The 144,179-nt window shown below is 43.2% G+C and overlaps 1 protein-coding gene across 1 annotated transcript; it reads right to left on the bottom strand.

The window, feature by feature from the left end:
- Positions 1-25,387: 25,387 nt before the first annotated feature.
- LOC126092686 (protein pygopus-like) lies at positions 25,388-75,951 on the bottom strand. Its single transcript, XM_049908409.1, has 5 exons — positions 75,688-75,951; positions 51,203-51,315; positions 40,185-40,311; positions 25,629-26,957; positions 25,388-25,441 (listed from the first exon to the last, which is right to left on the bottom strand). The coding sequence occupies exons 1-5, from the start codon at positions 75,949-75,951 to the stop codon at positions 25,388-25,390; spliced, it is 1,887 nt and encodes a 628-aa protein (XP_049764366.1).
- Between the last annotated feature and the right edge of the window lie 68,228 nt (positions 75,952-144,179).

Below are 144,179 nucleotides of genomic sequence, written 5' to 3' on the forward strand. Positions count from 1 at the left end.
TGACAGGCATACTCCACTTAGTGGTGTAGTTACGACCGTGCAGAAAACATCGAGTATTAAATTATGTGACGTGTTTGTGGGAAGACTGACATAGAAAAAGCAACTAACACACTGACGTGGGTACTCATTAAGGAACAATATCTGCACGAACACACCTAACTCTCAGTATCTTGCGCACCAGGCGGAACAGTTTTGTCTTGACAAGGAAGTCAATGATGTAAACATATATTATGTAAACATAATCAATGTCTACATTATAGACATCCTTGTAGAAAAGAAAAAGCAAATGAGTAGAATCTGAAATTGGTATTTGGTTCGTAGATAGCCATGACGAACAAATAAATATGTATCCAGCAGCACCGCTAACCGCCTGGAACAAAATTTGTCAGTGAGTGTACCTGGTTGCCACCACGCGCCCTTTGGGCCCGCCCTTCTCCGGTGGAGGTGGGGGTGGCGCCTTCTCCTGCTCTGGAACTGCCGCCTTCATTGGCCGCTCGTCCCGGAAGGCCATCATCTTCTCAGTCATCCCTGGCTGCTTCATAGTCTCCTCTTCGATCGTATCGTGCTGCAAAATCGAGAACCATACCATATGAAATTAACCATATCCAGATCTCACCCGATTCTGTTAAAGTCTTATGGCTTGGGAGGCCCTCGAGGAGTAGGTCAGCTGCTTAATTTGGAAGATTTTGTCTCGTCAAGGACAGTGACACCGCACCTTTAATGTTGTGTTGTTAGCGTATTTGCCCAGTTAACGCGGTATTGGCTAAGAGTTGTGCTCGTGGGGAGCACCTGACGTGCTGCTGGACTCCTACATCAACGTGCTATTTGGAGGAGGAGCGAGTGAGGCAGATAAATTCCTAAGGCTACAGCAAGTGAAGAATAGCGAAGAGGCATTTGTAATGCAATGAGACTGTTCATAGAAGGCGAGTATTCCACCTCATTTTTAAATACGAGATTTTTATCAACTAATTTACTTTCAAGATTTTATCCTTCTACATAATTAACAAAAGCTTTTTCGTGCCGTGTCAATGACTGTCCCATCTAGGTTAGGGATATTTTTTCTGGTAATAAGCTGTCGTCAGCTAGAGTGCTTTATTTTTTTCTCTTTTAGAACAATATGAAATGTCGTGTGGGTAGGGCCTCCCGTCGGGTAGACCGTTCGCCTGGTGCAAGTATTTCGAGTTGACGCTACTTCAGCGACTTGCGTGTCGATGGGGGTGAAATGACGATGATAAGGACAACACAACACCTAGTCCCTGAGCGGAGAAAATCTCGAACCCGGGCCCTTAGGCATGACATTCCGTCGCGGTGACCACTCAGCTACCAGGGGCGAACTAGTACAATGTGTGCTGGAGCTATAACTCTAGTACTAAGTCAACGTTTTATTCTTTTGCGACAGAACTGAATTTATCTCTTAACTAAATAAGTACATTATATAAGGCCGAGCGGTTCTAGGCGCTTCAGTCTGGATCCGCGCGACCGCTACGGTCGCAGGGTCGAATCCTGCCTCGGGCATGGATGTGTGTGATGTCCTTAGGTTAGTTAGGTTTAAGTAGTTCTAAGTTCTAGGGGACTGATGACCACAGATGTTAAGTCCCACAGTGCTCAGAGCCATTTTGTACATTATATAATGAATATGTAAACAAAACGAAACATCTTAACCATCATACGAAACAAGTTACATATAGGCATATGACACTGAGGTATGATGTTAATAAGTTTATATAGGCTTGGAATATACACTGCTTGATGCATGATGAACAATGGTCCAATAAGTCTGGGTGAATACAGTTTAAAATATTTTCAGTGCGAAAGTTGGTGGGGCTTGGTTAGTTTCATAGCAGAAAAACTTTTGTGTGCACAAGTTGTAAGAATCCTGTAATATCGTTCCCTATTCCGCGGCAGTACCGATATTCGCAGAACGCGACAGTCGAGGGTCGTAGTTCAGCTTCCATGTTACGTGTAACCTGCAGTGCCGACGTTGTAGCTACAAGACGCAAATTGTTGTACTTTGATAAACCTATTCACTCCGGAAGTTTTGTATTTTACGTCAATGTCGCAGACTCAGTGTCCAGAGACAGTGAAATGAAAATTCTGAACTCGTGTGTCGCGTCACAAGACCGTTGTCAGCCGCGTTACGATGGCTATGGGACAAGCATCGAAGAATGGATCGAGACTAAGTGAACGTTCAAATAGAGGGAGAAACATATAAGAAGTTTGTCTAAATTTCTTGAAAAGAGATACTTTTCTTTTAGATATCGTACTGTGTGATCAACAGTCAGCCACATCGCAAACAGTCACACGTACGCTCGCGAAAACAATTGGTAGCAACACTCAGATGGATTGACGTTAAATTTGAGAATTGTGCCACAGTCAAAGAAATGACAATACTTTCGAACAGTGAACTCTGCGTGATTGCGGCATAGTAATAGAAATGAGTGACTCACGCCAGGACAATAGACCTCAGTATACTTCGAACAGACCACGTGGTTGAATACCAGTTACTCAACAAACTGAAAGTAGCTCCAATATATAAACACGAGCTCAGTGAAGTTGTTATTTTGTCTCCTTGCCTAAGAGAACTTGATAGGAAACCCTGGGGAAGTATAGCCTGTTTATAAACTGAAAAGCGAGCAGCGCCCGTAGTGGGTGAAGCTGTCTTTCCCGTACAGGTTGACTAAGAATCAATTTCCCCTCTAGCAGTGTAGAACAGTTCGCAGAGACTTACGTAGAATCCGTCCATGTGCTTTTTTGCGGTAATATTATTAGTAACTCATATCTGTATTACATGTAGTGTTAACACACTCTGCGGAAAATAACGCCGCCAGCTCGCACCGCGGGCATGTCTGCAAACTGAGTTGCCAAGGATTCATAAGGCGAATTGCGGTAGAGTGTGTATAACTTTGTGGAACACCCTGTAGTTGCTTCTTGTGACGTAGCGCGGACTCACCTCCCCGCTCTTCAGTTTGTAAACCTAAGGAAGAGGGAAGAGCATGAACACAATCCGGCGAACTACCTTCCTTGCATGCTTCAATACTACACTCATACGTGGCACACATTTAACATTTGTTCTTAACCCACTTCATTTAATAGTAAACTGTAATTTTATACCACTAAGACACTGTATCTGCGGTTTTTCCATCCACTGCATTTTTCATGCACAATATTTTCGATACCGAGAGAAAAGAAATTATGTTGAGGTGGCAAAAAGATTTCTAATCGGTTACAATGACGATATTCACTGATTTTCCTGAACGAGACGTGCTGAAAGACGAAGAGCCGTTCTGACTATTTACTCACAAGCTGACTGTGACAATGAGAACGCTGTAATCTGCTCAACGATCTTATTTATTTATTTTTTCTTAATTTGTACAAGCTATATAGCCTTCGCGGGATTACAGAAATTGAGTGCAGCCAAAATAAAATAAACTATGTTCATAATTTGATTATCAATAGTAATTTTACACTGTGTTCCAGAGCTAATTTGAACTATTCTGAAGAGTTCTCTATACCAAATGGAGTACAGTGTTCGCTATGTCTAGTTACTCACAGGATGTAATCAAAAGCCGGCCGGGGTGGCCGAGCGGTTCTAGGCGCTACAGTCTGGAACCGCGCGACCGCTGCGGTCGCAGGTTCGAATCCTGCAACGGGCATGGATGTGTGTGATGTCCTTAGGTTAGTTAGGTTTAAGTAGTTCTAAGTTTTAGGGGACTGATGACCTCAGATGTTAAGTCCCATAGTGCTCAGAGCCATTTGAACCATTTGTAATCAAATGTCCTTTGACAGCAACGGTATCTAACATGCACATTTCTCTCTTTTGCGCACAGAGATTATATCTTTAGTTAGTCTATTACTGGGCAATCTAGGTTCTCTTGGTGCAGTAATTTTTTATTATTTTTTTAATATATAATATCATAAACCTAAGGTGCATACCTAGCTAATAAACAATCTTTCAGTCCTTCAAAGGAATTAAGAGTGTTCCAAAATTCTCTGGTAGAAAACTAAATATTCATTTCTAACCAGTTCATTACACACACACACACACACACACACACACATATATATATATATATATATATATATATATATATATATATATATATATATATATATATATATATATATATCACATGGTTTATAACTCAGAGTTCAGTTCTCTCAACAGGTTACCTTGTACGGCATCCCCTGAGACAGGCAGTCGTCTCTTTGAACAGTCGCTATGAACACACACACACACACACACACACACACACACACACACACACACACATATATATATATATATATATATATATATATATATATATATATACCTTGTACGGCATCCCCTGAGACAGGCAGTCGTCTCTTTGAACAGTCGCTACGAACATATGTGTGTGTGTGTGTGTGTGTGTGTGTGTGTGTGTGTTCATAGCGACTGTTCAAAGAGACGACTGCCTGTCTCAGGGAATGCCGTACCAGGTAACCTGTTGAGAGAACTGAACTCTGAGTTATAAACCATGTGGTCCCAGATCTTGGTTATGTTATTAATGAAAGCTGTCCTACCAGTACTTTTCGCGCTGTAGTCTTCGAATTATGCATTTCACGGGCAGTGTGGCCTTGTTTATTAATGAAGCTCCTTCCACACGATCGCACCTGGTCACCTCATAATGCACTGGTCAAACAATCCGAGCCTTGGCCAGCTTTCAGCGGATCGAAGTTACTTGTGCGTTTGTAGGTTCAGCGAGTAATTTCTCCCAATTAGGATGACCACTACTGCGAACTTTTCTCTGTCTCTTTGGGACACTACACCTCACTAGGCATTAAAGACCTCTCTCCAAAATTTGTAACGGGTAATGCTCTTCATTTGGCAACCAGCCATGAACTGCAAGAAATGGTAAACTCCATCATAGATAATAGACAACTGCTACTTTTTAAGGTAGTCACCGAAGTCAATGGAGACGGTAATTTCAATACCTCCTAGCATTTGATTGCTTATCTTAAGCATTCAGTTTACCACCATCTAGGGCTTGCATAATTTTGACGTCCCGAATATGCTTACATGCAAACACCAAACATATATGTCCGCCGCTCGTGGTCTCGCGGTAGCGTTCTCGCTTCCCGAGCCCGGGGTCCCGGGTTCGATTCCCGGCGGGGTCAGGGATTTTCACCTGCCTCGAGATGACTGGGTGTTTGTGTTGTCCTCATCATTTCATCATCATCCAGGAAAGTGGCGAAATTGGACTGAGCAAAGGTTGGGAAATTGTACGGGCGCTGATAACCACGCAGTTGAGCGCCCCACAAACCAAACAACATCATCATCATCATCATCAACCAAACATATGTGTGGTGCATAGTTACGAAATGCCTCAAACGGTTTCTAACGAGCTTTGTTCACAGGTGATTTGTTATCTGGAAAGCCACGCGGAGTGGCCGTGCGGTTAGAGGCGCCATGTCACTCCCGCCGGAGGTTCGAGTCCTCCCTCGGGCATGGGTGTGTGTGTTGTTCTTAGCATAGATTAGTTTAAGTAGTGTGTGAGTCTAGGGAGCGATGACCTCTTCAGATTGGTCCCTTAAGAATTCACACACATTTGAACATTTTTGTTATCTGGAAGGAAATACGGCGGGTTAGGGGGGGGGGGGGGGGAAGAGAAGTATCACAAACCTACAACTCCTTTCTGGGGTTACGGGAAAGTGCTAACAGGTAAGCATAACTATGAAACGCCTGGAACTGTTTCAACCAAATTTGGTACACTGTATATAAAAAAAAGGGCTGTTGGTCTAGGATATTGCTAATACCCCTACGGAGGCCGGCGAGAGTAAGGAAGGGGAAGGATGATAAGTAAAATATGGTTCAAATGGCTCTGAGCACTATGAGACTTAACTTCTGAGACCATCAGTCCCCTAGAACTTAGAACTACTTAAACCTAACTTACCTAACGACATCACACACATCCATGCCCGAGGCAGAATTCGAACCTGCGACCGTAGCGGTCGCGCGGTTCCAGTCTGTAGCGCCTACAACCGCTCGGCCACCGCGGTGGCGATGATATGTAAATATTATTCTGCAAGATCTGGAGAAATTTCAGCCGAGGTCATGTATACATAGCTCACTATCAAGGAAAAAGTACAGTGGCCTTAGAATGATGTTGAGCAATTTAATTAAAACAACGATCTAATAGGAAAAAGGGTCTGAAACAGTCTTTATCCCATTTATGCTCCTCTATCCGGTAAATCAACATATTTTGAAATCGATGACTGAGCAATGCTAAGGAAACAGCTTTATTTGTGAATAAAAATCGCTAACATCACGTCGAGTCACGACAGGCTCGCACGCCATGCTGTAGCTAGAGCGACAGGTGGCAATGATGAAACGATAAGTGTGAGTTTATTCCATTACTCATGCAGTAGTTCTCAGGCAGTCACCATTGAATGGTAGGCAGTTTGCCTGCAGGTAGCTTCGCACCTGTTCAGGTGGTAGCTCTGGTGCTATTTTCCATTGGCAGTCTGACGAAATAAAATCTGCCTTAACATCTTTTAAGAACGGAAAAGTGACAGCAAGAGATGGTATTAATGCTGACTTGCTAAAATGTGGAGGAATGATGCTACATCTGCGAGTGCTACATCTCTTAAACGAATGTTGGAAGAGCAAGTGCGTCTCCGAAGACACGAAGATGCCAATTTTTTTTTTTTTGAAAAAGGAGGCAGAATCCTATTTATTAACTAGAGAGGAATAAGTTAGCTAGACTCAGCATACAGGATATTTGATAACATTTTAAGCACAAGATTTAAAAACATAACGGAAGTAGTGCTGCATGAGGAACAAATGGGTTTAAGGAAAGAACACTCTACGATAGATGCAGTTTTCATTTTACAACAGGTAATACAAAAACTGAGAGATTTAATAAAGAAAGATAAATTGTTTTTATCGATTTTTAAAAAGGTTTTTGACAATGTCAAAAGATAGAAACTTCGGAAGATAGTGACGAATCGCGGATATCCGAAACAGCTGGTAAATGTGATAAAAAGTTTGTATCAAAACACGGCTGTCACTCGAGATCTCAACGGAAAAATGACTAATGAGATACAACTAATAAAGAAGTACGACAGCGCTGCTATATCTCGCCAAGTTTAACATTTACATACACGGATTAATGTATATATCGAAAACAGAATTTCAGTAACGTAAATATACACCTTTTTGCTATTTGGGGAGCAAAATAACTGATGATGGTCGAAGTAGAGAAGATATAAAATGTAGACTGGCAATGGCAAGGAAAGCGTTTCTGAAGAAGAGAAATTTGTTAACATGGAGTATTGATTTAAGTATCAGGGAGTCGTTTCCGAAAGTATTTGTATGGAGTGTAGCCATGTATGGAAGTGAAACATGGACGATAAATAGTTTAGACAAGAAGAGAATAGAAGCTTTCGAAATGTGGTGTACAGAAGAATGCTGAAGATTAGATGGGTAGATCCCATAACTAATGAGGAAGTATTGAATAGAATTGGGGAGAAGAGGAGTTTGTAGTACAACTTGACTAGAAGAAGGTATCGGTTGGTAGGACATGTTCTGAGGCATCAAGCGATCACTAATTTAGTACTGGAGGGCAGCGTAGAGGGTAAAAACCGTAGAGGGAGACCAAGAGATGAATACATAAGCAGATTCAGAAGGATGTAGGCTGCAGTAGGTACTGGGAGATGAAGACGTTTGCACAGGATACAGTAGCATGGAGAGCTGCATCAAACCAGTCTCAGGACTGAAGACCACAACAACAAACAAAATATATACCTAGACAGGAGGACTTTTTTAAATAACTTACTATGTGTTGGCGATGCAGTGATCCTAGTAGATAAAGAAGAGGACCTCGAGAAAAGAATTTACTTACTGAAACAAGTAAGTTGCGGAATTAGACACGGAGATCTCAACAGAAAATCTAAGACAATGGCCCTTATGGTGAAAGAACACATTAGAACAAAATTAGTGGTAGATCAAAAGATTTTAGAAGAAGTAAAGTACTTCAGTTACTTAGGATGTCAGGTGACATATGGCTATAGCAAAAATATGAAAATTAAACTTAGCAAATTCGGCTAGGCATGCGGAACAATGTAACGGCTCCATGTGAGCCGCTACATGGCTTGATACAACAGTCACATGCTCAAACCACATCTGGGTGCCCTTCCGACACTCAGGGAATTTCTATCCGGAATTATGTTGTATTATCACTCTTAGTATAGTCTGCAAATGTGAATGCGGGTCATCTGCTGACGTATGCGTGGGCTGTCTGCTGTGGGTTCTCTGAATTTGGAGATGCAGTTTAGCCAGCCATTGCATCAAGTAGAGTGCGACTGCACTGGACCAGAGAGACGTAAGTTCCCCACGCGTTAGCACGCCCCGTTAGGCTGGCAAATAGCCGCTGTGCAGACCCTGAGCCCTTCCGGCCACCGTGTGTGGACCCCAGACGAGGGGAGACGGATAGGCATTCCCTGCTGAGACTCTGGTGAGTATAGAGGCTCTGCGTGATGGCTCCTATCTTGACTAGATATCTTAGTTAGGATATATGGTCAGGCTGCATAAAATTGCTTTTTTTTATCACTGAAGAGGGGCCAGCATTCCATATAACCGTACTATTAACTAAAGTGGGTGATCAAGGAGTTATTTTCATGATTTTATTGAATAAAATGTTGCTGTTATATAAAATTCTTAACTTGGTCTCACAGCAACGTCTTATTTCCGTTACCATTCCAGTTAAGTTATTCAAACTTTCAACTTAAAGTTAACAAATAATCAGAAATTTTGTAGTGATATTTGCTGATGCAAACGGTCGTAGGCGTCTTTCACAAAAGATACAGATGCCATTTTCAAGCTGAGGATGCCTGCCAAGGCTTTGCGGGAAGCAAGTATCATGCAACAATTACTGGAATCCTTAAAAACAAAATTAGGAAAGATAGTTCGAATTCTGCAAAACAGCCGCAGTCTCCATACTGCTCTATGGAAGCGAGACCTGGATGGTTAGCAAAAAGCGAAATGCAGTATTCAGGCGCAAGAAATGAAGATAGACTAAGGAATGAAGATACTGCAACAGAACTAAAACTTTTTAGCCTACATGACAAAATTCTAGAGTATAGGAAAAAACGGAATGAACACCTAGAAAGAATGTAGAGTGACAGACTTCCCCGGCAATGATGGTTGCGTAATAGGCAATTTCACACAATGCCTAAGAGAAGAAAGGAAGACTTTGAGTGCAACCCGTGCTGGCCAGTTTGGCATCTGACGTCACATGCTGCAAGCAGGAACCTCGCGGCAACCGCGGCCACTATAGAAAGGCGCTCTGTTGGAACTTCAGTTCATAACGCCTTTCAGTTACTGCAGGTGCCTCAATAGAGCATTATTACTTTAACTGATGCTTATACATTGGGCTGTTGTTATGTGTTTTGCCGCCCTAGGCGAGAACTGAAAAATGACGTCCCCTCTTCTTTTATTACCAGCGGCCTTCCTGACATTCCCCCTTCCCTCCACCACCAGCAACATCCAACGGCACAACAAAGCAAATCTCCTACTACAGTTTTAATCATTAACCTAAGGTGGACAGAGCTCCTCATTTTCTGGCGGCAGTCCTCAATTTTCATACTTTGTCCGCAATTCCTTTAAAACTTATTGAGGACAACAAACGTTCTGAATTTTGTGTTTCCGTCCTCAGTTTTGAAATTTCCCAAAATAATTGAAACGGGAAGAATGTGTTGAACATTTTAAACTAGAAGTCAAATGAATATACCAGCGCAAGCGAATCTGCCATCACTTATTTTTATTTAACTGCAAGAAAATGGACCAATAATGGCGAGGAACTATTTTCTGATGCGTATGAATTTTTCCTTGAATTTAGAAACAGAGCTATGCTGATGGCTGACGTACTAAAGCAATGAATTAGGTCATCTGTTTTAGGTGAAATATTTTTAGAATGAGGAATAAATGGTTCAAAATGGTTCAAATGGCTCTGAGCATTATGGGACTTAACATCTGAGGTCATCAGTCCCCTAGAACTTAGAACTACTTAAACCTAACTAACCTAAAGACAACACACACATCCATGCCCTAGGCAGGATTCGAACCTGCGACCGTAGCAGTCCCGCGGTTCCGGACTGAGCGCCTAGAACCGCTAGACCACCGCGGCCGGCAGGAATAAATCTCATCTTTTTGAGCAGCCACTTCCTTGATATTAAATAAATAAATGAAGCCTTGTTGTGTGTGTGGGTGGTTTGAGGTTTTCGGGCGCTAAACAGCATGGTCATCAGTGCCCAAACGCATAGAAACAGGAACACATGCGGTGAAGGGACGAAGACGGACAGCGAACAAGGAGAACGGCTGAAAGACACAACACCTGACGCTCTTTCTATTGAGAGTTCTACAACCTTTCTTTGCCGACTCGGTGGCGCAGTGGTCTAAGTAATTGGCTTCTGATCATCCGTCCGAGACGGGTCTGGGTTCGAATCCCAGTGAGGCATGGATGGTGTATTTGTCTAAATGTGATCTGTAACGACAAAAACAACAAGAAGGACTGAGGAAGGTATAGTATCAACTCACAACAAGATCGCAGGCCAGCGCGTGTGTCCCGCTCCAGCGTTCGACATGATGGTTCAAATGGTTCAAATGGCTCTGAGCACTATGGGACTTAATATCTGTGGTCATCAGTCCCCTAGAACTTAGAACTACTTAAACCTAACTAACCTAAGGACATCACACACATCCATGCCCGAGGCAGGATTCGAACCTGCGACCGCAGCAGTCGCGCGGTTCCGGACTGAGCGTCTAGAACCGCTCGGCCACAGTGGCCGGCTCGACATGATGAATCAATGATAATTAAATTATGACACTACACTGTCGACAGGCGTTGATATACATCAACGGGGACAGTTGAAAATGTATGCCCCGACCGGGACTCGAACCCGGGATCTCCTGCTTACATGGTAGACGTTCTATCCATCTGAGGCAACAAGGGCACAGAGGATAGTGCGACTGCAGGGAATTATCCCTTGCACGCTCTCCGTGAGCCCCACATTCCCAACTTAATGTCCACACACTACATTCGTAGTGTCCCTACCCATTAGACTCATTACTCGCGGCAGACACTCTTACCGAGTCCCGTAAGAGTTCGGGCAATACGTGTGCATCCGCACAGAAGAAGAAAGTCAATGGCTGGTTAAAAAATCCTGTGCAAGCTTCTTCATCTCCCAGTACGTACTGCAACCCACATCCTTCTGAATCTGCTTAGTGTATTCATCTCTTGGTCTCCCTCTACGATTTTTACCCTCCACGCTGCCCTCCAATACTAAATTTGTGATCCCTTGATGCCTCAGAACATGTCCTACCAACCGGTCCCTTCTTCTTGTCAAGTTGTGCTACAAACTCCTCTTCTCCCCAATTCTATTCAATACCTCCTCATTAGTTATGGGATCTACCCATCTAATCTTCAGCATTCTCCTGTAGCACCACATTTCGAAAGCTTCTATTCTCTTCTTGTCCAAACTAGTTATCGTCCATGTCTCACTTCTATACATGGCTACACTCCATACAAATACTTTCAGAAACGACTTCCTGACACTTAAATCTGTACTCGATGTTAACAAATTTCTCTTCTTCAGAAACGCTTCCCTCGTCATTGCCAGTCTACATTTTATATCTTCTCTACTTCGACCATCATCAGTTATTTTGCTCCCCAAATAGCAAAACTCCTTTACTACTTTAAGTGTATCATTTCCTAATCTAATTCGCTCAGCATCACCCGATTTGATTCGACTACATTCCATTATCCTCGTTTTGCTTTTGTTGATGTTCATCTTATATCCTCCTTTCAAGACACTGTCCATTCCGTTCAAATGCTCTTCCAAGTCCTTTGCTGTCTCTCATAGAATTAAAGTAACTCTTCCATATGCTTTTGAAAAGAATTCGATGTTTTAGTTTTTTCTCTTTTTCATTTTTTCTCTTCATTTGCTCTATTTTATGCTGTTTGATTTGAAATTAACTTTTTCCTCCCTTTCCCATCCCTAAAATTTTGCCGCCCTCGGCGGCCGACCGGTCTGGTATATTGACAGAAACGGTCCTGCTTATACGGAAGGGTCCTGCTTATTTGCTGAGAAAACTCCCAGTCACTTCAACAAGCATCTGCACGTTAAACACACAGTTTGCACGAGAGAGTTTGATGCTGACCTTAAGCCCTCGAAGACGTACCTGCCTGAACTGCTGCGGGGAGATGACCTTGTAGTGACTCTGGCGCAGCCACTGGTGCACGGCCGAGGTGTAGTTACCAGAGGTGTCTGGGAGAGCGGCGGCCACGTCCACAGAGTCCTTCCCGGCGCGCTGCCCTCGCTTGTGTCTCAAGGCAGCTGCTCTCCCGCGCGGCGGCTCCCGGAGCCCTGGGAAGTCCACCATCCAAAACACTGAAACACTGACAAGCGCCTGTACCATTCGTCCCACAGAGTTATCAAATGGCTCTAAGCACTATGGGACTTAACTTCTGAGGTCATCAGTCCCCTAGAACGTAGAACTACTTTAACCTAACTAAACTAAGGACATTACACACACACCCCTGCCAGAGGCAGGATTAGAATCTGCGACCGTAGCGGTCGCGCGGTTCCAGACTGTAGCGCCTAAAACCACTCGGCCACCCCGGCCGGCACAAAGTTATCACTCAGGGTTGAGTAACACGGACAGTCCTGTTAAATTTACCGCTCTTTCCACTAATCAAACAATCACCACAAACAATCAATCGACATTTCCGCTATAGCTTCGGAAGCAAGCTCTTCGTCCGTTATAACCAAAATTTTCATGTAACATAACAGATACTTCAAGCTACAACATAAAATTGCTTGACATTAACCACCTTGAAGGAATTATCCAGTGGGACGAAAATCAGTAGATGCGATGTACATACACAAACAAATTATAAAAATTTTAGAAAAATTGGATGATTTATTCAAGAGAAAGAGCTTCACAAATTGAGCAAGTCGATAACGCGTTTGTCCACCTCTGACCAATGGTTCAAATGGCTCTGAGCACTATGGGACTCAACATCTTAGGTCATAAGTCCCCTAGAACTTAGAACTACTTAAACCTAACTAACCTAAGGACATCACACACACCCATGCCCGAGGCAGGATTCGAACCTGCGACCGTAGCAGTCCCGCGCTTCCGGACTGCAGCGCCAGAACCGCACGGCCACCGCGGCCGGCCCACCTCTGACCATCATGCAAGCAGTTATTCAGATTGGCGTTGATTAACAGAGCTGTTGGATGTCATCCTGAGGGATAGCGTGCCAAATTCTATGCAACTGGCGCGTTAGATCGTCAAAATCCCGATATGGTTGGTGGCCCCTCCCCATAATGCTCCAAACGTTCTCAATTGGGGAGAGATTCGGCGATCCTGTGGCCAATATGGGGTTTAGCAATCACAAGGACAAACAGTTTAAACTCTTTCTGTGTGCGAGCGGACATTATCTTGCTGAAATGTAAGCCTAGAATGACTTGCTATGAAGGGCAACAAAAAGTAGTCTATATACCGCTGTGCTACAAGAGTGCCGGGGATGACAACCATACGGATCGTCTACATCTACATCTACATGTATACTCAGCAAATCAAATTTAAGTGCCTGGCAGAGGGTTCATCGAACCACCTTCACAATTCTCTATTATTCCAATCTAGGATAGCGCGCGTAAAGAATGAACACCTATATCTTTCCGTATGAGCTCTGATTTCCCTTATTTTATCAAAAATGTGTGTGAAATCTTATGGGAATTAACTGCTAAGGTCATCAGTCCCTAAGCTTACACACTACTTAACCTAAATTCACACACACCCATGCCCGAGGAAGGACTCGAACCTCCGCCGGGATCAGCCGCACAGTCCATGACTGCAGCCCCCTAGACCACTCGGCTAATCCAGCGCAGCCATTATTTTATCGTGGTTATCGTTCCGCCCTATGTAGGTCGGTGTCAACAAAATATTTTCGCATTCGGAGGGGAAAGTTAGTGATTGGAATTTAGTGAGAAGATTCCATCGCAACGAAAAACGCCTTTCTTTTAATGATGTCCATCCCAAATCCTGTATCAATTCTGTGACACTCTGTACCATATTTCGCGATAATACAAGACGTGCTGCCATTCTCTGAACTTTTTCGATGTACTCTGTCAGTCCTACCTGGTAAGGATCCCACACCGCGCAGCAGTATTCTAAAAGAGGACGGACAAGGGTAGTGTAGGCAGTCTCCTTAGTAGATCTGTTACATTTTCTAAGTGTCCTGCCAATAAAACGCAGCCTTTGGTTAGCCCTCCCCACAACATTTTCTATGTGTTCTTTCCAATTTAAGTTGTTCGGAATTGTAATATCTAGGTATTTAGTTGCATTTACGGTTTTTAGATTAGACTGATTTATCGTGTAACCGAAGTTTACGGAGTTCTTTTTAACACTTATGTGGATGACCTCACACTTTAGTTATTTAGGGCCAACTACCACTTTTAGCACCATTGAGATATCTTTTCTAAATCGTTTTGCAGTTTGTTTTGATCTTCTGATCACTTTATTAGTCGATAAATGACAGCGTCATCTGCAAACAACAGAAGACGGTTGCTCAGATTGTCTGCCAAATCGTTTATATAGATAAGGAACAGCATAGGGCCTATAACACTACCTTGGGGATCGTGCATTGAAAAGAAATGGCACCCCAAACGATCAATCCTGGTTGTCGGGTCGTATGCTGGGTGACAGTCAGGTTGGTACCCCAGCCCAGTCCATGGCGTCTCCAGACACGTCTTTGGCCTGGAATCTCATTGACTGGAGTAGAATTGTCTTCAGAGATGAGTCCCACTTCGAACTGAGCCCCAGCGAAGACGTGTCTGGAGACGCCCAGCCAACGGCTGACTGGCGCCCGCCAAATGGCCTGACAACCAGGAGTAATAGTCTGTAGAGCCATTGCCTTTCGTATCAGGACCCCTTTGGTTGTCACCCGCGTCACCCTTACAGCACAGCGGTACGTCGACGATATTCTACGCCCTGTTTTGTTGACCTTCATGGCAATCCATTCTGAGTTTACGTTTCAGAAAGGTAATGCCCGCCCGCACACGGTGTTTCTACTGCTTGCCGAACCGTACCCTGGCCAGCAAAATCGCCAGATCTCACTCCATTTGAGAAAGTTTGGAGCATTGTGGGTGGAGCCCTCTAAGCAACTCAAGATTTTGACGATCTGACGCGCTAGTTGGAGAGAATTTGGCACGATATTCCTCAGGAGGAGCTTGCCAACATCTCTGGCAATCAAGGCCAAAACTGCTTGCATAGGGGCCAGAGATGGCAAACGCGTTATTGTCTTGCTTAATTAGTGAAGCTCTTTCTCTTGAATAAATCACCCAATTTTTTTTAAATTTATTTGTCCGTACATGTACGTCACATTTAGTGATTTCGCCGGCCGGTGTGGCCGTGCGGTTAAAGGCGCTTCAGTCTGGAACCGCGTGACCGCTACGGTCGCAGGTTCGAATCCTGCCTCGGGCATGGATGTGTGTGATGTCCTTAGGTTAGTTAGGTTTAATTAGTTCTAAGTTCTAGGAGACTCATGACCACAGATGTTAAGTCCCATAGTGCTCAGAGCCATTTGAACCATTTAGTGATTTCCGTCCCATTCGGATCAGTCCTTCGTTGTGCGTCTTTTTTTTTTATCTTAGAGTGTATTTAGTCTTGCAGTTGTCATTGTGTGACTCAAATTTTCGTTTTTGCATTCCTTTATGTTATTCAGTGTGACAACAACTGTTTATCTGTAGTGAGATAAAAGGTTCTGTGAGGCGAGGGGACTTCCCTGGCCCAGCCACCAAGCCCGACACAACACCACTGCTCTTAATTTTTCACACTTTTTAAAAACAGATCTCTTATAACTTCAATAAGAATACACTGATAACTTTCAAAATACATTGCCTTGATAAAATGAGATTCCACATCCATACTCTCGAAATGAAATCCTTCTGTTTGATACGAAAAATAACATTTTTCGGAAATTTTTTCGGAAATTATGTTACAGTTTTTCTGTCTTCATCTCATCCCATTTTCATGCAAATAGAACTGCCACTCTTTGACAGAGATCCATTTCTATTAAGAGGTCATTTGTCATGCGGCAAAATGTCCTTTAACTAATTTAAAATCATCTAAATTATAAATTGAACCGAAATGCACGGAATAGTTAACGCTGTAACAACCTCTAAACAAACTCTCTCAGTTGAAGGCGGACCGTGCCTGACTGCCAACGACAAGAAGAGGTTAGCACTACATACGTGTATCATTCGAATTGGATTTGTATTTTCGTATCAAATTAGTTTATGGTGGAAGACAAGACATTGGATATCTTAAAACTAGAACCAATCTATGTTTCATTCATCTGTTTTTTTTTTCGACCTTAAGGTAAAAAAATGTAAAATTGTATTATTATTCACCGTTAAAATAACTTCAGGCGTCAACAAAAGGCCTGGTCCGACGACTCTGGACACGACTCTGGACAAAAACAATAATGTCAACGAATATAAATATCAGTAGTGACATCCTTACTTCTACGGATCTCGTTCCGTTTGCCGCCACCAGTAGCCATAATGGCGGGGAAAAGCCTGGAGATGGTCTGAGGGAAGGGCCGAAACCTGTTGATAAAGAATAAAAACCTGAAAACGGGATCGAGACTGTTTCTATTTGATTTTTATCAGACAAGAGCTGCGGATTTAGGATCTTCAAGTCTGTATTCATAGAGGCTCGTGAAATTGCCAAAATTAATCATGTTTCACTTCCATACATGGCTACACTCCATACAAATACTTTCAGAAATGACTTCCTGACACTTAAATCTATACTCGATGTTAACAAATTTCTCTTCTTCAGAAACGCTTTCCTTGCCATTGCCAGTCTACATTTTATATCCTCTCTACTTCGACCATCATCAGTTATTTTGCTCCCCAAATAGCAAAACTCCTTTACTACTTTAAGTGTCTCATTTCCTAATCTAATACCCTCAACATCACCCGACTTAATTCGACTACATTCCATTATTCTCGTTTTGTTTTTGTTGATGTTCATCTTATATCCTCCCTTCAAGACACCATCCATTCCGTTCAACTGCTCTTCCAAGTCCTTTGCTGTCTCTGACAGAATTACAATGTCATCGGCGAACCTCAAAGTTTTTATTTCTTCTCCATGGATTCTAATACCTACCCCAAATTTTTCTTTTGTTTCCTTTACTGCTTGCTCAATATACAGATTGAATAACATCGGGGAGAGGCTACAACCCTGTCTTACTCCCTTCCCAACCACTGCTTTGATGTGCTAAAACATGGCCTGCAATTCTCTCCCTTCTACGTGCCAGTGTTTTCCACACATCGTTTGCTCGGCGATTCTGTGGCGAGCCTTTCATTTTTGTTTTATCATTTCTCCTAATTCGCAACATCCTTATGTAGCACCACATCTCAAACGCTTCGTGTCTCTTCTTTTCCAATTTTCCTACAGTCTATGACTCACTTCCATATAACTCTACAACCGCAGAAATTTGCTCCTCAAATTAAGGTCGCTGTTTGTTTCTAAACTATCAGAATTTCTTTATTTCGTGGTCCCCAAATTTGATGTTAAACTTATCACTAATCTCATTCCTGCCATCGCTCACTATTTCCGCCTTTCTTCAGTTTACTCTCAATCGGCAATACTTGATTATCCAACAGGTCCCGCAAATGTTCCTCACTCTCAATGAGGATAGCAATGTCATCAGCGTCATCTAACAGATCCTCTATTTTCTTTCCTGTTCGTCAATATTTTATTCTTGCCAGCAAATTCGATGCATGAGGTATTGAGCTGCGTGTGAGATACTTCACGCAGTTAACTGCACTTTCCACGGTAGTCTGATGGTACGCCTCCAGACTCAATTAGTTTACAAAGTAACAGAAATAGTAATTTTGCTGCCACCCTTCTCCCACCCCACAGCTCACACGATGTTACAAATTCCGAGAGAATGTTATTGATGTCTTCCACCTTATTTGACTGAATACTAGACTACCAGTTTCCAAAGTAGGGTAACTAACCCCTTCGGCTTAGGTAGTAAAACAAAATTTTCTGGGAGACAAAAACAAAATGGGTTCACTCACAAAATTAAATTATTTTAAAAGAGGCTATTTCTATTGTCGATATTACATTAGATCTTAATACTTGTTAGAGAAGTAACCATTAATTACTGAAAATTTTTGATGAGGATCATTAGCACTTGATACGACATGGTACAAACCACAGCTTCTGAATCGAGTATATCATATATTTGAAACTTTTGCGCTATCAGTGAGGACAAAAGGTTGCTGACCCTAGCCACTTGCTTGGCTTTACATCTCCCATGAATCAACTGAAATATCGCCTCGCCCGTCACTCATTGTTTAGTCAGTCTGTTACTCGTTCGCTGGAGAATCCTAAATAACAGAATGTACACTCCTGGAAATGGAAAAAAGAACACATTGACACCGGTGTGTCAGACCCACCATACTTGCTCTGGACACTGCGAGAGGGCTGTACAAGCAATGATCACACGCACGGCACAGCGGACACACCAGGAACCGCGGTGTTGGCCGTCGAATGGCGCTAGCTGCGCAGCATTTGTGCACCGCCGCCGTCAGTGTCAGCCAGTTTGCCGTGGCATACGGAGCTCCATCGCAGTCTTTAACACTGGTAGCATGCCGCGACAGCGTGGACGTGAACCGTATGTGCAGTTGACGGACTTTGAGCGAGGGCGTATAGTGGGCATGCGGGAGGCCGGGTGGACGTACCGCCGAATTGCTCAACACGTGGGGCGTGAGGTCTCCACAGAACATCGATGTTGTCGCCAGTGGTCGGCGGAAGGTGCACGTGCCCGTCAACCTGGGACCGGACCGCAGCGACGCACGGATGCACGCCAAGACCGTAGGATTCTACGCAGTGCCGTAGGGGACCGCACCGCCACTTCCCAGCAAATTAGGGACACTGTTGCTCCTGGGGTATCGGCGAGGACCATTCGCAACCGTCTCCATGAAGCTGGGCTACGGTCCCGCACACCGTTAGGCCGTCTTCCGCTCACGCCCCAACATCGTGCAGCCCGCCTCCAGTGGTGTCGCGACAGGCGTGAATGGAGGGACGAATGGAGACGTGTCGTCTTCAGCGATGAGAGTCGCTTCTGCCTTGGTGCCAATGATGGTCGTATGCGTGTTTGGCGCCGTGCAGGTGAGCGCCACAATCAGGACTGCATACGACCGAAGCACACAGGGACAACACCCGGCATCATGGTGTGGGGAGCGATCTCCTACACTGGCCGTACACCACTGGTGATCGTCGAGGGACACTGAATAGTGCACGGTACATCCAAACCGTCATCGAACCCATCGTTCTACCATTCCTAGACCGGCAAGGGAACTTGCTGTTCCAACAGGACAATGCACATCCGCATGTATCCCGTGCCACCCAACGTGCTCTAGAAGGTGTAAGTCAACTACCCTGGCCAGCAAGATCTCCGGATCTGTCCCCCATTGAGCATGTTTGGGACTGGATGAAGCGTCGTCTCACGCGGTCTGCACGTCCAGCACGAACGCTGGTCCAACTGAGGCGGCAGGTGGAAATGGCATGGCAAGCCGTTCCACAGGACTACATCCAGCATCTCTACGATCGTCTCCATGGGAGAATAGCAGCCTGCATTGCTGCGAAAGGTGGATATACACTGTACTAGTGCCGACATTGTGCATGCTCTGTTGCCTGTGTCTATGTGCCTGTGGTTCTGTCAGTGTGATCATGTGATGTATCTGACCCCAGGAATGTGTCAATAAAGTTTCCCCTTCCTGGGACAATGAATTCACGGTGTTCTTATTTCAATTTCCAGGAGTGTATTTATTTTCAAATTGGAATACTCTGTAGATTTCTTTGAAGAAATAAATACACTTCACCCGACTTATAATTTCTATTTTTATTTTAATTTTTTGTATTAAAACATCGATCAGTATTCAGTTGTTATCGAGAGTATTTAGATCAAGCAAAAGCAAATCAGCAGTCGTTTCAGAATTTAATGTTCAATGTTTAACTTGGAGTTTCAAAGAGTACTAGAAGATATCTGTCTCGTGTTTTTTTTTTTAAATTACCCTGATTACTTTCAAGCAATTAAATATTTTTCAGATCGCAATTTCACTCTACAGCAGACTAGGGGCAGATCTGGAACTTCTTGGCAGATTAGAAATATGTACCGGACCGTGACTCAAAGTTAGGACCTTTTCCTGTTGCGGGAAAGTGCTCTACCAACAGACAAGGAAAACACAGCAAGTGCTGTAAACTGATTTCCTGGAAGAGTGGTTAAAATAAGTGAATAGGTGTCTTGGTTTATCCATAGATATTCGACTGTTTCCATGAAGACTTTGACGTAACTGGTTCAGGAAAGTGGTAGCACAGTGGCTGGCATTCCGGTTTCACACTTCTGTACCAGTTTTCGAAACCCGATCATTATTTACGTTTTATTTTTTGATCTATCCATGTCTGTAGAAGAGTACTACACGAATTTGTAAAACAATAAATGAATGAGAAAATGTTTTAATTGTTTTCAGTGAAATTCTGTTGTATGTTCTGTTAATAATATTGGTGTTGTTACATGCTTGTTACCCGGAAGTGGTTTCCGGTGGCCGGCCAGGGTGGCCGAGCGGTTCTAGGCGCTACAGACTGGAACCGATTGACCGCTACGGTCGCAGGTTCGAATCTTGTCTCGGGCATGGATGTGTGTGATGTCCTTAGGTTAGTTAGGTTTAAGTAGTTCTAAATTCTAGGGGACTGATGACCTCAAAAGTTAAGTCCCATAGTGCTCAGAGCCATTTGCACCATTTTTGGTTTTCGGTCGGCCAGCAAGTATACCCGTTAATTACGCAGCTGGCAAGGAGGGTCTCGCATTTAGTCGATTCTGACCCGTCCAGCTCGGTTTGCCCTCTTGAGAGAATCAGTAACGGAAACACAATATTCTCAAATTATTTCTCATAGTAAACAGTCAGCAATGGATCGTAGACATATATATTACATAATGTGTGTATGACACTTATTGTGGAACGCAGTTGTAATTTTTTAATTGATATAACACCAGTGTATCCCCAAACTTGATAAGGAACGTTCTTGTCGTGAGGTTCCACGTACGTAAGTATCTGAAAAAGAAAAAAAGAAAATGGAAATAATAAACGAGTTTCAATCATCGGGTTCAAAAGTGTGAAGTTACGACGCTACCCACTATTCCAATTCTTCAGTTGAACTTATCGCCCTATAAAAAGTATCTAGATTGCTTCGAAAATATTGACCATCGTTTTCTCAAAAACGGTCGATTATCTGCGGATAACCCGAGACATGTATTCGCTTATTTGAACTCCCTTCCACTGATCGACATTTCTGGGAAAATAGGTTACTGCACTTGCCATGTTCTTGTGAGCAATCCAGGCTTGACTCACGACCCGTCCTCGCAGATTTACTTCTGCCGGTACCTCCCCTCGTACTTTCGGAACTTATATACTTTCTTCCTCGAGTATTAGGCCGAATGATATGTAGTAGAATTTCTGTGAAGTTTGGAAGGAAGCAATTGGTGTACTACCGGAAGTAAAGCTTTGTGGTTCAAATGGCTCTGAGCACTATGGGACTTAACTTCTGAGGTCATCAGTCCCCTAGAACTTAGAACTAATTAAACCTAACTAACCTAAGGACATCACACACGTCCATGCCCGAGGCAGGATTCGAACCTTCGACCGTAGCGGTCGCGCGGTTCCAGACTGTAGCGCCTAGAACCGCTCGGCCTCTGTGGCCGGCTTCAGCTTTGAGGGACAAGCTTGGATAGTGCTTGTCTGGCTCAGTCGGTCGAGCTGTTGTTTAGGCACGACAAAGATCCCAGGTTCGAGTCTCGGACCGACATATTTTAATCACACAAGAAGTTTCAATTAAATGTTTTTTTACAAAACTACATCTCATGCTGATCAATTTGATACCCCATTTTCCCATTTTCCACTCCTTGTGTGGCTGTGAAAATTCGGGCAAAATTTTTTATCTCAAATCAGTACTCACATTTTCTAATTGACCTAATTACCTTCAAACAAATAAACCCTTTTTTGCAAAATCAGACCTTACACCGGTCAATTTCGTATCCAGTTTGTCCATTTCTCATTCTTTGTTTGACCATGGAATATTGGAGAAAAATCCATTGTGTAATGTATTGGGAGTCTTTGTTATCGCTCAACCAAAAAATTACTGACACTAGGCAATTGCATGCGACTTCATCTCCCGCGATTCCACTGAGGTTTCACCCCGCTTGTCACTCACTTTGTAGGTAGTTTATTGTTCGTTCAACGACGAATCCGAAATAACAAAGAATTTATTTATTTCCAAACTGGAAAAGTTTTGCTGATTTCTCTGTAAAAGCAGACATGATTCATTCGGCATCCAAGGAGGTGCCAGAGAATCTTTTAACTCCACAGTAGGTGGTTGCCTGTTTCATTTAAAAAAATTAGAGTTTTACCGACACCCAACTGAAATTTTGGGCTTTTTAATGTTCTTAGAATTGACGATGATGATCGATTCAAGTAGCGATAATTAGTCGGTGTAGTATTTGTTTAGCATACAATGCACCATAAAGCAATTTCGACAATTTCGACGTATAGGCATGCGTTTTGTGAGTTATGCTCTCATCATCTGGCTGTCCGTGTCCAAATCACCAGTCAGAAATACATGAATAGAGTTATTTCGATAATGGTCTTCGTCTTAATTTAAAATTTCCAACCTCTTTTCCACTGTATCATCTCATCTTACTACCCCTCGTCCACGAATGCATCTTCTTTTTTTCAGAATTGTCTCCAACCGTATTCACTTTTACCCACAATCATACTTGACAGGCAGCACGGATTCTCATATGAAAGAAAATCCGACCGGGAAACCCATTAGGACGAATAGCCACAGAATCAGAAATCAAGGTTCGGTCTGGGTTTTCAAGCAAAAGTATACTCTAATGATCTGGAAAGAACAGTAACTTTTGCATTCACCAACGAAAGCCATTTCAAAATAAGCCATTTAAGTGTGTCTGAATACATAAAAACATCAGATTTTCGGCCACGTAAAATATTTGGCCTTCAACTTATCCATAGAGAACAAGCATCACTGGAGAAAACGAAGGATACAATCAGACGTAGAAAAGTAGAAAAACAGACTGGAGGGAAAAGTGCATTTCAAAGTCAGACAGAGAGAGAGAGAGAGAGAGAGAGAGAGAGAGAGAGAGAGAGAGAGAAAGAGAGAGAGAGGGAGAAAGCAGAAAGGACTGACAGCTATGTATGATTACGATGTTCATGATGATGACTAGGTCTGCGGTACTTATTTAGGCCTCTCTGAAAGAAATTAATAGTACCAGTGCGTGTTTTGTGCAGTACGATATAACGTTTCTGTCAGCCTTTAGACATTATGCAAGAAATTCTCATGTGTGATCTCTGTACTAATTCTGATTCATTTTCAATTAATTGCCAACATGTCTTCCACCAGAATTTGTTCTACATTAACTATATTCGGTAAATGGCAGTGAAACTAATTGCACGTTGACTGCATACACCATTAACTTACGAAATTATCTTACAAGTGTCACGATATTATTTTACACCTACGACTTAATTACATGCTCATACCATGCAATAATAATTATAACATAAAAATCGGTCCATTTTTATTTGGGTTTCATTTGTTAATATGATTTACGCAACTGGAGGAAATGCTTTCGTTCTAGAGGGCGAACAAAATGTTGCAAATGCAAATTTGTCACAAATATACCGCCCTTCGAACCATTTACGAAAACGGTGACAATGTTTCCCTTGCATTATCAACTTAAGTACATACGCTGACAGCGTAACGAAAACGTTACATCACCGGTGAAAGCACTGGTCGAAACCAGTAACTGCATTTTGAAATGCTTTTGTAATTATTGTCACAAGAAAATGAAAGAAGATTATTATTCAGTCAATTCTCTGCTCACAATATGTCATTTTTAAAATATGATTAAGATGAAGACGAGGCAAGACACAAAATTCTTTGCTACAACAGAGTAATGGAGGCGAAATAGGTTTACTTCCGACGTCACAGTCTTCTGCCAACATGAAAACTTCCTTCGAGAGACTCACTGAAGGCTACTTTTCATTGACGACCGGTGCGAATGCCGCCTTTTCAGTGCGATGTGTGATGTTTTAACGTCCAGAGTTAATCCACTTTCGAGTACACAAGAGTGGCTTCAGTGAGGCCGGTAGGAAGAGATGAAGGGCGGTATTCATGTATGATATCGATGGTGTGGGATGTTCACGTGAGGTAAGTGGCTCGGTTCAATTGCCTCCAAGTCTTTGGTGTGGATAGGTCGTAATTAAAACAAAACCATATTCAGTCCTGCTATCAAGGGCCAAGACACAGCGAACCGTCGTCCAGCTTAGCTCGATCAAAGTTGGAGTTGTACTTATACTTTATAACTCTCTGAGAGTCTGGCCCCTTTGTTTACTATTTACAGTCGCTCTGCGCTAGTAAGGTGCTTCAACTATATTTACGTGCAAGTTTATTCTCCTCAAAACTCTGTATGCAGTGTGGTGGTGTCTACATAAAGTACCAACACAACACCTCCATCGTCCCCCCTCCTTATTCTATACGTGGATAATGCAAAAAAAAAGAAAAAAGAAAACAGCGCTTCACTCATTTCAGTGTCAGCTTGAATTTACCTAATTTTGCCCTCAGGATCTTTGCTTGAGGCGTGGCTAGTAGAAAGTAGTAAGTTCCTTCGTTATTTATGTTTTTTTCTCGATAAGGGCACTGTATTTGGCGGAAAGAATATGAACAGGCAACAAAAGACTGACAAATGTGTTATTCAAGACGACAGCGTGTGGAGCAAAGACTGGAGGCAAAGCAGTACATAATTTTGATGTTCTCTTTTTTTAAAAGCAAAATTGATAGAGATGACGTACGTGCTTCCCGCGCAAAACCTTAAACATATTATTACTGAAAGTACATGTAGTGAGATACTTTCCGCATGTTTACCTTCAGTGTGAGCGGTTCCAGTGGCGGCCCCTTTTCGGTTTTTTACAGGAGTCAGCAACTTCTTGTTCCCATCGCCAGCGCTGGTTTTCCGCGGAGTGCCTTCAGGCTGCTTTGCCATTGTGTTTCCGCTCTCTCCCCCCTCTTCGTCTGGTAAGTGGTCCGAAACGGCAGATCTGGGAGTCGACGGGTTTTTTACAGGCTGCAAGCTCGTTCTCGTCAGCTTTCTAATACGTGGAGATGTTTTGGTGAGCTGTTCTTCCTTGTTCAAATCTGAAAGCTCTTTTGCTTGATGGTCAGACTCGTCCGTCTCCTTAGACGGCTGATTCTGAGCTGTGGGCGCTACAGCAGAGGGAGACGCAGCAGGTCTTTCTTTGGCAGTTTGGAGATCTCCACCTGCAGACAAACGTGATTTGGGATTCTGAAACCTTCCCTTTGTGTCCTTACCTGTTGTGGCGATTGTAGTCTGAGGCGCTGGAGAATCTATCTGTAACTTCGTCGATACGTTTGCAGGCGCAGTCGCCTGAGCCTTTTTACGTGAAGGTACCGATTGCGGTGTTGGCGAATGCTTTCGTGTGATTACGTATGTCCTCGCCGGCGAGTTCCTCGGTGATGGTGACTTCGGCGAGTTTCCTGGAGAGGCTTTTACAGCATTTTTTATTTTCCCTGAAACAGCGTTTTTTGAAGGTGTGTTGCGCGTTGTCATCAGTGATGGCCTCGGCGAATTCATTGGCGAAGTCGCTGGTGACGCTATGAGAAGCGTCGGCGAGAAAAGCGCTGGCGACTTTGGTGGAGAGTCTGTCTTCTTCACTACAGGTGTAGGAGGCTTCTTCTGCGAGGCCAGTCGTGAGGTATCCATTGCAGCCCTGGTTGTGTTTATCTTTGGTGAAGACATTGGTACCAGTCCTGTTGAAGGCATTGTCGGCATTTGTTGCTGTGGTAGACCTGGGATACTGTGGCCGTGAAAATGCGCTGGCTTTGCACCGTACGACTCTAGGCCGATACCTTGTGGATCTCTAAACGGAGGTCCCACCGCCCCACCCCTACCAAACTGCGCCTTCCTCTCCATCTGGTAGATAGCCCCGCCTCCTGCCATATACGGATTCCTGTGCTGCATCAGGTCTGCAGGGTTGCCACGTCCCCGGCCAGACGTCACATCGTTCATAGTCTTGTTCAGTTCTAATACTGGCGCACCAGTGCTGGTTTGAAACTTTCCCCTATCCGGCATCTTTCCACTTTTGGTTTCTGCCACTTTGAGGTTCAGGTTCCTTAGTAATCTCTCGTCACTTTGGTCTTTCGGCATACCTCTCCCGCGTTCGATTGGTGCCGCTGCGTCTCCTTGTGCTAATGTCCTTCTGGGAGAATTCGCGTTCGGCACCTCTGCTGAAACACGCGGGCTCGCTTTCCCGCCTCCTTCCTGCTTCCCGACAGGGGCGCGGGGCGTTTTCTCGGCGTCCGAAGAGAATCTCGGTGACGTGTTCTCTTCTTTGAAGCCTCGAGGTGTGACGGGTGGCGAATTTGCGTGAGTTCTCGGTGAATGCATGTGGACGTCCCTCGGTGAAATGCCAGTTGGGCCCGAGCTGACTTTCACAGGCGTGACGAGATGAGCCATCGCACCGACGGCTCTCCGCGGCCCGTGCGGAGTTGGGGCGCCCTGCCGCATCTTGTCTGGTGGTTCGCTGCTCTTACTGCTGAAGTGCTTTGGCGGGCCGGGAAAAAAGTACCCACCGTGGAGGTGAGGCGGGAGCATGAACGGACCTGGCGGCCCCTGACCCTGGGACAGGCGAGCCATCTCCGCCGGGTGGCGACCTATGGGCACGAAAGCCGGCCGTTGCGGGACCCCCCGCGCACGTCCCATGCCGCCCGCTCCACCCAGTTCGGGCCTCTGCGCTTCCTGGAGTTCCTTCTGGATCTGCAACAATACGGTCCACACATCTGATGTAGTCTGTTTCTGATTTCGTACCTGTCATTGCACTAGTGCCGTTAACTAAGGTGACTTTTGTTCTGTATAGTGACTATGGTTATAATAAACTACTGGCCATTAAAATTGCTACAACAAGAAGAAATGCAAATGATAAACGGGTATTCATTGGACAAATATATTATACTAGAACTGACATGTGATTACATTTTCACGCAGTTTGGGTGCATAGATCCTGAGAAATCAGTACGCAGAACAACCAACTGTGGCCGTAATAACAGCCGTGATACGCCTGGGCATTGAGTCATACAGAGCTCGGATGGCGTGTACAGGTACAGCTGCCCATGCTGCTTTAACACGATACCACAGTTCATCAAGAGTAGTGACTGGCGTATTGTGACGAGCCAGTTCTTAGCCCACCATTGATCAGACGTTTTGAGTTGGTGAGAGATCTGGAGAATGTGCTGGCCAGGGCAGCAGTCGAACAATTTCTGTATCCAGAAAGGCCCGTACAGGACCTGCAATATGCGGTCGTGCATTTTCCTGCCGAAATGTAGGGTTTCGCAGGGATCGAATGAAGGGTAGAGCCACGGGTCGTAACACATCTGAAATGTAACGTCCACTGATCAAAGTTCCGTCAATGCGAACAAGAGGTGACCGAGACGTGTAACCAATGGCACGCCATACCATCACGCAGGGCGATACGCCAGTATGGCGATGATGAATACACGCTTCCAATGTGCGTTCACCACGATGTCGACAAACACGGATGCAACCATCATTATGTTGTAAACAGAAACTGGATTCATCCGAAAAAATGACGTTTTGCCATTCGTGCACCCAGGTTCGTCGTTGAGTACACCACCGCAGGCGCTCCTGTCTGTGATGCAGCGTCAAGGGTAACCGCAGCCATGGTCTCGAGCTGATAGTCCATGCTGCTGCAAATGTCGTCGAACTGTTCGTGCAGATGGTTGTTGTCTTGCAAAGGTCCGCATCTGTTGACTCAGGGATCGAGACGTGGCTCCACGATCCGTTACAGCCATGCGAATAAGATGCCTGTCATCTCGACTGCTAGTGATGCGAGGCCGTTGGGATCCAGCTCGGCGTTCCGTATTACCCTCCTGAACCCACCGATTCCATATTCTGCTAACAGTTATTGGATCTAGACCAACGCGAGCAGCAATGTCGCGATACGAGAAACCGCAATCGCGATAGGCTAACCGAGCGAGGGGGCGCAGTGGTTAGCACACTGGACTCGCATTCGGGAGGACGACGGTTCAATCCCGCGTCCGGCCATCCTGATTTAGGTTTTCCGTGATTTCCCTAAATCGCTTCAGGCGAATGCCGGCATGGTTCCTTTGAAAGGGCACGGCCGACTTCCTTCCCTGTCCTTCCCTAATCCGATGAGACCGATGACCTCGCTGTTTGGTCTCTTCCCCCAAACAATCCAAAAAAAAAGCGATAGGCTACAATCCGACCTTTATCAAAGTCGAAACGTGATGGTACGCATTTCTCCTCCTTACACGAGGCACTACAACAACGTTTCACCAGGCAACGCCGGTCAACTGCTGTTTGTGTATGAGAAATCGGTTGGAAACTTTCCTCATGTCAGCACGTTGTAGGTGTCGCCAATGGCGTCAACCTTGTTTGAATGGTCTGAAAAGCTGATCATTTGCATAACACAGTATCTTCTTCCTGTCGGTTAAATTGCGCGTCTGTAGCACGTCATCTTCGTGGTGTAGCAACTTTAATGGCCAGTAGTGTAAATTATCCACAACCTGTATAAGATTGTTACCTAAACGCCTAATTTTCTATCATGAGCAGCAGATTTTAGGGCCTCTGGTCATTATCAAGTGATCAGTATGTATACAGGTTACTTATAAGTTACGTCTGCATATTGATCACTTGATAATGACAAGAGCAACTGAAACCATCCGATGCTTTAGACTTTTATCTAATAACCTTTGTGTACTGGTGAGCCAGGTGCTCCTCTCGCTGCTCCGAGTTAGATCTTTTATGATTAACTGCGCTCCTGTCCCATACCAATGACTTGGCAAACCATTGCGTGGCAATTGATGATGGACCTTCAGCTCTACCAAACAAACCGTGGAATAAAAAGACATATGATACTATTCAAAACAGTTTAACTTGCTCAGCTATCCCATACCGACGACTTAACAAACGATTGCGTGGTATCTCACGACGAAGGTTCAGCTCTCCCAAACTACTCGTGCAATAAAGAGATCTCTCATTCACAACGAAGGCGGGTCTTAAATCAAATCATTATGGTTCTTCTCCGAATCTGACTATCGTAACAAATACAATCTAACTGAAGGAAAATTAAATCACTTTATGACTATTTTAAATTTAAGATGTTTGTTTTTTATACATTTTTTCCAAAAACTGATATACATAGCACAAAATAAAAGGTATCTGCTCGTTATCTGTGTAGTTCTTCACGATTTAAAGTACATGTATGATGACCTTAAGTTTACATATTAAATTACAAGGATGCTCTTGTATCTCCTTCTTTCCTTTTTAACTGTTACGCTATTTTTTTGTTCCTATCTGCAATATGTATAAGAAGACTTCAGAGTTTAAGGTATTCTGCTAACAGACACATGATTATTTTTCTTGAATCCTTGTACAGTTTTAGATTTTTGTCTGAGAAGAGTGAAAAGTTCCAGCAACGTGACAACTTGTTCTGTAAGAAGAGCAGCATCTTGCTTTTCTTCCATACTTGGTTATTTCAATTTCTAAGAATTATCCTGTACTAAAAATGCCTCGGTACTAATACGTAGAGCCGGCCGGTGTGGCCGAGCGGCTCTAGGTGCTACAGTCTGGAACCACGCGACCGCTACGGTCGCAGGTTCGAATCCTGCCTCGGGCATGTATGTGTGTGATGTCCTTAGGTTAGTTAGGTTTTAGTAGTTCTAAGCTCTAGGAGACTGATGACCTCAAATGTTATGTGCCGTAGTGCTCAGAGCCATTTGATCCATTTTTGAACTAATACGTTGAGCGTAAGAAAATAAATAATGAATACCCTAGGAGACAATTTAAGTTGTACATAAATTTTCTATAATTTCTTCCCGGCATTTCTGTGAATCGGAAAACTGACATTTTAAAACCATCGGAAAAAAGCAAACTGCTTGTCAGTTTCATTTTACGTCTTAGCAGGCGCTTCATTTGTCTTCTGTACTGAACAGTTCGTAGTGTTAAGTATTCAGAATTCATTATAGCTAATTTATCTGTGAAGACAGTCAAATTTGACAGTAACGTCAACTAATCTATTGTTTAGCAAAAAGATGCATTTATAAAATTTATATTTATATTAAACCCAAAATGTATTCCTTTTTATCACTGTAGCACCTTCTTAGACTGCATATTAATACAGTAAATTACAGTTATAAACACATTTAAAAAATTATTTTACGCTTTCTCTTATGATGTATCAATAAGTGCATAGGACGAGGTAAGCTGAGATGAAGAATAAGACATGTATGGTACATGTTAGTAAGTGTGACACATTGCTCCTCTCCTGGTTGCCGAAAACTGATCTGTTAGCTATATGACTTACATGTCCTGTAGTGTGACGGACTAATAAAATCAGAAGGTTCAAATGGCTCTGAGCACTATGGGACTTAACATCTGAGGTCATCAGTCCCCTAGATCTTAGAACTACTTAAATCTAACTAACCTAAGGACATCACACACATCCATGCCCGAGGTAGGATTCGAACCTGCGACCGTAGAAATCAGAAGATCCCACGCCATCTTGGATTTCATCATTCTGCCTGCAGATTGTCATATTTCGTGATTTTTGTGCTATTACTTGTGTCCAATGAAAATGTGCTACTTTTGACCACTCATGCATTAAAGATACATTACAAATTAATACACGTTGTGTCACACAGATGTAGGGTAATATGACATTAAAATTTCAAAATGGTACTTACAGTTTTTCTAACGAATTTGAGCTCTGCACCTATGAACGAAAGATTTTATCGACGGGAGTTTTTTCTGGAAGGATTTGTCGCAAGCTGTCCTGTCTTATTCCTCAGACGAAATGAGGAGGTATTCATATTTTAATCATTTGGCTTCAGCTGGTTTCGATCACAGGATTTCTGTCACACTGACACGCACTCGTGGAACTTGACACCACATTAACTCACTAATAGATACTTTCAACTATTACAATAGTAATGTTGTTAATAAATAGTTCATGTCTGTAAGATATGCTACTTTCTCTACGCATGTCTACACGATGAGCAGCCTAAGCAGTTCCTTTGGGACGTATTGGAGATATCGAAACAGGGATTTGGAGAAGCAATAATACAATGGTTGGAACTTAAATAGTGGCAAATATTTATTCACAACCGATATAAAAGGGATACATTTTTGCACCTGTTACTGTCCTTCAAAATAGTCACCAGCGTTGTCTAGAACCCGTTGCCAGCGACGTGAAAGGCGTAGTATACCGTTAGCAGAGCCTGTTCTGTCGACGGTGCGAATGGAGCCGTCTAAAGTTATGGTGATTATCGTGTACGCCTGTGGTGGTGTTATCCTAGCGCATTACGTTCCTCCACGGCAGACCGTCAATGCACAGTATTACTGTTCGTTTTTGGAGCATCGTCTGCGACCAGCTTTGCGAAAGAGGCGGTGACACTTTCTGCGTAACCCATCCATTATTTTGCACGACAATGCGCGGGGCATACAGCGCAAGCTTCGGCTGCTCTGTTCGATCGATGGGACTGGGAAGTACTGTACCATCCAACATACTCCCCGGACTTAAGTCCTTGTGACTTTGATTTGATTCCGAAGATGAGGGCATTCGCTTGAGAACTGTTCCAGAGTCTCGACAGGCAGTAGACCGCTCCATTCGCACCATCAGCAGAACAGGCTCTGCTAACGGTGTACTACGCCTTCCACATCGCTGGCAACGGGTTCTACACAACGCTGATGACTACTTTGAAAGACAGTAACAGGTGCAAACATGTAACTCTTTGCCGGCCGATGTGGCCGAGCGGTTCTAGGCGCTTCAGTCTGGAACCGAGCGACCGCTACGGTCGCAAGTTCGAATCCTGCCTCGGGCATGGATGTGTGTGATGTCCTTAGGTTAGTTAGGTTTAAGTAGTTCTAAGTTCTAGGGGACTGATGACCTCAGATGTTAAGTCCCATAGTGCTCAGCGCCATTTGAACCATTTGTAACTCTTTTTTATTGGTTGTGAATAAATAGTTGCCACTATTTAAGTTCCAACCCTCATATACAGTCAATACTCGTGACGATTTCTTTGTCTACAGATTTATCGAAGTAGGTGCGATTTTTTCTTGAAGATGGTGCTGCGCAAATTCTAAAATCCTTTCATGATAGCTATGTAACGATATGGTAATCATTGTGATTTACAGTGAAAATTTATGCTAAAAAAAGGCGTGGACTCTGGTAAGTACACTGGTGACCAAAACTTAAGGACGAAAGTAACTTTAGCATGATGTATCACTGCCAAGTAACACAACTCGATGAAACTTTGACATACTTAGAAAGAACTGCTATAGTACACTGCAGGAGGTACCTGAAAGGAATACGCAATGAAACGTAGAGAAATGACACTTTTACTCAAGGACGACAATGACATTGAAGTCACCGCAATTTGTGACGGACGCTGGACATTACAAAAGACGGAACATGGTTTTTAATAAGGTATGTGACCACCACAGAAGGCAACACATGCTCTGCAATTGCTTCCACATTGGCCACTAGATTGGTAAGGAGTTCTTGTTGTAGGGAGTTCAAATCCATCAGCACGGTTGTCAACTGGTGGATGGTTGTTGGTGCATGTGGACATACTGCAATATGTCTCCCCAACGCATCCCACACGTGGTCAATGGGATTTCAGTCAGGGGAATGGGCAAGGTAGTCCATTCATCAGATAACCTCTAGCACCATGAGCTCCTCCAACTATGCTGTTTGATGCGGTCGCGAACTATCATCCACAAAAATGAAGTCAGGGTCGAATGCATGTGGAAGGACTAAAGCGTCACAATAAGGCTGACATGTTCAGCGTTATGGAGATCAGTATACCCATGCAACATTATGTCTCTCCATACCATCATGTTCGATAATGTTCCTGATTGCACTACTTGTTCCCACCCCACTCAGATTGAATCTGCTCTCATCCAAGAAGACAAAGCAACACCACTCCTTGTTAGGCCAGTGTCTATGCTCTTGGGCCCTTCGACAACATCCAGACTGAAATGTCATCTAGCCCTTTGCGGAATAACTACTCTGATGACAGGGGAAGGTGATATACCATGAAGCACCATACGAACTGATATTCATCAAACTGTGTGAAAATGTTCATCGTTACCAGCTGGAACCTCGTATGGAAGCATATGCTTTCCCATCGCATCCCAGACAAGCTCCTTGGGTGACAAAACAGGAAGAAGACATGCCAGTAAAGTATCTGTACATTCCTAAATGCACCTGTGGTATTAGCTACAGTGCGGGGTCTTGTATTATCATGGTGGAATATACCAATTTGGTACCCCAGTCACGAAGTATATGACAACATCGTTTACCATTCTTGCCACATTCTATCAAACATTCAGTCTTCCTTCAAAAATTACCAAATCAGTCCTGTTGCCATATCCAAAGACTGCCCCACCTTGAGTCCAGGAGCTGGAGAGGCATGGTTTTGTTCCCGCAGAGCTTGTCTGGGATGCGATAAGAAGGCGTATGCTTTCATACCATTTTATAGCCGGATCATGATTAAAATTTCCACACAGTGTGATAAATATCAGTTTTATAACATGGTGCATCATGGTGTATCACTTTCCCTGTTACTTTGCGAGGGGCTAGTTGACGTTTAATCTGGATTTTGTCGGAGGTCCCAGGAACATAGGGACTGGACTAACGAGGAATGGAATCAAGTTCTCTTTTTGGATGAGAGCAGATTCAGTCTGTGTAGTGATTCTGGATGTATTTTCACACAGTGAGAGGTTGGAACATGTAATGCACCCAGGACCATCGTCTAACATGGTCGTTTGATGCATTTGGTCATGACTTCATTTTCGTGGATGACACTTTGTGACTGCATCAAACAGTTCAGTTTGAGGAGTTCGTGATACTATAGGACATATGGCGAATGGATTGACTTGCACGTTCCCCATCTTCAATCCCATGGAACATGCATGAGATGCGCTGGGGAGACATATTGCAGCATGTCCACAAGCACCAACGACCATCCAGCAGCTTTCAACCGCACAAGTGGATTTGAACTCCCTGCTGCGAGGACTCGTTACCAACATAGTAACTAGTATGGGAACATATTGCAAAGCACATGTTGCTGTATGTGGTGATCACATACCCTATTAAGAACCATGTGATATATGAGCACATCGCCCACACACATGTCGGCCTCAAGTTGAGCTCCACAAACAGAAGTGATACTCATCAATGAACACCACAGGATTGCATTGAAACTCCCAGTCTCTCTGTTTTCTGTGGTATGGTATTAGTGGCAAACAAATCTCGCCATCTCGAAATATCAACCCACCTACCAGTAACCTGTACTCATCAACGATCATCTTGTGGTATAGTCCTTCTGGAAAGAGCAGTGCCTGCGTTTCTTGCCACACTGCTGTCCTGAGTCCATCTCGCCACCATACGAAGGTTGCCCAGAAAGTAACTCACTGCTTTTTCTTTTCTCAGCCGAAAACAATGCTACGAATGAGAAACGTTATGTATGTAATATCTGAAGTCTCCTGAGTGAACGCACCAAGTTTCTGTCAATTCTCAACATATAGTGGAGCTGCAGGATGGTTTCAAAATGGTGTCTGTAGGTGATGTTCGTTACAAGCAACGTGCTGTCATTGAATTTCTCACTGCAGAGAAAGGAACTGAGGGGAATATTCACAAAAGCTTGTGCAAAGTCTATGGAGCATCTGCTGTCGAGGGAAGTACAGTTAGTTGCTGGGCACGGAGGGTGAGGTCATCAGAAGGTGGTTCGGCGGAGTTCCATCCATGGCTGTCACGCCTGACACACCTGACCTAGTCCCCTCGAAATTCCAGCTTCCACTTGTTTGGGCCATTGAAGGATGCCACTCGTGCAAGACATTTTGAGGACGGTGAGGAGGTGATTCATATAGTGAAGCACTGCGCCCACCACGAGGACAAGGATTGGTACTGACAGGGCATACGCACCCTGTTTCACGTCAGAGGAAGGACACAGAATGGGGTGGAGATTATGTGGAAAAATAGGGTGAGCAGATAAAACACCATTCTTTCATGTGTGTTCAATAAAGAATTGTTCATGAAAAAAATGAGATGCGTTACTTTATGGGCAACCCTCATACATTCTCCATTCCTTGCACTACTGCTGTCTGTCTGTCCTGTCTGCCAGTGACACGATCCCATGGCCCCATTCCAGTGATTTGACTTTTATCGAAGTCCGAAACATCACATAAAAATCTTGAATGCTTGGTGCTCCACATCGTGAAGATCTTTATTAAAGGACATCTTGGGACACCATGAGCTGCAGTTGAAATATTTATTTACGAAATCGGTGTTTGGTTGTATATTCCATCATCAGTAAAATCAAATGCAGGAGAACAAGCAAATGTATTTACATCGATTTCTACACCATGACTGGTGTATATATGATAGTAGGAATGTAAATTTATTTATATTATGTATCTCTATAGCAATGACATATGTGTCAATTAATATGATATCATTCAGTGCTCATTTAAGAGAACACAAGCATTCTGATAACATATAACAGCATCACCATTCTTCATAAAGCAGAAAGAGGCAGATTATTAAATATTCTAAAATAAACTGAAATGTCCATCCATGTGAGGAAACAACCAGACATACAAAATGAACAAATCGAGTTAAGATGTATAAGCTAAATTTCAACAGAGCTTTAACCGAGTAAGTTCGATTTGGAGTTTCTTCATAGCCTGAAAGTAAAGTGGTGAAATTTCACGTGATACGTTTTTTTATTTTCCAATTTTATACCTTTTGTATACTCTGGCTTCCAATACCAACTGTACAAAGACTGTATTTTATGTACCGGGTGTCCCAAAGTAACATAAAAAATGCTTAGAATGTTGTATAGGAAGGCAAAGTGATCGGTTTTGAAGAAGGAACCCTTATCTGGAAACGCAAGGCCTGGGAGCTGGAGAGTGTCGAAGTCTGAGATCGAGCAGTTGGGGCCCTGTAGCCATCTGTCATAGACGACCCCAGCCTAACAACATTCCTGCCCATGCACTTCATTCCTCCACATAGCCCTTGGGCTCATCCTACTGCAGACCTTGTGTGCTCTGCCAGTGTATTAACGTTGTTCGATGTACCATTGCACAGCTGCGGAAATAACCAACATGCTGTTTGCATACAGGAAAGCAGATTGCAATGGGAGAGCAGTGGCAAGGTTGTATGTGAAGCATTTCCCGAAAAAACGTACTCCACATCATTCCACATTTGCAGCGATTCAGACACATCTCAGAGAACCTGAAAGTTACACGTAGGTATTTTCTGCCTGAGATGTGTTCATTGTACAGTAAAGTATTAGCACTCTGTTCTGAGTAATTGCGAATAATATCCCCAGTCTACTGTGTGCAGGTAATCTATGCTTGCGTTGAACACTATACTTGGAGGAGTATGTGAAGACAATGTTTGAAGAGGACTCAGCCACCAGCACACTGCATGTGGCATAGGCACTGCATGTTGGTAATAGTGCCGTGTGGCATGTGCCTATGAATACTGTCACCATCCATACCATATGTAGAAAGTCCAGGCATTACGGGAGGAGAACTATCCACTAGGGGTACAGTTTGTGCAGTGGTGTTTACAACAATGCTTGCTAAAGCCACAATCCCTGTGCCTGCTGCTATTCACAGATGAATGCATGGTTACTAGAGACAGCATATTTAAATTGCACAACATGCATGTTTGGGTGGATGAAAACCAATGTGCACAGGTGATTCAAAATCACCAAGACAGGGTTGGTATTAACATCTGGACAGGGATATCATTAGACCACATTTATCATCAAACTGACTAACAGAATAGAGATCTACCTCACATTAGTTAGGGATGTAATGCCTAACCTATTGGATGTAGTGCCACTAAATATTCAGATAAATGTGTGACTGCAACACAACGGAGATCCAGCACATTTTGATGCCGATGTGCAGAATTGCCTCAATATTACATTTCCCAGGCGATGGTTTGGTACGGGTGGGCCAGTTCTATGGGCAGCACATATACCAGATCTGACAACTGTCGACTATTTCTGTGAAGTACACTCATGCTCGTAAATTAGGGATAATTGCGGAATGTGGTGCCACACAAAGTGGCACTACACAAAACTGGCGCTATTAGCATAGGCACATAGGGAACACACATTACACAGATCTGTAATTCCACAGTATTGGTGATAAGTTGAGAAAACTGTTCCGAAACACATGTGCTGCAAAACGCCACTGTTTCCTCCGCATGTACCCCGACATCAATATGGGATATGATCACCATGCACACATACACAGGCCGCACAACAGGTTGGCATACTCTGGATCAGGTGGACGAGCAGCTGCTGGGGTATAGCCGCCCATTCTTGCACCAGTGCCTGTCGGAGCACCTGAAGAGTTGTAGGGGTTTGAAGACGTGCAGTGATACATTGACCGAGAGCATCCCAGATGTGCTTGATGGGGTTTAGGTCTGGAATACAGGCAGGCCACTCGGTTCACCTAATATCTTGTATTTCAAGGCACTCCTCCACGATGGCAGCTCGGTGGGGCCGTGCGTTATCATCCATCAGGAGGGAGGTGGGACCCACTGCACCTCTGAAAAGGCAGACATGCTGGTGCAAAATGACGTCCTGATACACCTGACCCGTTAGAGTTCCTCTGTCAAAGACATGCAGGGATGTACATGCACCAATCATGATACCACCCCACACCATCAAACCACAACCTCCATACAGGTCCATTCGAGGACTTTTAGGGGTTTGGTAACTGGTTCCTGGTTCACGCCAGATGAAAACCCGTCGAGAATCACTGTTCAGACTATACCTAGACTCGTCTGGGAACATAACCTGGGACCACTCTTCCAATGACCATGTACTGTGTTCTTGACACCAGGTTTTACGGGCTCTCCTGTGACCAGTGGTCAGTGGAGTGTGTGTTTGGAGACAACTGTTCCAGTGGCTGCGGTAAGGCCCCGAGCAAGGCTACCTGCAGTACTCTGTGGCCGTCTGTGGGCACTGATGTGAGATGTCGGTCTTCTTGTGGTGTTGTACACTGTGGACGTCCCGTACTGTAGCGCCTGGACACGTTTCCTGTCTGCTGAAATCGTTGCCATAATCTTTAGATCACACTTTGTGGCACACGGAGGGCCTGTGCTACGACCGGCTTTGTTTGACCAGCCTCCAGTCGCCCTAGTATTCTACCCCTCATAACGTCATCAATATGTGTTCTTTGAGCCATTTTCAACACACAGTCACCATTAGCACGTCTGAAAACGTCTGTACACTTACTGGGTGCACCTTACTGTGACATGCACCAACACACCTATGTGTATGTGAACTGCTGCCAGCGCCACCGTGCGACGACCACAGGTCAGTGCACTGAATGGTCATACCCCGAGGTGATTTAAACCCGAAAACCGCCCACCAGAGCGTTGTTTCGCCAGGTATCGGCATTACCCTTAATTTATGAGCATCAGTATAGTATGAAGAGTATGGTGTGTGGCACACCTGTGATGTTAGTGAAAGACCTTACTGATAGAGTCCACAGAGCAATTGAAACACTTCAAAGAAAACTGCATGTATTGTCTCACGTGCACGAGGCTCAGCACTACCAATGCAGGCTCTGCATTGAAGTAAGAGGTACACAGTTCGAAGCCCATTTGTAGTGTAGACAGCGCAATGTGCTACGCCCTCCGTTTCTCAAGCTGTGCATTTCAGGATATGGGTTTCTTCTTGAAAACCCATCAGTGTGCCTTCTCACAGAACATACTGAGCATTGTCGCTGATTTTTTGGAACACCCTGTGTATGAATGTTTGTCACAGACGTATATGACCCCAGAAATAACAAAAGACATAATGCAGACTCTTTGACCTGTCAGTTCCTTATTTACTCTATGTGACAGTTATGTCAGACATGATCAAGAACTGAAACTTCCTGGCAGATTAAAACTGTGTGCCGGACCGAGACTCGAACTCGGGACCTTTGCCTTTCGCGGGCAAGTGCTCTACCAACTGAGCTACCCAAGCACGACTCATGGCCCGTCCTCACAGCTTTACTTCTGCCAGTACCTCGTCTCCTACCTTCCAAACTTAACAGAAGCTCTCCTGTGAACCTTGCAGAACTAGCACTCCTGACAGAAAGGATATTGCGGAGAAATGGCTTAGCCACAACCTGGGGGGATGTTTCCAGAATGAGATTTTCACTCTGCAACGGAGTGTGCGCTGATATGAAACTTCCTGGCAGATTAAAACTATGTGGCAGATCGAGACTCGAACTCGGGACCCTTGCCTTTAGCGGGCAAGTGCTTTACCAACTGAGCTACCCAAGTACGACCGCCATCAAGGCTTTGTCCGCCATGTCTCCGCAATATCCTTTCTTCCAAGAGTGCTAGTTCTGCAAAGTTCGCAGGAGAGCTTCTGTAAAGTTTGCAAGGTAGGAGACGAGGTGCTGGCAGAAGTAAAGCTCTGAGGACAGGGCGTGGGTTGTGCTTTGGTAGCTCAGTTGGTAGAGCTCTTGCCCGCGAAAGGCAAAGGTCCCGAGTTCGAGTCTCGGTCCGGCACATAGTTTTAATCTGCCAGGAAGTTTCATATCAGCGCACATTCCGCTGCAGAGTGAAAATCTCATTCTGGAGATGATCAAGAACTGTTACTAAGATCTAATAGAAAATATATCAGATGCCACTGACGATGGACTATGCACCGCAATATCGTGGCAAATAAGCATTTCAAGTGTAGTTCATGGTGTTTTAAACACGTCCTTTAATACATGCGAAACATATCCACAGCCATCACGTTCACTCCTATAGGCATGCTGTGTGGCGATCTCCACCTAAAATTTCCGTAACTTTGACACACTGGTTGGTCATTATGCACTTACACCAGTCGCCATCTGTAGGGATGTCTTTTTTCTGTATCGAGAATAAGCTCGCATGAGGATGAAATGTTAACTGAGATACCCCACTGTTAGTACCTGTCTCTTGTCCTGCGGCGGGGCCCTGCGCGGCTGCGGCCTGTCCCCAGCCTGAAGGCCTGGGTCACCCACCAGTTGCTGCTCCGCCATCCGCCTCGGTGGAGCCATCTGCCTGCTCTCGGCTGTCCTGCCAAACACAGCACTGGAATTAGCGCAACTCGCTAGTTTCTACGGCGCAAGCGAAATTTATAAACAAGCTGTGTGCATTGTCGCGTTTGATGAAAATTAGCCAAACAGCAGACGGTAGGACGACGTGTTTAAGACCTCTTACCCGCATTTAGTTGCCTTTTTATTAATTCAAGTGCGCTTGGGTTGGGTAACTTAACGTTTTTGCATATCATTGTCATACTGTGCTACAATACTTTCTCTTCTCTCTCTACCTTGTTCGAATCCGTACCGGGATAAATAAAGAAGGGGACACCCTGAAATAATTAGTTATTTAACAAAGGAGATACATATCAGCACAACGGATAACGCAAGGGAAGCCTCCAGTAACTGAGAAAGTTACACAGCTCAACCATACACACTGACACGATCCATACTTCTTATCTCATTAAATTTGTGTACTACCTGGGTTATGCTAATAACATTTACATTCAATGCATGGATAGCTTTAATGGTGGGGATTGTGGTTCAAATCATCACATGAAATGTGGAGGTGCTTCTCTTTGGCAAAATTGTTTATTATAGTTTTCATGAAACTAAAGAAATATATGCATTAACAATATCCTGATGGAACGCATTTCCTAACCCACTTGTGTCTTAGATACCATATGTACGTAGATATCGATGGGATCTATGTTGCTATACTAGGAGACAATCAAATCTCTGTCAAAAATGGATTTCGATGTGCAATTATAACACCAATAACTAGTCCCCCGTTAACCTCCAAGACTGGCCATGCAGCACTGTTGAGAATTAAATTTTTTGGGGCGGGAAATCAAAATTCTGTTCGCGTAGAAACGAAATAATTTAGACGGGAAAAGGGGCAAACAGACATGAACATTAACAGTAACACAGACACATTATACAATAATACATCCTTTTTATTGTTTCACAAACATACACGTTAATTCCCAGTCTGAATTTCAACAAGAGCATGTAACACATTGCAGTTTTATGTGGCCATCGCCAGTTTGGTAGATGGCAATCATTTTTATCAACATTGCTCATCATTTTAGTTACACGCTCTTGGATTATAGCAAAATGTCTCAGTTGAAATTCCTCAAGAGCGATCCACATGTTCCATGCTTTACTCACCCTCAGTGATTGTTCGTGGCTATATTAAACACAAAATTTCACAGAATTTACCTATGCTTACTAAAATTATGACGTTGGTAGTCAGTTCTCCGACTGGGGCTACACTTGACGACAGATTGGAGACAGTGACCAACTGTAAAAAAGTCCATTAAATAGCAAATTATTTCAAACGCTGATTTTTCTTAAATATTTCAAAAAGATCAGACGTTTTTACTAAATATCTGTATACGAGTAATACCTGCATACGAGTTCTGTGAATCATCTGAGTTATTCAAGTTACGACCACATGGATACTTCAAACATTGGATGAGGTCCAATTTACTAATAAAAATCTCAAATATTTATCAAAATGACAAACGTTAATCGTAGTAAGAGAGTAAATTGAATTTAGAGCTCATCTAAGATAAGTTGTGCTTAAGCCATTAAAAGTTGACTTAATTCTAACGGATGGCGGGAAGCTCCATGCTTGCACCTGAAACCGAAAATCCTAACTGCTGCATTTATTATTACAAATGGTGGTTCTTAACGGAAATGTAACTATCAACCGCCTGTAAGAGAATGGATTAGACACACACATAATATAATACTTCATCCCTGTTACCTTCGAATCTTCGTATGGCGGAGACCATCACTGGTCCATGCTCACCCTCAACAGTCCCGGAAAAGAGTGACCACAAGATGGCGACCACCCCCAACGGTCGCTTTGCTTTCGCTGAAGGGGGTGGAGGAACCGCTACCAACCCCTGAAGCTGAGACGGAAACAGTTGCGACTTTGACTGAAATCACAGATGCGGTTACGTTGGCACCAGGACGCAACAGCTAATCTGTCTATGTTACTCTGTCACCCAGCAAACGTTGAATGGAATATTCCCTTTCAGATTCTAGAAATGGCAGAGGTAAAATATCGGGAGCGAAAGGGTTTTTATAATTTGTACAGAAACCAGATGGCAGTTATAATAATCGAGGGGCACGAAAGGGAAGCAGTGGTTGAAAAGGGAGTGAAGCAGGGTAATAGCCTATCGCCGATTTTATTCAATCTGTATACTGAGCAGAAGTAAAGGAAACAAAAGAAAAATTTGGAGTAGGAATTAGAGTCCATGGAGAAGAAATAAAAACTTTGAGGTTTGCCGATGACAATGTAATTCTGTCAGAGACAGCAAAGGACATGGAAGAGCAGTTGAACGGAATGGACAGTGTCTTGAAAGAAGAATATAAGATGAAAATCAACAAAAGCAAAACGAGGATAATGGAATGTAGTCGAAATAAGTCAGGTGATGTTGAGGGAACTAGATTAGGAAGATAAGTTTTGTCATTTGGGAAGCAAAATAACTGATGATGGTCAAAGTAGAGAGGATATAAAATGTAGACTGCCAACGGCAAGAAAAGCGTTTCTGAAGAAAAGAAATTTGTTAGCGTCGAGTATAGATTCAAGTGTCAGGCGGTCTTTTCTGAAAGTACCGGTATGGAGTGTAGCCAGGTATGGAAGTGAAACATGGACGATAAACAGTGTAGACAAAAAGATAATAGAGGCTTTTGAAATGTGGTGCTACAGAAGATTGCTGAAGATTAGATGGGTAGATCACGTAACTAATGGGGAGGTGCTGAATAGGACTTGAAAGAAGATAAATGTGTGGTACAAGCTGACTAGAAGAATGGATCAGTTGGTAGGACACATTCTGAGGCATCAAGGGATCACGAATTTAGTACTAAAGGGAAGCCACTGGGGTAAAAATCGGAGAGGAAGGCCAAAAGATGAATACAATAAGCAGGTTCAGAAGGATGTAGGTTGTAGTAGTTACTCGGAGATGAAGAGGCTTGCACAGGATAGAGATGCATCAAACCAATCCTTGGACTGAAGATCACAACAACACCAACAAGAACACCCATCAGACGAACTTTCTCAAATGACAACTCAACATTTAATAATACATAACAACGTAGAGGTAGAAGGATAGGCTGTGGATAACGTGATTTATAATAAAGACACACAGTAATGTCCCTTCCTTCACCAGAGGAAATAAAATAGAATGTCAATTTACGTCATTGAGACAACAAAACTATTATGCTCTCGTGATAAGGTACTGAGGCGGAAAACTGGTTCAGTGTCAATGTACAAGGTATGAAAACATATTCTCACACACAACTTGTGGATGTCAGCTATCAAAGTCGCAGCACCAGAGCGACAAAAACATTTATCTTACGCACGTAATCCAGAAAGCGGTCCAGCTGCAGTGATGTGGAACTTCGGTGAACTTTTCCTGGAATCCAATGCACAGAATCCTCCACCAAAATGGGTGCTTGGAGCTCATATCAAACGACGTGATGCGCAAACCCACCACTCCTCAAAACTTCAATGGCTCTAAAAAAACGTATGGAAAGAAGAACAGGCAAAAACAGTTCGCCAGAATTCTGACATGCAACCTATTCGCCTCCATAACATTGTAGTTTACAGATTGGACAAGTGATCGAGGATATCTATCGTCAATAATAAAAATATTTTTACACCATGGAAACTTCTCCATTGACCTCTGCAAGACTGATCTCAAGACATTCCTCAAGTTGGGTAGATGAGTCAACATCAGAAGGTGATACCAATCACATTTGCTTCTCATGTAGGTGGTATAATGATCAGGAAGTGACGTTGTGCAAGAGACTAGCAGATTTGAAGCACTAATGTCTCCCTAGTATTACCATTATCCTCACATCAGAAAACGCCAATGGCTTTGCCTCGTTGATGCACCAGTTCTCATCAGAACCCCAAAGTTAAGCAACGTTAGATGGGCAATACTTGGATGGGTAGCCACGTCGGTATGCCTCATAGTACTGGCTGCGTACACTTTGTCTTCATGGTAAAGGGGAGGAGGGATAGAGGCGTACAGTACGGCGCGTAATCACCAAAATCTGAGCCAATGATTGAGATTAAATTCCAAGCCGCTCCATAGTGTCTCTTGAAGTGTATGCGCATGTGACTCTGTTGACGGTGATTGCTCCCTTGTCGCCTTGGTGCTAATCGAGAAGAGTAAGTTACATTTTGGCACCAGGTTTCACCGTTTCCATTCTGTCGTCATCCAACACAGACATCACACCACACCGCACACACACACACACACACACAAACACACACACACAAACACACACACACACACACACACACACACACATTCACATCTCAGACACACTTACACAAATAACTGTCACAGTTCGTGAAGAAAAGGCGTCATTGTGCACAAAGGACAAGAAAACATTCCCAATTTAGGCGGCTGAACCTGCTCTTCGTAGTCTTCGAGTCAACGATGCCATATAACATTTTTTTCGTCAGAGAATGCAACAACTTACAAAAGAAACACAGATGTTTATCGACCTGTAAAGTACAGATAAAATCATCAGCTACGTTTTTCACTGTATGTATTTTTTTGTGTACCTCCTGTAGCTGAGTTGTCAGGGGGGGACTCAGTTCGATTGCCGGTACCGCTAAGGAATTTTCCTTGGTGAGAGGACTGGTACGGGGTGCACGCAGCCTCGTGAGGAAAAATGAGGGGCTACTCGACAGATTAATAGCGGTTCCAAAATCAAAAAACCAGACAACGACCGGTAGAGCTATGGCACAGCGGTCGATGGGCACATCGGGACCAAAAGCGTAACTTTACTGATGTACTTATTTTAGTAGTACATTAAGAAACATGCCCGCATCTCGTGGTCGTGCGGTAGCGTTCTCGCTTCCCACGCCCGGGTTCCCGGGTTCGATTCCCGGCGGGGTCAGGGATTTTCTCTGCCTCGTGATGGCTGGGTGTTGTGTGCTGTCCTTAGGTTAGTTAGGTTTAAGTAGTTCTAAGTTCTAGGGGACTGATGACCATAGAGGTTGAGTCCCATAGTGCTCAGAGCCATTTGAACCATTAAGAAACACAAAAACCAGACTACAAACAATGATCAACAAACAGACTAATGAGAATAGTTATTTGAGATGAAGAAACTAAGTTGAATTCTCAGAGAATGAAAAAAATTTGGGCCAACAGGAAACTGAAAAACTCTTTTAATAAAACTGACAGTAACAGGCAAACAAATAAATATTGAGACGGTAAAATGATTTGCAACAACAGTTCAAAGGAATGAATAGTTCCTTCATTTCTCAACATAGTCAAAGCCCTGGAAGGTTTTCTTTAAGTTTTGGAAACAGATGACAATTGGATGGGGCTAAGTCGGGGTTGCATGGAAGATGATCGATGGCAGAGAACCTTAGGCGTCGGATTGGTGCAGACGTTGCATCACTCCTGCGTGGTCTGTCGTTATGATGCTGAAGAAGAGAGGCCGCTCCTTGTATGGAGGAACACTTCGAATTCTAAACTCAATTACAGCACGCTGTTTTTCACGCACCTACACAGTTACGTTACAAACGCCATGTTGCACGTTACAATTCGGAGCCCTCTAGCGGCAGACGGCTACAAATACGGAGACGTGAAGAATAAAGATGGAGAATGTTAATAATGTTTGTTTTATTTAAAAATCTATAGCAGTTTTTGCATAAAAAATTCGAAGGCATTTCTTTCCTGCACACCTTCGTATTTAGCAAATAATAGAAATTAATATCCTAAGAAGTCTTTTCAGCAGGTATTTGTCTGGAGTCTAGCCTTATATGGAAGCGAAATAGGAACGATAAACAGAAAAGACAAGAAGAGAATACAAGATTATGAATTGTGATGCTACAGGTGAGTGCTAAAGATAAGATAAAATAACTAATGAAGAGGGACTCAATCGAATAGGGGATAAGGCAAATTATATTTATAGCAGACCTTGACTAATATAATGTATGCGTCAATAGGACACATATTGAGACTTCAGTTTCGTAATTCAGGGGAAAAAGAAGGGGGGGGGGGAGGCCAAGGCCTGACTACAATAACAGGTTCATATCCGTCAGGTCATAGTAGTTATTGAGACCTGCGAGTGAAGAATTGCACAAAACCAGTCTTCGGACAAGGAATCAGCACAACAAAAACACTTGTGCGACGCAAACGCCAATACACATATAATAAAAAAAATTACAAAATTTATTGCCGGGGGCAACAACATAACGTAATCAGTGATCTGTGATGATATTAATGATGGTTTTTCTCGTTGCTGCTGCAGAACTAACAGCAGCTTATAAAGTTGTCAAGCATCATAATCCTTCAATTCTCTTGACTGTACTGTAAAACCGAATGCCGCAATGCATCTTGACTCCAAATTCGCCACAAAGCGGTCTAAGGCCAGGACCAAAGGTACTGTGATTGTTAAAAATATTCTCGCAGCACACTCCATGTCCGAATGCATAAAACAATTGCAAGAAGCTTCATTTTACGGCATAGGCACCTACACATCGAACCACAAAGCTGAAAAGATGTTTCCTTTAGTTGTTCAATACGTTACTGAAACTGACGGAATCCAACAGAAGTTGTTGAAGTTTGATTCGCTGCATAACGAAACGTCGGAGACAATTGCAAAGTTTTGTCTAGACATTTTAAGACAACTGCAAATTTCAGTAAATAAATTAATCGCTTTCTGTGGAGATAATACTAGTACTAATTTCAGAGAGCTTCATCGACGTGGCCAGCGGAATGTGTCTCACCAAATTAAAGAAGAACTGGGAAAAAATGCCCTGCCCATATTCTCCACCATACTATATTTTTCAATATACGTGGTGCAGACAGAGAACGTTAAGAGTTCTGCTTATACGTTGATTTCAGTCATCGGACTCTCCTATCTTACTCAAAGACATGCTGATTGTCGTTAATGCACGCAGTTGAGATAAATCTTAAATGGTTCAAATGGCTCTAAGCACTATGGGACTTAATATCTGAGGTCATCAGTCCCCTAGACTTAGAACTACTAAACCTAACTAACCTAAGGACATCACACACATCCATGCCCGAGGCAGGATTCGAACCTGCGACCGTAGCAGCAGCGCAGTTCCGGACTGAAGCGCCTAGAACCGCTCGCCTACAGCGGCCGGCAAACAAATCTTAAGCTTTGGTTTCCATTAAAATAATTTTTTGGTCCTGAAGACAGCAATCCGATCAGAGAAATTTACTTCATGTTTCTATAGTCAAACTTGGCTCTGTTTGAAAAAAAAAAATAAAATAAAATAAAAAGCGTGGAGAAGAATAAAGTCCCGATAACTGAAATAAGAAATACATTAACTGACGCTCAGCGAGTTGTCTGAATGAAACGAAGACTACCAGTTTTTTGGCATGCAAACCAAGATAAATTTGAACAAATTAAAGAATAAGAACCCTAACCAAGAAATAATTAATTTTATTTCGAAATCAGAGGAAGATCTGAAGAAATAATGGATTGCTTTGCTGTAGCATTTGACTGCTTAGGAGAAATGGGTTATTTTTTTCAATAAGTGTCAAGTATTTGATCGGACGACGCTATCTGGAACACCAGATTGGGTGATGATTGAAAACACTGTTATATACCTAACTAAAAATGGTGTGAAGATTTCAAGCGATAATTTTTTTCAAAAATATGTGTAGCTCAAGAGCTTTTTAGAAATTTCAAGGTAAATGATAACAGCCGAATACTTGCAGGATAAAGATCCTTGACCACGTAAACTAAGCATTACTCGGACGAATGGAAGTCTGTACACTCCGTTGAAGAAAAGGTGAATTTACTTTCTTACGGAAATCAAAAATCCGGAACACAAATGCGAACTGTTTTTTACTTCCACACACAATGCTACTGTGGAAAAAGTATTTTCGCTGATGTCGGTCCAGTGGATTGATAAAAGAAATCGAATGCTGCCAGGGACTGTGGAATCAATCTAATAGGGCTAGTTTGTCCGCCTGCTTAGCTGAATGGCAACGTGTTTGCTTCCTATGCAGCGGGCGCGGGTTCGATTCCCAGCCGGGTTGGATAGTTTCTGAGTGTTGTGTTGTCCTCATCTTCATTTCATCCTCATCACCACCACGTGAGTCGCCCTATATGGCGTCGACTGCAATAAGACTCGCGCATGGCGGCCGATCTTCCCCGGATGGGGCCTCCCGTCCAGCAAAGCCATATGATCATTTCATTTTTTTTCCACAGTGCCAGTTTAACTACAAGCTGACTTGCATGGAGTTTTATAAATACGTAAAACGGAAAAAGGACTTGCTGAAAAAGGTGAAATCTTCTGAAAAATATGGTGCACCAACTGCTGCTCCACAGCTATATCGACGTAACTGTTTTCTAAACAAAAACTAAGTATATTAAATTCTTTTACTTCATTTCTACACCCCCTACCCCCCCCCCCCCCTTCCTCTCAAGTGTGTCTCGACGAGGTACCAACTGACATAACAGAGATAAGAGTCCGCACAGGACATGGTGGCCGTGCGCAGTGGCCAATTTTTGTCCAAAGCACTGGGCGAGTTCATTAGTTTGTTCAGAAGAGGAGGCCGACAGTGTTTTGCCACCTTTCGGCTGGTCGGGATGACAGAATCGAGGTCCACGCCATGTAGCCTTTCTCAAACTATTTTACAGAAACTATTCGGTAAAAAAAATCATTTTTTCATTATTGTGATATTTACATGGAAGTAACACACTTTGCGAAACTCTAAAACGTTTTCAATGAAAATAGGGGACGCTATGATTTTGCGTTTGCTGCGTATTACATACTATGTTCCTGCGTATGAAATTTAGCTAAAATATCGAATTTTTATTTAGACTTGGGTGAAGGACTTTATCTGTCAACAATCTCGAGAAAATTGATCTGATACAACACACTCATTTGCGATCGCGCCGCGCCAGCGATAAAGCGAAGTGAAATATCCACAACATTCCTCTTTTTTATTTTTACAAACGGTTTGAGATATAGAAATAAGATTTTGGGAAATGATAGCACACGAAGAGGAGAGTATTTTTACATTTGGTTATTATGCAAAACTTTATTAGCTATGTTTTTTTTTTCACTTGCCGCCCTGATTTTACGACCCACCACCTAAGTGCTTAAGGTGGGTCTATTTTGACCACTTGGCCGCTACGACCGGTGTGCGGACACTGATGTAGTTGATGAAACTCACACCAGTTTCCGCATCCGGTCGCACCGTTGCCCGTGTCCCGCCACGTGGAGGCGGGTCTGTGCTTTTTTTTTTTTTCTTATTTCTTTCTTTACTTTGGCAGCTTTCCCAAAACCGATTTAACAAAATTTTTACAAAAATAAATTTTGAATTAGAAGAAGAAAATACAAGGAATAGTTTGGACTGAAGAGGAGAAAAGACGATAGGAAAGGAAGAGATGATAGTCCCACCACCGTAGGGGACTGAGGATGAGCGCCTTGGGATTTATCTTCAAGCCTCTGATCCTCAGTCCCCTAACCTTAGCCTAGGAAGTTCTATTCTATTCTATTTATGGCGTTTGATATCTCTATTTATGTTCTATCTGGTTACTTGTATACAGGTTTAGAGTGCCGTGGTAGCTGATGGCAATTGCGACGGTGCGCCGACACTGTTTATGTCTAATTTTATACATTAATCTATTGTCAGTTTTAGGTCTACTTATGTAAGTCTATTGCATGTCAGTTCTTTTATATTGAGACTTAGTTTAGTTCTTCCACACTATGGTGTCTGTCTGGGTGCTGCATATAGGTTTATTGTCTGTGTGGTCTTCTGTTCCTGTACTCTTTGTGGCATTCGTCAGAAATGTTATTCCTTAAACTACACCGAGCGAGGTGGCGCAGTGGTTAGCCCACTGGACTCGCATTCGGAAGGACGACGGTTCAATCCCGCGTCCGGCCACCCTGATTTGGGTTTTCCGTGATTTCCCTAAATCGCTCCAGGCAAATGCTGGTATGGTTCCTTTGAAAGGGCACGGCCGACTTCCTTCTCCATCCTCCCCTAATCCTATGAGACCGATAACCTCGCTGTTTGGTCTCTTCTCCCAAACAACGAACCTTGAACTACAGACTTTTCCGATGAAAAATGTAATTTTTAGGGTCATCGATAGCTCCTGAAATGAAAAGTGCTATGAGTTTTGGAACAACATAAGTGAAGACATTGCACGTTCGTCTCGTACCAAGGATGTGCTTTTTCCTGAGTTCTTCACTTAACAACTTAATAAACCACTGTTTCATATTAATCTCGAAACTGCGTCTGCACAACATATTAGTGAGGTGACCTGTATAAACCCCGCTATGTTTTGACGAAAGTAACAAATTCTAACACGGGAAGAAGAAAAATGAGTCTCTTTCAGTCACAATTTGCTACTCTTGACGCTTCTCTGAAAGTTACAAAGCCAAGCGAAAATAATTCGCTGCATTTTCAGCGGAATTATTTTTAGATACTAACTAAAAAAAATGGTTCAAATGGCTCTGAGCACTATGGGATCTAACATCTGAGGTCATCAGTCCCCTAGAACTTAGAACTACTTAAACCTAACTAACCTAAGGACATCACACACATCCATGCCCGAGGCAGGATTCGAACCTGCGACCGTAGCGGTCACGCAGTTCCAAACTGACGCGCTTAGAACCGCACGGCCACACCGGCCGGCTACTAACTAAAGCAAAGGTGACATCTTTTTAATGGTCACCATGCCACCATGCAAGTATGGGCAGGGAGGGTCTGCACTTAATATTTACAAAAAATGTGAGCGTGGGCTTCAATCTAGAATGGAACTCCCCTTCAGCGCTGAGCTTTTCTCCTACAGCGCCTACCCGCCTAGCGCTCTACCCACACATGCCCTGCCGACTGCTAGTCTACCGACCACGGTATTCTGCGCAGGCTCTACCCTTAGCTTATTTTATTGCTCACCTGGAGAGCTGTGGCGGCTTGGTGGGTGTTGCTCCGAAGTCTCGCTGCTTCTTTGGATCCAGTCTGACGGGCTGCAGCAAGCCCGCCCTCGACTGCATCAGCACCGTGCCTCGCTGCACACACGAGACCACAATAACGGCACACCAACACTAATTCCTTTTCTGTTTGGCATGGAACATATACAGGGTGAAGTAAATTTTGGCCACTCAGACTGCACAGTGCACTTCATCGAATACTTGCATTGAAAAAAAGTATCTATAATAAATTTTGTCCTGTGCATATTTTCGGTAGATATAGGGCACAAAATATTTAATTTTTTTGCCACACTATACTCAGACTGTGTAATAAAATCCAGACTGCTGGTATAGTAGTTTAATGATATATTTCGTGTGATGGATCCATGTCAGTTACATTGCCATCATCAGACAATTTGCAAATGTTACCTAACTTTTTTTTATTTTGTTATAATGTTGGTTAATCATGTTCTCGGATACACAGATTTGGTATTTACATCCACATGTCATCAATGATCACTGTCACTCCGTATGGTACCACCGTGGTGTAGGTTTAGATCGCTCACATTAAAAACTGTTTTGTGGTTTGCTTCTGTTGTTAATGTATCTTAGCTGTAATTTTTTGTAATTTGACACTTTATCTTTAAATTTGACAGACTGACGAATGTGACAGTTGACCAAAGATGCTATATAGTTACAGCTGTGATGTGTTGATGTTATCATTTTGGCTGTATCTCCCTGTAATCGATGTGTTTGTTGCTAATTGTTTGTGCCTACCCATTATCTTTGGTTAGGAATTCAATAAAATTTTCTATGAATTATTTATGTTTTAGTCCACAGCTCGTGGTCTCATGGTAGTGTTCTCGCTTCCCGAGCACGCAGTCCCGGGTTTGATTCCTGGCGGGGTATGGGATTTTCACCTGCCCTGTGATGATTGGGTGTTGTTGTATCGTCTTCATCAACATCATTTATCCCCATTATGGTCGGAGGAAGGTAACGGTAAACCACCTCCTTTAGGACCTTACCTCGTACTGCGTTGCTGGTCTCCCACACCGTTCCCCTATACTCTGTCAAGAAGCAGGGCACTTCATTTCCATTTATGTTTTAAATTCGATTATTCATTTAAAACTTCACCAGGGCATTCTATTGTGTGTAGATTTCTAATTCTTCAAGAACGTTCGTTGTTAAACCTTTATGTAATATGTGTACAATTTTCATTGCTAGCTAGATTCGTTCTGCGTTGTGGTTATCGTTCTTTCAAGTTGCTGGAGAATCTAGATGGATTATTTTCGCTAGTCCTCGAGTGCTCTAGATGTCTTGCGCTTTAGTTGCGACTTGTCTGACGATAAAACTTCAAATTATGAAAATTACAAAATAGGAACATTAATAGCAGAAGCAAACCACAAAACAGATTACAACATAAGAGTCCTAAACCTACAGTACGTTGTAATACGACACAGAGTGGTAATGACCACTGATGATACATGGACGTAAATACTAAATCTCTTTATCCGAAAGTATGATTAACCAACATTATAATAAAATTTTAAAAAATGTTATTTAAGTTTCGCAGATGGTCTGAAAATGGCATTCTAACCGAAATGGATCCAACACAATAAATACGCCGTTAAACTACTGAACAAGCAAACTGGATTTTGTTACATAATTTCTCTGAGAGATAGCTTCTATGCAGCGGGCCCATTGGATCGTAAAATATAATCAGATTTTCGACAGGCACAGGGCATGTCCAGAGAATAAGATTCCGCATTTGTTTAAAAATCGAAAAATTTACACCAAACACTATTTTTCAAAGGAGGACATTATTCCACCAGATTGTGCTATAACTATTTTATTTGCGCTGCTAGTTTCACGCACTGCCCATCCTCAAGTGCATCGTTTCGTCAAAAAATCACGAGTCATGCCTACTTGTGCATAGCACGACCGTCAAGGGGCATCATCTTGTAACTTTACTACAAATTGCACTATAGAGAGTGATTCCAATTAACTTTCAAAAACCCCCGAAGCGACGTAGATGACTCAGAGACAAGTACCTCAAATTCCGCAAAAGTGATGCCGAACATGTCACGTCACCATATGACGTGCCTCGCCACAGGTGCAACAGCTGAGCCTACCGGACCTGATAACCCCAATCCGAGCCGAGCAGAACGTCGCTGTCGCTCAGGGCCTACGTGTGCGACTCTAGCGCGTGGGGTTCGGTGTTCGAGTCTTGCGTTTTGCAAGCAGAACTTTTTGATTGCGTCAGACAATTATGTGTTTACACTGAGGTTGTCGTTATTGTTGTTGTTGTGATATTCAGTTCTGAGACTGGTTTGATGCAGCTCCCCATACTACTCTATCCTGTGCAAGCTTCTTCATCTCCCAGTACTTGCTACAACCCACATCCTTCTGAAACTTCTTAGTGTATTCATCTCTTGGTCTTCCTCTACGATTTTTACCTTCCACGCTGCCCTCCAATGCTAAATTTGTGATCCCTTGATGCCTCAGAACATGTCCTACCATCCGGTCCCTTCTTCTTGTCAAGTTGTGCCACAAACTCCTCTTCTCCCCAATTCTATTCAATACCTCCTCATTAGTTATGTGATCTACCCATCTAATCTTCAGCATTCTTCTGTAGCATCACATTTCGAAAGCTTCTATTCTCTTCTGGTCTAAACTATTTATCGTCCATGTTTCACTTCCATACATGGCTACACTCCATACAAATGCTTTCAGAAAGGACTTCCTGATACTTAAATCTACACTCGAAGTTAACAAATTTCTCTTCTTCAGAAACGCTTTCCTTGCCATTACCAGTCTATATTTTATATCCTCTCTACTTTGACCATCATCAGTTATTTTGCTCCCCAAATAGCAGAACTCCTTTGGTACTTTAAGTGTCTCATTTCCTAATCTAATTCCCTCAGCATCACCCGACTTAATTCGACTACATTCCACTATCCTCGTTTTGCTTTTGTTGATGTTCATCTTATATCCTCCTTTCAGGATACTGTACATTCCGTTCATCTGCTGTTCCAGGTCCTTTGCTGTCTCTGATAGAATTGCAATGTCATCGGCAAACCTCAAAGTTTTTATTTCTTCTCTATGGATTTTAATACCTACTCCGAATTTTTCTTTTGTTTCCTTTACTGCTTGCTCAATATACAGATTGAATAACATCGGGAGCCGGCCGAAGTGGCCGTGCGGTTAAAGGCGCTGCAGTCTGGAAACGCAAGGCCGCTACGGTCGCAGGTTCGAATCCTGCCTCGGGCATGGATGTTTGTGATGTCCTTAGGTTAGTTAGGTTTAATTAGTTCTAAGTTCTAGGGGACTAATGACCTCAGCAGTTGAGTCCCATAGTGCTCAGAGCCATTTGAATAACATCGGGGATAGGCTACAAACCTGTCTCACTTCCTTCCCAACCACTGCTTCCCTTTCATGCCCCTCGACTCTTATAACTGCCATCTGTTTTCAGTACAAATCGTAAATAGCCTTTCGCTCCCTGTATTTTACCCCTGTCACCTTCAGAATTTGAAAGAGAGTATTCCAGTCAACATTGTCAAAAGTTTTCTCTAAGTACAATTGATAGAAATGTAGGTTTGCCTTTCCTTAATCTTTCTTCTAAGATAAGTCGTAGAGTCAGTATTGTCTCATGTGTTACAATATTTCTAGGGAATCCAAACTCATCTTCCCCGAGGTCGGCTTCTACCAGTTTTTCCATTCGTCTGTAAAGAATTCGCGTTAGTATTTTGCAGCTGTGACTTATTAAACTGATAGTTCGGTAATTTTCACATCTGTCAACACCTGCTTTCTTTGGGATTGGAATTATTATATTCTTCTTGAAGTGTGAGGGTATTTCGCCTATCTCATACATCTTGCTCACCAGATGGTAGAGTTTTTCATGACTGGCTCTCCCAAGGCCGTCAGTAGTTCAATGGAATGTTGTCTACTCCCGGGGCCTCGTTTCGACTCAGGTCTTTCAGTGCTCTGTCAAACTCTTCACACAGTATCGTATCTCCCATTTCATCTGCATCTACATCCTCTTCCATTTCCATAATATTGTCCTCAAGTACATCGCCCTTGTATAGACCCCCTAGATACTCCTTCCACCTTTCTGCTTTCCCTTCTTTGCTTAGAACTGGGTTTCCATCTGAGCTCTTGATGTTCATACAAGTGGTTCTCTTTTCTCCAAAGGTTTCTTTAATTTTCCTGTAGGCAATATCTATCTTACCCCTAGTGAGATAAGCCTCTACAGCCTTACATTTGTCCTCTAGCCACCCCTGCTTTGCCATTTTGCGCTTCCTGTCGATCTCATTTTTGAGACGTTTGTATTCCTTTTTGCCTGCTTCATTTAATGCATTTTTATATTTTCTCATTTCAACAATTAAATTCAATATTTCTTCTGTTACCCAAGGATTTCTACTAGCCCTCGTCTTTTTACCTACTTTATCCTCTGCTGCCTTCACTACTTCATCCCTCAGAGCTACCCATTCTTCTTCTACTGTATTTCTTTCCCCCATTCGTGAGAATTGTTCCCTTATGCTCTCCCTGAAACTCTGTACAACATTTGGTTTAGTCAGTTTATCCGGGTCCCATCTCCTTAAATTCCCACCTTTTTGCAGTTTCTTCAGTTTTAATCAGTTTCATAACCAATAGATTGTGATCAGAGTCCACATCAGCCCCAGGGAATGTCTTACTCTGAGCTAAGATTTATTATTTTATTTGTCGGTATCTCGGTCTCCGCTGGTTTGGTGCAAAGTACAATACAACAAAAAACTACGGTATTGCGTCACACGTAAATGACTGTAAGCTCCTGAAATGCGTCGTCACTAGGCATTCTTTTCTATATAATGTGTCTAAATAGAAATATGGACAAAAGGAAAGAAACACAGAATGTGAAAAGCTTTAATTTGGTCACCGAGAGGACAATAATTTTGTAACTTCTACGTTTACATAAAATCAAGTTCACAAAAAGTGTTCGAAATTTGCACCTATTGCTCGAATGCAAGTATTGCATCGCTCAATCATCCCTTCACGCCTAAGCTCAACTCCTGCAAGTGCGGCGAGAAACGTCATCTGGTGACGTCACATGTTTAACATTTCTCATCCATTTTTGGGGTACTTCTCAACATTTGCGACCACATGAGTCTTAAATTACTTGTCTCATCGTCATCTATGTCGCTTTGGGGTTATTAAACGATAATAACAATCGACCTGTAGACATGTTCGTGTAACTGACATTGTGCATGAGTGCAGGGGAAAATAAGCAAGGCACATGATTTTCAGACGACGTGGCCACATCTACTGCTAGCGATGTACTTGAGAATGGGCAGCGCCCGCAACTAGTAGTGTAAATAAAATAATTTAAAACACGTCGTTGTGGAATATCGTCCTTCTTAAAATTTCCTGTAAACATTGCGTTTATTTCTTCTAAACTCGGTCAATGGTCGCCACGTACCATTTCTTCAATATTTTCCAACACATCAATCTCGATTGAAGAACGCCCGCTTCTTTGTTCAACATATCATCATAGTAAACTGATTTGATTTGTTAAACATGAGGAACAGCGTGTTTCCCTCTGCAAGAAGAAACCGTGTTACACTCCTCACGTCGCAGGTGCCGGGATTCATGACAGAAACACTCATTTCAGCACGGCATTACAATAATAATTTCCAGCCGACTGAGGCAAACGAGTTTGTGTTCTACTACTAAGACCTCCTCCTTGAAAGCAGTGATGCAAACCTTACCAAAGAAAGTTCCTTTGAGCGTGAGAGGCTCATAGCTCTTAATTTCTGGACATGCCTCGTATCTTTGATCAAGACAGTTTAACAGCGCTGTCCAGCAAGAGGAGGTTGTATTAGTTTCTAAGAGCATTTTTTGGTTTCCAAAAGGATTGTTTGGTTCCCAACGGAAATTATAGTTTCCGAAGGGATTTCTAGTTTCTATGACGATTATCAGTTGCTGACGATGCTTTTAATTTCTCAGTGTAACTGCTCGAAAGAATTTGTAGTTCCTTAAGAAAATTTCTAATTGTTTAAGAGAATATCAATTTGTCAAGAGAATTTTTAGTTTACTAAGAGAATTTTTAATTAATCAAGACAGTCTTTAATTATTGACCAGGATATTTTTCTTTCTCAACAGAATTTTTAATTTCTCAGGATGATTTCGATTTTCAAGAATAGTGTTCCATCAAGACTGTTTAACTTGAAGATTTTGGCTTTCAAGAGACCTTTCACTTCATGATGAGATAATTAATGTTGCAAATGTTAACGCTGACGAAGGTGAGATATGGTGAGTGCAAGGTGAATTAGTAAGACAGAAAAGAGGCAAAAAAGTTTGATTGGTGGGAGGATTGTTAATTTTACAAGTAGGTTAGAGTTGACAGTTTTCTTTGCAATGAGGAAACGGGTGTATATAAAAAGGAGGGAAGCAATGCTGACAGTGGACTGTGGTGCGTTTTAAGATAACAGAGCGAACGTTTAGAGGCAAACATGTCTCTAAAAGTGATATAATAAAGAGACTGAACTCCCGCTTGTGTTTGAGCATTCGGCAATTGCACTAGTTTTGTAAAAGACCATCCTTTAATAGCTCGCCAAAGAAAGTAAAATTAACAAATACAAATAAATAAGGCTACACCTACAATTAAAATTCTCCGCCTCTAGCATGTCTACCCAATACACTATCAAATGCATTATTTGAGCATCGTTGTTATATCGTACTGAATGAATATTTTGTCTGTAAGTGTGGTTACAGCATTTTCAAAATGATATTCCTTGATGTCCATTTTGCTATCGAGGTCATACACACGAGGAAATTTTGTTACAGATACTTTTATATACCTAGTATGCAAGGAATCGCTGTATAAAGCCCGAGTGTGTTAATGTTTCTACTTTGTATATTGTTTCGGAATCGACGAGGATTTGCATACCCTTCCTCCACATTATCAATCTAGTGTCTTAGTCACTGTTGAGTTGCCAAAGTAAGAAAACTCTGTATATTACATATAATAGGACAGTTCTCCGCAGACTTCCTATAAACGCATGACAGTTACTTTGCATTTACGTTATAACAAGACGAACATATTATTAACATCAATAAATCAATTCAAAAATCCAAAAGCACCCATTTCACAATTTTTTTGGATAACAGAATCACTATACACACATTGGCTATATCATCCAGATATTAAACCATTGGCCGGCCGAAGTGGCCGTGCGGTTAAAGGCGCTGCAGTCTGGAACCGCAAGACCGCTACGGTCGCAGGTTCGAATCCTGCCTCGGGCATGGATGTTTGTGATGTCCTTAGGTTAGTTAGGTTTAACTAGTTCTAAGTTCTAGGGGACTAATGATCTCAGCAATTGAGTCCCATAGTGCTCAGAGCCATTTGAACCATTTTTTTATTAAACCATTTTTAAGTGGTCAATAGAGTATCAAATATTAAGACACAGCCTCACAGCTCTACTTCCACCAGTACTTCAAGTCTTACCCTCCAAACTTCACAGAAGCTCTCCTGCACTCGTTGCGGGACTATCACCTCTGGAACAAAGGATGTTGCGGAGACTTCGCTTAGCCACAGCATAGGAGACTGCTTCTCGTACGAATATTTCACTCTGCAGCAGAGTGTGCGCTGATTTGAAACGTTCCCGTCAGATTAATACTTCGTTGCCAGACCGGAAGTAGAACACGGAACCTTTGCCTTTCGTGGACAAAAGTTCTTACCTTCTGAGCTATCGAGCCAACACAATAGCAATCCCGGTAAGGCAGACAATTTTAAACTCTAAGCAATTTTCAAAACATCGACAGTGCGCTGAAGAGTGTAACGTTCACGCATAACTCAACAAATAAGAGACACGATTGCAGAGGCGAAAAGAGAGTTATAAACTCAGAAAATTTTTCCAAACACTAATTAGAAATCCGCAAATAATGGTGTTACTACCGTTTCTCAGTCCAGCGCAGAAATCGACATGCCGTCAGCGGAGAGTAATTAATAAAAATTCTATTTTACAAATACGATTTTACAATATCAGATTATGCGTTCCGAAATCTTTGCAACAATACAAGGTGTTCCAAAATAATCTTTATAATTTCGACCATATACATGTTCAGAAAGTGATATGGGGAGAAAGGTGCGGTTCGCGCTATAATGTTCACACAGACCTTAGTCTTACTAGCCTTGTAACAGAATTCAGTGCGTGTGCCATTTGCAGCACGCGGAGCCATCTTCGGACCCCGGATAAATGCCTATTGCAGTCGTTCTACATTTACAACATTCGCACGCGAACGCCCAGAAGTCTGTCCGCTTCGTGATACTATCGATTTCCCTGGACATCGTGTGCCACTGTCTGATGGTCGGACGTGATGGTGATGTGCTTCTGTAACATGTATGGAAGTTACACTGGCTCAGGGTGTCAGATTTGTCGTTGTCAACTATTCGAAAAATGCCGCAAACAGCATCTACATCTACATTATACTCTGCAAACCACCGTGAGGAGCATGGCAGAGGGTACGTTCCACTATACCAGTTATAAGGGTTTCTTCCTGTTCCGTTTACGTATGGAGCGCGGGAAGAATGATTGTTTGAATTCCTCTGCGCGTGCTGCAATTACTCTAATCTTATCCTCGCGATTCCTATGTGAGCGATACGTAGTCTTCCAGTTCAGTTCCTTCAGTATTTCCGTGACACTCTCCCACGGATTAAACAAACCTGTGACTATTCGTGCCGCCCTTCTCTGTATACGTTGAATATCCTCTGTTAGTCCTATTTGTTAGGGGTCCCACATACTTGAACAGTATTCTCGAACCGGTCGCACGAATGATTTGTAAGTAATTTCCTTTGTAGACTGATTGAAATTCCCCAGTATTCTACCAGTCAACCGAAGTCTGCCACCTGCTTTACCCATGACAACCAATGTGATCATTCCTTTCATATCCCTACAAAGTGTTACACCAGGTATTTGTATTATTTGCCCGATTCTAACGGTGATTCATTAATATTACAGTCATAGAACACTACTTTTTTTCGGTTTCTCAAATGCAAAATTTTACATTCCTGAACATTTAGAGCAAGCTGCCAATCTTTGCACCACGTCGAAGTCCTATCAATATTTGACTGAATATTTATGCAGCTTCTTTCAGATTCAGATTCATTTTCTTTCAGATTCAGATTCATTGCAGATAAGTGCATCATCTGCAAAAGGCCTGCTTTTACTATTAATATCGTCTGCAAGGCCATTAACATACAACATGAACAACAGGGGTCGCAACACACTTCTCTGGGGCACACCCGAAGTAATGTCTAGATTCGACGATGACTCTCCATCCTGGATAATACACTCCTGGAAATGGAAAAAAGAACACATTGACACCGGTGTGTCAGACCCACCATACACTGCGAGAGGGCTGTACAAGCAATTATCACATGCACGGCACAGCGGACACACCAGGAACCGCGGTGTTGGCCGTCGAATGGCGCTAGCTGCGCAGCATTTGTGCACCGCCGCCGTCAGTGTCAGCCAGTTTGCCGTGGCATACGGAGCTCCATCGCAGTCTTTAACACCGGTAGCATGCCGCGACAGCGTGGACGTGAACCGTATGTGCAGTTGACGGACTTTGAGCGAGGGCGTATAGTGGGCATGCGGGAGGCTGGGTGGACGTACCGCCGAATTGCTCAACACGTGGGGCGTGAGGTCTCCACAGTACATCGATGTTGTCGCCAGTGGTCGGCGGAAGGTGCACGTGCCCGTCGACCTGGGACCGGACCGCAGCGACGCACGAATGCACGCCAAGACCGTAGGATCCTACGCAGTGCCGTAGGGGACCGCACCGCCACTTCCCAGCAAATTAGGGACACTGTTGCTCCTGGGGTATCGGCGAGGACCATTCGCAACCGTCTCCATGAAGCTGGGCTACGGTCCCGCACACCGTTAGGCCGTCTTCCGCTCACGCCCAAACATCGTGCAGCCCGCCTACAGTGGTGTCGCGACAGGCGTGAATGGAGGGACGAATGGAGACGTGTCGTCTTCAGCTATGAGAGTCGCTTCTGCCTTGGTGCCAATGATGGTCGTATGCGTGTTTGGCGCCGTGCAGGTGAGCGCCACAATCAGGACTGCATACGACCGAGGCACACAGGGCCAACACCCGGCATCATGGTGTGGGGAGCGATCTCCTACACTGGCCGTACACCTCTGGTGATCGTCGAGGGGACACTGAATAGTGCACGGTACATCCAAACCGTCATCGAACCCATCGTTCTACCATTCCTAGACCGGCAAGGGAACTTGCTGTTCCAACAGGACAATGCACGTCCGCATGTATCCCGTGCCACCAAACGTGCTCTAGAAGGTGTAAGTCAACTACCCTGGCCAGCAAGATCTCCGGATCTGTCCCCCATTGAGCATGTTTGGGACTGGATGAAGCGTCGTCTCACGCGGTCTGCACGTCCAGCACGAACGCTGGTCCAACTGAGGCGCCAGGTGGAAATGGCATGGCAAGCCGTTCCACAGGACTACATCCAGCATCTCTATGATCGCCTCCATGGGAGAATAGCAGCCTGCATTGCTGCGAAAGGTGGATATACACTGTCCTAGTGCCGACAATGTGCATGCTCTGTTGCCTGTGTCTATGTGCCTGTGGTTCTGTCAGTGTGATCATGTGATGTATCTGACCCCAGGAATGTGTCAATAAAGTTTCCCCTTCCTGGGACAGTGAATTGACGGTGTTCTTATTTCAATTTCCAGGAGTGTATCCTCCCTAGCAAAAGGTCCTCAATCCAGTGACAAATTTTATTTGATATCCCATATGAACGTAATTTCGACAATAAGCGCAGTTGCGGTATTGAGTTAGATGCTTTTCGGAAATCAAAACTACAGCATTTACGTGGTTGCCTTGATCCAAAGATTTCGGTATGTTATGTGAGAAAAGTGCGAGTTGAGTTTCACACGGTATTTTCTAAATCAACGAAGGCTGGCATTGAGGAGGTCATTCTGTTCAAGATAGCTCATTATGTTTGAACTCAGAATATGTTCTAAGATTCTACAACAAATCTTTCTACCTATCCCCATTTCTGAAATATGCGTGATCGGATCACGCTATAGCCTGTGAATATACGAGTCTGGATTTGGCGAATGCTTTGCGAACGTTACCTGCCCAAATGTGTAATGTCATCAAAGAAGTACGAAGATGTCATCTTATTGCACTTAAGAAATCGGTAAATACTTAAATACATACATCAAAGAAAGTTTTGCATCGCCCCGCTTCTCGGAACTCCTGAAATAGACGTTGACTGTGGATACTGTGTCACAGACACAGTCCCTTTGACTGTTCAGAGATGTCATTAAACCCGCCAAAAGTCATAAAAAACAATGCATGGGCAGCGCATATTAGATTCAGGGGGTCCGACAGCCGATCAGTTCCAGTCATTCTATCAGGAAGGAAGTACAAGGCTCGTGTTCCCTGTAATTCAACCATGCCTAGACGGTCAATACCGCTGTTCGATCGTTTCCGCATTGCTACTTGTACCAGGACAGGCTCTCAACAAGGGAAGTGTCCAGGCATCTCGGAGTGAACCAAAGCGATGTTGTTCGGACATGGAAGAGATACAGAGAGACAGGAACTGTCGATGACATGCCTCGCTCAGGCTGCCCAAGGGCCACTGCTGCAGTGGATGGCCGCTACCTACGGATTCTGGCTCGGAGGAACCCTAAAAGCAACGCCACCGTGTTGAATAATGCTTTTCTTGCAGCCACAGGACGTCTTCTTACGACTCAGACTGTGCGCATGATGCACAGGTTGCATGATGCGCAACTTCACTCACGACGTCCATGGCGAGGTCCATCTTTGGACCACTCAGGATTGGCATCACATTCTCGTCACCGATGAGTGTCGCATATGTCTTCAACCAGACAATCGTCGGAGATGTGTTTGGAGGCAATCCGGTCAGGCTGAACGCCTTAGACACACTGTCCATCCAGTGCAGCAACGTGGAGGTTCCCTGCTGTTTTGGGGTGGCATTATGTGGGGATAACGTACGCCGCTGGTGCTCATGGAAGACGCCGTAACGGCTGTACGATACGTGAATGTCAATCCCCGACAGATAGTGCAACCATATCGGCAGCATACTGGCGAGACATTCGTCTTTATCGACAACAATTCGCGCCCCTATCGTGCACATCTTGTGAATGACTTCCTTCAGGATAACAACATCGCTGGCCTAGAGTGGCCAGCATGTTCTTCAGACATGAACCCTGTCGAACACGCCTGGGATAGATTGAAAAGGTCTGTTTATGGGCGACGTGACCCACCAGCCACTCTGAGGGATCTACGCCGAATAGGCGTTGAGGAGTGGGACAATTTGGACCAACAGCGCCTTGATGAACTTGTGGATAGTACGCCACGACGAACAGAGGCATGCATCAATGCAAGAGGATGTGCTACTGAGTATTAGAGGTAAGGGTGTGTACAGCAGTCTGGATCACCACCTCTGAAGGTCTCGCTGTATGGTGGTACAACATGCAATGTGTGGTTTTCGTGAGCAATAAAAGGGGTGGAAATGCTGTTTATGTTGATCTCTATTCCAATTTCTGTACAGGTTCCGGAACTGTCGGATCCAAAATGATGCAAAACTTTTTTTGATGTGTGTATATAAACTCATTTTATAGCATTGCGAACTGCATATAGTAGAAGTTAAAAAGTTGACTTCACTCCAAACCACTTCGTCCAACATCACTACCTTTTCTAGTTTCGGCTCTTGAGTAAGAATGACTTGCCACTGCTCCTCAGACATTCAAAAACCTCACTGAAATTGTCCCCAGCAGACTCCACCGTTATAAATGAGAAGGGTGGACATACCCCATATCAATATCCGCTGACAAGAGTCCAGGTACGTTTCATCAGATAGCGTATCTGTGTCTGTAATACACTCATGCTCATAAATTAAGGATAATTGCAGAATGTGGAGCCACACAACGTGGCACTACACGAAACTGGCGCTAATCGCATAGGCACATAGGGAACACACACGACACAGATCTGTAAGTCCACGGTATTGGTGATAAGTTGAGAAAACCATCCCGAAACACATGTGCTACATAACGCCACTGTTTCCTGTGCATGTACCCCGACATCAATATGGATCACCTTGCACACATACACAGGCCGCACAACGATTTGGCGTACTTTGGATCAGGTGGTCGAGCAGCTGCTGGGTTATAGCCTCCCATTCTTGCACCAGTGCCTGTCGGAACTACTGAAGTGTCCTAGGAGTTTTAAGACGTGCAGCTATACGTCGACCGAGAGCATCCCAGACGTGCTCGATGGGGTTTAGGTCTGGAGAACAAGCACAGCACTCCATTAACCTGATATCTTCTGTTTCAAGGTACTCCTCCACGATGGCAGCTCGGTGGGGCCGTGCGTTATCATCCATCAAAAGGAAGGTGGAACCCCCTGCACCCCTGACAAGGCGTACACACTGGTGCAAAATGACGTCCCAATACACCTGACCTGTTACAGTTCTTCTGTCAAAGACATGCAGGGGTGTACGTGCACCAATCATAATCCCACCCCACACCATCTAACCACTCCCTCCATACAGGTCCCTTTCAAGGACATTAAGGAGTTGGAATCTGGTTTCTGGTTCACGCCAGATTAAAACCCGGCGGGAATCACTGTTCAAACTTTACCTGGACTTGTTCGTGAACATAACCTGGGACCACTGTTCAATGACCATGTACTGTGTTCTTGACACTAGGCTTTACGGGCTCTCATGTGACGAGGGGTCAGTGGAATGTACCTTGCAGGTCTCCGGGCGAATAACCATGTCTGTTCAGTCGTCTGTAGACTGTGTGTCTGGAGACAACTGTTCCAGTGGCTGCGTTGAGGTCCCGAGCAAGGCTACCTGCAGTACTCCGTGACCGTCTGCAGGCACTGATGGTGAGATATCGGTCTTCTTGTGGTGTTGTACACTGTGGACGTCCCGTACTGTAGCGCATGGACACGTTTCCTTTCTGCTGGAATTGTTGCCATAATCTTGAGATCACACTTTGTGGCACACGTAGGGCCCATGCTACGACCTGCTGTTTTTGACGAGCCTGCAGTCGCCTTAGTATTCTACCCCTCACAACGTCATCAATATGTGTTCTTTGAGCCAGTTTCAACACACAGTCATCATTAGCATGTCTGAAAACGTCTGCACACTTACTCGCTGCACCATACTCTGACGTGTACCAACACACCTCTGCGTCTGTAGACTGCTGCCAGCGGCACCTTGCGACGACCGCAGGTCAAATGTACCGCATAGTCATACCCCGAGGTGATTTAAACCCGCAAACCGCCCACCAGAGCGTTGTTTCACCATGTATCAGCATTATCCTTAACTTATGAGCATGAGTGTAGGTTGCGACACGGATCTCTGAAGCTTTAGGTATGTGAGTGACAAGGAATACCTGTTTAAAATTACTGAAATCTTAACAGCGTGAAGAAAAACATTGCAATAAAAACGGAATAGTTTTGTTATTGCTACTAGAAAAAGATTTGAATGATGAGAACTATACCCATTTAAAAAGTTAAAAGGGTTTTGCGTGATGCATATTATTTGCCGTATAGGTACGACTCGCTAGTAGCTGTGGTAATAGTAGTAGAAGTATTGTTTATTGCCTGTCGAAGTCAACGTAAAGGTGCCCGGTTTTTTTCCGACTGACAATGTTGCCTCAGCTCACCTGCTGCATGGCTGCCCTCTACACGCAGACGGCCGCACCGCGCGAGCTGCTCAGGAGTCAGGGCGACCCCTGGTCCAGCGAGCTCTGCCCAAGCACACGCCTGCGTCTCTCCACCCGCAACTGCGTAAATCACAAGACAAACAACTAATTACGACAGCGACTCGCTGCTCACGAGTGACACATACAGGGTGACGAATATTGAATTGTATGAAATAAAATCGTCATAACTTCTGAGCGGATTGCGTTAGGACGTTCCAACTGCACGGTGGGCCGCGAGACATGATGACAATTAGTATGCACTGTATGGAATCCCCCTCCCGGATGTTGAACTTCGCCGTGACGTATACCCTTCCTTCCAAGTGTAACCTGGCCTTGTTCCACCCTCCCCAGATTCCCCCTTTTCATCTCCCCTCCTTCTCCCGAGCGGATTTTCCTCCTTCCCCCCCCCTCCCGAGTCCGTGCACCCCATCCTCGCCTCTTTCCCTCCCATGTCCTTCCCTCCCCGCCCCTCTTCGGTGCGCCCCCGCGCGTCTCACCCTTCTCTTCCCCTGCTTCCCTTCTTCCCTTCTCCCTCATCTCCTTCCACCTGGCAGATACTCCGTTTTGCTCATCGCAGTGTGCTGCGTCAGTGTTGTGTTTGATGCTGTTCTCCTGTGCGTCGAGAGATGTGATTTTAATTGTGTGCTGGACTTGTACATAGTGTTACTGTCAGTGATTTTTATGTGCTACGCCGTCCATCGATACTTTTATGCTCCGGTCATCTGTTGCCTTGTGTTCTTTTAACTGTCCCAATGTGTGGTTCCTGTGTGCGCCGCTTGTATAACGGTTTTTATCTCCATTTTACAGTCGCCCCTTTTTGTCTATTGTCTTCCATAATATTCCCCCTTTTTTATATCTATGTCCACCATATTTTCTCCTTTATATTATTTTTAAATGTCTTCCTTTGTATGTTCTATGTCTTTCGACTGAAGAGCAGTGCATATGCCGCTGCCAGCCTGCCCCCCTGGGGAACTGAAATACGATAAAGGAAAAAAAAAATTGTATGCTTTGGCTTCGTGACAAAGCCCACTTTCATTTGAATGGGTTCGTCAATAAGCAAAATTTTTGCATTTGGGGGACTGAAAATCCGCATTTCGCGATCGAGACGGCTCTTCACCCTCAACGGGTGACTGTATGGTGTGCAATGTCCAGTCAGCCCCCTCGCAGAATATGTAGGTATGCGTATAGTGAAACCAACAAAGCCTTTCCTTGTAAGCACTCTTGTTTGGACGGTGGCCAAGGGTACTCATATTTCATACTTGAAAGACTCCTTGCAAATGTTACAGAAACACCAGTCGCTCATTTATAAATTACAATAGGTAATAAAAATTACGTATAGGTACGTGCATGTCTGTATGGACATCCACGCATTTTCCTTGTGCTTTAACTGAGCTGTAATGTACACTTGCTATAAAACACAAATAAAACAGGAATTATCTGTCAAAAGATGCTAAAGCTTTCTCTTTTGTACTCACGGTTGGCTGACGACTACAAAGAAAAAGGGAAAGTGTCAGCCACCGTGAGAACAAGTGAAAGCTAGTGAACAATGTGTAGTGTGTTTTATCCCTTCCACCCTCCCACCCTGCCCTCCTTACTTTCTCTCCTGTGACAGTAAAAGATACCGTCTGCAGTCGGCTTTACCTCATCAAGTTTCCTAATGAAATGTATAAATCATGATAGGTTAAAACGTTGGGCATTGTTTCTGCAAGAATTCCGCTTCACAATAGTCTACATTCCCGGTAAGGAGAACATTGTTGCGGACGCGCTGTCACGCGCACCGGCTGGGCTTGAGAAAAGTAACACAGAAGGCAACCTCGAGAAAAATTTCAGTATTCTTTACATTCAGAAAGTCGCCTTTGAAAACTTCATCACCACATCTTTAAAGGACATTGCTCATGAACAAGATAAAGATCCGATTTGGAAAGATATCAAAAGTAAATGGCATGAAAAGACACACACTCAGATTCGGCATTATTACCTGGTTAGAAACAACATACTCTTCAAACGCTGCACTGTTGATGACAAGCTATGGGTACTTTGCATTCCAGACGATTTTGTTAATAAGCTCATTTGGTACATTCATTTCAGCTACGCACATTTTGGTCCACGAAAATGTTATCATATTCTTCGAACGACTTGTTATTTTAACAATATGGAAAAGCGAATTGGAAGAGTCTTGTCTATTTGTAAACTTTGTCAAAAGGCGAAACCATCTACTATCTCACATCGTGCTCCGTTGTTTCCTATTATTCCTTCCAAATTAAAAGAATTTGCTGCTGTTGATCTCGTGGGACCCCTTGTCAGAACATCGAATGGATTTTCGTACGTTCTAGTCGCTGTTGAACTTACTTCAAAATTTGTTTCTTTCACTCCGTTACGTAAAGCCACTGGACGGTCTGTATCCAACGCCTTTGTTAAAAATTTTTTACGTGAAGTTGGACACGTTAGTAAAGTCATTTCAGATAACGGACCGCAATTCAGATCTGCTGTTTGGTCACGCATGCTTCGGAATCATAAAATCAAACCTGTTTTTATTTCATTGTATTCACCACATTGTAACCCGTCTGAACGGATTATGAAAGAAATCAATAAGCTTTGCAGACTTTATTGTCACAGAAAGCATCAGCATTGGGACAGATATTTACACTTATTTCAAAATGTGCTGAATGAAATGCCTCATGATTCCACTGCTTTACCACCTACTCTTGTACTGAAGAATGAAGAACCTCCAAACAGAATCAGAGAGCTTGTACCTTTCCCGAATACACGTAAACTTCGACACAAAGACATAATTGATTTGGCTCTAAAAAATATAAAATCTGCAGCAGACAAAAGGAGAAAACTACACGGTAAAGCAAATGCAAAGAAATTATATATTGGTCAGAAAGTTCTCATTAAAGCTCATTCATTGTCACATAAGAAGAAACACTTGAGTCACAAATTCTTTCTAGTTTACAATGGACCTTACAGAATCCGACGTATACCACATGATAATTGCGTTGAAGTTGAAACTCTGCGTACTAGGAAGAGTAAAGGTTTACACCACATTTCTCATGTAAAACCATTTATTGACAGATAATCTGCTTTTTAACTTAGTCTTTGCAATTGTCACTTCACGCTACTTGTACAATTTGTCCCACTGAGAAACTGTTAACATGCAACTATGTTTTTAAAGTTAACTAACCATCCAGTCAAGAACATAGGTAACTTAGACAAGTAATTGCGAATGCATTGTTATTGCGAACAGACGACACAGTGTTGTTATTTATACATTCTTCCTTGTTAGTTGCACGATTACATAACGAATATACGGCTTACATACTTAGAACATATACCAGCACTGCTAATGAAATTTTCATGCAACATTTTGGTTTGCTTACGAGTGGATTCTGGATTTGAGGTGCTTTCTGTGAAATGCCAGATGACACAGTGGTTAGTTTATGTGACAGCTACACGATTTTATCACGACGCTGCTAATGCGTGACAATTTACAATGTTGCTTTTGCGGTGTATCTGTTTTATATCTGCACAGTTTTTTCTGAATTCTTCTATAAAGTGAGACATGTTTTAGTAGTAACTTTTGTGGTATAGCTACAATGAGACAGCCTTTTCCGTAGCACAACAATACTCTACAGCACAGTACTTTCCTCATCACGGCAATAAGCGTAATAAGTATGATATCTATACGCAAAGCATTTCACTTTTGTGTATCATGAGGTAAGTACATTGACTTCTGCAGAACTTAGCTTTCGGAGGACAATAACTACGACACTCCCCAGAGATTATCTTAGAGCAAGACGCACATTTAGCGCTACTGGACACGTATTTGAGTGATTAATTTTGTACTTAAGACATTTATTTTTAGAGATTTTTGAATTACAAAGAAAGTTTTTCGTGACACATTTCATTTCATTGCTGTAAGCTGTAATACCTGAGGATACAATTACAATAAACCTCAGGGGGGTACACGCCTACTTTGTGTACCATGTGTTTGGCAAGCACAAGGAGCCCTAGCTAATATGGTATTTGCTTATACAACTTTACACATCGGTACCATATTTCTCTAACACATAAATTACACAGCTATCTGATCATTTAACTGAGAGAGACAAACTTTTTTTTTATGTCAGTGACACATGTTTACGCAATTACAGAGTTGGATTACTTCACACTTAAGAAATTGTACTTTGTCTGTACTTTGTGCACTGTTCATATTTTTTTGGTACCATTGTGATACTATGAGAGCTTTGAATGATGTATTTTGGTATGAGATCATAATTTTTAAAGTACGTTTGAGGTAGATGACACTACTGAAATGAGCAGAGAATTTTCTTTAGGTTTTGAAATCATTGGAGGAAGCTACGACGTTTTTGACATTTGACTGAGGTGTTATGATGTTATTTTTACGACGACGATGTGTATTATGCTGTTGAGGTATGTTTATGTCAATAAAATTCTTGACCTGTGAAATATTTTTATATGAGACTGTCACTGTAGCGGAAACTACTGTCGTAAATATTTCCGTAAGAAAGTTAAGTGACCACCTGCACATAATGCGACGGGGGCACCCAGGTGTGTCAGACACCTGGAGAACAAGCCTTTTCAGACGCTCAGGTAGAAAAGAAAGCCATTAGGGTGTGCCAGACGCACAGGTGGAAGAGAAGGACAAAGAGAGGCCTATACCTCTGTTTATGACATTCCTTTGTAGAGGGCATCGCTAATGCGACACGCTCGTTACTTGAAAACATATGATTACTCGCACTTTGTGCTAATTATTGAAATGCTTATGAATTGATGGGAAATATTCGTACATCTGCTCACCTGATTATGACAAGTGTCTTTCTACGAGAGTTGAGAGCCATTAACTTATGAAATGAAATGTCACATGACTACTGAATGATATTTTTATGCTTTGGTTTGTGTAATTGCTTATTTCATTTGATGTCTGGTTTCCAGCTGTGTTGCAGCATTGCTTTTATAAAATGAGATGCATTTGCTAATGTGAACTCTTTCTGTCAACAGATCTATTAAATGATAATTTTGTAATCCACATTCTTTAAAAAGGAGCACTTGGAAAGGAAAGAACAATACGAAGGAACTAGTAACAGTAAAACAAAATTTTCTTTTCAAGTACATGGTAATATTTTTTTTTACAATAAGTTGTTATGGTGCACCACTTTAATTACATAGACATTAAGATGACCACTTTAATTACATAGACATTAAGATGACCACTTTAATTACATAGACATTAAGATGTGAATATGCATTTCCCTTGTCTGCATTGTTGTTTTTACTGTAATATTTTTTCTGCTTGCGCTATGTCATGTTTAGGTATAAGTTGCTGCTGTTTGCCAGGCATAGTGTTATTGAATTTGACTTTTGCTAATTTATGCTGCTAGCTTTGCCAATTTGCATTTTTTGTCATTTCTGTTTGTGTTGATTTGTTGTGATGCTGCATTGCCTCGTCCCTTGGTATATATATCTGAGCTCAGTAGATTTAAGTTAGCTTAAGAGGGGGTAGACTATATAAGAAACTGACTATGGAGAATAGGTAAAGAATGCATTGCGAAGAAAGATTTGGGCCCAAATGAGTATGGTACAATCAGAAATAATTATATTGAAAGAAATATGAATCGAATACAGGAAGGAGGTATAGGTAGGATTTTCTTGGAAATAAATGATGAGGTAAGCAATATGTGAACATATAAATACAGAAAGCATGCTTAGATAGGATTTTTTTTGGTGGAAGCAAAGGTTGAAATAAGACGAACGATCTATGGAATGAAGGGAGATCTCCAAGCAAAATACTGCAGTAAACCAAACCCTGTCCTTTCCTCTTTGCTGCCTTTTCCAAATATGTAATTGTGTGTTGTCCTTTCCTTTTGGTGTTATCCCACTATGTGTTTGTGTACCCTTGTGTATTTGTGTTTTTTTTTGTCTTTATGTGTTTAGCTGATGAGAGCTATGTTGTAGAATTTTTCTAATATTCTGTTATTTTCTTTGTAAAGATGCTTAGACATTATTTATTCTGTGTTGTTTTAATGCTCATGTGTGAAGTTGACGTTTCAAAAGTGATTCTGATCTTTTATTTTTATCCTCATGTCATCATTCCTGTAACACTGATGTATATGTTTATTTCTATTCTTTTGTAAAGCCCCTATTACTACAAATATTATCTGTATTGTTATGTTTTTAATGATGTATTTTGTATCTTTGTAATTGTATTCTTATGTTATATAATTGTAATTGACGCCAGTTAATCAAATTAAGTAATTTGTAAGCATTCATTTCACTGCACACATTTCTGTTGGTCATAGTATATGGACAATATGTGAGAAGTAGGGACTGTTAGTGTTTGCACGTGTGTTACTAATTCAGCAAGGGACTGGATAACAGCATTGCTGGTTCTAAGAACAATTCCACAAACTTTGTGAGTGCACAAGTGGTGGTTATGGACTTGCTCTATTATCCGCAAGACTCTTTAATGGTGATTGTGCACCTGCACAGTCGCAACAGATGGCTGCTGGCCATCTCTACAAGGACTACAGTGGGTCTACACCTCTGGTGGCCCACAAATACCACAATCTCTACCAGGACTGCAGTGGGTCTGCTCAGTGATGACCTACGTACCAATATTCTTCGAAACGTCGACTGACTCTGCTGTGGGTTTGCTCTGTTGTGGCCCATTACCTGTCAGCATGTCACGAGTCAGCACTGTCTTTCCGTTGGAAGGACAACACTACTTCTTCAAGACTGCATGGAAATCCACTACTTCTGTGTGCAATTTCTTTTACTAATGAGACTTTGTGAAAAAAACTGTAATTACTATTATGATGAATGATCAGGACTGTCTTTATGGACTGTGAGAAAATTTTAGCTTTTGACCAACATTGTATCAATAAGTGTGTGCATTGGATATCTTTGTTAGTGTAATTATGAAAAATTTTATCAAATCATTATTGGCCACTGGCCAAAAAAATTTGTAAAATTTTTTGTGGGGAGCATGGGGGCTATGTAAGTAGGCTGTTTAGATTTTTATATTGGTAATGCCACGTAGCACTCTGTATGAAAATCACTGGCTGTGCTGTGTGCAGTATGTGGCTAGTTTGCATTGTTGTCTGCCATTGTTGTCATGAACTGCTATAGCTGGATGCGAACAGCGCGTAGCGCTGGGCAGTTGGAGGTGAGCCGCCAGCAGTGGTGGACGTGGGGAGAGAGATGGCGGAGTTTTGATAATCTGTAAGACTGAATGTCAATTATGAATATTAAGGTAAATACATTGTTTGTTCTCTATTAATATCTTTCATTTGCTAACTATCCCTATCAGTAGTTAGTACCTTCAGTGGTTTGAATCTTTTATTTAGCTGGCAGTAGTGGCGCTCGCTGTTTTGCAGTAGCTTGAGTAGCGAAGATTTTTGTGAGGTAAGTGATTTGTAAAAGGTATAGGTTAAAGTTAGTCAGGGCCATTGTTTTGTAGGGGTTATTGAAAGTCAGATTGCGTTGCGCTAAAATTATTGTGTGCCAGGTTAAGCACAGTCTTGTATAATTTGTTCAAAGTGGACGTTTCATATGTATAATTGTTTTAAGGGGACGTTTCAATTTGATGATGATGATGATGTCCTCCTCGCCGTGTCCGGCGACAGCGACTCCGTCAGTCTTCTCTGTCCTTGTTGTGGTAGGCTCGGATGTGGCTCGCGAATCCGAATTTCGCTTTGAATATCCTGTTGCATGGAGCACAGTGAAGTTGACCAGCAGAGTTGTAAGTATACGTGTAGACAGGCTTGAGCTGAGATTTTCGGAGCTCTCTTTTAACATCCAGGTTCATTAGACGCTTTTGCTCGAATTGCTCGATGCTCTTATGTACAGTTGATCGCCACTCCGATCGGCGCAATGCTAGCTCCTCCCAACGGTTGCTTGGAATGCCACAGGCTGCAAGGTGGCGTTTGATGGTGTCTTTATATCGCAGGTGTTGACCACCTTTCCTCCTCTTCCCGCACGAGAGCTGCGAGTAGAACACCGCTTTAGGTAACCTACTGTCATCCATGCGTACTATGTGACCACTCCATCTCAGTTGATGTTTCATTATTAAAGCTTCAATACCAGCCAGTTTCATGCGGCGCAAAATCTCCGTGTTTGGGACACGGTCTTCCCATTTGATGCGCAGAATTGATCTCAGACATCGAAGATGAAATTTATCTAGCTTCTTAATGTCAGCTTTGTAACAGCACCAGGTTTCCGAGGCATAGAGTAAGGTGGATAATACTACTGCTTTGTAGACTGCAATTTTTGTTTGTAGTTTGAGATCATGTGATTTCCATACTCGGTCATTAAGCTTACCGAAGGCTGAGGCTGCGCTGGCTATACGCGCTGCGATTTCCGTTGTCAGGCTGTTGTCACTTCTAATTTGGCTTCCCAGGTATTTGAACTTTGACACATTTTGCAAGGGTTTGTTATTTATCTCAATACTAGAGTCATCTGCATTAAGACCTCTAAGTGGCTGTTTGAGAACTTGCGTCTTAGTGATGCTAATGGCTAAGCCAAATCTTCTGCAGGAGGCATTTAGCAGATTTATGTAAGTCTGAAGAGTTTCGCAAGAATTAGCCATCATGCATACATCATCCGCGTAGAGAATCTCTAAGATGGATAGTTTGGTTACGCGACTTTTTGTTCTGAGGCGAGAGATGTTGAAGACACTTTTGTCTGTCCTTGTGTCGAGACTAATTTGATTACTACAGGCTTTGGACGCGTCTCTCATAACAACTGCGAAGTAAAGTGAGAAGAGTGTGGGAGCCAGAACACAGCCTTGTTTTACACCACATGTCACGGGAAACTGTTCTGAGAGCTTGTCGTCATGGCGGATTTTTGCCATCATGTTTTCATGAAACTGCCGAATCAAACTGACAATTTTGTCAGGGCACCCAGTTTTCTTTAGTATGATCCAGAGAGCTTCCCGTGGGACACGATCAAAAGCTTTTTCCAGGTCTACAAAGCACATGAACAAAGGCCGATGTTGCTCTAAGCTTTTCTCTTGCATTTGTTTGACAACAAATATGGCATCCACTGTGCCTCTGTTTGGGCGAAAGCCACACTGGGTCTCTGGTAGCAGTTTTTCTGCTAAGTGTGTTAACCGGGTGTTAATTATGTGGGCAAGGACTTTTCCCGCTGCTGAGAGAAGAGAAATGCCCCTGTGGGAGCTGCAGTCTGATATGTCACCCTTGCCTTTATAGATCTTGGAAATACAAGCATCTTTCCAGTCTTGTGGAATCATTTCATACTCCCAAATCCTTAAGATCAGAGCAAACAATGGTTTCTTGATGTTTGGCCCCCCATATTTATATAGCTCTGATGGCAAGTTATCTAATCCTGCTGTTTTGTCATTTTTCAGCTTAGCCAGTGCTGAAATGAATTCATCGTAGGAAGGGGCATCCGCAAGTTGTTCCTCAACTGGCAGGTCTTCAAGTGCTTCTATGTATGGAATATCGGTTGTCTGATGGTCGGGATTAAGAACGTCATTAAAATGTTCCGCCCACCGAGACAGGATGTCACTCTGTTGCGTCAGCCGACAACTTTTATCTTTGTTATAGACTGGTGCTATCTTCCCAACTCTTGGACCAAAGATAGTTTTCAGGGACTCAAAGAATCTGCCCGTTTGGTGTGTGTCGGCATATAGCTGTATTTCATTTGCTTTATTTGCCCACCAACTGTCTTTGAGAGCACGTACCTTCACTTTCAGATTGTAATGCGCTGCTCTACGCTTGTTATCATCAGGGGTGCGAAGAGAGGTTCTGAAATCATAAATTAGCTTTCTGATCTCTGGATCTGAGTCGTCAAACCAGTCCTGGTGCTTCTTCTGAGGCTTTCCCAAGACTTCTGAAGCACAGCCACGCAGTCTGCCAGCGTATGCACTCCACTGTTCGTCTACAGGGGCAGATTCAGATATCAAAAGGCCATCGACACCAAATTTTTCATCCAGTTTTGCTCTCATAGTCTGATCATTGGCCAAGATTTTGCAGGACAATTTTGTTGGTATTTTGTGTGAAGCTCGGCGTGGTGCCTTCAAAGTTATCTTTAATTTGGATCTCACGAGTCGATGGTCTGTCCATCCCTGAGCGCCTCTCATTGCACGTGTGACCAGTACGTCACCAAGATCTTTTTTCCGTACTATCACATAATCCAGAAGGTGCCAGTGTTTAGATCGCGGATGCATCCATGTCGTTTTATATTTTTCAGGCAGACGAAAATATGTATTTGTCAGACAGAGTTCAAACTCGGCACATAGAGTTAGAAGATCCAAACCATTCGAGTTGCATTTTCCAATCCCATGGCGACCGAGGACTCCATTCCAAGCACTGAAATCATTCCCAACACGAGCATTAAAATCACCAAGTAACAGAAGTTTATCTGCAGAAGGAATATCCCTAAGGACAAGTCGGAGGTCTTGGTAGAACTTGTTCTTCTCTTCATCCGGAGATGGCAATGTAGGTGCGTATACATTGATCAAGTGAAGATATTTCTTGGATGCCAGGTGAAGTCTGAGTGTTATTATTTTGTCACTGATACCTTTTGGGAGTTCTATTAGTGAACATGCCAATTTATTGCGTATGGCAAAGCCTACCCCACTTTCCGCCCTTTCAGTGGATGATTTTCCACTCCAGTAGTAGGTATAACCTCCGAGCGGTTCACATAACTGTCCAGAGTCACTAAGATGTGTTTTACTTATGGCAGTAATGTCGATGTTATATTTAGCCAATTCCCTTGCGATAAGTCCTGTCTTTCTCTCTGGGCACTGATTATGCTCGTTATCCTGTAAAGTACGGACGTTCCAGACTCCAATCATTAGATATTTAAGGTAACTGTTTATTTTATTATTTTTTTGACCGCATATGTTAGTGAACAAGTGACCGCAGTTTGCCACTTGTGCTGGTTTGAGACGGGCTATGTTTAGGCCACCTTTTCTAGGCCCCTCCCTGGATTAGGGAAAGCAGAGCGATCCTAAATAGGGCTGCTTTGTCGTCTGACGAGCTGCCGAACCAGTCCTCCCGTCTCTCACGAGTACCAGAACGACCATCACCGTCTGACCGCCTAACGTGCAGAGCACCAACTAAGGTTCAGGTACACCAAACCCTTGCCTCACCATCAGTACTCCATCGCCGCAGGACTTTCAATGCTCATAGTCCATTGAAACTTTGCCGGAGTCATCTGCGCGTGAAGGTATTTAAAGTGGACAAGCAGTTGCGCAGATGCAGATCCACTCTCTCGTCCTCTGCCTCTGGTTGGCAGTGGATCGTAGGGCCGATACAACTGGCAAGAGGCAGGGGATGCAGTGAATGGCCATATGTCACTGGAAGTATCCTGACATACGCCCTTAAGGCACATCACAGGTGCCTTGCTTCGTCGGTACAGAAGCCGTGAGAACAAGTGAAAGCTAGTGAACAATCTGTAGTGTGTTTTATCCCTTCCACCCTCCCACCCTGCCCTCCTTACTTTCTCTCCTGTAACAGTAAAAGATACCGTCTGCAGTCGGCTTTACCTCATCAAGTTTCCTAATGAAATGTATATTTGATATACTGCAATGCATAAATTTAAAAAAAATTGTCAATGCTGTCGTCCTGTATCCCTCCGCAGCTATTTTAATTAAAAAATTTTTCTACTATTACTGGGTTTCTTAAAAATTTAGTACCACTCAACAGTAAAAGACGTAAATAAAACTCCAAAGTAAGGTTGCCTACTTTTTCCCAGGCAGATGGAAACAGGTAAGCCCTCATCAGCATTTGCCGTGCATAACTATATACAAAATATAAATAATGTTATTGTGAACACGATGGCATAGGATTGCCCTAACAAAAGGGGGCAAAAAATTTAATTACATAATTTTTCATTAAAAATAGCCGAGCAGGGGTATGGAGCGGAAATTCTGGAGCGTTTAAGTCGCGATCTTAGAGTCTGATTCGAGAGCTCGCAGTGGGTCAGTAACTGTGAATTATGAGTCAAGTTACTTGGCCCTAAAACAATTATAGAGTGACCACGTGTACAGTAAGTCGCAATAAAAACAGTGTGCGGTTGGTAATTACTTCTGTTTGTATCAAGCAGTGACGAAGAAAAAGGATTAGTGTCATATTGTCTTTGTGCTTCAAGCCTTCCACGGAACTAATGTAGAAGGGTGAGTTGGCGAAGAGAAGAATAGTACGTACCCAGTAATTATCAACATGGGTATGGACTTGAATAAGAGACTTCTATGAAACTTCCTGGTAGATTAAAACTGCTTGCCGGACCGAGACTCGAACTCGGGACCTTGTGGCTGAGCCATGTCTCCGCAATATCCTTTCTTTCAGGAGTGCTAGTTCTGCAAGGTTCGCAGGAGAGCTTCTTTAAAGTTTGGAAGGTAGGAGACGAGGTACTGGCAGAAGTAAAGCTGTGAGGACGGGACGTGAGTCGTAGCTCAGTTGGTAGAGCAGTTGCCCGCGAAAGTCAAAGGTACCGAGTTCGAGTCTCGGTCCGGCACATAGATTTAATCTGCCAAGAAGTTTCATATCAGCGCACACTCCGCTGTAGAGTGAAAATTTCATTCACAAGACTTCTACATCTACATACTCCGAGCCACCGTAAGGTGCGTGGCGGGGGGTACCCTGTACCATTACTTGTCATTTCCCCCCTGTTACACTCGCAAATAGTACGAGAAAAAAACGACTGTGTGTAGGCCTCCGTATGAGCCCTAATTTCTCCTATCTTATTTTCGTTGTCCTTACGCGCGATGTATGCTGGCGGCAGCAGAATAGTTCGGCAGTCTGCTTCAAATACCGGTTCTCTAAATTTTCTCAATAGTGTTTCCCGAAAAGAAAGCCGCTTTCCCTCCACGGATTCCCATTCGAGTTCCCGAAGCATCTCCGTAACACGTTTTCTTCGAACCTACCGGTAACAATTCTAGAAGCCCTCCTCTGTGTTGCTTCGATGTCTTCCTTCAATCCGACCTGGTACGGATCCCAAACACTCGAGCAGTACTCAAGAATAGGTCGCACCAGCGTCCTATTTGCGGTCTCCTTTACAGGTGAACCACTATTTCCTAAAATTTTCCCAGTATACCGACGTCCACCATTCGCCTTCCCTACCACAGTTCTCACATGCTAGTTCTCAGTGATTGTTCAGTGAACTTAATAAAGATCTGGTGGTACGGAAATATTCCAAAATTACATAAAGTGACGGCAGTGCAACAGAGCGTTGAGCACAGATTGGCTCATGATGATTGCCACCCACAACACCTACGTTGCCCACACCACAGTTTGTAGGGGGCTGAGGGGGGGGGGGGGGGGAACCAAGGATCTAAGTATTTTTAATATTTAGGAAGACGAATGGCGACTTGTAAGTAGCCATAAAGAAGTTCCAATTCCGACCCTGATAAGAATCCGCGTTAATACAGTCTTTTAAATCATTTCCTTGAAAGAAAAACATCTGACAACATTACATTTTTTTGTTTCCTGAGAGCTAGAACGCGGGGCGGGTGGTTCGTGGCAGCCCTTGCCCACGGGTATGGAAGCCATTGTGCCTCACCAACTGAAGGTGCATTTCAACATTCTACAGCAGCAAAGACATCAGAAAATGAGACAATATGTGTAGCGGACTTACACATTTCTGTGATGGTAGTAAGTGGTTTTCAAGCCATGTCTCAACTGAACCCTCAAATACACTCTGAATCACAATACTAAAAACTCCATCGCTGATTTCCTTTATTGATCATTATTATTGGATGTGATTAGAGCTTGCTAGTAGGTAACGAGCCCGATTTAACTTGTATTAATTGTTCATTCTCTGAAGGCTGTCGGCGCAATGGCTGGTGGGAATAGCTTTCGACGGAAATTCACCTGTTCCTGTCGCTACCAATGTTAGATTTCAATTTTGAGTGTCTTCATTAAATACATTAATAAATTTAAACCATTTCAAATTCGGTTACATTATAACATTTCCGTGATCTTTAACTCCATGTGATGCGTCTGCTATCGTTTACGTGTATGCAAATGCACTCAACTCTGTATCGGCTGCTAGCTAAGGTGCATTACACTGGCTGCGGTGAGCGACCGTCAGCCAGCATACCGAATAATTAATACCCAGCAGCCGACAGTCCGGTGATTACCTTTGTTTTCATACTCTGGAGCATAGTCTTCGAAGATGGAAAGGGCTTTGTATGCAGTAAGACTGCATAACCATCAATGCCGTGACCGACAGGCTTGAATACTTCAAGCTATCAGTGTTAAAATTACCTTAGACTTTCCCAGTTGTGCATAATAGTGCACATTTTTTATCTCAAGAATAACAACGAATTAAAGAAAATACGAAATTAAAAACGTTCGATAAAGGCGTCATGTATTCTTCCGCGAAAAGTACGGTTTGTACGACTGGACAACAATAAGCTAAGAATACAACTATGCAGTGCAACACTATCGACTTGGGCGACGTGGTGACGATAATGATGTTGACGCGGCGCAATCAATATGCCGTCACTGACGTCACAGCTGGCCTTGTATGACAGCGCGTTTACGTAGTGGAATGAAACCGAAAATGAAAACATTCGCGAAATGATATGTTTCACAGAAAGATGAGATTTCCGTGTGGGTACGTAAGACTAAGTAATAGCGACAAAAATAAAAGTGACAAACACACCCAACAGTGTACTGACCAATTCACTTAGCTATATAGCTAAATTTTAGCGGGTAACTAAAACAAAAATGGTTCAAATGGCTCTGAGCACTATGGGACTCAACATCTTAGGTCATAAGTCCCCTAGAACTTAGAACTACTTAAACCTAACTAACCTAAGGACAGCACACACACCCATGCCCGAGGCAGAATTCGAACCTGCGACCGTAGCAGCCTCGCGGTTCCGGACTGCAGCGCCAGAACCGCACGGCCACCGCGGCCGGCCAACTAAAACAAAATTAATATAAGGAAACCTATCATTCACTTAGCTATATAGCTAAATTTTAGCGGGTAACTAAAATAAAATTAATATAAGCAAACCTATCATGTTCAGAGTTAAACATAATCTCCGTATGCGCTAATTTTCGGTGATGGTTTAATGCAGTTTTCCCAACCTGGCGCTTCGTTTTGACATAACTGATACAATTCTACATTACATCTGCCTTATACACCGGTACTCATATCTACACCAAGCACGAATCTTTCCCTCCATTATCCCTTCAGTTTCATTTCCTCACGTACGAGCTGCGTACTGAAAACATACACGGACGGTGAGAGATGGCAGCTTCTCTATCGATAAAAAGCAGAGGTCAATTCCAGTGTCCGATTCCACCCGTCGGCTTCGAGCAATGACGTCATCTAAGACAAAGAAGCTACATAGAGGCAATCTGTGAAAGTAACTGATCGTATTCGTAAGCAACCGAATGTAGCATACGATATAATTACAATCACAGGTAACTGGATTAATTACGAAGCCAAGAATTAAAGTACCGTAACGAAAATAACAGAAAAAGAGAAACATACATGTCCGCAATAATTTAAAATTGCAGTTTATGTGAGTACGAAAAGCACAGTTATCTTTAAATCTATTGCAGTATAGCGCGTTTGAAGTCGTGATATTATAAAATAGCGCCAGTACATAAAAATAATTATTGAGTCTAAAAGGATTACTGCGGGAAAGTGGGGGTTTTGGGCAAGGAGACACTTAAAACTGGTATAGGCATGTGTATTCAAATACAGAGATATGTAAACAGTTTGAATACGGCGCTGCTGTTGGTAACCCCTCTATGAGACAACAAGGGTCTGGTGCAGTTGTTAGATCGGTTACTGCCGCAACAATGGCAGATTATCAAGATTTAAGTAAATTTGAATGTTGTGTCATTGTCGGCGATGGGACATAGCACCTCCGAGGTAGCGAACAAGTGGGGATTTCCCCATACGACCATTTCACGAGTGTACCGTGAATATCAGGAATCTGGCAAAACATAAAATATCCGACATCGATGCAGCCGGAAAAAGGTCCTGCAAGAACGGGACCAATGACGACTGAAGAGAATCATTCAGCGTGACAGAAATGCAACCGTTCCGCAAATTGCTGCAGATTTCAATGTTGGGTCATCAACAAGTGCCGGCCGCTATAGTCGAGCGGTTCTCGGCGCTTCAGTCCGGAACCGCGCTGCTGCTACGGTCGCAGGTTCGAATACTGCCTGGGGCATGGCTGTGTATGATGTCCTTAGGTTAGTTAGGTTTAAATAATTCTAAGTCTAGGGGACTGATGATCTCAGATGTTAAGTCCAATAGTGCTTACAGCCATTTTTTCCTCAACAAGTCTCAGCGTGCGAAGCATTCAACGAAACGTCATCGATATGGGCTTTTCGGAGCCAAAGGCCCACTCGTGTATGCTTGATGACACCACAGCCTCGCCTGGCTGGGCCAACAGTGAACTCTTGACAACTGGAAACCTGTTGTCTGGTCCAAAGAGTCTCGTTTCAAATTATATCGAGCGGATGGACGTGTAGGGTATGGAGACAACTTCATGAATGCATGGAGCCTGCATGTCAGCAGGGGACTGTTGAAGCTGGTGGAGGCCCTGTATTCTACATCTACATCTACATCCATACTCCGCAAGCCACCTGACGGTGTGTGGCGGAGGGTACCTTCAGTACCTCTATCGGTTCTCCCTTCTATTCCAGTCTCGTATTGTTCGTGGAAAGAAGGATTGTCGGTATGCCTCTGTGTGGGCTCTAATCTCTCTGATTTTATCCTCACGGTCTCTTCGCGAGATATACGTAGGAGGGAGCAATATACTGCTTGACTCTTCGGTGAAGGTATGTTCTCGAAACTTCAATAAAAGCCCGTACCGAGCTACTGAGCGTCTCTCCTGCAGAGTCTTCCACTGGAGTTTATCTATCATCTCCGTAACGCTTTCGCGATTACTAAATGATCCTGTAACGAAGCGCGCTGCTCTCCGTTGGATCTTCTCTATCTCTTCTATCAACCTTATCTGGTACGGATCCCACACTGCTGAGCAGTATTCAAGCAGTGGGCGAACAAGCGTACTGTAACCTACTTCCTTTGTTTTCGGATTGCATTTCCTTAGGATTCTTCCAATGAATCTCAGTCTGGCATCTGCTTTACCGACGATCAACATTATATGATCATTCCATTTTAAATCACTCCTAATGCGTACTCCCAGATAATTTATGGTATTAACTGCTTCCAGTTGCTGACCTGCTATTTTGTAGCTAAATGATAAAGGATCTATCTTTCTGTATATTCGCAGCACATTACACTTGTCTACATTGAGATTCAATTGCCATTCCCTGCACCATGCGTCAATTCGCTGCACTGTGGGGGTGTGCAGTTGGAGTGATATGGGGCCCCTGATATGTCTAGATACGACTCTGACAGATGACATGTATGTAAGCATCCTGTCTGGTCACCTGCATCCATTCATGTCCACTGTGCATTGGACAATTCCAGCTGGACAATGCGACACACCACACGTCCAGAATTCCTACACAGTGGCTCCAGGAACACTCTTATGAGTTTAACACTTTCGCTGGCCACCATACTCCCCAGACATGAACATTATTGAGCGTATCTGGGAGGCCTTGCAACGTGCTGTTCTGAAGAAATCTTCACCCCGTCGCATTCTCACGGATTTATGGACATCCCTGCACGATTCATGGTGTCAGTTGCCTCCCACACTACTTCAGACATAAGTCGAGTCCAAGCCATGTCGTGTTGCGGCACTTCTGCGTGCTCACGGGGGCCCTACACGATATTAGGCAGGAGTACCAGTTTCTTTGGCTCTTCAGTTTATATGAAACATAACAAGAACAGAAGCATGAAATGTGGAGAAACCGACACTGAAACCTTGAAAGAGCAGCCAGTATACAAGTAACGAAAATTCACATAAAGTAACAAATATTGGAATCGGTAACTAGAATCAACTTGTCGTTGTTGTTGTTGTTGTTGTTGTGGTCTTCAATCCTGAGACTGGTTTGATGCAGCTCTCCATGCTACTCTATCCTGTGCAAGCTTCTTCATCTCCCAGTACCTACTGCAACCTACATCCTTCTGAATATACTTAGTGTATTCATCTCTTGGTCTCCCTCTACGATTTTTACCCTCCATCTGCCCTCCAATACTAAACAGGTGATCCCTTGATGCCTCAGAACATGTCCTGCCATCCGATCCCTTCTTCTAGTCAAGTAGTGCCACAAATTTCTCTTTTCCCCAATCCTGTTTAATACTTCCTCAGTAGTTATGTGATCTACCCATGTAATCTTCAGCATTCTTCTGTAGCACCACATTTCGAAAGCTTCTATTCTCTTCTTGTCCAAACTATTTATCGTCCATGTTCCACTTCCATATATGGCTACACTCCATACAAATACTTTCAGAAACGACTTCCTGACACTTAAACCTATACTCGATGTTAACAAATTTCTCTTCTTCAGAAATGCTTTCCTTGCCATTGCCAGTCTACATTTTATATCCTCTCTACTTCGACCATCATCAGTTATTTTGCTCCCCAAATAGCAGAACTCCTTTGATACTTTAAGTGTCTCATTTCCTAATCTAATTCCCTCAGCATCACCCGACTTAATTCGACTACATTCCATTATCCTTGTTTTGCTTTTGTTGATGTTCATCTTATATCCTCCTTTCAAGACACTATCCATTCCGTTCAACTGCTCTTCCAAGAAACAACTTATATAGGTTAATTCTAGTTACCTATTCCCGTCATTCCGCCGTTCGTCATTTAGATCGTTTTTATAACATGTGTATACAGTACAGTGTTATAGGATTTCTACACTTGTATTGTATAGAACTGGGTACCTAGAAACGACGGAGAGCCTTCATCCCCGCCGTAGCCCTCAGTGGTTCGAACCCCACAACGGGTTACAGCAGTCCACTCACCCCACCGCCGCCCCACACCGAACTCAGGGTTACTGTGCTGTTCGGCCCCCAGGGGACCCACCCCGGGAACGTCTCACACCAGATGAGTGTAACCCCAATGTTTGCGTGGTAGAGTAATTATGGTGTATGCGTACATGGGGAAAGTGTTTGCGCAGCAATCACCGGCATAGTATAACTGAATGAAATGATAATTAAATCAAGACCCTAAGCTGTCGACAGGAGTTGATATACATCAACGGGCACAACTGAAAATGTGTGCCCCGACCGGAACTCGAACCCGGGATCTCCTGCTTACATGGCAGGCGCTCTATCCATCTGAGCCGCCGAGGGCACAGGCAACTGCAGGGATTTATCTCTTGCGCACTCAGCGTGAGACACACATTCCCAACTTAATGCCCACACACTACATTCGTAGTGCCCTTGCCCATTACACTCATTACTCGCGGCAGACAATCCTACCGAGTCCCGTAAGAGTTCGGGCAATGCGTGTGCAGCCAGCAGCTGAGGCGAAATACGGGGAACCAGCCCGCATTCGCCGAGGAAGATGGAAAACCTCCTTAAAAACCATCCACAGACTGGCTGGCACACCGAACCTCGACATTAATACGCCGGGCGGATTCGTACCGGCGACCGGCACGCCTGCCCGCCCGGAAAGCAGTGCGATAGACCACACGGCGAACCGGGCGGGCTACACTTGGTATTACTTTCTTCACCACTATGAAAAAGAAAAAATAAACGGTATCGGTACCTACAATATTTGATACTTTTTTGTAGTAATTCAGAGAGTAATAAGAACACTAGAAATCTTACGAAAACAGTGTTCACACACTTACTGCACACATGTCCAAAATTATGAACCATCGAATGGAGGAACTGGTAACTAGAACTGACCTCCTATATAGATCAGTTGAAGTTAGCGATTCCAACTACTCTATGGTTCATTATTTAGACCGATTTTCCGGCAGGTGTGTACACTGCAATATAATACGAGTTCCGCACTAATAATTTCTCTATTAACTACAGCGAAAAAGTAACTAGTATTGGAATCGGTAATGGTAACTAGAATTACGTATATAAGACAAATCTAATTATTGATTCCAATATTTGGTTCTTTTGTGAATTCTCGTTTTTTGTCTAATGGCTTTTTTTTATTTCTATGTCGGATTTTCTACATTTCATGCTATTGTTTCACATAAATTATTATTTATTTCACTTTCCCGTTGTTGTACTACATTTCAGTTTCTCCTCGCCCAAAACTCCCACTTTCCCGCGGTAGTTCCATTAGATTAAATAATTATAATTACAAATTAACGCTATTGTATTTCGTTTGGATGTAAGTCACGGCTAAATAAATAATCACGTGAATTGTGGTTGTAATTTTACCGTATACTACATTCGTTTGTTTACGAATATCATCCGCTCCTATCAACGATTGCCTCTATGTAATGTCCTTGCGTCCTTGCCTCTGGTATGACGTCATTGCTCAAAGCTAATGAGTGGAATCGGACACTAGAAATCATTCGAAAGCAATAGGGAATAGTCTATCGCCAACTTCCTGTGAATTGTAATTTCTTCCCCTCATTTCATTTCGTTTGTATCGCAGTCTGATACCCGCTCGCTCACACACAGTTCAAGCGAAACAACGATACATTATTGTTAGTTCGTAACATCCTTTTCTCCGCAACCACTGAAATATGTTGTTTTGCTAAATATGCAACAAACTGTCGTAAGTTCGGGTCTAGTGCAGCAGGGGATACAACCCGTCGGCTTTGAACAATGACGTCATTCCTTAGTCATAGATCGTAATGTCTTCACTTCTAGGCATAGATAATAAAACACTTCTGTGTTCTAATAAGCACTATCATTAAAATAATTGAATGTAAATCTAAAAGGGATCGCTTGATATTGGGTGCATCATTAAACGTGTGACTTAATTAACTTAATTATTTGTTTTTTATTCGGCCGGTACTTAATATTTTTCGTAATGATATTGAGGTAATGTGGATTATTAATTTTTTGTTATAGAAAATTTGTAGTGTCTTATTTTCGTTTATAGGAATGGATTTGTCTACCACTATGAATATGGACGATTTATCAGTTTCGTTTCTTTACTGATTGCTTAATGAAGTAGGATCAGTTTATTCTATCTCGTGAGATTTTTTTTTAAAAAAGCCAAAAAACTGTTATTACGTACTGAAGGGAGCTAGAACATTAAGAAGAATCGCTTCTCGGCTTTTGACAAGATATTGCTTAATAAAGTAGGATCAGTTTATTCTATCTCGTGAGATTTTTTTAAAAAAAAGCCAAAAAACACTTATTAGGTACTGAAGGGAGCTGCTTAATAAAGTAGGATCAGTTTATTCTATCTCGTGAGATTTTTTTTTAAGTCAAAAAACACTTATTACGTACTGAAGGGAGCTAGAACATTAAGAAGAATCGCTTCTCGGCTTTTGACAAGATATTGCTTAATAAAGTAGTATCAGTTTATTCTATCTCATGAGATTTTTTTTTAAAGTAAAAAAAAAACACATATGCTTTTGACAAGATCAATGTTTATCTCTCTCGCATTCCTTTGTTTCTCAACATTCTCCTCAGCTCTTTCATCTCTGTAATACATGCTCTCTGGCGACTTGTGACGTCATTGTTCAAACCCGACGGGTTGTATCCCCTGCTGCACTAGTCCCCTGATGATTATATAATTTTTTTGAACTGGTTGTCACTTGATTAAGGTAAAATTTTGTAAATACATTGGTTGCTCTGCAACAAAACCATATCCCTATTAGTAGTTAGAGCCTACAGTAGTTAGGGGCCTAGTGCAGCAGGGGATACAACCCGTCGGCTTTGAACAATGACATCATTCCTTAGTCATAGATCGTAATGTCTTCACTTCGAGGCATAGATAATAAAGCAGTTCTGTGTTCTAATAAGCACTATCATTAAAATAATTGAATGTAAATCTAAAAGCGATCGCTTGATATTGGGTGCATCATTTTATTGATTGCTTAATGAAGTAGGATCAGTTTATTCTATCTCGTGAGATTTTTTTTTTTTTTAAAAAGCCAAGAAACTCTTATTACGTACTGAAGGGAGCTAGAACACTAAGAAGAATCGCTTCTCGGCTTTTGACAAGATATTGCTTAATAAAGTAGGATCAGTTTATTCTATCTCGTGAGATTTTTTTTAAAAAAGCCAAAAAACACTTATTAGGTACTGAAGGGAGCTGCTTAATAAAGTAGGATCAGTTTATTCTATCTCGTGAGATTTTTTTTTAAAGCCAAGAAACTCTTATTACGTACTGAAGGGAGCTAGAACACTAAGAGGAATCGCTTCTCGGCTTTTGACAAGATATTGCTTAATAAAGTAGGATCAGTTTATTCTATCTCGTGAGATTTTTTTTTAAAAGTAAAAAAAAACACATATGCTTTTGACAAGATCAATGTTTATCTCTCTCGCATTCCTTTGTTTCTCAACATTCTCCTCAGCTCTTTCATCTCTGTAATACATACTCTCTGGCGACTTGTGACGTCATTGTTCAAAGCCGACGGGTTGTATCCCCTGCTGCATTAGTCCCGTAAGTTCTCAAAGAGTCATCGCCTTAATGTCGCAAAGTTGTATAGTTACTAGTTATCTAACTTTATCAATGGTCTACAACAAGTTACCCTACAGCAAGATACGTCACATACCAAGAGTTTACTAAAATATTTCCCGGCAATTATTAACAGTGAGAGAGTAAGACAGTAACTAAAACAGACATTGTACAGCCCACATTATGCTGCTGTCTTAATTTTTTTGTGCTACGGACTGCTGCCAAAATAATCATTCCGCAACCGGCGGTGTTTTTTACAGGGCAACGTTTGGTTGTAGGATTGCCACCTTTGGAAAGTCACAAGTGTGGACGCTTCAGACAAAAAGCAGCACATTAATAGCTGTATATTAAATGTGCTATTCGTCAGTTTTATAATCACTCCAAAACTGAACTACAAATGTCATACCGGTACTTGAAACATAAAATATTTAAAAGTTAATAGTGTTTGTCTTATACATTGGTGGAAGTCAGTGCTCCAATGATTTTGTTGGACGTTTTTATTGTCAGATGTAGCGGCCTTGAGAAGTTGCTTCTCATGTAGAACACGCTGACAGAACTCTGAGCAGATCATATTATAGATTATTTTAACAAAAAGTTCACTTTCCACAGATTTCATCTCAAGATTGTTTCGTTCATCAATTGACAAGTTTTTCATCAGTGAAGACACTCGTTTTACATGTGCCTTGCCCACAAGAATAGAAAACACGAATTCCGCTTTCTCCCATTAGTCTGGGGCTGCAGTTTTAATAAAGAAATGAGTCCACTTTTTGCTGTGCTGGTAAATCTGAAGTTTTAAAAGTTTCAATGACAGGTGCGAATTCATTGGGTACTTTGTCAACGTTTACTTTTATATTACGGTCTTTTGTAATATCTTTAAGGTTGTTATAGGCCATCTCATCTTTCACACTCAGGTAACGTATCACACATTTCCGACGTACTGCTAGTGGAACAGCGACCAATACAGTACCGGAAAAGTATGTCTTTTAGTATACAGTTGCAATTTATTTACTTTGCCTAAATAAATAGTGACTACAGACTAAAACATATTACTTTTTCATGATCGAGGAGCTCGTTTATTAAAAAACGAGGTTTTGAAATTAAACCACTTATGTACATAGTTTAGGCTTCTCTGCTAAAAGTTACCGCTGGTAACATCTTTTTGCTAAATTTGTGCTGGTGTGAGCTGGCCAGTCTTTTCCAATTTTTATTCATACCAGAAAAAAAATCTTTTAATACAGATTCAAGGTTTTTATTCGAGAATTCTAAAACGTAATGAAAATTTGTGTGTTGATTTTTCCGATTTTCACGTTTTATAATTTTTTATGAAGCAAAGCTCGCTTAGTTATGAACAGCATTTTAGCGGGGGTTGACTATTCACCTTCTTAGTCCACGTCTTCAACGAAAGTCCATGTTAAAAGGTTGTCTCTCCTACTACTTGAGAAGGGAAAGTACAACGGAGTAGCTTTCCAGTGTCTTATGTTAGTAACAGCTCAAGAGCGGGCAACACGGACAACCATCGTACAGGAAAATGCCCTGAAATTGTTGAATTATCCGCGTCCATCAGTAATCTTACTAAAAGATGTGAACCCGTTGTAGACTTTCAATACTAGACTCACAACGTCCAATTTAATAGTTTTGCACAACATTTTGTCATATTATGTGTAACATCACAGTTACGGTTCGATTCAATTATATTACTAGTTGGCTAAAATACAGGTCAGAGCCAGCGGAAATTATGGAGGTGGTTGTGTTACTAGTGAAAGACTTAAAATTTTGAAAAATTTAGTAATGTTGGTTCACTGCTGCCTTGTCTGCGACGAAACTTGAAATGTTCAGAACTTCCGAACTGTGTTCATCTAAGTTAAATTTAAGTTTTTCGAAAGTAGTATCAGCTGTTTGATTTCTATCGTTAGTAATTTCTCCTTCACCCTAGAGACTTCAGAAAAATATATTACTGGCAGAGGAAACCATTTAATATTACCTTTATTGAAGGGATTTGTCGAATCGGAGAAAAAGATGCCATCTTCTAATTTATTTTCTACGAGTTCTATCGAATGCGTAGCCAACACTTTTTGTACCAGCATCTCACATTCTGTACGTCCATAATGAATTTTTGGACTTAACTTCGACTCTTTAAAAATTATACTTCTTAGCTTAATACCACAATCAGTAGAAACATAATTGTAGTTACGCATAACAGCTCCATGATATACAAGTAACTGAAACTTCATTGTCACTAAAAAATTGTTTCCACTAAAAAATTTGCAATTCAATCACTTTTTGAAGTTGATAGCAGAGAAAGCTTATATTCCTCGCTTGATAAATGCTATCTCACGGTTCCAATATCCTCATTTCTTACTGAAAAGGAAGCAGGACACATTGTACAAGTTGCCATCCTTTCATCATCGCCTGTAACTAACAAACTTTTGTGCTGTTTATCCTCTAACGTTTCATTACGAAATGAGAATTATTTTTTGACTTTTTCTTTCGGGTTTCAGTGTGATTGTCATAATAGTCATAACAATACTCACTGTGACTGTTATCTGTATTTCCACTTAACCTGCTGTGCATTTTATGTGCGAATCGGAGTTCGGAAAACACTAAAATCACCGTAATATTACCGTTTTGCCATTACGGAACAGAGGAAGTACGACTTTTAAATCTATCGTTTTCTTGCTCTCTCATGTATTTTACAAACGTTGGCTTTCACTAACAGAATAAGATAATAAACTTAAGAATATGAAATTAAAAGTTGTGAAGTATGATACTAAAAAAATTAAAATGTAAAATTAGACCAAAAAGTAGGGATTTGAGAATGTCCCGTCATACTCACGGAGGGACAAACGACAATTATAGAAAAGTATTGTCGTGTTCTACAAAATCGAGGGTAATTTTCAAGAATGTTTGCCTATCGAAGACGCGATGTCCAAACGATAGATATCGAACGTGCGAGTGTAAATCGATCACACGACTGTGGTGGCGGACGATTTGAGCATGTTTATAGTGGTCACTACAGCAACGACAAAAGAAGTGCGTTACTAAAATACTTGTAATTACAAAGGAAACGACTTACCGCACTCGTCGTCGACGTTATCGTCATGAGAAAGTCCATTTGATGTGTATGCTGCGGGAATCGTTCCCTTTTTGCCGTAACCTGAGTAGACTCTGCCAATGCCACGCAAAAATTTGGTTGGTTGGTTCGTGGGATTGAAGGGACCAGACTGCCACGGTCATCGGTCCAGCAAAAATATGGGTAGAGTGTCACAAGCGTAAACTTTTCCCTGCAACCGTAAGTTATGAAAAATCAAATACTGAAACAAGTAGAGGTCGTCTCTTTCTTCTGGACGCCCTTCTCTTTTAATGGAAGATTTCACTGACTTCCACAGCCGTTCGATGTTCTGCGCGTGCACACTGTGGTCACCCGAAGACACGAACTCTACAGATAGGTTGACGAACTCGTAGTTGAATCCTTCTGCTTTCAGTGTCTTGTAGGACTGAAAGCCGTCTGTAATCTCTTTGCTACCGAGCAGTATAAAGTGCTTTATCAAATCGACTCTTACAACAAAGCACTTTCGGGACACTCGTTTTATACCACCGAATAGCCAAATAAGTTTGATTTCATTCTTTAAAGGTCGTCCTCTCTGGATTTTCCTTCTTGCTATGCGCCATTCATCCACTTCAACAACTTTATTTCGTCCACCGATCGGAATTAGTAGATAAGTCAGTTTCCGATGCTGTTGCTTGCAGGGTGAAGTCCCTAATCCGGCAAGATACAAGAATTATGCCGGTCTGAATCGCTAATTTGGAGTAGTCAAACCATGTATTCTTCCTGATAGTCGTTCGTTTACCTCAGTTTCCGCAATGAAATTGTAAAGGTATTTCACTATCAGAACTCTTCTTACGAGCTGCCCTACCGCAGTCTGTTGTACGCGCAAACGAAGTTGACACTCGGCGAAATGCCCGATGGGAGCGACTGCAACGGCATTTCAGATTTACAGCCGCTCCCATCAGCCAGCGCGCAGAGTGTCAACTTTGTTTGCGTGTACAATACACAGTCCCTCCTTTCGTCATCCGGTATTAGTCCATACTCCCGACAAAAATTCAAACAATTTTCTACATTGCATAAGCAGGGAATTACATTCTTCCACGTGAGGCAATCGGCCGGAGAAACGTCAACAATACCCGACATCCCACTCACTACCGTCATAAATCGTCTTGGTTTCCCTAGCAAATCACAAATAATTTATCATAACGCCCGCCACCACAGTCGCGTGATCGATTTACAATCGCACTTTCGACATCCATCGTTTGGACCCTGCGGATTCGATAGGCAAACATTGTTGGAAATTACCAAATCGAGACAGGTGGTAACCCTATTAGGTTGTCTTTCACATTATGTTTTACACTGGCGAACAAACTGTCACCATATAAACTATTTGGTGAGATTCATTTCTTCATATCTGTTAGGTGTAAGTCAAAAAATGGTTCAGATGGCTCTGAGCACTATGCGCCTGAACTTCTGAGGTCATCGGTCTACTAGAACTTAGAACTAATTGAACCTAACTAACCTAAGGACATCACACACATACATGCCCGAGGCAGGATTCGAACCTGCGACCGTAGCGGTCGCTCGGGTCCAGACTGTAGCGCCTAGAACCGCACGGCCACTCCGGCCGGCTAGGTGTAAGTCATATTCAGCACATAAAAATCGTTTATAGGTATTAAATTTGATCTAACACTAAGCATCCAAAGTTTCGACTCTTGTCTCATGACGTAAGAATGTAAATTTTTAATGCCAATTTGCCTTTGTCCCCTCCCTAAATCACTCTGTTACGGCAAAAGTAAGCAGTACCATAATACAAAAGAAAAATTAGATGTTTTCTTAAAATAGATACATCAAACAATAGGCAGCAAACGCTGCAGTTATGAGGGTCGGGAGGACAATAACTGAACAGTGAAAAAAATTCCTTCTACAACAACTTAATTATTAATAATTTTAGAAAGAGCAAACAGATGTCAATTGGGCAATAACATTAACAATGTATATTGCGCATTGACTAACGGGAAGAGATAGCGCTACAAATATTGAACCATCAGTACAAGTGATTTTAAATCAAATGTTCCTTTCAGTTTACCTTTGCGCTGGGAAATATCATTCAGAATTTAGCTGTTCTCCGAAACAACCCATTAGTCGCGTTTAGACACGAAAAGGCGGCATAACAATACGAGGATCGTTTGTTTTCCAGAGATATTAGCCGAACTGTTAGTAATAATATAATTTCTGTGCAGCAACTTGACAGGCGGTTATTTGGTCATTATAAATCAATATAACAACAGTTATACGTATTGCTAAAAATGCCAGTGTCTCAGATCTGCAAAACGACCGGAGGCAAATTACAGTTACGCTGAGCGATCTAGAGCTTTTATCACTGACTGCACAACCACACGTTAATAGTTATCTTTCCAGAAGTTTCTTCTGTCGCAATACTTGAAAAATGTGCAAGAAGATTTAGGACAATCCATGTTATCTAATCCAAGAATGTCTAATTGAACAAGAAGTTGGCCGTTGCTCCGGTGGTCCTATAGAACCTGTAGTATTCGTCACTAAAGATACTAGCACAGCTTACTATACATGGCGGTAAAAAAAGAAGGGAGATGGTACTACAGACTTAGGCTGCACGTTGTTTTGAAGCCAGAGTACGTGGGACCTGTCACGATCTTAAATAGCCCAAAACACTGGCAGACTATTGTTTACGATTGTTCCTGTTCATTATTTCTCTATTGTGCTCGCAAAAACTGTTTTAAATACTAAACACTACAACCGAGCCTGGTGGCACATTGGTTAGCACACTGCACTCGCACTCGGGAGGACGACGGTTCAAGACTGCGTCCGGCCATCCTGATTTAGGTTTTCCGTGATTTCCCTAAATCAAAAACCAAAAAACTACTAAAGTGCTTATATGAATAACGTAGTGTCAGGAAGGCAATTTCGAACGTTTTTCTGTTCTTAAATGCGTGTTTGCTCCAGTAATACGACATGTTTGGCCTCATTTTGTAACTAATTTTTTTCATATATTTCGAGTAATCAAGAAGAGAAGGAAATGGTTTGCAAAGGATGCTTTCATAATCCATTTAATTCCACTTTTACTGTATTCATCGATAGCAAATGAAGTCGGAGCTCCGAAACCAGTGCTTGTTTGCTTACTGATAATGCTTTTTGTTCGTTACATTTTCAGCTTTCAACTCGTTTGCACAACTTTTTTAATGTTCACGTTTACAAAAAACTTACCTACATGTTTGCTAGTCCATAAACGTGTGCAATGACGGAGGACGCAAGGCAAGCTGTCGGAAGCTTGAGCGTGTCAACAACGTGAACGATTGTTGAAAAGTCGAAGGAATAGAGCAACATACAGGTGTACCTTCATGGAAAATAGATTTCTTGTTTTATTAAACTGTCAGTGCGTTAGTTTACTGTAGTTTACACATCTTCTCGCTTTGAAAACTTGTCTATGATGCTTCTTTCAGTGTGTGACCAATAACAGTAGTTTACAAGATAAAAAAGATATAAGATATTCCAGCATCGTGCAATACTATAAACGTCAGTTCACTTTTGAATTTTATTGTGAGGTTTCCCAAGTACGAGACGTCTATATCATGCTTTATGATATACCAATAGTTAATAATATAGTTTCATGTGCCATATCCCATTCATCATAATGACGTGGAACGAGTCATTTTAGATTGAAATTTTTTTTTGTAAATATGCCTCCTTACTAATCATGTACCACAGTTTTATTTTTTTATTGAAGACAGACAGATGTTAGCAATTCCAACCATCGCCATTTACACATACAATAATAGACAGTCTTCTGGGGAATAGGACTTGTCAAAGAGAAATGTTTTCAATTTGCTTTCAAATTTTAGTTTGCTGTCTGTCAGGCATTTTATATCACTGGGTAAGAGATCAAAACTTTCGATTGGATAAGTGATCAAAACATTTGGACGTAGTATTTTGAACCCCTGTTTATGCACACACAACTTTAATGTGACGAAGTGAATCTCATTTTTTTCTTCTGGTTTTGTAATTATGAACATCATTCTTCCTGATGAAGTGCAGTGGATTGTTTACATCAAACTTCATGAGGGAAAAACTGTCTGTGAAGCGGACAGATTGCTACTCACACGCCGAGCAGCAGGCAGGCGCAATAAATAGACTGTTCACATAAGTTTCCGACCAACGCTTTCTTCAGAAAGGAAACACAGAACACACACAGGCACACACATATTCGTAAATCATACACACAAAACTCACACGCACACATTACCCCTGTCTCCGGCTGTTCTAGCCAAAATCTTTTTTTAGAGAAAGGGGAAACGTGAACAAAGAATAATTATCGACGGGAGGAATTTAGGGGCATGAGATGCTACACCAACAATAAGCGCGGTCATGTAGTTGTACGTCAGGCAGGGACGAGACCGTTGGTGCACCATAGCTCGGATGTAGATGCGTTTGCGGTTTGAAAGACAATGATAAACGCAGGGATGAATAAATGTAAAGAGCGCAACTATAATTCATGTATACAAAAGAAAATATTGCTTCAACGGCTCCGTTTACGAATGAAATGTGGTTCCTCTAAACTTCCGATTACGATCGAATGAATTTGTACACCCGTAAACGACGCATGCTGGCATTTTTAATGAAACAACTAAGAGTCAGATGCTATTTGGGAAACAACCGCAAAAGTCGATAGTTACCGCCAACGGTCGAAACTGGGCATGAGCGCGCCAGAGCGACATCACAGGGAAGTATCACCGCGGCGAACCGTGGAGGTGTACCTAATGTTCTGAGCTACTGATGGTGACGGACGTCGGTTTCAAATTTTGGACGTAATGGCAACTCCTTTCTGTTTTTACGCCATGTTACTATCATGAAAAAAAATTGACAGTCGAAAGTACAAGGCGTAGCCACAGTTTAACACCACAGTCGTGACACTCCGTCTCGTTTCTGTTACCCACAGCGATGGCAGCGCCCCAAGGGGCCAGCAAGCAACACTTCTGACTACGATATCGAATCAGTGCGTTTATATTGATTTGTAACATAGTTTTTACAAAACGGGGTGATGCAGTACCATAAAAATCGATAATAACTAAAAAAAACACCAAATTTGTCATTATATAGTTGCCTAACGGTCCTGAGAACTACAAAACGGAACATTAAAGTGCAGTTTATTTACGATTCTCTTGTAACGTACAGACATTTACGGAATAATGTCGTTTTCCTTTAATAACAAAAAAATTGCTGGTATACACCAGAAGACCTGACTTTTTGCAGAAAGAAGTCGTATATCTACTCAACAAAGCAGAGTTTTGTTCACGACACTTTCAGCCATCTCAGTAGATGTGGGACATAGGAAACCTATATGGATTGTAATACGTACATTATTTAACGTACGAAATAAGCCACCACAACAGTAGCTTAAGGGATGACCACATAGACGTGATAATAAATCGGCAATGGCATAAAACTGTTTCCCAACACAGAAGAAACCAGTTGTACAATTGTTGGTAATTCTGAGCTATAAGCGCAAAAATAATCGACATATTTGCTTTTGAAGCAAAAGTAATTACATTCGTTTAAATTTATTCGTGTGTTAGAAAGTCGAGTGAAGTGTAAGAGTGGGCGAATCTGCACACTTCGTACAAAAATTTTAAGTATCGAGTTAAGTTCCTATGATAATAACAACAGACAGCAACAGAAATATATACACGGTGCTATATATCAGTTAAACTTTTGATAAAGCACTAATTTTGATTACCGAGCCGCTGACTGTAATTTTGGGGAGTTCCAACGACCGTCTCTTTGAAGCTTGCAAATACTGTTGTCCAATTCATCGCAAATGTCCCCGCCGCTGAGTTGCCGTGGGAGTCTTTCTTAAGGCTGGGCTCGTATTAACGGACAGACAAGCTGTTCGGCTGTTAGTCGTCCGATGGTAACATCAGACTTACAGTGTGGTGTGTAAGACCTCAGTAGCAAACACCATTGAAATAAAAATGTAATGTTTGAGATCGATTATGAGGTGAAGAAGTGATGAATAAAAATTTGAAGTCAGACTTGAATACGTGTAAACTGAATGGCTATCATGTTTTTATGTAACAAGGAGTGGGAAACTTCCTTTTATGTTCTTGTCAAGTCTGATACTGCTATTCACATTACTTTAAAAAGATGTGTCCCTGTCACAGTTGATAACACACGTTGTAACAATCGGTAGAAATCTCCCGCTGAGGGAGTATTCAGGCGGAAAAGTCTTATGCATGATTTAGAAGTTGTTCTTAAGCGCACACTTTCCAGACAATATAAAACGCATTTTGGTGTCTTAAGTTTGACAGGGCAGTGCAGAAATATTTGCGAATGGTTAAACGCTCTTATTCACAATGGAATACAGGACATGAAGTTAAATCAAAAGAAATACAGAGCTTTTGTAGATACTGGCAAAAACTGCCATACTGAAGATGTAAGCTTTACTATAACTCTCGTACAACAAATGGTTTATGGGCAAAACAATTCAATCGCAATAACACAATGTGAGATTTTCCAATGTGCTTTCCCATTAACATTTAATTTAAAAAAGTCTTGGCCTTTGCGATTAAATTTAATAACGTCTAGCTCTTTTTTTTCTCTTTTTACAGGAAACCTTCAAAGTTACCTGCTAGATAATGCTGAATCAGTTACAAAATGGTTCAAATGGCTCTGAACGCTATGGGACTTAACTGCTGTGGTCATTAGTCCCCTAGAACTTAGAACTACTTAAACCTAACTAACCTAAGGACATCACACACATCCATGGCCGAGGCAGGATTCGAACCTGCGACCGTAGCGGTCACGCGGTTCCAGACTGTAGCGCCTAGAACCGCACGGCCACTCCGGCCGGCCGAATCAGTTACACCAGGTAATTATAATTTCATGTGATATTTTAGTATTTGTACATATTTTCCCATGTATATTTGGCACACGTAAACAGACAGAGGGGGGGGGGGGGGAGACAGCCTTCCATTTCTCGCATGTATTATGAGTTTTGTGCTGATTTAAAATCTAGTCAACGAATAAGTGTAGATAACGGAATGATGAATTCGCTTTATATAACTATTCTGACAAAGTGACATTACGGTCTTAGAAATTCATTTTGGGATGAGACTTCGCAGGTTACTAGTATTCCTCAAGGGTATCTACCCACAAAAGTTGTAATGCGTACTAACCAGAAGATTCTGAGAAAAAGGGCTTTGAATTTTTACACGAAGCTTGTATACTGGTTATTTCTACGCTAAGGCAGCACAGCAAAGTGGCTGCACCTGTAGCGGACTCGCTTGCCACGCGGGTAACCCTATTTCATTCTATCTTTAGCTAAACTTTTGTGTCGTTTTTTAAAAAGTGTTTCAAACATTGTAAAAGCTTTTAAGTAAAGTTAATGGTCTAAAATATCATCCATTAAATCATAAAAAATTGTATTTTTTGTATGAAATGGCTGTTACAAACAATTAAGATAAAATTTGAATTACGATTAGTATTTCCTTTTCATAAAGGTGAATAATTTCAGGTTCATTTTAATGGAAGTAAACATATCCTGACAGGTGTGACTATTACTGAAATATAAGTTAAATAAGTCATGTCAGCAACATGAATACTTTACAGATGTTTGGAAAAATAGGTAGAAACCAACCATGGTGAACATCAGTTTGAATTTGAGGAAATGTAGAAACATGCGACTAGTAAGACAAACTTCATACCACCCCACTCTCGATTGTTGCCACATTTATCCAAGATGGCGACGATGACGTCATCCAAGATGGAGGCCTGTAAACTTGACAACAGCGCATGACGTAATCCAAGATGGCGTTCGTGACGTCAGCTGATGACATTAGTGCCAAGATGGCGGCTTTTGGAGGGAAAGTGCATGCCCCAACTTTGTGGGAGGAGGCTCGGCATCCTATTTAAACCCCCGCATACCCATGTTCTCCCTCATTCCGGTACAGTCAGGCAGTCTGCGTTTCGTTGTCTTATTCAGAAGTATCATGGCAAGGTCTTCAGCGTGCTGCAGCGGTGAGGACAAGCGCTCTCGCCTGAACGAGGTCCCACGTAAGTTATTACTTTTGTATGAGTGTTATTTAGTATGTGAAACCCTGTTTAGAATACAGAACTGCTCTGTGGATGTGTGAAAGTGAATTTGTTTTCTCCTAATTTCAGCATCCGTTGCTGGACACGCTGGATGATGCGCTGGGAAGGGAGAATCCGGTCCCATCAGCTCAGAAAGGTGAATATGAAATTTGTTTTGTGTTTTCGTAATATCTCGAGTGTGCGATAATACCGTAATATAACGTATACTTCGTTGTTGGTGTTGTAGATGAATTGGGAGAGGGTGCAGCGCAGCCCTCTAATTTAGGGGATGGGGTTAGTCGCCAGGAGGAGGAGCAACGATCTCTCCTACATAAGATTCAGTTCCATCGGTATGTAAATATATTTTTGTATGCATAAATTTTCTGTAATTCTAATCTTTTTTATTTTATTTTTTGCTACAGGTGAATTGGATCAGATCGATTATTTAAATGCACGCTTTCAATCCAAGGCAGAGGCAGCGATAGTCCAGGAGTGGGCATTTATCGATGCACAATTGGTGGCAGATGTGGTCTTCGATACCAAAATTCACAACAAAGAGCTGGTTGTTGTGACTGAGCTGTGGTCTGGGGACGAAGAAGGTGACTATTATGTTAGCTTTCAAATTCTTATTATTATTATTATTATCATTCATACTTCCATATCTATCAATTTTAATTATTTAAACAAGCTCTATAACGCGATGCTTATTATTTTTTTGAGAGAGGTGAAGCCTCAGATAGCCGTAGCGCGTGTGGCAGGAGTCAGGGTGTGGCACACTGTCGTTAGAAGTCCAGTACGACAAGCGGAGCTGTGCGTTGCGCCAATCACCGCAAAGCTATTGGCCGAGGCTCAACCCACCTAGACCTGTGCGTCATAGGGTCAGCCATTCCTGGGTCCCAACCCCCTTCCGCCCCGCCCTTGGTCGTCCGTGGAGGCAGGCAGCAGCAACAGATGACCGCCAATGCCTCTGAAGTCGGTGGTGGACTGGCTAGTTCTGGGGTGAGCCCAAAGCCTCGTCCCAGAGTTATTTGCAGCTAGGCCCAGCTGTTCCAACTGGCCGGACAGTGGTGCCTCACCCTTGGCTCCACCCATCCACCACCAGCAGGTATTATGCAGCTGTAAGCATGTCATGCCCAGGCATGTGATACTGCAGACCACCTTGCCAGCTCAGTCATCCACTGGATAGACAACACAACCTATTAGTAGTAGTAGTAGTAATAGTAGTAGTAGAAGTAGTATTAATATTAATGATAGTGAACCAATGGCTAGTGGCAGTTCCCTCTCCCGCCCTTTTAGTGAAGGACATCAGGTCAGTGATACCATACTGCAGTTAGAATACTCAGTGATTGCAGACGCTTTTGAGAAGCGAATGTCGTTCACCAAGATCGAGAACCTGGCAGGAGGGTATTGTGGCCCTGTTGGTTTTCTAAGGGTGTGCCTTTCTGTTGTGGAAATGGAGCTTCTCAAGGCAGTCAATGATCCGCAGTATCCTGCCATTAGATGCAGTGCGATGCTTTGCATTGAATTATCGCACCCCCCCCCCCCCCCAAAGTTGAGTCTGGTGTGAAGAGATAACTCTTCATTATCTTTGGGGGGGGGGATGGCGTGATAACGCGGAGCACATCAATCGCCAAGTGGTTTCGTAAATCCACCTTGAGTGCTATATTGGCCCAGTTTTCCGAGATGGAAGTCAGAGGGTCAGCTAAAGCACTCAGCCGAATACTACACCTGGACATCCATACACATGTCTACAATCCGGTAAATAGAGGGTCTAGCTGTATCAAGCTCCCTAAAGATATAGCTAATAAGCACACATGTATTAATGTCGAAAATAAAAACGATCAGGCTTGTTTTGCATGGTCAATCCTGGCAACTACAGAGATCATCCGGGCGTCCGAGCATATACTATGTAGGTAATAATATTCCTGGGTGTTATAATTTTGATAGTATCGATTTCCCTGTCAAGATCCAGGACATACCTAAATTTGAGGTGCAGAGTACCAGTATATTGGTTCATTTTTATGGCCTGGTGAAGAAAAGCAAGTCAGATGAACAGGACAGGCATACTGTTATTGGCCCCCTCCATTTCTCAAAATTTGTCCGTGAACATAAGCTGCATGTAAACATGCTGTTCTTCTCTGAAGGTGGTAATTATCACTATGTTTGGAACAAAGACATGTCCCGACTCCTTTCCTTCCAACTATCAACTGATCACCATGTAAAACATATTTGCTTAAGGTGCCTCAATTATTTCTCCTCTGACAGGTTATTAGTGGCGCATCCAGTAGACTGTGCTTCCAAAGACCTGGTACGTATTATTATGCCTACTGAGGAAAACAAATTCATAGAGTTTAAGAATGCTCACCACCAGGAGCGGTGCCCATTTGTAGTGTACACCAGCTTTGAATGCCTCCTCGCTCCTGCGACTCACTGTGAAGGTAACCCTACCTCCTTACATTCCACCTTTACAGAAAAATGTGTACCCTACCTGGCAGTGTACCAAATTGTATCGTCAGATGATTCCAGTCTTGAGCACTACAAATCTTATGTTGGGGATAATCCTGTGGGCTGGCTGCTCACTGAGCTTGAAAAACTTTCATAGGTGGTTGATAAGCTCTACAACAACAATGCGCCCATGACCAAATCGAAGGAGATTGAAGATTTGCACAATAAAGTGGAAACTCCTCGTAGGGATCACTGTCATCTTACGGGGAAGTTCAATGGCGCAGCTAACAATGCATGCAATTTGAAGTACCTGCTACCGAGATACATACCGGTTTTCTTGCACAATTTAATTGGGTATGACGCTCAATTTCTAGTTGACCACTTGGCTTGGGAGAAAAATCAGGTCAGTGTCCTACCTGAGAGCGTCAAGAAATACATTTCATTCTCCAAACGAATGACGCCAGGAATTATGCTCCGCTTCCTTGATACACTATGTTTTATGCTGGCACCACTCCAGAAACTCGTTGAAAATCTACCTCATGGGGTTATGCACATCACTCGAGCTGCATATCCCGACTAGGAAAAGTTTCAACTTGTGACTAGGAAGGTGGCTTTCCCATATGAGTATGTGGATAGTATGGCGAAACTCAACGAAACCAATCTACCTGACATAACTGCATTCTCCAGCAACCTTACAGGTGATGCCATAATGGATGCAGAGTATGAGCACACTGTGAATGTCTGGCGGGAATTCAACATCTCCACTTTAGGAGAGTATGCATGGCTTTACATGAACACAGATATGCGCTTGCTTGCGTACGTTTTCGAGAAATTCCGGAGTCTATGCATGACTACGTAATCTCTGGATCCTGCCTTTTATTACACAGCGCCTGGATTGTCTTGGACGCAATGCTCAAGAAAACTAAGTGCTGCATTGAATTATTGACTGATGCTGACATGCTTCTTTTTTTTGAGCGAGGGATCCATGGGGGACTTTGCCAATGTGTCCATAGGCACACAAAAGCAATGGGTGACAGGTTCAACACATCCCTTGATTGGAGGTACATAATGTACCTGGACGTGAATAAGTTACACAGGCACGCCATGCAGCAATCACTGCTGATTGGTGAGTTTCGATGGGTGCCTGAAGACGAATGCAAGGGATTAGGTGGAAAAATCATGGGGGGGTATGGCAGCTGATTCTGATGCAGGATATATGGTGGAGGCAGAACTCACATGCCCTATTAGTTTGCATGATGCACACGCCGATTTGCCACTGTGTCCAAAGCACTAGTTTCGCGAGGAGGCTCCACGACAAAGCTGATGACAACACTAATGGATAAGCAGAGATATATCATTCACTATCATAATACCCAACAGTGTCTGAGCTTGGGTATGGAGCTGGTTAGAATCACCCAGGCTATCTCCTTCAAGCAGTCCTCCTGGTTGAAGTAGTATATTGAGTTGAATATGAGACAGAGAGCTTCCATTAAGTGTGACTTTGAGAAAGATTTTTATAAATTAATGAATAATTCAATTTTCGGTAAAACGATGGAGAATTTGAGGGAACGACGTGAAATTTCGATTAGAACCGAATGGGTTAAGCGTTATGGCATAAGAAAATACACTGCCATCCCAAATTTATGCGAGTCACCATATTCAATAAAATCTTCATAAGTAATAGAACCCAGTACGTTGACCTCGATGGTGAGTGTTCATCGGAGGTGAGGGTATCATCTGGAGTGCCCCAGGGAAGTGTGGTAGGTCCGCTGTTGTTTTCTATCTACATAAATGATGTTTTGGATAGGGTGGATAGCAATGTACGGTTGTTTGCTGGTGATGGTGTGGTGTACGGGGAAGTGTCGTCGTTGAGTGACTGTAGGAGGATACAAGATGACTTGGACAGGATTTGTGATTGCTGTAAAGAATGGCAGCTAACTCTAAATATAGATAAATGTAAATTAATGCAGACGAATAGGAAAAAGAATCCCGTAATGTTTGAATACTCCATTAGTAGTGTAGCGCTTGACACAGTCACGTCGATTAAATATTTGGGCGTAACATTGCAGAGCGATATGAAGTGGGACAAGCATGTAATGGCAGTTGTGGGGAAGGCAGATAGTCGTCTTCGGTTCATTGGTAGAATTTTGGGAAGATGTGGTTCATCTGTAAAGGAGACTGCTTATAAAACACTAATACGACCTATTCTTGAGTACTGCTCAAGCGTTTGGGATCCTTATCTGGTCGAATTGAGGGAGGTCATAGAAGCAATTCAGAGGCGGGCTGCTAGATTTGTTACTGGTAGGTTTGTTCATCACGAGAGTGTTACGGAAATGCTTCAGGAACTCGGGTGGAAGCCTCTAGAGGAAAGGAGGCGTTCTTTTCGTGAATCGCTGCTGAGGAAATTTAGAGGACCAGCATTTGAGGCTGACTGCAGTACAATTTTACTGCCGCCAACTTACATTTCGCGGAAAGACCACAAAGATAAGATAAGAGAGATTAGGGCTCGTACAGAGGCATATAGGCAGTCATTTTTCCCTCGTTCTGTTTGGGAGTGGAACAGGGAGAGAAGATGCTAGTTGTGGTACGAGGTACCCTCCGCGACGCACTTATGGTGGATTGCGGAGTATGTATGTAGATGTATGTAGATGTAGAACTTTGTTGCTATGGAGATGGCAAAGACTGCAGTAGAGTTTACAAAACCTATTTGTGTGGGTATGTGCATATTAGACCTATCCAAACTCCACATGTACCGCTTTCATTATAAGTTTCCAAAAACTTATTTCGCAGATCCTAAATTAATTTATATGGATACAGATAGCTTCATCTATTTGGTGAATAACTGCAATCCATATGAAGTAATGAGGCGAAATGGTAATTAATTCAACATGTCCTCATATACGGTTGATAACCCTTATGGTATTATTTCACAGAACAAGGTTATCGGTCTTATGAAGGACGAGCCAATTGGATTGCTGATTGTGGAGTTTGTAGGTCTCCACTCAAAAATGTATGCGTATCGCACATTGGAAGGTGTCACCCAGAGTGCATCACATGGCATCGAGAGCCCTCTCTATTGAAGACTATTCATGGTGCCTGTGCAGTGGTGTTTGCAGTGCTGCACCACAACCACCGCATATGGTACAGCAGGCCAGTATTCGATTGAGAGGACATAAGGTGTATACTGTGCTGCAGTTTAAAATCCGTCTGTCATCTCATGACGATAAAAGGGTGATTTGTGATGACAGGATTGAAACTCTTGCGTACTCACACTACTCACTTGTAGTGAGAGAAGGGGCGGGGGACTCTGATTGAGTGACAGAGAGAGACAGAGAGAGAGAGAGAGAGAGAGAGAGAGCAGAATAGTAGAATGATCCTTTTATCGTAGTGTAAATAACTTTGTGTGTGTTTGTGTGTGTGTGTCGTGTTAATATTTTTTTTTTACTATGTACACATGTATATACATACATAGAGAGAGAGGATGTGTGGAAAAGAAAGGATAAAAATAAAAAAGAACAAAATTTATATTTATATTTGCACACCATGTGTGAAAGAAAGAGAAAAGCATAAACAAAAAAATTAAAAAACAAAAAAACAAAAAAAATAATTACATATTGATTTATTTGTTCATACACAACGTATGTCTAGCCTATATATATATATATATATATATATATATATACTAGCTTCTACGTTTTTCATCTGCCACTAGTCATCACAGTCAGAATAGTTTTTAAGTGTATATAGCTCACAGGTCATCAGAATTGTTACTGTAAAAACCTTTGCTATTGTGGACTGTTGAAATTAGATCCTAAGAATGCACAGACTGTCAGAATTATTGTAAAAGCTATGCTACTGGGGCTGTAGAATTTAGTTGTAGTAGTAAAGAACGTATTAGTTTTTAGCGTAGATTTATAAAAAAAAATCCTATCCATTGGAATAGCAGAGTAAATTTGTACCTCAAGAATACTATATTGTACCTCAAAAACTACATTGTACTTCAAGAATTATATTGTACCTCGAGAACTGTATTCTATTTGTGTGAACTGAATAAAACAAAAAACAAAAATAGTCCCCATATGTTTTTGTTGTTGTTGTTGTTATTTACAAAAAATCCTATCCCCTATTGCATTACATATGTATGTATGTATGTATGTAAGTGTGTGTGCAAATGTGCATAAAGGCTGTGCATGTCTCAAATGACATTAGTTTTGCTGAAGATGAGTGCTGTTAAGGAGGTGAAGTTTTAGATGGAGGATAAGAAAATATATGTAGTGATTGCATGGGTTTCGCCTATCGTGCTGCACGTATAGGGTTTTGGAAACAAGCGGCGCGTAATCGTGTCCGTTTCCAAAGACATGTAACAAACATGGCTGAAATTATGTCTCATGTGCTTGAAGAAAGACACAGACATCGGATCTGGGCAAAGCTATGTGCTATCTAAGTAGGCTCAAAATAGCTCGAATGGCTCTGAGCACTATGCAACTTAACTTCTGAGGTCATCAGTCTCCTAGAACTTAGAACTAATTAAACGTAACTAACCTAAGGACATCACACACATCCATGCCCGAGGCAAGATTCGAACCTGCGACCGTAGCGGTCGCTCGGCTCCAGACTGTAGCGCCTAGAACGGCATGGCCACTCCGGGCAGCTATCTAAGTAGGAACTAGACAAAAAGAAAGGAAAACACAGAATGTGAGGTAAAAATTCATTTATTTTCAGTAATACAACTTAAAAGTCATTTTACATTTTCATAAGCAGACACAACACTATTTTCACACATCTACTTCTTATTGTCCTTACGGATAGCAGGGAACCCGTAGAATTACAGGTCCTGAATGGATGCAAACTGAAGATTGGGGGCACCCATGCGTTCTTCTCCTCGCCTTTGACGTAGATTATGGTCTCAGGATGATCGAATATTCGAAGTGACGTCATCATTTCTTTATAAGGTATATCAGTGTCGCCCCAGTGGAATCCATGTAAGAAAAATGTTAGCCACTTTGCACTTCTCCTTGTTTTAACGCACTTTACATCTTTGAAAGGTTTTGGTGATGCAACGCTTGTTGCGAATCTATTATTCCATCACTTTGCGTGAAGGCTATTATTGCACAGTCGTTAATTATGAATCGCTTGCGTTAGTTGCAATAGAACTCTTGAATGTCAGCTACGATCCTTACACTCCGGGGTAACACTGTGAACTGTGCTGGAGCTATCAGAGCACGTATTAATTTATACAACTCGCTGCACAACACCTGTGAGTGGATATTAGTTAACAAGACAATCATGCAGAACTAAAGCATACGCTGCAGGGTGATTTCGGAAGTTTGTTGAAGATTCAAATTTAATCCATACATCTACCGGTACTGATTAAATTATCTCATTCTGTTTTGAGCAGTCGGTCACGGTTATCGGTTACAGCTTCTTGAAATTCTGTGGACTGAGTAGACATCCCTCATTTTCAACTCCTTCATAGTAAGATGCACGGAATCTCGCATACATGTCAAATGCTAGACTGTATACATTGCTGTCCCACTGTAGGTGTAAATTCTCAAATGGATAGTATTCCGAATTCAAGTAGATCCTGGCGTTACTTAACTTGCAGTGGTCAAACTTCCTTGAGTCTTTTGATACGTTCCCTCAGCTTTGAGTTTGAAATGCACGGCTGGCCTGTGTGGCCGAGCGGTTCTAGGCGCTTCAGTCTGGAACCGCGAGACCGCTACGGCCGCAGGTTCGAATCCTGCCTCGGGCATGGCTGTGTGTGATGTCCTTAGGTTAGTTAGGTTTAAGTAGTTCTAAGTTCTAGGGGACTGATGACCTCAGATGTTAAGTCCCATAGTGCTCAGAGCTATTTGAACCATTTTTTTTAAATGCAAGTACTACGATGAATCGAGGTGCCTCCAATTGAGCTGATGTTTTAATAGCCCACGTATGTGTTGATGCTGTAAATAAGACACGGCGTTCAAACAGCTCCCATGACCGGAAAATTAGCGGCAGATAAGTGCCGGCATTCAGAACTTTTGAAAATTTCAAGCGTTCCTCGTCAGCAGCACTAATGTGGGAATTTTCCATACCACACTATTAATCTTGATTTCGACTTCCTCTGCCTCTGCTTGAGTGTATGAATTGGCATCACTTGCACTCCACACCAAAATAAGTTCCTGTTTGGCGTTCATAATAATTCGTTGCATGTACTCAAAGCAACCCATAAGCATTTTTAGAGGCACGCAAGCAGTGTATCCTACATATGGCTTGTTTATGAATTTCCAAGCTGTTCGAATCGGATGTTGAGGCTGAAACTTAAGTCTTAAGAGTTGATGCTAGCCCAACATTACGTTTGCGGTCAATTTATATTCCACTAAGCTCGTAATCGATCTCTTGAAACGTGTAAGCTTCGAGGGTGTTACCGCAGCGCCATCAGTTTTCTTAAATGTGCAGTCCAGATATAAGAAGCTCTTGCAAGGTAGTGTTAAAGCGTCCTGGTGCTGAATAACAATCCTAATTTCATCATTTTTGTTAAATGTGGTTGAAGCGTACGGCTTATGTGAGTGGAATTCATGACGTATAATTCGATCATCGTACTCCACTGACTGCGTTACGATGAGTGACGTCATCGCACGGCTTGAGACCAATTGAAATAAGGAACTCGTAACTAAGGCGTGTTATGACCTCGCGTTTCTGTGGCACACTGCCTGACTGTGAGCTCTGCGTGCTAGCCTTATACCTTACCCACATCTTCTCTTAGATGCAAATGCAGGATGATTTCTTCACCCCGAAAGTCGACAAGTCGATTATTTTGATCCACAATACGTAGCTCCACGTAGTCCAATGTCTGAACAGTCACCGCGAGGTATATGGCGTTTATGGGGGTCTGAACTATCTTATACCCAGTTCCAACCATAGGGAAGAATGCGTAAATAGAGTGAATCAACTTGAGATATGAGTTTGTAGCTATAATATACTCAACGTGGATTGTGCTGACTGGTAGTATGTCCACAACCTGATCTGATGCGTAAAATTTACTGGAACCCTTCAACAAAACGCGGTCTTTCGCAAAACCTTGCAGTGAACCTATTGAATCTTTCTGCCTAAAGTAGATCGTCTGATTCTCTGTTCATATTTCAGATTTAAGCGTATTGGCGTTTGCGCGTAGTTCAATTCCTTTTCCAGAGTTTTTTAAGATTTAGTTTAAATCGTCAATGTCGTAGGCACCAGGTTGTAGTTCTAGATCTCCTTCTGACCGTCAATTTCCCGATGCAGTTTATTGTTCGCCTTTGTAATATTTGGGATGCTGTTATACGTCTTCAGAGCAATCAGCGCAGTACTCCAATCACCAGAACTTAAATCAATGGGTGAAAAGTAGTTTGCACGTAATACACACGCTCGTTCTTTTAACGTCAGAGTGTACGACATCGCATCTAAACCTCAATTGATGGGGGACATGTTCAATGATGGCTCTCATATACATCAACCATTCTGGATGTTGACCGTACACTTATCTTTGGTGTAGTTTTACATTCTGTTTCATCAAGGATGTGACGAGGAACATGATGCAGAGATGTCCACACAAGTATGTGTGAAAGCCTTGATATCGCTGAAAATTATAGAAGACTCGTCTTTTGCTGGTGAAGTACCGTTGCAATTCTTAAGGTGGCTATAAATTTCCAAATTAATCAAAATAATAAACTGTACTTGCACTTTTCTTGATATATGAGACCCAATGGTTTCCCGGACCTCCTGTAACATCTAAATTCACAATTCCGCATTCATTAGTTCGCCACATGGTCTTAGGTAATGTATCTCACATAAAGATGCCAGAGAATCCTGGAATGTGGAGGTTTCCTTTAACAGCCATAAGCAGATATTTATTCATGAGCACTCGATCAGGTAGAAAAGCTAATGAACGTTTTTTAATTTATGAAGAAGGCCAGTCCTTTCTTGTACAGTTTCAAGTATAGACCCTTTCCAATGGCTGCAGCTTCCATGAGATGATTATGCCTTCTTGCCTCCTCTAGCTGTACTTGGGCGTTTTGAGCATTCTTGACTGTTTTGGCTACAGCTGCAGCCCCTCCTGTGAGTGAGCCTATTGCTGATAGAGCCGCAAGGCCTGGAACGAGGAACGGAATAATTCTGCCTGATGTCTTGGGTAAAGGTAGACCATGAGATGGTTTAATTATATCCCTCTTCTTCTAGTTGTTCTTCTTCTTACTCATCACTGCATGCTTATCTGCACACATCGAGGTGAGAATGGAGCTTTCAGACAGCCTGATTTCTTCTTCTTCTTCTTTCCCAAAGCGGACTGCGCTGCTTTCATAATTCGTTTGAAATTCATCACTTCTAAGTCTTATTTAATTTTACCATGTATGGTTTTATCAACAACGAATGAAGCCTAACGTTGACCTACACCATTATCTTTTCTTTGTATTATTTCCGTGGCTCTATCAGCTAAAATTCTGTCTGCATTGCGACATGCTGGGAGATCTTTATTTCCGGCTAGGCTAGCTCATGCTGCAGGCAGGCTTCGTTGAGTAGGTTAATACCTCTATCGCCACGTGCCAAGCGTTTCTGAAGCTTTGTCCCTGGTCCACGAATATGTATCCCAGAATGTGTAATTCAACTGGTAATTTGTCGAGAATACCACCTCCACCTCTTAATACCACCTCCACCTTTGTTCGACACTGCTACGAACTGAACACCTGTGTGATGCGGCACGTTTGAACGCACAGTATGAACAGCTTCTCCAGTAGGGGAATACTCTGAGCAGCGTATTGCCTTTGTCTACGCTGTTTCTATTTTGGGAAAGATAAACAAAAATGGTTCAAATGGCTCTGAGCACTATGGGACTTAACATCTATGGCCATCAGTCCCCTAGAACTTAGGACTACTTAAACCTAACTAACCTAAGGACATCACACAACACCCAGTCATCACGAGGCAGAGAAAATACCTGACCCCGCCGGGAATCGAACCCGGGAACCCGGGCGTGGGAAGCGAGAACGCTACCGGGAAAGATAAACATCTCAACCCTTTTAAGGAGCTCACGATGCCTTTGTTGTCATTGTTACCTGTTATGAAAGAGCAAAGGGTTCCAGCAGGTGTTTGTGTCATGGTGGCGGCAGGGCTGGGAGTGAGCGAATCTTATGTTCTTACAGGTAGCAGTGTCGTGGCAGTCGGACACCCGGGTGTTTGTGTTGTGGCGCTGATGGGGCTTGGAGCAAGCAAATCTTTTATTCTTACAGGCAGCAGTGCATTGCCGGTCGGACGCCCATCTGACTGAGAGGGGACGGGAACCAGTGACACGTGCTCCGCAAACGTCAAAACACATGTTGTGCTGCACGACCCAGCAAGTAGCAGTTAAACCACTCGATCACGTGACCTATTGCGGCGCCCTCTAGTAGTGAACTCGTGAACTAGCTCAATTCTTTGGTCTGCTGGACTGGAGTCAGTTGTCTCTTGTGGGGTGGGAGTTTACACATAGGTTTTAGAAATGACAGACAGTTCCAGCAGAGACAGATATTTCCATGCATTGTGTAATGCATCTTTAATGCATTTCGATGCAAAGCATATATTTACAGGAAAGTATTCTTCCTCTTAATATGTTCAAGCATTAATTCTCGTTTCCATTCTATATTAGGAGGTTATGGTTGCAGCCCTCAGCAGTATGCTTACAGGTAACATGGGTGTAAACTCCTCCTGGTCAGACACCAATAGCTCTTCGATAGAACACATTCCGCACAGTCACAAGGATGGGTTGCTGGAGAGGAACTGGATGCTGATGATCAGTTGCTCTTCTATGGTATATGTCATACATATCGCATATACAAATATGCTTCCTCTGAAGCGAACTGACGTCAACTGCCACCTCTTCCATTTTGGGAGAGTGAATACTTCATGTGGAATATCTCGACAGTTTGCACATGTGCATGAGCCTGTATTGGTTACGATATGCATCTTGGCTCCATCCCTCTGCATTGTCGCAATCTGCTGAACTGAATTCTTCTGGTTCTTTCTCCAACACTCTTCCTTTATCATAGTCTTCCATTCCTCATGTAGTAAACCGTAGCTACAGTCCTCCTTTGAATGTGTACATGTAATGCAGCTATTGAAAGCTGCTCTACCCTTCACATCCATCTTAATGATTGAACACATCATGATGGTTCCACAACGACAGCTCAGCAAAGATTGAACGCGTGCCACCAATTCTGGTCACATGAGCGGAAAATAAAATTCCCTACCAAGTTTGTATTTCCAGCCAATTACCAGGTGGGTGTGGGATGGGCACAACAGCACAGCCCTAGGACAAAGAAATTCCTGCCAAAATTCGAAATTTCCACCCATTTTCCAAGAGGATGACGCACCATAATGCAAGACGTCGGAAAGGGGGGGGGGGGGGGAGCAGGGGACTGCCAGGTGACCCATAGAAGCACATCATTCAATTTCTCGCCAAAATTCAACTTCCCACCAGGTGGGGGCATAGCACTTTCCCACCAAAAGCCGCCATATTGGATAATGGTACTCACATTATCAGCTGACGTCAGGAACGCCATCTCGGATTACGTCATGCACTGTTGCCAAGTCTACAGGCCGCCATCTTAGATGAAGTGTTCGCAGCCATCTTGGATACATCTGGCAACAATGGAGAGTGGGGTATACGAAGTTTGTCCTAGTACTCACACGAGGCAATACTGACCCAACGACTTAACTTAGAAAGTAGATTAAGGAGAGGCAAACCTATGTTTATAGCATTTGTAGACATAGAGATAGCTTTTGGCAGTGTTGACTGGAATACTTTCGTTCAAATTCTGAAGATAGCAGGGGTAAAATACATGGAGCGAAAGACTAGTTACAACTTGTACAGAAATCAGATGGTGGTTATAATAGTCGAGGGGCGTGAAAGGGAAGCAGTGGTTGAGATTGGAGTGGACAGGGTTGTAACCTACCATCAATGCATTGAGCAACCAGGAAAGGATACTATAGAAAAATTTGGAGTAGGAATTAAAGATCACGGAGGGGAAATAAAAACTAAAACTGACCCCAATGTTGGTATGGTTCCATTCCTTATCGGTATTTCGACCAAGCATCAAAGGGCGTTGGGATCAACAGCCATACGTTGATCACACATTGGCGCCATCGTTGTCTGCTTTGGTTGGCGTTTCAAAAAAAGGGTTTGTTGTTGATGTGCTTCCGAGTTGAGCATTTGAAAACACAGTGTCTCTGGAACAGTGGAGTAACGTAACGCGCTATTTCTTGAGTTTTTGGAACTGTACCAGCAAGAAATACTTTTTTGGAATCCTTCTTATGAGAAATCACAAAAATCGCAGTGACACTGTAGATCATGGTAATCCAAGACCAAAATAATTGCTGAATAAGTTTCTGGAATCGCACTTGCTCAGGGTATAAATAGAAGCACATATCTCAAATATGTTCTGTAACTGTGCTGTATTTTGTGTTATTGTTCTTGTTGTGGTCTACAGTTCGAAGACTGGTTTGATGCAGTTCTCAGTGCTACTCCATCTGGTCAAAGCTTCTTTATCGCCGAATAACTACTGCAACCTACATCCTCCTGAATATGCTTACTGTATTCATCTCTTGGTACCCTCTACGATTTTACCTCCCCCCTTCCTCCCCTCCTCCATCACACACACACACACACACACACACACACACACACACACACAGACTTTCCTCCAATACTAAACTCGTAATTCTTTAATGACTCAAAATGTGCCTCATCAACCGATCCGATCTCTTCTTTTAGTCAAGTTGTGCCACAAATTTCTTGTCTTCCCAATTCTATTTAACACCTCCTCCTTGGTTACGCAATAAATCCGTTTAATCTTCACCATTCTTCCGTAGCACCACATTTCAAAACCTTCTATTCCCTTCTTGTATGGACTTTTTAGCACCCATACCTTCAGAAAAGACTTCCTAACACTTGGATCTATATTCAATGTTAACAAATTTCTCTTCTTCAGAGACGCTTTTCTTGTCATTACCAGTCTACATTTTATGTCTCTCTCCTTTGGCCATCATCTGTTATTTTGCAGGCCAAATAGCAAAACTCATCTACTACTTTTAGTGTCTCGTTTCATACTCTAATTCCCTCAGCGTTACCTGATTAAATTCGACTACTTTCCACTATCCTTGTTTTTTTTATGTTCATCTTTAATACTCCTCTCAAGGCGCTATCCATTCCGTTCAACTACTTTGTGAACATTGATGTATTTGTTTACTTGTGCAATAAAGCTTGTTTCAAGTTCTTGCCATATAGGGGAGATATGGGCAAAGTGGGCAGGCTAAAGTAGTCATTTTTTAAGCTGAGCAGCAGATCTGCAACTACTGAAGTATATTCTCGAATTGTTTAATTACCTCAGACTCAAATTAAGTACTTTAAAAATTCAACTTTCTCAAAGTGGCAAAATGGCCACTTGACACGAGATAAGTGGGCAAAGGCGTCTTAGCTTTAAACACAAAAATTGTTTTATCAAAGTAATAAATGTATTTTATTTTGATACATAATTCAAATCACACTTTTCACAAATAAAAGTCAAACTGTGTTCCTTATCTCCTGTGCAAACATCGTGGGCCCAGAGGGAGTGTAAATGGCACTAAATCCACTGCTCTTCTAACCTTGAACAGGAAAATATTTCTTCGCAGTAGACGCAGACTCTGTCTTCATAGTTGTCGCTAAAATGAGTTCCTCTAGAATTGAGTTTCCTGATCTCCGCACGCTTCTTTTTACTGCCTTTCTTTCCTTCGGTTATTTTCCGTTTTTCCTTAGTATTACTTTACTTTCTTCCTCTTACTTCATTTGCCACTTCTAGGTCACTGTAATTAGTAGTTGCTGCAAGTATGGCCTCGGAGTCCTTCTTTCGCCCGCTGCTGCTACGTTTTCCCTCTAAAGAAGCCGCCGCAGTGATAGCCACTCTGCCCGCATTCCAGCCTTCACACAAAAGTTGTGTATCCTCTAACAGCATGACGCAACTTCCAATAACTAAAGTAGGATTATTGACTCAAGCTCTCACACTTTCAACACAATTTCATCAAAAAGACGTAAGTCACATTCCTTCTTCACTATAAACACCCAAACTGACCACTTACCTTACATCAGGATAACTAAAATTCACAAAAGTTATTAGTGTTCTGAAGGGCGGCACAAGAGTCAAGTTACACTTTAAGGCGTGACTGGGCTCTCCAGATAAAATAAGTTAAAACATTTCCCGCACGATGCCAGCGCCTTATTGCCCCCAGGATCCCAATTGCCACTTTGCTCGCCATGGCCACCTACCGTAAGCCACACGATATTCCGAGAATTTTGTGACTGTGGGGATCCTAACAAAGACTTGTATTATACTGAAACGTTTCCGAAATGTCAGGAGCATAAAGTCGTAAGTGTTAGGTGCGAATGTAAACTTAGATGCTGGATGAAAGGTATGACGAATTACGGCTTCTTTCTATGAATATTATAAAGCAAGTCATTCGGTTTTTAAAAAGTTGCATTAGGTACTGCTGTTTTTCTTTCTTTTTGGGAATTTGAATAAAGTATGTTTCCACATTAGGAAATATGGATTACAGACAGAAAGGCCTACAACTTGATAAGCACAGATAGTTGCTTTTTTTTTAATTCTATCTTCAAGTTATAATAGCATCCCCTTGTATGTAAAGTAAAAACGTGCGAATTACTCTGTGAAACACAATATTAGTATCATTTTGCACATGGGTAGTTCTTTTGCAAAGTCTGGATCTAAATAATAAACAAATGGTAAACTAATTCAGGAGGAAGCTAGTTTTGATAGGTAGTGTCTTAAGTACTAATATCATAAATTTGCTATCACACAATAACTAAATTGTATATTCGATTGGCAGCGTGGGTTGGGTCGTAATGTGTGTGATCCGTGATTCAGACTTTTCGTATTTAATCCACCTAACACTCAGTTTAATTTAACTTCAAATACAAATTTACCGATACAGTGAGGCGACGAAAGTCGTGGTGTACCTCCTAATATCGTGTCGGACGTCCTGTTCCCAGGTGTGTTGCTGCACTCGTCGTGGCATCGCCTCAACAAAATGGCTCTAAGCACTATGAGACTTAATATCTGAGGTCATCAGTCCCCTGGACTTAGAACCACATAAACCTAACTAACCTAAGGACATCACACACATCAATGCCCGAGGCAGGATGCGAACCTGCGACCTTAGTAGCAGCGCGGTTCCGGAATGAAGCGCCTAGGACCGCTCGGCCACAGCGGCCGGCCGATGGCCTCAACAAGTAGCTGGAAGTCCCCTGCAAAAATACGGAGCCACGCTGCCTCTACAGCCATCCATAACTGCAAAAGTGTTTCCCGTGCAGGTTTTCGTACACAAACTAACCTCTCGACTAAGAAATATTTGATGGTATTCATGTCGGATATCTGGGTGCCCAAATCATTCGTCCGAACTGTTAAGAATGTTCTTCAAACCAAACGCGAACTCTTGTGGCCTGGTACCACGGCGCGTTGTCATCGATAAAATTCCATCGGTGTTTGGGAACATTAAGTCCATAAAAGACTGTAAATGGTCTACAAGTAGCCGAAGATCCAGATTCCACGCAAATACAGCCCATAACATATGGATTTTTGCACCTTGTTCGTGACCCAAAACATTACGCCGTGTCTAAATGTAGCTGCAAGCCTTACTACGAACTTGCAGACGACATGATGTACGCCGATAAAAACGGCAACAAAAAAATACAGAAAAACGCAGAAAATATGGCGCAAACAGCGGCAACAATTGCAAAGTCATGCTTGGACGTGTAGTAAACAAAAATCAAAGAAACCACTGATGATGGCAATATCTATCGCTGAAACTAGTTTGGGGGGAAGTAAATAAATAAATAACAAAAGTGTTTTGCATCAAGGCGGACGCAAAATTCTATGTTGTAGTTTTTGCATACAAACAAGGACCAATGGAAGAATTTCAAGACAAAATTATTGCTTTTGGAGAAATAATGACGGAGTGGCGATCATTTAGTTTTTCTTCTTGTTATATGTATCGATGAACATTTACATTATGTGAATGCAGAGTTTGGTCTCACCTGGACCTACGGAAGGTGGATACGTAGGCTAAATACTTTCTTCTGAAGAGAGCTATACTTATGATGCTGCAGTTTCAGAGAATTTATTGCACAGTAAGCAGACATCACACAAACTACTCATAGCACTTTGTTTGGTATCCTTCTAAGTCCGCTTATAAGGTTGGACTAATGCTTAATGGCAACACAGTTTACTAACAGCGGACGGAATAAATTTTGGGTGAGCAGGGACTTTAGTGCACATACTGTAACATTATGAGCAACATATAAAGTGTAGCTATTTAATTTATTAGTGACTGATGAGTATACCAGCTACTTTCTTGAGCGGTAGCATGATAAATGACTAGATCTTTAATTGCTTCTTTCCCCCATTAATTAATAAGGTTAGACCTATCGACAACATTGATTTTTAATGTGTACAAGGTGTGCGAGAAAAGTACTGAGACTGATTTTTATGTGCCAATTTTTTTTTTCAAACAACGGTTGTTGTTGTGGTCTTCAGTCCTGAGACTGGTTTGATGCAGCTCTCCATGCTACTCTATCCTGTGCAAGCTTCTTCATCTCCCAGTACCTACTGCAACCTACATCCTTCTGAATCTGCTTAGTGTATTCATCTCTTGGTCTCCTTCTGCGATTTTTACCCTCCACGCTGCCCTCCAATACTAAATTTGTGATCCCTTGATGCCTCAGAACGTGTCCTACCAACCGATCCCTTCTTCTGGTCAAGTTGTGCCACAAACTTCTCTTCTCCCCAATCCTATTCAACACTTCCTCATTAGTTATGTGATCTACCCATCTAATCTTCAGCATTCTTCTGTAGCACCACATTTCGAAAGCTTCTATTCTCTTCTTGTCCAAACTATTTATCGTCCATGTTTCACTTCCATACATGGCTACACTCCATACAAATACTTTCAGAAATGACTTCCTGAGACTTAAATCTATACTCGATGTTAACAAATTTCTCTTCTTCAGAAACGCTTTCCTTGCCATTGCCAGTCTACATTTTATATCCTCTCTACTTCGACCAGCATCAGTTATTTTGCTCCCCCAATAGCAAAACTCCTTTACTACTTTAAGTGTCTCATTTCCTAATCTAATTCCCTCAGCATCACCCGATTTAATTCGACTACATCCATTATCCTCGTTTTGGTTTTGTTGATGTTCATCTTATATCCTCCTTTCAAGACGCTATCCATTCCGTTCAACTGCTCTTCCAAGTCCTTTGGTGTCTCTGACAGAATTACAATGTCATCGGCGAACCTCAAAGTTTTTCTTTCTTCTCCATGGATTTTAATACCTACTCCGAATTTTTCTTTTGTTTCCTTTACTGCTTGCTCAATATACAGATTGAATAACATCGGGGAGAGGCTACAACCCTGTCTTACTACCTTCCCAACCACTGCTTCCCTTTCATGTCCCTCGACTCTTATAACTGCCATCTGATTTCTGTACAAATTGTAAATAGCATTTCGCTCCCTGTATTTTACCCCTGCCACCTTCAGAATTTGAAAGAGAGTATTCCAGTCAACATTGTCAACGGTATTGCCCCCTTAAATGTAGTTCCCTTCGGTAGCTACACATGAGCGGAGTCGTTGTTCCCAGCCTTGGTACAGCGCTGAAAAGCATCAACTAGTAGGGCCTTTAACATGTCGGTCACATTCTTTTAAATGTTCTCCAGAGTCCCAAAATGACGTCCTTTTAAGACATTTTTCAATTTCGGGAAAAGAAAAAAGTCACAAGGACTCTGATCAGGAAAATGGAGGGGGGGGGGGGTGGAACAATAGAAATGCCTTTTGAGGTCAAAAATTCTTCGATGGAAGTGGCCGTGTGAGGTGGAGCGTTGTTATGATGCATCATCCACTTGTCTGTGAGGTTCTGGTCTTACTCGATTCAGCCTTTCCCTGAGCATTTCAAGGATATCTTTGCAAAACACTTGGTTGACAGTTTGTCCTGGAGTGACAAATTGTTTATGCACTGTATCCCTACTGTCATAAAAGCAAATCAACATTGTCTTGATCTCTGATTTCCTCATTCGAAATTGTGCTCGAGGAGATGTCTCAGTGTGCCACTCGTCACACTGCCTCTTTGTCTTAGGATTGTACTCAAAAATCCAGAATTTATAACCTGTTATCAAACGACTGACCCATTCGTGGTCATTGGCAGTCCTCTCAAGGAGATCAACGCGCACGTTTCTTCAATTGTCCTTCTGCTCAGCTGTGAGTTTTTTCCACGCCATTTTGGCACAAACCTTTCGTATGTGCAAATCTTCGCTCAAAATTTGATGTACAGTGAAAGAGTTTAAGTTTAACAGGTCACCATTATCCTTCTTGTTAAAAGTCCGTCTGATCTCAGGAGAGCAGGTACACTTTGACGTTTTCATCGGTTTTTGAAATTGAAGGTCTCCCTGAGTGAGGATCACCTTCAACGTGTTCTCGGTTTTCCAAAAGTGATTTGTGTCAGCAAAAAGCTTGTGCTCTTGATAAGGAATGTTCACCTTAGGCCTCTTTAAGTTTTTCAAATGTCACACTGGCAGATTCCCCAGGTTCAGTACAAAACTTGATGGCATAACGTTCCTATAAATTCCGCTGCTCCATTTTCGCAGCACACAACAAAAACACAAATCCACTGAAGGCGCTCTCAGAAATCACGTGACGGCAGTAGAGAGAACAAAGTCGGACTGAGAATCTGGAAGGGATGAACACACAGGTCTACACAAGAAGAAGAACACAGCGTGCAGATCGGTCGCAATATCGTCAGACTTATTACTTTTCTCGTTCATCTCGTATATATGTGTGTGCATATGAACTGCTAACCGCAGAAAGGGAACAAGTCCTATTTTAGAAATTTTACGGGAGAGACAAAAAAATGCTTTATTCAAAGGCTCTGAAGCAAAATTATTCTATATATTTCTAAAGGTATATGGTTGACAGGTAGTTCATCTTACGTTCTTCTTATCCATCTTTGTATTACCAGATGTTTGTTTTCGCAACTGATCATGTTCTGTATTTGCTGTAAACAATGTGGAATATATATTGAAAGCTTTACATTTTCTGGATACAAATTTACACATTTTCTTCAAACTAAATACATTTTGTACATTATTGCATCATGTACTTACATTCTCTTCAGTTTCATCTCTCGTTGTTGGCGGATATGTCAAAATTTCATTTCAAAATGACGGCTTTTCTTCTAGAATGTAAATTATACTTTTTTAAACATAATCGATTTTCAAGACGTTTAAGGGTAGTTTGCTTTATAAGCGGGTTCCTTATGAAGCTCCAGACCCACCTGAGTATTCCTGAAATAAAAGCTGTTAGCTCGCAGGCCATAGATGATTATGTTACATTCCTACCTGTGGTGAATTTTTGCTGAAACTAAATTCATAAAAACACTGATAGCGCAAAAGGAATTTTTTTTTTATATTGGAAATGAAATGAGCCTTTCGCGTCATTGGCCGGGAGGCTCCTTAAAAATGGCTCTGAGCACTATGAGACTTAACATCTGAGGTCATCAGTCCCCTAGAACTTAGAACTAACTAAACCGAACTAACCTAAGGACATCACACACATCAATGCCCGAGGCAGGATTCGAACCTGCGACCGCAGTGGTCTCGCAGTTCCAGACTGAAGCGCCTAGAACCACTCGGCCACAACGGCCGGCTGAGGCTCCTTATGGAGCAGGTCCGTCCGCCTAGGTGCAGGTCTTATTACATTCGACGCCACATTGGGCGATCTGCGCCCCGGATGGGGATGAAATGATGATGAGCGCAGAAAATCACCAACCCAGCCGGGAATCGAACCCAGGCCCCTTAGGACGGTAGTCCGTCACGCTGACCTATCAGTTATCAGGGCGGACTTTGCTATATTGAAACAGCTTTTCCTTAAGAATTATTACTGAAGTAAGTTTTTTGTGGATTTTTCACCACCAAGAAATGTAACATGTAAAGTTTTTTTTTCATGAGAACCACACTAAATATGTCCTTCTTCCAGGAAGAATCCAATATAAACTCTATTACCTTACCAACAATGTAACGATGTTTTTGTTTTCTCAGTTTTCTCCTGATGATGCGAAAGTCCCTATCATTTCACCTCCTTGCAGTAAACGGTGAATTATCGCTGTTGCAAGAGGAGCTTTATTAACTGTGAACAAGATCACCATCTGCAGTAAACGATGTGCCTGCCCAATTTCACTTCTTTGAAGCAGTAAAACAAATTTGGAAAATTGTGGACATGTTTCCTTTCTGCAGTTAGCGATATATATACCCCTGTTTATGTGTATGTGTATGTGTTGATATCGATCTTATAGGGAACGTTTGGCTTTTTTTTCGTTGCACCCATCTCTTAAGGATCGTCATAAGGACGCTACAGACTCTGACGTCGAGCACCTAGCAACGTACGCGGTCCAGTCACATTAATATGACCACATGTCAAATGCTTGAATAACCACCTTTTGTAGCGCGAACATCTGAAAGATGTGCAGGAAAGAAATGATAATGAAATCAAGACGCTAAGCTGTCAACAGGCGATGAAATACATCAACGGGGACAGTTCAAAATGCGTGCCCCGACCGGGACTCGAACCCGGGATCTCCTGCTTACATGGTAGACGTTCTATCCATCTGAGGCAACAAGGGCACAGAGGATAGTGCGACTGCAGGGAATTATCCCTTGCACGCTCTCCGTGAGCCCCACATTCCCAACTTAATGTCCACACACTACATTCGTAGTGTCCCTACCCATTAGACTCATTACTCGCTGTAGACAATCTTACCGAGTCCCGTAAGAGTTCGGGCAATGCGTGCGCATCCGCAGAGCAGAAGAAGGTCAATAGCCGGTTAGCCTTAACTACACTCCTGGAAATGGAAAAAACAACACATTGACACCGGTGTGTCAGACCCACCATACTTGCTCCGGACCCTGCGAGAGGGCTGTACAAGCAATGATCACACGCACGGCACAGCGGACACACCAGGAACCGCGGTGTAGGCCGTCGAATGGCGCTAGCTTCGCAGCATTTGTGCACCGCCACCGTCAGTGTCAGCCAGTTTGCCGTGGCATACGGAGCTCCATCGCAGTCTTTAACACTGGTAGCATGCCGCGACAGCGTGGACGTGAACCGTATGTGCAGTTGACGGACTTTGAGCGAGGGCGTATAGTGGGCATGCGGGAGGCCGGGTGGACGTACCGCCGAATTGCTCAACACGTGGGGCGTGAGGTCTCCACAGTACATCGATGTTGTCGCCAGTGGTCGGCGGAAGGTGCACGTGCCCGTCGACCTGGGACCGGACCGCAGCGACGCACGGATGCACGCCAAGACCGTAGGATCCTACGCAGTGCCGTAGGGGACCGCACCGCCACTTCCCAGCAAATTAGGGAGACTGTTGCTCCTGGGGTATCGGCGAGGACCATTCGCAACCGTCTCCATGAAGCAGGGGCTACGGTCCCGCACGCCGTTAGGCCGTCTTCCGCTCACGCCCCAACATCGTGCAGCCCGCCTCCAGTGGTGTCGCGACAGGCGTGAATGGAGGGACGAATGGAGACGTGTCGTCTTCAGCGATGAGAGTCGCTTCTGCCTTGGTGCCAATGATGGTCGTATGCGTGTTTGGCGCCGTGCAGGTGAGCGCCACAATCAGGACTGCATACGACCGAGGCACACAGGGCCAACACCCGGCATCATGGTGTGGGGAGCGATCTCCTACACTGGCCGTACACCACTGGTGATCGTCGAGGGGACACTGAATAGTGCACGGTACATCCAAACCGTCATCGAACCCATCGTTCTACCATTCCTAGACCGGCAAGGGAACTTGCTGTTCCAACAGGACAATGCACGTCCGCATGTATCCCGTGCCACCCAACGTGCTCTAGAAGGTGTAAGTCAACTACCCTGGCCAGCAAGATCTCCGGATCTGTCCCCCATTGAGCATGTTTGGGACTGGATGAAGCGTCGTCTCACGCGGTCTGCACGTCCAGCACGAACGCTGGTCCAACTGAGGCGCCAGGTGGAAATGGCATGGCAAGCCGTTCCACAGGACTACATCCAGCATCTCTACGATCGTCTCCATGGGAGAATAGCAGCCTGCATTCCTGCGAAAGGTGGATATACACTGTACTAGTGCCGACGTTGTGCATGCTCTGTTGCCTGTGTCTATGTGCCTGTGGTTCTGTCAGTGTGATCATGTGATGTATCTGACCCCAGGAATGTGTCAATAAAGTTTTCCCTTCCTGGGACAATGAATTCACGGTGTTCTTATTTCAATTTCCAGGAGTGTATATATGAAGATACCATCTTCATATATGTGCAGGAAGGGAGTCAACGAGGTTCTGAAATATACCGACAGGGATGTGGAGCCACGACAACTCCATGCTGTGGCCAGCTGCGCTAGGTTTCTTGCACGAGAATCCATGGCGTGAGCAGCCCGATCGAGGTGGCTCCACAGATTCTCCATTGGGTTTTTAATCCGGGGAGTTTGGTGGCCAGGTTAGTACAGTAAACTCATGCTGGTCTTCTTCTAACCACGCACGCACACTGTGAGCCGTGTGACACGTTGCATTGTCGCGTTGGTAAATGCCTTCGTACTGAGAAAAACTAACTGCATCTAAGGATGAACGTCGTCCCCAAGGATAGATGCGTAATGGTTTGGTCCAATGTGCCTTGCTAAATGACGATATCAACAAGGGAATGCTACAAAAACATTCCCCAGACATAACACTCTCTCCTCTGGCCTGGACCCTTTGGACGACTGTTACAGCCGGCCGGAGTGGCCGTGCGGTTCTAGGCGCTGCAGTCTGGAGCCGAGCGACTGCTACGGTCGCAGGTTCGAATCCTGCCTCGGGCATGGATGTGTGTGATGTCCTTAGGTTAGTTAGGTTTAATTAGTTCTCAGTTCTAGGCGACTGATGACTTTAGAGGTTAAGTCGCATAGTGCTCAGAGCCATTTTTTGACGACTGTTACAGGGTGTTTGCTTTGAGACGCTGCACGCCGTACACGCCAGCAGACATCTGCCCGATAGTGCGTAAAACGTGATTCATCTGAAAAGGCCACCTTTCGCCACTTAGTGGACGTGAGGTTGCGGTATTGCCGTGCGAATTCCAGTCTTCGAACAGCAGTCAACAGGGGTCCATGAAACAGGCGCCTGCAGCGCAGGCCCACACGTTGCAAGGTTCACTGAACGGTCGTTAAAGAGACACTGTGGGTAGCCCATTGGTTCATCTGGGTGATCAGTTGCTCAAGAGTTGCACGTCTATTCGCCCGTATACATGTCCGCAGGCGTCGTTCACCCTGTCATCTATGGGCAACGGTGCACCACAGTTACCTCAGCACCGGTTTCGGACAGCGCCCTTTTGCACGGTATACTTCAACCGTGACAGCACATACTTCCATCCTCGGCCCAAAAGCCGCTGATCATTTCTTTCTGAACGCTAGATAAGACACTCCGTTCCCGTATCGCGACAACTAGTGCACTGTTTTCCGCGTCCCCCGACACGTTCTGTATACTTGCTCTCCACTGCTAGTGCTGCCACCCTGCCTTCGGTGAGTGGTTATTGCACGTTGACGTCGAACATAGGGGTGACTACATTAATGTGACTGTGCCGCGTATTACGTATTATACATGGTGTAAATTTTAAGTTGACAAACCAGAATAACTCGAAAAATAAGCTTCACAAGAAAAAATGTGTTGAATCCAAAGTTGATTATTTTCGCGGGGGACATCCGCTGGTGCTAAAATTAGCCCGCCACCGCAGCCCCCTGGGAGTGGGGCGGGAGGAAACTTTAAAATTTCAAATGGGAACCCCCATTTTTTATTGCATAATCAGATTCTAGATAGAAAACTAAGTACATTTTCTCTTAAACAATTTGTTTTTATTCTGGTAGTTGGCGCTGTAATTCAAGAAAATGCTTGTTCTCATTTTTGTGTGGAAAATGGTTACGGACAAATAAAAAATACTTATTTGCTTCGTAAATTTTGATTCGCTAAAACTAAATCTCTTCCTCTCTCCCCATAAGGTGGAGTTTGAGTGAGAGAAATTAGAGTTTTACAGACGTTGACCCAAATATTAATTTAATATTTGGGCCAACATTTGTAAAACTCTAATTCCTCTCTCTCAAACGGATCAACATTTGTAAAACTCTAATTCCTCTCTCTCAAACCCCACCCTATGGGGAGAGAGGTAATGTTTTAGTTTCAGCGAATCAAAATTTACGAAGTAAATAAGTATTTTTTATTTATCCGTAACCATTTTGCACGCAAAAATGAGAACGTCGATTTTTTTGAATTACAGCGCCAACTACCAGAATCAAAACAAATGTTTAAGAGAAAATATACGTAGTTTTTATGTAGAATCTGATTCTGCAATAAAAAATGGGGGTTCCCATTTGAAATTTTAAAGTTGCCTCCCGCCCCACCCGCAGGGGCTGGGGTGGCGGGCTAATTTTAGCACCAGCAGATGTCCCCCTGGAAAATAATCAACATTGGATTCTACACATTTATTCGTGTGAAGCTTATTTTTCGAGTTATTCTGGTTTGTCAACTTAAAATTTACACCATGTATAATGATTATCATCTTCATCACGAAGAAGTGAATACAGTATCACTCTAGTTAAAACGCTCAGGGCTTGTATGCCATGTTCAAATGAATTTCTAGAAGGAACTCACCATTTCGTACCCATCTACTGTGGACAAAACGTGGCTTAAGGTCCCTATGAACATCCAGTTCATACCCTGCCTCGCAAGTCAGTGATGTAACGTTTTGTTTCCGCATGCCCCCGCAGAAGGAAGTGACGTCACATATTCTCAAATGTCGAGTGCAATTATCCGTTCTTAGGGCCGAGCGGTTCTAGGCGCTTCAGCCCGGAACCGCGCTCCTTCTACGGTCGCAGGTTCGAATCCTGTTTCGGGTATGGATGTGTGTGATGTCCTTAGGTTAGTTAGGTTTAAGTAGTTCTAAGTCTAGGGGACTTATGACCTCAGATGTTAAGTCCCAAAGTGCTTAGAGCCATTTGAACCATATCCGTTCAAAATGGTTCAAATGGCTCTGAGCGCTATGGGACTTAACATCGATGGTCATCAGTCCCCTAGAACTTAGAACTACTTAAACCTAACTAACCTAAGGACAGCACACAACACCCAGCCATGACGAGGCAGAGAAAATCCCTGACCCCGCCGGGAATCGAACCCGGGAACCCGGGCGTGGGAAGCGAGAACGCTACCGCACGACCACGGGATGCGGGCAACCATATCCGTTGTTGGTTGCGATCGTCCGCAAATGTTAACACTCCACGGTGAAATACTGGTACACAATTCTTAAGTGCTTGAGTACAGTTTCGCATTCTCCTGCTAGCTAAGCTTACTCTTGTCTTTAATAGCCTCTACCACCTTCATATATAACCCATTGTAATACTCGGTCGAGGCAGCCAAAGCTGAGTTTTATCAAATAGAATCCGACGGTCTCTTGGCTGCGAAGTGTGTTCCGCAACAGATGATATCTTTCTGTCCTTCTGCAGTTGCCCTTACATTCTTCTTGCCTGTCGTGTTAGAAGATTTTATTCAACAATAATCCAGATATGTGCGATTAGGACTCGTGCACCGAGAGTACCGTACAAACATAATAATGTATGCAGATTGTTCATCTATCCTGGGAATCGAGAATCTCGTAGATTTTTGCATGTTATCGATATCGATACTGGCAACATACCAGTTCTGGGAATTTCAAGACTTACAAGAGTAATTTCGCATTGGCTATTGTACTTTCCCATTTATTTTGTTACTTTTGCAGTTTTATTACCGTGCTCTGCTAACTGGTAATTAATTGCATTGCTGGCACATATTTTGACACTTGCAAACCTCCTCACCAAAATCTATAGGGTCTACCTAGAATCAAGAAATTTGGCAAGAAGCGATGCTTCACAACAAAAGTAAGCAAAAAAATCGAAAATCGTTAAATACGCTGGCAAGGGATAGTATGTGACATAAGTTTAAAGTTGAACGTTCCCTGTTCCTGAGAAAAAGGGGTCTTAACGGACGGACAGGCAGACACACAGACAGACAGACAAACTGACAGATAACGAAGAGATAGTATAAAGGTGAAGTTTTTACCGATTGAGGTTAGAACCATAAAAATTAACGCAATAATAATATGCATAAAGTGTAAAAGACATTTCTGCTAGCCGCGTGAGACATTTCTGCTAGCCGCGTGGTCTAGGGCGTGTTGTCACGGTCCGCGTGCAGCCCCCCCCCCCCCTCCGCGTCGGAGGTTCGAGCCCTCCCCCGGACATGGGTGTGTGTGTTGTCCATAGCGTAAGTTAGTTTACGTTAGATTAAGTATTGTGTAGGCTTAGGGACCGATGACCTAAGTAGTTTGGTGCCATAAGATCTTACAACAAATTTACATAAATTTACATTTCTGCTGATGAAAATTTTATTAGAAGGGAAGCCTATGTGAACGAGCGCATAAAAGGGTGAAAGAAAGTCATTGGAAAATTTCAAAAAGACATTATTAAAGAGCAAAGCGGAAACGTTGATTCTACTTATACAACAGATAAACGGAACTTTTCTATTCTTTAAGCGGTTTCAACGAACTTGAAAATAAAAATTAATACACAGGATGTCCATAAAAGAATGTCCCAGTTTCAATGGTATATTATAACAGTTGATTTAGATTGCTTACAACAAATCATAGATCAAATTGAAGATAAATTAAACTAGTTTTCTTCAAATGTTCAATATGTAGTCCTTTAGTTGTGATACACACATGCAACCTAAAATCCAGTTCTTCCCACACTTTGGTTAACAAGTACCGAGTAATGAAAGCAATATTCTCTCTAGCACTCTGTTGTCTAAGCTCTGGCAAATCATCAGGTAGTGGTGGATCGTAGACACGATCTGTCATGAAGCCCCAAAGCAATAAAAAAAAAAAGAAGTCGCGTCGCCTGAGGTTGGCTGAGCGTGAAGGCCACGGGAAAAGTGCCTTCCGTATTCACCATTACGACCAATCCAACGGTCAAGATCTTCGATGTTCAGCCACACTTGTACAGAGAGATGCCAATAGGACGGGACTCCATCTTTGTGCCAAATAAAGTTTTCAGCTTTACCTTCCAAGTGGGGAAAGAGCCATTCTTACAACATACTCAAATAACCCAACCCTGTTACAGCAGACTGAGCGAAAAAAAAAAATGGTCCGTATACTCGTCGTCGGGGCACAACGAAGACAACGTTTAACTTTGGGGAACCGCTTTGATATTGTACAAAGTCATGAGGGTGTTCTCAATCCAAGATATATCATTATGGACACCACTACTTACTTTCTACTTATATGACAAGCGCCTCATACTGAACACCCACGTTCAAGAAAGTCATCTTCCCACTGGAGCACTTCACTTGTCAAGTTATAACATATACTATAGTCACCTGGCTTTAAGGCCTGTACCAACTGAGAACGCTATGGACGCATGTGTAAACGTTTTCTTAAAACCTTCCACACTGTCGTCTGCGGCAACTGAAGTTCCGAGACTTGCTTCCTGAACACACCTCTTAGCACTACGAAGGTAAGACACTCTCACACAGACAACATACTCCACTGATACTTCTAATCGTACTGTGCGTTCTCCTTTACACACATATCCGGCCTTGTTTGACTATACCGTCATCGCTTGTTTTTGCCGTATGGGGGTTCACAATTAAATTTTAAACGAAATGCAGCAGTACTCGTGCATGCACGTATCCAAAACTGTTTGAGTAAACTCTTTAATTGTGAGCTTGAACCAGAACTGCACAACGCTTACAGTTGATACTATTAAAATTTATAACTGGGACGTTCTTTTATGGGCACCTTGTATTAACATTTTTCGGATCAAACCAAGAAAAGTACTGTGGTCTGCATTATGGAGGAAGTTATTGTTCCGAACACCTACATAACAAGAAAATATAGTCTTCGGAGATCCAGACGCAGCGTCACAAACTGAACCGTCAACATTGGTCATTGATCCCCCGTCCGAGCGCGGACACGCTCGGGGATGTCCGGCGCGTCTGTCGTCAACAAGTCGAGCACGGTGCGAGGTGATTAGTGGTGTCTGGCTCGCGCAACTCGCTCTGTTCCACGAAACAGACGAGCATCTGATGCGCCAATGAGCGGGCAGACTGGCGCCCGACTAATGGCTCGATATGGTGCATCGTTAAGGCGGCACAGTGCACCACGGTTCGATAAAACAGTCTGATGACCCGATGTTTTCCTCTTGTCTGCCAAGGAAGAGATACTCAGAGCACAGCTTCTCCTGGTATCCGGGGCTGCGAAGCATACATCTGGGTGAAGGTCGCCTGCGAACGACCCTCAGCAGTTGATATTACCTACTAGCCGACGCAGTACTTCTAGACAGCACAAGCTAAGAATCTACACATGTTGACATCTACATCTTTACTCCGCACTACACCTTAACGGCGCTTGGCAGAGTGTACCCCGTACCACTACGTCTTTCCCTTTCCAGTTCTACTAGCAAACAGTCTGTACGACTATCTATACGCCCCCCCCCCTTCCCCCAATGGGGCCTTACTTCTCAGTTCTTACTTTCGTGGCCGTCACGCATTATGTACGTTGGAGGCAACGGAATCGTTCTACAGTCAGCTTCAAATGTCGGCTCTCTAAATTTTCTCAATAGCGTGCCTCGAAAAGAATGTCGCTTTCCCTCCAGGGTTTCCCAACCCGAATTATCTCCGTAACACTTGTGTGTTGTTCGATTCTACCACTAACACGTCTAGCAGCCCCCCTCTGAATTGTTTCCATACCTTCCTTTAATCCGACCTTGTACGGATTCCAAACACTCCAGCAGTCCTCAAAAATACATCTCACTAGCTTTCTTCAAGCCATCTCCTTTACAGATGAACCACACTTTCCCAGAATTCTTTCAATAAACCGAAGTCGACCATTCTCCTTTCCTTCCACAATCCTCACACGCACGTTCCATTTTATATCGTTATGCACCGTTACGCCCAGATATTTTAGGAGGAGAAGGCGTACACGCATTACAATGTATAAAGCTATTGATAACATATCTGTTACTACGAAGAGCGGAGTAGGTGCGCAAGTTATTCTTCTTGGTTCTTCCGTGTTTTGTGGATGCGTACTGAATTTTACACTTACTAATGCTGATGCTAGTGCACATGGTAATGGTTGGGTTACTGTGCCTCTAGTTCGTGGTGGTAAAGTGGAGACTGTATCAGGGCTGGATACTTTTAACAGCTGCTAAGTTATTGCTTATCGTACATTTCAGATATGTGAGTTGTATAATAGAGACCGTGGTTCATCTTATTATATGTTTACAGTGCCGTTGGTTCTTAGGACAAGGAATAGTCATGAAGTAAATGAATCAGAGCAAGCAGGACACTACTAATTCTGTTTCCGAACACTACGGGTTTGTTTTTGCTAATCATCGGCCTTAAATTTTTCTACATTTAGAACTAGTTGTCACCACACCAGCAAGAAATTTTGTCTGTCATCTTGTGTCCTCCCATAGTTCTTCAACTTCGTCACCTTACCGTACACCACAGCATTATCAGCAGACAACCACAGATAGCTCCCCACACTGTCCGCCAAATCATTTATGTACGAGTATATAGAGAATAATTGTGAGTCTGTCATACTTCACTGGGATGCCCCTGACGATACCCCTGTCTCTAACGAACATTCGCCGTCGAAGACAACATACTGGGTTCTATAACTTAAGAAGTCTTCGAACAACTTACGTATCAGTCAACCTATTCCATATCCTTGCACCTTTTTTAACAGCCTGGAATGGGGCCCTGTGTCAAATGCTTTCCGTAAATCTAGAAATATGAAATCTGCCTGTTGACCTTCATCTATAGTTTGTAGTATATGATGTGAGAATAGGGCAAGCTGAGTCTCGCACGAGCGATGATTTCTAAAACCATGATGAGTTGTGGATATAAACTTCTCGTTCTCAAGAAAATTTATTATGTTCGAACTGAGAATATGTTCAAGAATTCTGCAGCAAATCGATATTAGGGGTATTAATCCGTAATTTTGCAGTTCTGTTCTTTTGCCCTTCTTACACAAAGGAGTCGCCTGCGCTTTTTCCCAGTTGCCTGAGACTTTGCGCTGGGCGAGAGATTCGCGATAAATGCAAGCTAAGTAAGGGATCAATGCCGCAGAGCACTTTTTGAAAAACCAAATTAGGATTCCATCCGGACCTGATGAATTATTTGTTTTCAAATCCTTCAGTTTTTTCTCTTCTTTTTGTTTTCTGGCCTTTTTTTTCTTAAAAGTTAAAGGTGCCCTCAGTAGTCACTGAAACAAGTTGATTTTTCTTATAGTTGTGCTTGCTAGGATCATGAACATTTCTCATGCTGTAACTTCCTACTGTAACCAGTATGAAATTATTATCGTTACCCCGGTTTTATTGTTTCTTACGTCAAGTGTTTTAGCTAGCCTTTAGCTTAGCAACCGTTTGTATAGGTGTCGGAAGAAAGGGCATCCTCTAGCTATCTTACAGTACAAGGTCAAAATTTAAACATTACACACTTCCTCCAGGCCAGGCAAATAGAGCATATCGGTTCGTTCTTTTGCACTATATGTGATGTTCTGTGAACATTAGGTGGCTTATAAAAGCACCATTTGTTCATGGGTGGTTCCTGAGAAAACCACGAAAAGTCATGATTTTTGGGTACGAAAAGTACCAGTTGTGTGAATGTCCACTTCTATAATTTCTATTCGAGGCAGATCATCGAAATTTTACCGTATGACTTTAAGATGATATTCTCGTGGAGCTTTGAAGCTTTTTCCGGCATCATTATCCGTTACCGACCTGCAGAAGTTCTAGGTCACCGTACTGCATAAAAGTGCAGAAACCAGTTTCTAATCGTTTTCCACCGAGAGCTGCAATCATCTACATAACTAACCACAGAAAATGGCTCAAATTTTAACTTTACATTCATCAGACATTCCTAAAGAAACGCCATTTTGCCGTTTTGGAAAATCCGTATCCGTTATCAAGATACATCGGAAAAACCGTGATTTTTTGGTACCTTAAGTACCAATTGTGGGGATGGCCACTTCTATAATTTCTATTCACGGCGAATCGTCGTAATTTTTCCCATGTATTCTTAAGGTGATATTCTGGGGGAATGTTGAAAATACCGACGTCCAGAGGTTCAACGTTACCCTTCTTGTGCACGCAAAATATGCTCGTAATATCCTGTCTGACGCGTAAAATGTAGTTTTAACTGCTTTAGTGAACACATGGCAAGCGTTATGAGATCACTAAACAATCTTTTTAGTCATAATTATTTTCGCGGAGAAAAAGATATGACACGCTGCCTCTCTATAATGGGCACTTCACGCCTATAGAAATACACACAAAGAGGTACTGAAACGGCAAAACGTGGGCTGAAAATGGTCTTAACATGCCTGAAAAGAACTTGAAATGACTGCCAAAAATTATATAAATCTGGAAAGACGACAAATTCTGTAAAATATTTCTAATAACATTTTTACTCTTTTTCGATTCAAAACAAAAGCCGAGCGTTTTCGATGACTTACAATCGATGAGCAAAGTACTCAGAAATAATGTAAAGAAAACTATTTTCTGTTAGCCTTATATTATGCGTACCTATTTGTCTGTTTATATGTTTCAAAGTACATCAAATTTGTCGAAGTGCATAAATGAACTGCCAAAACTTTACTGAATTCGTTCTATATAAACAGCACACCCTACTGTAGCCAGGAAAATAAGGGAACAAGCGAAAAATGCTACTGTTGGTGCACAAAAAAGACTATGTTCCTCATTAAAAGACTCTAACAGAAAAGTGGCGAATCAGAGGGATCTTGATATGAAGAATTTTGGCATGCGAACATATTCGCGTTATTTGTGCTGAAAGAGAGTAGCACAGAGGCAGTGTAGGTGGAAAAGGGAAGAGACTGTGCCAGTGGGAGAGATAAAGAGAGGAGGCATTGATGGAGAGAGAAAGTGGCAGACATGGACGAAAACAATAACAGTGGGAGCCGAAGAGAGAGGAGATATTAATTGTCAGAGAGAGACGTTTCAGTAAACGAGGAGACGCATGGAGAGAGAGGCAGAGAGAGTAAAAGTGAGAGAGGAGACTGTGGAGCTGAAAGATACAGATGAGTTGACACCATGTATAGTCTTAGGGGGTCTGGACCCTCTCAGACCTACACACTTTGGACCTAAATTTTAACCGAGTAAGGGGAAAAAGTAAGTTGGACCCTAGAGTTTTTGAGCTGTTGGAATGTGGTGAAGATAATGACAGTGGGAAAGAAAGACAAAAGGCGACAGTCCAAGTGAGAAAGGAGACGCTGTCAGCGGGAAAGAAAGACAAAAGAAGACAGTGGATGAGAGACATATGTAGTGAGACAGAGATTCTGAGTATGACGGCTTCATTAGAGCTTAACATGGAAGTAATGAGGCCTTGGTTGGTCGCTAGAGAATGAGTTGGCACCACATCTGCACACACAAGTCACCTAATTTCCGTAAATTCCAGGGAGGGGGCCAATGAGCTCTGACCCCCCACGTTCAATAACATCCGAGATATATTCGATCGGGTTCTGTTGAAATATGCCACTGCCGTCGGGAAATATGATGGTCATGAAGGGGAGCAAGTGGTCTGCAACCAGTGTGCAAGATACTCCTTGGCTGTCATGGTGCCTTGCATGAGCTGCACTGAACCCATGGACGCCCGTGTGAATGTTCCCCAGAGCATAATGGAGCCGGCGCCTGCTTGTTTCCGTCCCGCAGTATAGGTGTCAAGAAGTTGTCCTCTTGGAAGGAGACGGATTCGCGCCCTCCTATTGGCATGATGCAGAAGGTATCTACATCTACATCTATATCTACATTATTACTCTGCAATTCACATTTAAGTGCTTGGCAGAGGGTTCATCGAACCACAATCATACTATCTCTCTACCATTCCACTCCCGAACAGCGCGCGGGAAAAACGAACACCTAAACCTTTCTGTTCGAGCTCTGATTTCTCTTATTTTATTTTGATGATCATTCTTACCTATGTAAGTTGGGCTCAACAAAATATTTTCGCATTCGGAAGAGAAAGTTGGTGACTGAAATTTCGTAAGTAGATATCGCCGCGACGAAAAACGTCTTTGCTTTAATGACTTCCATCCCAACGCGCGTATCATATCTGCCACACTCCCTCCCCTATTACGTGATAATACAAAACGAGCTGCCCTTTTTTGCACCCTTTCGATGTCCTCCGTCAATCCCACCTGGTAAGGATCCCACACCGCGCAGCAATATTCTAACAGAGGACGAACGAGTGTAGTGTAAGCTGTCTCTTTAGTGGACTTGTTGCATCTTCTAAGTGTCCTGCCAATGAAACGCAACCTTTGGCTCGCCTTCCCCACAATATTATCTATGTGGTCTTTCCAACTGAAGTTGTTTGTAATTTTAACATCCAGGTACTTAGTTGAATTGACAGCCTTGAGAATTGTACTATTTATCGAGTAATCGAATTCCAACGGATTTCTTTTGGAACTCATGTGGATCACCTCCACTTTTCGTTATTTAGCGTTAACTGCCACCTGCCACACCATACAGCAATCTTTTCTAAATCGCTTTGCAAGTGATACTGGTCTTCGGATGAGCTTACTAGACGGTAAGTTACAGCATCATCTGCGAACAACCTAAGAGAACTGTTCAGATTGTCACCCAGGTCATTTATATAGATCAGGAACAGCAGAGGTCCCAGGACGCTTCCCTGGGGAACACCTGATATCACTTAAGTTTTACTCGATGATTTGCCGTCTATTACTACGAACTGCGACCTTCCTGACAGGAAATCACGAATCCAGTCGCACAACTGAGACGATACCCCATAGGACCGCAGCTTGATTAGAAGTCTTTTGTGAGAAACGGTGTCAAAAGCTTCCCGGAAATCTAGAAATACGGAATCAACTTGAGATTCCCTGCCGATAGCGGCCATTACATCGTGCGCATAAAGAGCTAGCTGCGTTGCACAAGAAAGATGTTTTCTGAAACCATGCTGATTACGTAACAATAGGTCGTTCCCTTCGAGGTGATTCATAATGTTTTAATCCAGTATTTCCTCCAATCTGTAGGTACAGATCTATCGGTGAACGAGCGGTTGTATATGATTGCTAAGTAGGGAGCTATTGTATCAGCGTAATCTGAAAAGAACCTAATCGGTATACAATCTGGACCTGAAGACTTGCCCGTATCAAGCGATTTGAGTTGCTTCGCAACCCCTAAGGTATCTACTTCTAAGAAACTCATGCTAGCAGCTGTTCGTGTTTAAAATTCTGGAAATTTCCATTCGTCTTCCCTGGTGAAGGAATTTTGGAAAACTACGTTCAATAACTCCGCTTTCGCGGCACAGTCGTCGGTAACAGTACCATCGGCACTGCGCAGCGAAAGTATTGACTGCGTCTTACCGCTTGTGTACTTTACATATGACCAGAATTTCTTCGGATTTTCTACCAAATTTCGAGACAATGTTTCGTTGTGGAACCCATTAAAGGCATCTCGCATTGATGTCCGTGCCAAAATTCGCGCGTCTGTAAATTTTAGCCAATCTTCGGGATTTCGCGTTCTTCTGAACTTCGCATGCTTTTTCCGTTGCCTCTGCAACAGCGTTCGGTCCTGTTTTGTGTACCATGGGGATCAGTTCCATCTCTTACCAATTTATGAGGTATGAATCTCTCAATTGCTGTTGCTACTATATCTTTGAATTTAAGCCACATCTCGTCTACATTTGCATAGTCAGTTCGGAAGAAATGGAGATTGTCTCTTAGGAAGGCTTCTAGTGACACTTTATCTGCTTTTTTTTTTTAATAAAATTATTTTGCGTTTGTTTCTGGTGGATTTGGAAGAAACGGTATTGAGCTTAGCTACAACGACCTTGTGATCACTAATCCCTGTATCAGTCATGATACACGTCGTGTGGGTTCGTGGACTAACTGCTTGAAATAATTTTCGGAGAAAGCATTTAGGACAATCTCGGATGTTGTTTTCTGCCTACCACCGGTTTTGAACAAGTATTTTTGCCAACATATCGAGGGAAGGTTGAAGTCCCCACCAACTATAACCGTATGAGTGGGGTATTTATTTGTTACGAGACTCAAATTTTCTCTGAACTGTTCAGCAACTATATCATCGGAGCCTGGGGGTCGGTAGAAGGAGCCAATTATTAACTTAGTTCGGCTGTTAAGTATAACCTCCACCCATACCAATTCGCACGGAGTATCTACTTCGACTTCACTGCAAGATAAACCACTACTGACAGACACAAACACTCCACCACCAATTCTGCCTAATCTATCTTTCCTGGACACCGTCTGACACTTCGTAAAAATTTCTGCAGAACTTATTTCAGGCTTTAGCCAGCTTTCTGTACCTATAACGATTTCAGCTTCTATGCTTTCTACACTCCTGGAAATTGAAATAAGAACACCGTGAATTCATTGTCCCAGGAAGGGGAAACTTTATTGACACATTCCTGGGGTCAGATACATCACATGATCACACTGACAGAACCACAGGCACATAGACACAGGCAACAGAGCATGCACAATGTCGGCACTAGTACAGTGTATATCCACCTTTCGCAGCAATGCAGGCTGCTATTCTCCCATGGAGACGATCGTAGAGATGCTGGATGTAGTCCTGTGGAACGGCTTGCCATGCCATTTCCACCTGGCGCCTCAGTTGGACCAGCGTTCGTGCTGGACGTGCAGACCGCGTGAGACGACGCTTCATCCAGTCCCAAACATGCTCAATGGGGGACAGATCCGGAGATCTTACTGGCCAGGGTAGTTGACTTACACCTTCTAGAGCACGTTGGGTGGCACGGGATACATGCGGACGTGCATTGTCCTGTTGGAACAGCAAGTTCCCTTGCCGTTCTAGGAATGGTAGAACGATGGGTTCGATGACGGTTTGGATGTACCGTGCACTATTCAGTGTCCCCTCGACGATCACCAGTGGTGTACGGCCAGTGTAGGAGATCGCTCCCCACACCATGATGCCGGGTGTTGGCCCTGTGTGCCTCGGTCGTATGCAGTCCTGATTGTGGCGCTCACCTGCACGGCGCCAAACACGCATACGACCATCATTGGCACCAAGGCAGAAGCGACTCTCATCGCTGAAGACGACACGTCTCCATTCGTCCCTCCATTCACGCCTGTCGCGACACCACTGGAGGCGGGCTGCACGATGTTGGGGCGTGAGCGGAAGACGGCCTAACGGTGTGCGGGACCGTAGCCCAGCTTCATGGAGACGGTTGCGAATGGTCCTCGCCGATACCTCAGGAGCAACAGTGTCCCTAATTTGCTGGGAAGTGGCGGTGCGGTCCCCTACGGCACTGCGTAGGATCCTACGGTCTTGGCGTGCATCCGTGCGTCGCTGCGGTCCGGTCCCAGGTCGACGGGCACGTGCACCTTCCACTGCGATGGAGCTCCGTATGCCACGGCAAACTGGCTGACACTGACGGCGGCGGTGCACAAATGCTGCGCAGCTAGCGCCATTCGACGGCCAACACCGCGGTTCCTGGTGTGTCCGCTGTGCCGTGCGTGTGATCATTGCTTGTACAGCCCTCTCGCAGCGTCCGGAGCAAGTATGGTGGGTCTGACACACCGGTGTCAATGTGTTCTTTTTTCCATTTCCAGGAGTGTATTAGCGCTTGAAGCTCAGGGACTTTCCCAGCACAACTACAACAATTTACAACTACAATTCCGACTGTTCCTTGATCCAAGCACGTCCTGTATTTGCCATGCACCCTTTGAGATTGCAGCCCACCCCGTGCTTTCCCGAGGCCTTCTAACCTAAAAAACCGCCCAGTCTACGTCACACAGCCTCCGCTACCCGTGTAGCCGCCAGCTGAGTGTAGTGAACTCCTGACCTATTCAGCGGAACCCGAAACCCCACCACCCTATGGCGCAAGTCAAGGAATCTGCAGCCAACACGGTCGTAAAACCGTCTGAGCCTCTGATTCAGACCCTCCACCCGGCTCTGCACCAAAAGTCCGCAGTCGGTTCTGTCTCACGATGCTGCAGATGGTGAGCTCTGCCTTCATCTCGTAAGCAAGACCGGCAGCCTTCACCAAATCAGATAGCCGCTGGAATCCAGAGAGAATTTCCTCAGATCCAAAGCGACACACGTCATTAGTGCCGACATGTGCCACCACCTGCAGCTGGCTGCACCCTGTGCTCTTCATGACATCCGGAAGGACCCTTTCCACATCAGGAATGACTCCACCCGGAATGCACACGGAGTGCACACTGGATTTCTTCCCCTCCTTAGCCGGCATATCCCTAAGGGGCCTCATTACGCGCCTAACATTGGAGCTCCCAACTACCAATAAGCCCACCCTCTGCGATTGCCTGGACCTTGAAGGCTGAGAATCATCCTCTGAAACGGGGCAGGCAGCTGCATCTGGCTCAGCCAGAGACAGTACCTGAAACCTGTTTGTCAGACGCACCGGGGAGGCGTTCTGATCAGCCTCCGGGGACGTCTTTCGCTGCCTGCCACGCCTTGGAACGACCTCCCAATCAACCACAGGCGAGGTCTCAGCCCCACTGCGCGCAGCATCCGGGGCAACCACAGCGTCAGACCAATCTGGGGACAGACGGGACGAGGTTGACATCCCCGTGATACCCAAGTCCTGCTCCCTACAGTGGTGCCCAGTCACAACAGCCTCAAGCTGCTCGACCGAAGTCAGTGCTGCCTGCAGCTGTGAGCGAAGGGATGCCAACTCAGCCCTCATCCGAACACAGCAATCAAAGTCCCTGTCCATCGGTGTTGAACCACAGTTGCTGAAACACGAGTCCGTGCCTAGATAATGCAAGAATGTATGAACTGACCTGTACAAATGCCTAACGACTGCGCTACAATCTGCCTGAATTTACGATTACAGTAACTAAAACTCGAAATTACAGCTCCTATACGAAACCCACACGCAATTTAAGTAAGAATCTACTAAGTAAACACAGAAAAGAAGCTATATACGTAACTTTCTGCGCTGTCGATGTGCACCAACTGGGAGCTCAGGGATTCATCAAACCATGCTACGCTCTGCCACTGCGTCAACGTCCAGTGCCGATGGTCACGTGCCCATTTCAGTCAAAGTTGTCGATGTCGTGGTGTTAACTATGGCACATTCATGGATCGCCGCCTGCAGAGCCCGTCTTTAGCAGTGTATGGTGCACTGTGTGTTCAGATACATTTGTTCTCCGCCACAGTCCGCCGCCTGTCCTGTTTTACCAGTCTGCCTAGCCTATGATTACCGACATCTGTAATGACGAGTGGCCGCCTAACTTCTAGACGACTAGACGTGGTTTCACCTTGGTTTCGCCACGTGTTGAAGACGCTCATCATAGCACTCCTTAAACACCCGACAAGTCGTACAATTCCCGAAAAGCTCGTACCGAGCCATCACAATCTGCCCTCAGTCAAATTCAGATAGAGCGCACGCCTTCCACATTTTACACACGGACAGTACGCTCATTGATACTACGTGCACCGTCCGTGGGTCTCACCATCAGTCATTTCTCGCCGGGTGACACTGCTAGCGCCTGTACGTATTTACACTCCTGGAAATGGAAAAAAGAACACATTGACACCGGTGTGTCAGACCCACCATACTTGCTCCGGACACTGCGAGAGGGCTGTACAAGCAATGATCACACGCACGGCACAGCGGACACACCAGGAACCGCGGTGTTGGCCGTCGAATGGCGCTAGCTGCGCAGCATTTGTGCACCGCCGCCGTCAGTGTCAGCCAGTTTGCCGTGGCATACGGAGCTCCATCACAGTCTTTAACACTGGTAGCATGCCGCGACAGCGTGGACGTGAACCGTATGTGCAGTTGACGGACTTCGAGCGAGGGCGTATAGTGGGCATGCGGGAGGCCGGGTGGACGTACCGCCGAATTGCTCAACACGTGGGGCGTGAGGTCTCCACAGTACATCGATGTTGTCGCCAGTGGTCGGCGGAAGGTGCACGTGCCCGTCGACCTGGGACCGGACCGCAGCGACGCACGGATGCACGCCAAGACCGTAGGATCCTACGCAGTGCCGTAGGGGACCGCACCGCCACTTCCCAGCAAATTAGGGACACTGTTGCTCCTGGGGTATCGGCGAGGACCATTCGCAACCGTCTCCATGAAGCTGGGCTACGGTCCCGCACACCGTTAGGCCGTCTTCCGCTCACGCCCCAACATCGTGCAGCCCGCCTCCAGTGGTGTCGCGACAGGCGTGAATGGAGGGAGGAATGGAGACGTGTCGTCTTCAGCGATGAGAGTCACTTCTGCCTTGGTGCCAATGATGGTCGTATGCGTGTTTGGCGCCGTGCAGGTGAGCGCCACAATCAGGTCTGCATACGACCGAGGCACACAGGGCCAACACCCGGCATCATGGTGTGGCGAGCGATCTCCTACACTGGCCGTACACCACTGGTGATCGTCGAGGGGACACTGAATAGTGCACGGTACATCCAAACCGTCATCGAACCCATCGTTCTACCATTCCTAGACCGGCAAGGGAACTTGCTGTTCCAACAGGACAATGCACGTCCGCATGTATCCCGTGCCACCCAACGTGCTCTAGAAGGTGTAAGTCAACTACCCTGGCCAGCAAGATCTCCGGATCTGTCCCCCATTGAGCATGTTTGGGACTGGATGAAGCGTCGTCTCACGCGGTCTGCACGCCCAGCACGAACGCTGGTCCAACTGAGGCGCCAGGTGGAAATGGCATGGCAAGCCGTTCCACAGGACTACATCCAGCATCTCTACGATCGTCTCCATGGGAGAATAGCAGCCTGCATTGCTGCGAAAGGTGGATATACACTGTACTAGTGCCGACATTGTGCATGCTCTGTTGCCTGTGTCTATGTGCCTGTGGTTCTGTCAGTGTGATCATGTGATGTATCTGACGCCAGGAATGTGTCAATAAAGTTTCCCCTTCCTGGGACAATGAATTCACGGTGTTCTTATTTCAATTTCCAGGAGTGTATATTAATAGTAGGTCGGTGGTCATAATGTTCTGGCTGAGCAGCATACATGTAAGTACAAGTAAATTTCTGGTAGTCCCCTAGACTTAGAACTACTTAAACCTAACTAACCTAAGGACATCACACATCCATGCCCGAGGCAGGATTCGAACCTGCGACCATAGCAGCAGAGCAGTTCCAGGACTGAAGCGCGTAGAACCGCTCTGTCACATCGGCCGGCGGGTTTATTTTCCCGCAATACTTTTTTTTTCTTTTTTCTTCCGTTAGGAGTGCCGCTTATGTACGATGACTGCCTTGTTGGGCTAATATAACATATCGTTTAATTTTAAGTATCCTCGGTCACCAGCTCCACAATGGAGGTAGACACATTCGACAGAACGAAACACGTCTGAAAAATCTTGAGGAGCAGTGAAAACACCTCTATTTGCGACTGGAATAGCTAGCGGTGCAACAGTTTTGCATCTTGACACACGGCCGCTAAGTTGGGCATTGTTCTTGTGTTTTAGAGTGGCGGCGTCGAAACCGTTTTTGCTGTTCCAATGTCTCTCTCACCGACGTGACATACTAGACGTTGCGGCATGAGAGCTCATTGGTTGGACAATGACTACTCAGCCACGTCGCAGGACGACGAATTCGACTGAATTATCCAAAAGCGTCCTTCATGGCTATAGTTTCGCCTCAAATAATGTAAGGTTCGGAAGAATTCATAGAATCTGCAGTTATGTGTTAACTCCTACACGATGTGTTGTGTGTGTTTGTGTATGTATTGTATGTGCGTGTGCGTTTGCGTGCGGTGTGTATGTATGAATTTAGATGTGCGTGTGTGTGTGTGTGTGTGTGTGTGTGTGTGTGTGTGTGTATGTATGTGTGTGTGTGTGTGTGTGTGTGTGTGCGCGCGCGCGCGCTCCTGCTATCGACCCCGAAAATCCAAATGATTAGACGAAGATATCTCTTGCACTTACGTTCGGTCCTATCAGGGACGTTACAAGAGAAGAGGCTTTCCGCCCTGACTCACGGACGAAAGAGCGGGTGATGCAGACAATAGAAATCCACCTCCGCATTCTTCCTGAGTTATTTGTGTGAGAGGCTATTGATCTTCGCTTTCAACACCTTCTGTTATCGAAGACACTTCGACACAACCGCAGAACCACCGCCTCCTTAAGATAGACGAAACCAAACGGAGAGATTACCAAAACTGAAATGCCAACACGTCATTTACAGCTGATCTGAGTAACAGAAGAATGAAACCAAAAGGCGTCGTACTTCCGGAAAACACGCATTAACCCTCTGACTACCAAAGGGGCATATCTGTCCCGTGATAGGAACACCAGTTTGAGTGGGAGCGTGCAAGGGATTAGTCCCCGCAGGCGCACTATCCTCTATGCCCTCGGTGGCTCAGATGGATAGAGCGTCTGCCATGTAAGCAAGAGATCCCGGGTTTGAGTCCCGGTCGGGGCACACATTTTCAACATGTCCCCAAAACGCCTGTTTGCAGCTAGGGTGTCGAGTTAATTATCATTTCATACAGGTTTGAGTTGGCTGCATATTATTGTTCTGTACCAGTGTTCGACTGTTAAAGGAAAGCTTACTATTGCTTAGCAGAATTCTTACAATTACAGATTGTGCTGTCCTCAAATTTCATTGTTAACTCTCTTCTCCGTATTGTCACATCGAATTAGTTCCCACCTCCAGATAAGTAACCCAATTACCAGATGCGCAAAACGGGCAGCTTCCAGCCTTCCTGGACACATTGCGTCAACGTCTTGGACCTACGAACTGACACTTGCCACGTCACAAACGAAGTCCATATTTAGAACCTCTAGTGTGAATTACAAACTTGAAGAGATGCCTGATCCACGGACGTATGACTGTTTTCAGTGTGTCTGGTACGTTTTGCGCAGACTTTTTCTGAAACGCTGGAGGTACTTATGGATTATTCTGCATGTCCCAACCCCCTTGGAAAACCAAACAGCGAGAAATATTCTTTTCGTATTGTTACTTCTGATTAAGACATTAATTAAAATAACCATTCATTAATGCCTTTGAAATTGTAACAAAAGCATGTGACTTAGATAGAACACCAACAGACTTTGATCAAGTGCTGCCTCACACATAGGCACACAATAATTATTGTCAGCATTGTCTCCAAGTACTTTTCAGGAGAGCCGCTGGCGTTAGCGCACCGCTTCTGGGACGTGAGGGGCGCACCGACCTCGGATCGAATCCACCCGACGGAGTAACGACCAAAGTCGGTGTGCCGGTCAGCCAGGGTGTGGCTTTTAGACGGTTTCCCACATCCCACTAGGTGAATACTGAGCTGGTACCCACGTCCCGTCTTAGTTACACGACTCTCGTAAACGTCGAAAACTTTCTCACACTTTCACGTGAAATAACACTAGATATCTTTAGACGTAGACAGAGGGGAGGGGCGGGGGGGGGGGGGGGAGAGGAAGAGTGGAGAGACTGGCGACACGATGGGCTTCTGGCCACCGTCTGCCTCACACAGCTTAGCGAAATACAAGTCAACATGGCTACCCAAGGGAGATACGGGATAAAACCGCAGGCACACGGGACGAGACAGTTAACGTTGACGTGTACGCAGACGAGATACCTCACGTCACGACACATAGCACCTTTGGCAGACTCCAAGAGCTGCTTAACCTGGTTTCGCGCTCTCAGCACTATCCAACGGAAGATGTTGGTTTTATTTGGCTCCCAAACCACACTGTTTATTCACGAAAGTGGACGCGGGTACAATTTCCACGTTATCTCTATTGAAAAGCACATTTCCGTCATTTACAATCTGCTAGTCGTCTTATTCTGTCTATGGTGTACATAAATAAAAACTTAAACATCCTGGATCGCATAATAAGACAAAACTGAAGATACGTGACCATTCAGGAAGGACATCACTTTAAAAAAGTTTACCAAATCGAACAAACTCACCCCTGTCAGAGAGCGCACTTATATTTACGTAACATCAAATATTAGAGAAATTAATTCCGTTAATTTCATAGGAAACTCCCACAACCTCCCAGAAAACGCGAAGCTGGAAAAAAA

Source organism: Schistocerca cancellata, chromosome 7 (genome assembly GCF_023864275.1).
Source record: "Schistocerca cancellata isolate TAMUIC-IGC-003103 chromosome 7, iqSchCanc2.1, whole genome shotgun sequence".
Classification (NCBI taxonomy): domain Eukaryota; kingdom Metazoa; phylum Arthropoda; class Insecta; order Orthoptera; family Acrididae; genus Schistocerca; species Schistocerca cancellata.

What these genes read in the sequence shown, in the direction of transcription:
- LOC126092686 (XM_049908409.1), bottom strand. Translation starts at nt 75,951, where the DNA reads ATGAGAGCAAAACTGGATGAAAAATTTGGTGTCGATGGCCTTTTGATA. An exon ending in ATTACAATCTGAAAGTGAAG is followed by an intron (nt 51,316 to 75,687) that starts GTACGTGCTCTC and finishes TCGTGTGTGCAG; the next exon opens with CGAGGCACGGTGCTGATGCA. An exon ending in AAGCCGCCACAGCTCTCCAG is followed by an intron (nt 40,312 to 51,202) that starts GTGAGCAATAAA and finishes TGTGTTTGGCAG; the next exon opens with GACAGCCGAGAGCAGGCAGA.